The sequence below is a fragment of the Bubalus bubalis genome, chromosome 6 (assembly GCF_019923935.1).
Source record: "Bubalus bubalis isolate 160015118507 breed Murrah chromosome 6, NDDB_SH_1, whole genome shotgun sequence".
In the NCBI taxonomy this organism is placed as follows: Eukaryota; Metazoa; Chordata; class Mammalia; order Artiodactyla; family Bovidae; genus Bubalus; species Bubalus bubalis.
Genome location: NC_059162.1, coordinates 33202215 through 33332932, shown reverse-complemented (window position 1 = coordinate 33332932; position 130718 = coordinate 33202215). Strand labels below are relative to the sequence as shown.

Below are 130718 nucleotides of genomic sequence, written 5' to 3'. Positions count from 1 at the left end.
AAGAAGAAGCACCGATGAGTGAGTACTCTTATGGTTAAGTGCAATTCACTTGATGCCCCAACCAGCCTCTGGAATAGGGGGAGAAATAACAAGCTGAGAAAGTTGCTTTGGACTTCCCTCGTGGTCCCGTGGTTAAGAATCCACCTGCTAATGCAGGAGACACAGGGTTCAATCCCTAGCCCAGGAAGACCCCACATGCCACAGAGCAACTAAGCCCGTGTGCCACAACCACTGAGCCTGCGCTCTAGAGCCTGTGCTTTGCAACAAGAGAAGCCACTGCGATGAGAAGCCCGTGTACCACAACGAGGAGTACCGCCCACTCTCTGCAACTGGAGAAAAGTCCACACAGCTACAAAGACCCAGAACAACCAAAAGTGAAATCAATAAATAAATAGTTTTTAAAATAATGGAGACTCAGAAATGTTAAACAACTTGCCTGGGGACATTAGGAGTACAGAAGCCATAAAGGGCAGGGCTGGGGTTTGAACTCAAGCAACCTAGCTCCAGCCTGCTCTCAGCTATGACTTCCACAGCTGTAGCTTCTATTTCTTGGCCTGATTGGCCCCTTTGCTAAAATTCACTCTTGGTGATGGGCCCCAGTTCTTCCCCTGAAATCCTTGGCATTTGTACCCGCAAAGGGCCTCACTGCCAGGAGATACCTGACATTGCAGGTTCCCTCAGCCCCCGAGGGCCCCAGGCCTTGATGCACTGTTGTCATGAGGGCGTCTGCTCCTTTTTAGGTCCCCTCACCATTGCCTGCTTAGTTTCCCTGGAGCACCCCACTTTCTCTCCTTGGCTCACTAGGCAGGCTGAGCAAACAGCATCCGCCAAGGGGCTTGCAGCAAAACAAACGGCAGCAGCCCCAGGGGCCCCTGAAGCTTCCATTTAGCAAGCAGCCTGCAAGCCTCCGCAGGCAGTGCCCTTGGGGAGTGTTGCTGTTCATCACTTGTTTGGCTGCAGTTGGTTCAGGTGCCATGTGGACTGGACTCTGCTTGGAAAAGAGGATAGCTTTCTGGGAGCTGGGGGGCAATTTGGCGGGGGGCATTGAGGAGGAATGGGGATGGCTGCTCTTGGACCCCTTCAGCCTGCCTCAGGGCCAACATCTTTGCTCCATTCTGATGTGGAAGAATGTGTTTGCTTGTTTGCTATTTAGACTGCAGTTGCTGTCCAGGGGTTTTCTTTGAAGCACTGGTAAATTCTGAGGCTCATAAGTACATTCCTGGCTCAGTGCTGTGCTCACAACACATGGGTTCAGCTGATCCAAGGCCGATCCTTATTCCCCCCACCCCAGCCCCCACTGCTTATAGACATGCTGCTGCTAAGTCATGTCAGTCTTGTCCGACTCCGTGTGACCCCACAGACGGCAGCCCACCAGGCTCCTCTGTCCCTGGGATTCTCCAGGCAAGAATACTGGAGTGGGTTGCCACTTATAGACATGGGTCTTTCCCAAATCTGTACATTCCAGATACTACCACTCTCCCCACACCCCCACAGAAACACATTCCTATATACATTTAGGGGACTTCCCTGGTTGTCCAGTGGCTAAGACTCCATGCTACCAATGGTCAGGGAACTATTGGTTTGGCCAAAAAGTTCATTTGGATCTTGCGTACCATTTTATGGAAAAACTGGAATGAACTTTTTGGCCAATCTAGTCCATTCATGTGTCTCAACTAGGAGTTCACATGCCGCAGCTGAAGGTCCCACACACTGCAATGAGGATTGAAGATCCTATGTGGCGCAACTGAGACCCAGTGCAGCCACATAAATCAGTAAATCATTTAAAAAATAAATACATTTAGAATCTGGGTCCTTATTCCTTTCCTGAACAGGGAAACTTCATTTCAGCCTCTCAGGCTGGCCATGCCCTTAGCCATTGCCTTGTTCTCTTCCTTTTAGTGGGATGTGACCCTCTAAATTCAGTCACTGTTTTTAATCCCCATTACCACGCTTCCCATCTACCTCACCTCCAGGACAGGGCCACCTTCTGAGGAAGCAAATACCCTGTAGACTTTTCTACGCATAGTATCTAAACCACATCATATTTTTTTTCTAGTCAATTTTTTTGGTATGTAATTTACACGGAGTAAAATACACCCTTTTTAGAGTACAGTTGTATGATTTTTGGCAAACACAAACAATTGTGTAAACACCAACACAATCAAGATACAAAACAGTTCCATTGCCCCCAAATGTTCTCTCATACACCTTTGTAGTCAGCTGCGCTGCCCACCCCCAGCCTCTCACAACCACCAGTTTGGGCAGGTGTTTTTTCCCTTCTAGTTTGCCTTTTCCAGAATGTCCCATGAATGGACCCTGGAGCCTGACTTCTTTCATTCGCGTAACCTTTCTGAGATTCATCCATGTTGTTGCATGTATCTGAAACCCTTTCTTTTTTCATGCTAGGTCGTATTCCAAGGTATGGATGTGCCACAGTTTATGTGTCCATTCGCCAGTTGAAGAACATTTGGGTTGTTTCCAGGTTTAGACAATTATGAATAAAGCTGCTATAAACATTCAAGTAGAGATTTTTACATGGACATATGTTTTCATTTTTTCTGGGGTATATACCTAGGAAAGGGATTTCTGACTTGTAAGGTAAGCATATATTTAACTTTGAAGAAACTGCCAAACTGTCTTCCAAAATGGCTGTAATATTTTGCATTTCTACCAGCAGTGCGCGAAAGAGTCAGTTGCTTCACACTCTCACAAGTGTTAGGCATCTCTAGTTTTCCCAATCCACCCTCCTTCCATTCTAAAGATGTGCTTCATGATACTTTAATGATCTATTTCTGTGTTTCTTTACTTCAAGTGGCAGCCTAGATGGCAGGAGATGGGATCTCTTTATTTCGATATTGCCTACACAAAATACATCAGGGCAGGAGCTTAGGAAATCTTGAATGAATGAGTGAACACTTTCCAGGATGCCTGTAAGTTTCTAGAGGGCAGAGCTATTGATGCTCCACCACTCTCACCTGGAAACACCATGATTAGACCACCTTCCCACCAGTGATGGGGCCATATCTGGCTCACCCCTTCCTCACCTCTTCTTGAAGTCATGCCATCCACAGTCTCCTCCTGCTCCCTTTCTCTTAGGATACTCTGCCCATACATTAGCCTCATTCCTTTGATAATAAACTGAATGTAGACAGGCCCTCCCCTCTAGTCCCAGGTATGGCCAGTGAGCTCCCCAGAAGGCAAGCTACTGGGGAGATCGAGGATGATGGAATTAACAGGGAATTATAATGAAGGACAGACACTGCTGCCTGAAAAGTTCAAACCAAAGCCAAGAAGTTGGGTGAGGATATACTGATACCTCAGTGTGGACTGAGCGAGAGGCAGCCCAACAGCCTGATAACCCCAAATCCACACATTCTTGTGAGTCATCCCATAGTGTGGCTACCAGACTTCTTTAGTGAGTCAAGCTGATAGTTGACGGATCTGAGCACAAACTGTGAGCATGAGCAAATTAATTCCCAGAGAAACAAGAAGACAAGCAGAAACATTATGTGAAGAGGGTTCCAAGGCTGCAAGGTGGGGAGGGATTGCCTGCCAGAGCTGGCCTAGAGGTGAAGAATCTGAGGTCTAGGGTGGGGAAGGGACCTGCCCCTGGTCACACAGCTAACATAATAGCGATCACACTGGAACCTAGGTTTCTGGACTTTTTAGAGAGTTTTGAATCCAGAAACCTGGCTGTTGGTCAGGAAAGTCTAGTTTAGAAAACTTATCTTTAAAGAGCAAAAAGCTATAAATAGGAAGCAAATCTCATCTGAGCTCAAATCTGTTTGGACTGTCTCATTCCTACCCCAAATACCCGCACTTGGCCTGTCTTGGGCTGCTTGGGTTTAACCCTGGGAGTGTGGAGCTAGAGGGTGGTTTCTCCTTTAGAGGCAGACATTGCAGCAAAAAGAGGGCTAGCTGTTCCTGGAAATATTTAGGCTCAGTTTTGCCAGAAGGCAGACAACCATGTGGGGTTGTTTCTAGTTTAGGATATGGCAGAAGGGGGGTGGGTTATGGGGTGGGGGAGGACACTGTCCCTGCCACATGCTTCAGGAATCTTCCCTCTTGCTGACAGTTGTACAGTGACTCAGGCAGGCAGCTGGTGGTGGAGGAGGAGGCTCTGAACACACGTAAAAGGCTAAGAGTGACCTGGAGCCAAACCACACAATCACTCACAATTACCTTACATTTCTTTAAATTATTAACACCACGACCTGGACACATCCCCTCTTCTGCCACGAATTTCCCCAGAGTTGTTAACTTTGATGACCTCAAAACTGATCTAATATATAGTAACTTTTTTTTTGGAGAACTCTCCGCTGCCCGCCACCAATCCCCATTCTCCAAAATCTTTCTTGATCTGAACTAAACCCTACTGAAGGAACAGGCTCAAGCTGTCCTATTTGTTTAATGTGACACCCGCCCCCCCGCAGCCGACTGGACTAGAATCAGATCCTGTCTCAATGCTGAACTATGAGTAAAACTTTCCCCTTTTTCCCTTCTTGGTTCTTTGACTGGCATGTTAATTAAATTGACACAAGACAGATGAACAGGAGGAAAAAACCCACTACAATTTTGTGTATATAGGAGCTCATAGAAATATGAGACTCAAAGAAGTGACCAAAACAGGCAGCTTTTATACCTTTTAGACAAAGAAACAATACATTTGAGAGGAATTGCCAAGACAAAGAAGTTGGAGATTGGGGTAGTAAACTGGTGAAGAAGGAGCAAAGTTTGCTCATATAGGCTCCCTTGCTATCCAAAGGTAGAACATTCCTGTGAAATCTTTCACAAGTTGAACTGGTATAAAGCAAAGAAACCATTACCTAAGGAAACATCTTGCTAATGGATACACAAAATAAATGGAGATACAGCACAGGTGCTCACAGACACAGTTCAAAGCTGTGGGGGCTTGATGCTGAGATGTTGAGTTCTTGTGGGGAGGAGCTTGGCGGGGCCACTCCTGCCACATGGGGTGCACGCTGTCTCTAAAACAGCGCTCTGCAAAAACAATTGCTGAATGCTATTTTTGCTTTTCACATATTTTTATAAACCTCTTCAGATTTCTTTCAGTTAGCAAAAACAGGTGCAAATGTAGGTTTTTTGTATAAGTGAAGTGGCATAAAGCAAACTTTCCAAAAGTGGAAGATACCTGTACATCCTTCTCAGCTCTAAATTCCCTATCTCTGGTGATAAGGATGCCTCTGTCTCCTGGCACAGGGACGGTACCTTTCATGTGGGAGATTTATTTCTGCTTTCAGGGAGCAAAGGAAGGTCAGGGTATTGTTCTTGCATTGGCTGCTTAAGGCAATTTTGTTTTTAAGATTTTTTTTAATGTGAACCATTTTAAAAGTCTTTATTGAATTTGTTACCATATCACTTTTGTTTTATGTTTTGATTTTCTTGGCCATAAGGCATGTGGGATCTTAGTTCCCCAACCAGGGACCAGGCCTTCTCTGGTGGCTCAGACAGTAAAGAATCCGCCTGCAATTTGGGAGACTTGGGTTCTATCCCTGGGTTGGGAAGATCCCCTGGAAGAGGGCATGGAAATCCACTCCAGTATTCTTGCCTTGAGAATCCCCATGGACAGAGGAGCCTGGTGGGCTACAGTCCATGGGGTCACAGAGAGCTGGACACAACTGAGTGACTAAGCACAGCACCAAGGACCAGACCTGCAATCCTTGCATTGGAAGGTGAAGTCTTACCCACTTGACCACCAGGGAAGTCCCCTAAGATAACTTTAACTCAAAATAATCCATGTATCAAAGTGGCATATTTGGGGAAGCTTGCCCTGAACCTCATTGCTTGTCAATAACCAATCAGTCACCCTCTCAAGAATTTAAAACACAGAGCCAGAACTCAATCAGAATTCAAAGATTATTGCAAGGACTTCACCCACAAACCACAGGCTGAAGTTATCAGGAAGCAGAGAAGCTTCTTGAGAAGATGAAGAGAGGAAAATGGCACCACATGTAAATAAACAAGACATCATGGAGGCTTAAGAGAATCAAAGAGAGTGTCTACCTTGAACTCTTAAGTATTCAAATTTTCCAGATTCAGTTTGCAAGAAACTGGGCTGTACTTTATTTCCATGAGCTGCACTGTAACTTTATAATGTTTTTGTTTGTTTCAGTCCCTCAGTCATGACTGACTCATTTGTGAACCCATTGACTATAGCCCACCAAGTTCCTCTGCCTATGAGATTTTCCAGGCAAGAAAATGAGTGGGTTACCATTTCCTTCTCCAAGGGATCTTCCCGACCCAGGGAATGAACCCTGGTCTCCTGCATGGCAGGCAGATTCTTTACCACTAAAGCCACTGGGGAAGCCTCAACATTGCAACAATTTCCTTCTTTATTTTGGCTTGCATGAATGCTTTTCCATTCTTTGCATCTAGTAAACCTATCCTAAGATGCCTCCATCTTCGTGTTATCTGGTTTCACGTATTATAAAAATGAACATTCCCAAATCTCCAAGGGATGGCCCTGGAACTGGTAGTGGTGTCTAAGTCTCTACAGTTCCCATGACAATTGGCTTGGCAGAGTGAAAGCCCATTAAGAAGCCGAGCAAGGAGAGAAAGAAGGAAAGTTCCACTTCTATAACTGCATAAAAAGTTTCCTAGAGAAAATGAGCCTGGAAGCCAAAGAAGGGCATCTAGTTAATGATGGAAAGTGTCTTCCACCGACTTGGCTTGGTCCCTAGATGGGAAGTGTTCTGTGTTTCTTAAGCCGGTTCCTTCATTCATTCTGTACATTTACTCTGCACATATGTGTGCCTGATCCTGGGCTTGGTGCTGAAGAAACAGAGAAATAAAGACACAGTTTCTTCTCAATTTAGTGAGAGAGACGAACACGCTAGTGCTTTGTTGGTTAGTTCTACAACTAAGCCTTTATTAGGGTCTACCTTCTCTGAGAGTTACTTATCTCTGTGTCCGTCTTATCTATGAGGTGAAGAGTACAGAAAGAACAGGGATCCCTGGTCATCACGCAGAGTCTGGCAATGAGGAAGTGATTGGAGAATTGATTAGTTCAATTCTAGTTAAAATTGTGGGTTTGAATTGTGTTGTTGCTCCATGTCTACTGACGGTGATCCTGGCCCTGACATGTTACTCTTGGGAATATGTACTCCTGGGTCACAAAAGGAGACCTCAGAGGGGTGAGGAAGGTGGTTAAAATCACTCAAAACCATGAACTCAAAACACATGCCCTCTAGGTGTGGATGAATGGTGTTGTAGAGAAGTCCCCCTGGATGCACAGATAAAGCCATTCATCTGGGAGATAAAGGCAGTAGCAAAACCAGTTGTTTCAAAGTTTATTGGCTGCCCTAAGAGTTCTAAGGGAGTCACCAGGCTTTAGAAGCTAGTGGGTTATAGGGAGGACCCGAGATACTCCTAGGACTAAAATGTCATTAGGACCTGAATGTATACTTTATAACCTGTTTATGCAAAGAGTGAGTTGATAGAAATGGAGTAGCTTTCATGGTGTCCAGGCAAAAAAGAGCCAGTGAACATGAGTGTTTCTAACTCTGTTAGAATGTGAGGGAGCCCTGACCAGCCCCCATGGGTACCTGGACTCCTTGGTGGGAATTCTTCTAGAGCAGAGATGTAGGTACCTGGCTCCCATGGCATGTATGTTAACCATTAAAAGTATAAGCCAACCTCTTGCCCCCACATTCTGCCTTAATACCATCCAGACAACTCCTGACTCCAAGCTGTTTGGGAACAACATTTCTCAAGACAATTCTGAGTTACCATCCACCTCTTAGGAGGTTAGTTGGCATGAGTTAGTCCTTCAGTGCATCTAAATCCAACAGCATCATCTTCAGGCAGAAAGAGCAAGACATTTTGTATTCAACACAGCATGAAAACAACAGCCCTACAATCTCATGCAGAAATGGTGCATCATGTCACTGAGCCAAAAACAAACTCAAGACTGACAAACATGGAAAGGCAGGGGAAAAGCTGCAACAGTGAGTTGATAATAGGCAGTTCCCCCAAGAAGCTCTCAGTGGTGCTGAGACCTGGGTCATGTGTATTTACCAAAACAGCTCACACATTTTTAATTAGTAAGAGACTCAAGTTGAACTAAATTGCTAAGGACCTGTAAACTGTCCTTTCCTTCTAAAGCTTCTGCTTTCAGCACCACCTACCACCCCACACAGTGGCAGAATTTTAATTTAGCCATCTCCTTCAACTATTTCAATAATCACAGGGGCTAGACTCACTTGATAGGGGTGATATTACAAGTGAAGTCAAGAAAGAACACATCATTAAAAACGTTCAGGCCTAGCGAAATGCCTTTGAAATTGCTTGCTTTTTAGCTGGAAATGTGAAATAGCATAGCCGCATGATGCCTGCATTAGGAAGATAATAGAAATGTAATGCTATTCCCTGTGCCACTTTTAAAGCCGTGGGCAACTCTGTGCTCTAACAAATTAACAGAGGCATGTTCTTTTCTTTAAGAAAATAAGATTTATTGGTGAAACGGACAGCCTGCCACGTTTCCTATTCAGTCACCTCATCTGCCCCTGAAACAGCTCATCCACTACTAACCTTGGGGTTCTTCCTTTCTGATGAAACCTAGGTCCTTTTCTGTCCTTTAATACCAAGACCTATAGACTGACATTCAAGCCAGGAGCACTGCCATGGGAGCTGAGAGTGACAGTGTTTCCATCTCTAAAGCCTGGTACATTTTGTTCTAAACCAGATTCCATAAAGGTCTGGGTAGGAAGCCATATCATGAACAGTGCAGCCCTAGGACCCCCAGGAGAGGGTACGGGAGCAGGGCCCACCTCTGATTAAATCTAAGTGAAAGTCACTCGTGTCCAACTCTTTGCAACCCCATGGACTCATGGAATTCTCCATGCCAGAATACTAGAGTGGGTAGCCTTTCCTTTCTCCAGGGGATCTTCCCAACCCAGGGATCAAACCCAGGTCTCCTGCATTGCAGGCATTCTTTACCAGGTGAGCCACAAGGGAAGCCCAAATGTAGGCTCACCCTAAAAATGTGATATGGTTGTATTAGAGTTATGGGCTTCCCAGGTGGCTCAGTGGTAAATAATCTGCCTGCCAACCAGGGGAGGAGAGTTTGACCCCTGGGTGGGGAAGATCCCTTGGAGAAGGAAACGGCAACCCACTCCAGTATTGTTGCCTGGGAAATCCCATGGACAGAGGAGCCTGGCAGGCTAAAGTCCATGGAGTCTCAAAGAGTTGGACATGATATATCCTACAACAATAATGATAGGATCACACTATGTGCATATTTACAATACCCTTTCTTTGTGTGAGAAGTATAAAGAATTCTCCAGAGAGACTCATCAAAGAATAAATCAAAGTTTCCTTCGGAAGGTCACCTCTCTAGACCTTGATTTCTTTATTCGTAAACTGAGATGATTTTGAGTCTGTGGTTTTCCACCAGGGATGACTTTGCTCCCCTGGAGTCATTTGGCAGCACCTGGAGATATTTTTGATTGTAACAATGTGAAATATGTGGTGTTACTGGCTTCTAAGGATGCTGCCAAACATTGTACAACTCACAGAACAGAGCCTCACAGCAAAAAAAATTATTTGGCTAAAATGTCAATAGTGTCAAGGTTTAGAAATCCTGGAGTAAATGATCTCTAAGTTACAGTCAAGCTATAAGACTATCTACCCATCTGTATGAGTATTAAAAACATACATGAGCATGTGTAATTAAGACCTCCTGAATTTTGATGGCAAGGCCCAAGGCCTTTATCTCAGGTATCAGGAGGGCTTCCTGTTTCTGTCCTTACCTCCTGGGGCTGCCTTCCAGACTAAGCAGACCCAGGGCCACCTGCTGCCATCTTATCTGTCACTCCCAACATCAACAGAACATTCATCATCAAAGAAGGCATTTTCAGGGCTTCCCTTGTGGCACAGTGGATAGGAATCTGCCTGCCAATGCAGAGGACACAGGTTGGATCCTTGGTCCGGGAAGATTCCACATGCTGTGGAGCAAATAAGCCCGTCTGCCACAACTACTGAGCCTGTGTGCTACAACGACTGAAGTCTGGGGGCCTAAAGCCCTGTGCTCTGCAACAAGAGAAGCCACTGCAATGGGAAGCCCGTGCACCACAATTAAGAGAAGCCCCTGCTCACTGCAACTAGAAAAAGCCTGCACACAGCAAATGAAGACCTAGTGCAGCCAAAAGTAAATAAATTTTTAAAAGAAAGCGTTTTCAGTTAGAGAAGCTTGATGGGGTAGGGATAGGGTCCGTGATGGCATCACTCTGTTGATCTGCTAGGTTATCACTCATCACTGGACTGTTCTCACTGTCAAATTTCTCTCATTGTCTGGTCAACTCTGTTCCTGCCTGTCAGCCATGTCTGCCAGGGAATCAGGAGTGCAATCTTACTTCTCTGTGTCATGTCCATTTCTTTCCTCCTTTGGGACTTAGATCTGCCAGTTCTGAAGAGTTACCTTCGTCTGAGCAGGGGACTCAAGCTTCTCACTTCTCCCTGGAGACTTGAATTCACTGTCCTAAGAGAGCATTGAGATTCAAGCTGTGAGCTCTTCTACTGGGATTTAGAATACAAGAAAATGTTTGATGTGAATACCAATGGCACGTGGGACCTCTTCTCCCTCCTGCACCCATGGCAGACATCACTAATCAATCACAAAACTTTTTCCATTTGAACTGGAGCATTGCTAAATACACTAAAGCCAGTTCTGACTCATCAGAACTGGCATGGTCATTTAATCAATTTGCCATCCCAGTCTTTAAATTATTCAGGTGAAGGTGGCAGTAGCTGTTGAGAGAGGTAGGGGATGAGACCTTCAACTAGACGGTAAGTTCCATGAGGGCAAGGACAGGGTCTATTTGATTCATTAGTCTATTCTCAGTATACACAGGAGTGGCTTAATACAAGTGTGTTGAATGAATGAAGAGCCTCCCACCTTATGGTCTCCCTAAGATACACACTGCCTGCTTGGCTTCAGGGGGTGAAAGAACTCTAATCTACAGCTCATGTTCTGAACTAATGCTGGAGAAAGCAGCCTTGGGGAAGGAAGGGACAGAAGGAGGAGAGGTGATTTAGTGAGTGCTATTCTCCGGTAAGAAAAGGGACTGTGGAAATGATGGTTTCCATTATTTCTAAAAGAGGGATAATGGCTGTGAGTGAGAGCTTTGAAAGACCTGGTACTGTGTAACTTCCCTGCATTTATTATTTTTTATTATCCCTTTCCTGTGGTGATTAGAGGGTTTTAGGTATTTTAAGCTATCATTTAGTGAGTGCTATGATCTAACAGCTTTATAAACATTAACCCACTAGACAATGACAAAAGGTTGATTCTCTTTTTACCCCCATTTCTCAGAAATGGAGGCTCAGAGTGGTTAATACATGCCCAGGTGCACTGCTACTGGGGGACTCAGCTCAGATTCACATGCAGGCCAGTGTGCTTGCAAAGCCAATACCATAAATCCTCTAACAGAGAAACAGCCCGAGTGCTTGTGTTTGGTGGCTGCCCTAGGGTGGGAGGAGAGGGTGTTTTAGCTCTCTCCCAAGTTTTAAGAGCTTATTGGGGGAACTGCTTGTTATCAACTCACTTTTGCCGCTTTCCCCCAGCCATTCCGTGTTTGTCAGTCTTGAGGATCTGAAGTCCTGGGCACTCTATATATTTCTGGTCTACTGCCCCATCATTCCCATCACGCCCTGCTTACTGCCCACCACCTGCTATTCTACTGTCTATCACCCTCTGGTCCTCTGTCCCACCATCTCTTCGTTGTCTCCCCCACCATTAGGGCTGCCCAATGTAGTGAATAAAACACAGGATGGCTTTTATTTTTACAGTTAACCTTGAGATTCAAATCACAACAGATAATGTTTTAGTATAAGTATGACCCATTGACTATTTGGGATATACTTACAGTAGGAAATTATTCATTGTTTATCCAAAACTCAAATTTAATTGGCCATCTTATGTTTTATGGAGTGATTCTATCCACTAGATAGCATTGTCGCTAGCTGGCGTCCTCATCATCCCTCGTTGTACTGCCCCACCATCTCCAGGTTCACTGATCCACCGTCCCCTGTGCCATTGCCCGACTACCCCCAGTGGAACTCCTGAGTAACTGTCACCTGTACCCTGCCCAGAGCTGCCCAGTTATCTTTCCCCAGTTTAGCCTCTCCTGGAGCCCTCCTTGAAGCACTCAGCTGCAGCCCTGAGGACAGGACCCTAAGCATACTTTCCCATATCACTCAGATCCTCCCAGGGGCATGGGATTCAGAGGCGGCAGACTCGGGCTTCCTGTAGGGGTGATGAGGGGGCTTCTCGTCGGCAAAGTAATCAAGCTGATGAGCCAAGAAACATTGCCTTAAGGTTTGGAAAACATCACTTCTCCGGTTCTGGACCAAAACAATCATTTTGAGGTGTCTTGAGGATGGGGGTGGGGGATTGAGAGGACGGAGGAATTGTTTTTCCCCCAGACTTGCCAACTGCAGACAGCATAGGTTAATGAGCCGTGGAAGTAGAATTCACTGAGGAAATGATGTGCAGCCACCCCCTGAAGGCTGTAAAGCTCTGGGCTTGGAGCGAGTGGGACCTAGAAGCTCACTGCCTGTTGGGGGTGGTGGGGGTCCGCCCCCACCCCCTTCAGACATAACTAGAGGCAGGAAAGGATTTGGCCTTCATCAAGAACCCATAAATTGAGGAAGACAGGAAGCAGGGCGGGAGCAGGAATTAGAAAATCTGTGCTTTCTGTATCCTCCAACCCTTGTTGTCATATTGCCCAATACAGCCACACATGCACATGCGCACACGTGCGCTCGTGCAGCCTTGTACCCGCGCATGCTCACAGTACAGGAGCTGGGAGCTGCTTCTCATCCCTCTTCTCTTCACGGTAAGCCAGTTTCCTCCAATGTGTAGGCCTCCGTGTGTTCATTTGTCAGACTTAGGAGAAGGACTCGAATCTCTCAGCCTTTTCTGTGAAGGCCCTAGAGTTTAGTATCCCCTCCTGACTATAAACTCCCTGAGGGCAAGGACATGGCTTCAATCCCTGGGTGACTGAGCACCCAGAAATCTCAGGAGAAGCCTCAGGAGGGCCCAGCAGCACCAGCTTCTGTAGCGGCCGCTGTCTCTTGACTTGGACGCTGCCTACAGAGCCAGAGGCTTTTCTCAAATGAGAGCCAGGACCCACCCAGGACGCTCTGGCAGAGGCTGCAGGAGGAACCTGCCTCGGAAGTTGGGACCCTGAATTCACAAGCGAGTCACCCCTGGTACCCTGCACTGCAGTGCCTTGGGTCGAACCAGGATACTGAAGGTGAGAATACACATCTGGCAGGTCCCACCTGGAGTCGTTCACACACTCACAGCCACTGTAGTTGCCTTTTGATTTAGCTTAATTAAGCCATCTGCCCACATTAAACGGTAAATTATCTCCATCACTCCCCTAATCCCAGAGGGAAGAAAGAGATAAAAGAAACTGTCATCCCTGGAGTGGAGCTGAAGGACTCTGCCCTGCTGGTGTCACTTCTCCCCTTTCATGAGAGACAACCTCCAGTATTTACAAAATCTTCTTTTTTTGTCTCCAAAACTAAGTCCATCTGTTGCCTCATTGCTTCCTTTTCCTTTTCTTTTTTTTTAGAGTTAGGAGAGGAGCAGGGCTCACGCATGTCTGACCACAGATAAGCAGAAGATTAGAGCTTTTCTTTGTTTTTCCTCTGCCTTGGGTATTTGCCTGTGACACCATTCTCTTCCAATAAGCCTGTGCTCTTTTGGCCCTCCCTTAGCTCTTGGTTCTGCTGAAGGAGCCCTGTGCAGCTGCAGGTGGAGGGACTCCAGCAAAGCATCTTTGAAGTGACCTGCGAACCTCACCCAGGGTATGAGGATCGAGGGAGACCATAAAGTATTGCATCTCAATCATGTATTGGAATGGACTGTGTCCTTATGATTCTGACACCAATTCCTATATGTTGGTGGTTTTCCCATGCCTCCAAGCAATTCTCAGACGCCAACTGGGTGTCCCACAGTTTAACTCAATGCTGACACTATTTACCTGAGATGGGATCCCACATGACAAGGGCTCAGTCCCTCGAGACTGCCCCAGAGCCCCCACTTCAGATGCCAATCATAAGTCCGGGTTGTCACCTGTTCTTCTGACCACACTGCTATAGATTGGAGGTCCCAATGACCCCCTCCTTGGGTTCAGTTAATTTGCTAGACTGGTTCACAGAACTCAGAGAAGTATTTTACTTACTAGATAACTAGTTTGTTGTCAAACGATATAACTCGACCAACCAGATAGAAGAGAAATGCAGCTTGAGGTGTGCGGAAAGGCTCGGAGCTTCCGTGCCCTCTGAGGCAGCCACCCTCCAAACCCTATCCTTTAGAATTTTTATGGAAGTTTCATTATGTAAGCAGGCTTGATTAAATCACTGCCTATTGGTGATTGAACTCAATCTCCAGCCCCTCTCTTCCCCTTCCCCCAGGTGAGGGGGGCAAAGGGACTAAAGGTTCCAACCCTGTAATCACAAGCGTGGTTGACTTCCCAGCCAATCAGCTTCCTTTCCTTGAGTGTTTTCCAAAAATCACCTCTTTGACATAGCAAAAGACACCTTTATTGCTCTCGTCACAGGAAATTCCAAGAGTTTTAGCTTTGTGCCAGGAAATGGAACAAAGACCAAATGTGTGTTTCTTATTATAGATCAGAATATCACAGCTCTCCTTATGGTGACTGTCATCAGTCAGGAGCCTGAAAGGAGGTCTTCCCAAACCAAATATGCTTACCTCATTCCTTCAAAAAGCATTTATCAAGTACCTACTATGTGACAAGCACCATACTCACCCTGATAGAAACGATTTTCTTAAATGTTGAAAATAACTGTTTTACTGTGGGAAGTGAGGATAGCATATTGATAACTAATATTGGGAATTCACTGTAGGCCACACAGAGTACTGGTTGCAAGCATCTTTTTATGTAATCCAATGAGTGGATTATTCTGAGGTAAATATTTTTGTTATCCCATTTTGCAGATTAGCACACTGAGGCTCAGAGAAATTAATCAAACTCCTTAAGGTCATCTGGCTCAACTGTGGTGTATTTGGAGCCCAAATGTGAATAGGTACGATGATCCCCCTCTTAACCACAGCTTCAGAGAGCTATAGATTACAAATGCAAAATCAAGATTTGTAGAAATTACATCCCCTTGTACTGTATGTGTGATTCTCTTGCTTGGTTATTACATTTAATGTTGTATTCAAACATGATTGCAGGTTGAGGCTACAATGGTTTGGATGGGTGGGAAGAGAGAGGATCTCCCCCAGTAGGGTGAAAGTCATGAAAGAATCTGTCATGAAGACAAAGAAGATTCTCAGACCAGAACTCAGAAGACAGACCCTAGGTCTATGCAAAGGGAATTCCCCCATCTGGACACTGGGGCGGTAGGGGTAGGGGTGGGCTCCAGGAAGGTAGGTGTGAAGATGGGATCCACCATTTTGAAGTAGCTGAGAACTAGGAAATGGGGTAGTGAACCAGGAAAACTTACTATCTACCTTAATACAATTTTAGACCTTCAAAGCTAGTAGTAAGGAGGCCAGACCCCACTGCATCTGACTCCAGGGTTGTTCGAATAATTACTGCTACTTCTACTTTTGAGATTTCCCTGGTGGCTTGCCTGCTAATACAGGAGATGTGGGTTCAATCCCTGGGTCAGGAAGATCCCCTGAAGAAGGAAATGGCAAACTACTCCAGTATTCTTGCCTGGGAAATTTATGGACAGAGGAGTCTAGCAGGCTACAGCCCATGGGGTCACAAAGATTTGGACATGACTTAGTGACTGAGCACACTTCTACTTTTACCTTTGGGCTTTTACTTCCAAAGGTCCAGCTATAGAGAAGACACAAAACCCTGTCTTTGAACGCCATCCCCGAGTGGGCAGGGTATCCTAAAGTCATCTTCCATGGTCCTGTTTCACTTCATTTATTTTTCATTTGTTATTCCTTGAGATCAAATTGCCAATGTCTGTTGGATCATAGAAAAAGCAAGAGAATACCAGAAAAACATCTGCTTCATTGACTCTGCTAAAGCCTTTGATTGTGTGGACCACAACAACTGTGGAAAATTCATAAAGAGATGGGAATATCAGACTACCTTACCAGCCTCCTGAGAAACCTGTATGAGGTCAAGAAGAAACAGTTGGAACTGGACATGAAACAACAGACTCATGCAAAATTGGAAAAGGAGTACATCAAGGCTGTATATTGTCACTCTGCTTATTTAACTTATATGCAGAGTACATCATGAGAAACGCTGGGCTGGAAGAAACACAAGCTGGAATCATGATTGCTGGGGAAAATATCAATAACCTCAGATATGCAGATGATACCACCCTTATGGCCGAAAGAAAAGAGGAACTAAAGAGCTTCTTGATGAAGGTGAAAGAGGAGAGTGAAAATGCTGGCTTAAACTCAACATTCAAAAAACTAAAATCATGGCATCTGGTCCCATCACTTCATGGCAAATAGATGGGGAAACAATGGAAACAGTCACAGACTTTATTTTTTTGGTCTCCAAAATCACTGTAGATGGTGATTGCAGCCATGAAATAAAAAAAAAAACTTGCTCCTTGGAAAAAAGCTATGACAAACCTAGACAGCATATTAAAAAGCAGAGACATTATATTGCTGACAAATGTCCATATAGTCAAAGCTATGGTTTTTCCAGTAGTCATGTATGGATGTGAGAGTTGGACCATCAAGAAGGCTGAATGCTGAAGAATCGATGCTTTTGAACTGTGGTGTTGGAGAAGACTCTCGAGAGTCCCTTGGACTGAAAGGAGATCAAACCAATCCTAAAGGAAATCCTGAATATTTGTTGGAAGGACTGATGCTGAAGCTGAAACTCCAATACTTTGGCCACCTGATGCAAAGAACTGACTGATTGGAAAAGACCCTGATGCTGGGAAAGACTGAAGGCAGAAGAAGGGGATGACAGAAGATGAGATGGTTGGATGGCATCACTGACTCAATGGACATGAGTTTGAGCAAGCTTCTGGGTGTTGGTGAAGGACAGGAAGCCTGGTGTGCTGCAGTCCATGGGGTCGCAAAGAGTCAGACACAAATGAGCAGCTGAACAACAACAAAATCCAAAACTGTATTCTCTTTCTAGTCCAACCCCTATTCTCCTCAGGATTAAGGAGTATCAAAGAAAAGGAGGGATTGAAACTGAGCAGGACCCTGTGGGGCCTTCCTGGGTACAAGGCCCTCCATTTCTGTCCCCTGTTTCTTGCTTGACCTTCCCCAAGTTCCAAAGAGCAGACTCAAGTAGCTAATGATTGGAGCAATAGAGTCACAGGACTCCTAGTTCCTCCTCAACGAATATATATAATAACCTGCTGGTGGCCCTAGTGGTACGGAATCCACCTGCCAATGCAGGAGATGCAGGAGACAGGTTCAATCCGTCGGTCAGAAAGATGCCCTGGAGGAGGGCATGGCAACTCACTCCAATATTCTTGCCTGGAAATCCCATGGACAGAGGAACCTGGTAGACTGCAGTCCATAGGGTCACACAGATTCAGACATGACTGAAGCGACTTAGCATGCAAGCACACCTATCTTCTGGATTTTCTGCAGAAACTAAGACTCCCACCTGGAGGAGCATGGTGACTACATGCTGACCACCAGCACGGAGACCTCACGCTAGTTGGAACCAGAAAGTTGACGATTAAGATTCCCAAAGCATCACCCTATTACCTCACCACCAACCAATCAGAACAGTGTTTATGAGCTGATCATACACCCTATAACCCTCACACTTAAGTGTAAGTCGCTCAGTCATGTCCTACTCTTTGCGACCCCATGGACTATACAGTCCATGGAATTCTCCAGGCCAGAATACTGGAGTGGGTAGCCTTTCCCTTCTCCAGGGGATCTTCCCAACCCAGGGATCGAACCCAGGTCTCCCGCATTGCAGGTGGATTCTTTACCAGCTGAGCCACAGGGAAACCCAAGAATACTGCCGTGGGTAGCCTATCCCTTCTCCAGGGGATCTTCCCGACCCAGGATTCGGACCAGGGTCTCCTGCATTGCAGGTGGATTCTTTACCAACTGAGCTATCAGGGAAGCCTCACACCCAATATTGCCTTTAAAAACTCTTGCCTGAAACTCATCTGGGAGTTCAGGTCTTTGAGCACCAGCTGCCCATTCTCCTTGCTCAGTTCAGTTCAGTTCAGTCGCTCAGTCATGTCCAGCTATTTGCGATTCCATGAATCACAGCACGCCAGGCCTCCCCGTCCATCATCAACTCCCAGAGTTCACTCAAACTCATGTCCATTGAGTCAGTGATGTCATCCAGCCATCTCATCCTCTGTCATCCCCTTCTCCTCCTGCCCCCATCCCTCCCAGCATCAGGGTCTTTTCCAATAAGTCAACTCTTTGCATGAGGTGGCCAAAGTATTGGAGTTTCAGCTTTAGCATCACTCCTTCCAATGAACACCCAGGACTGATCTCCTTTAGAATGGACTGGTTGGATCTCCTTGCAGTCCAAAGGACTCTCAAGAGTCTTCTCCAACACCACAGTTCAAAAGCAACAATTCTTCGGTGTTTAGCTTTCTTTACAGTCCAACTCTCACATCCATACATGACCACTGGAAAAACCATAGCCTTGACTAGACGGACCTTGGTTGGCAAAAGTAATGTCTCTGCTTTTGAATATGCTATCTAGGTTGGTCATAACTTTCCTTCCAAGGAGTAAGCGTCTTTTAATTTCATGGCTGCAGTCACCATCTGCAGTAATTTTGGAGCTCCCAAAAATGAAGTCAGCCACTGTTTCCATTGTTTCCTCATCTATTTCCCATGAAGTGATGGGACCAGATGCCATGATCTTCGTTTTCTGAATGTTGAGCTTTAAGCCAACTTTTTCACTCTCCTCTTTCACGTTCATCCAGAGGCTTTTTAGTCCCTCTTCACTTTCTGCCATAAGGGTGGTGTCATCTATATCTGAGGTTATTGATATTTCTCCTGGCAATCTTGATTCCAGCTTGTGTTTCTTCCAGCCCAGAGTTTCTCATGATGTGCTCTGCATATAAGTTAAATAAGCAGGGTGACAATATACAGCCTTGACGTACTCCTTTTCCTATTTGGAACCAGTCTGTTGTTCCATGTCCAGTTCTGTTGTTTCCTGACCTGCATATAGGTTTCTCAAGAGGGAGGTCAGGTGGTCTAGTATTCCCATCTCCTTGCTCAGGGTCCAGTAATAAGCAAACGCTGCATTTTCCTTCCCCACAGCTGTAGGGTAAATAGATTGGCTTTGCTGTGTGGCCAGTGAGTGGGTTTGCATCTGACTTGGTAATAAAAAAGGAAGGAGCCACTGAGCACTCTGGCTCCTTTGCAGCCAGTGGAGTGGGTAGGAAACTCTCAAGGATGAGAGTAGGTGGTGGAACCTTTAAAAAGAAAATCCCAGGACTTCCCTGGTGGGTCCAATGGTTAAGAATCTGCCTGCCAATGCAGGGAACATGGGTTTGATCCCTGGTCTGAGAAGATTCCATGTGCCACGGGGCACCTGGGCCTGTTCAGTACAATTATTCAGCTCTCATGCCCATGCTTTGCACCAAAAGAAGCCACTGCAGTGAGAAGCCCATGCACCATAATGAAGAGTAGCCCCCACCCCCCGCTCACTGCAACTAGAGAAAGCCCATGCACATCAGTGAAGACCCAGCACAGCCCAAAATAAATAAATCTTTAAAAAAAATGTTATTTTTAAAAAAATGATGCAGTCCCATTGGTGGAGGGTCACTGGGCCTGAGGCAGTGATTGGGGGGGTGTCTGGATGAGATGTGATCCTGAGGCATAAAAGCAGGCCTGGGCTGGTCCCCAGAACTCCTTTGTCAGAAGAGAGAAATGGCCAATCTTCGGGGACGCTCCTCTGGCCAGGGTGGAGACAGCAAGAGTGGCCCGGGTGAGTGTCTTTCCCAGGTCCTCAGCTTGGGGCAGGGTAGGTGCTCAGATGCACAATGGTCCCCTGCTCTTGGGGGCCTTGAAAGGGGTCCTATAGGACCCACAGAGCTGGGTGAGAACAACATGCTTTAGCTTCAAAGGCAGGACTCTCCTGGAGAAGACTAACCACATGTTGTTATTCGTGAATAATGCTAACAACTTCACAAACCACGTAATATTTTGGACATTTCAAAGCTGCCTTAAGGCAGCCTGATGTAGTAGTGGAAAGAGACCAAAACTGAAGTCTGTAAAAAAAAAAAAAAAAAAAAAGAAAAAAACAGGGAAAACTAAAAGCCAAATGACTTTGCCCTTCTTGAGCTTCAGTTTTTGTTTTTTCACCTAAAAATGGGGAGAATAATAACCAAGGAGACCCCTGCTCACTGGTTTAGGGGGGATTAAATGGCACCTAGGTATGAAAGATGAAGGGCTTTGCTATGGAAATGAAAAGCTGTTTTCTCTGAGCATTTTTATCTCCAGTGTTAGTTCCCTAGGTCTGGGGTAACAAAATGCAATAAACAGAGTAGCTTAAAGAACAGAATTTTTTTAAATAATAGAAATGTATCTTCTCGCAGTTCTGGAGGCTAGAAGTCCCAGATCAGGGCCACCTCTGTGTTGGTTCCTTCTGAAGCTGGGAGGAGAGTCTCTTCCATGCCCCTGACTGAGCTCCTGGCAGTTTTCCGGCAGTCTTTGGTGTGGCATGGCATGAACAAGCTTCACACTGATCTCTGCCTTCAACTTCACAAGGCATCCGCCCCCCATCCCATGTGTGTGTTTGTGTCCAGATGTTTCCCTTGTGTAGAGTCACCTGTTGTCTCGGATTAGGGACACACCCTCCTCCAGAATGACCTCATCTTAACTAATTACATCTTCAAAGATCCTATTTCTAAATAAAGTCATATTCTAGCTACCAAGAGTCCTTCAATGTACGAATTTGGAGGGAGCACAATTCAACTCCTAACACATGTGACCCTCCATGGCAGTGGGCAGCCCAGGAGAATGCACAGTGGAGTCAGGTGCAGGGGATGGGGTGAGGCGGGTGAGGTTCTAACTCTTTTAGGTAGGTTCAGTGCTCAGCTGAATTGAGATTTCCACCATCTCTTTTATGAAAAACTTAAACATTTATTAAAATATATTCTGGATACAGAGGATATAAAAATGAATATAGAAATGAATATATAAAAATGAGTGAATGTAGTCCTTGACTACAAGGGAAAAGAGAAACAAACATGTAAACAAATCATTGAAAGGCAATATAATTCATGCAGTAAGAATTCTATATGACAAGAAAAAGGGGGTCCAGGACAGGATTGTCCTGTAATTTTCCTGGAAGGTGGTAACATTAGCATGGAATCTTTGAAGATGGCTAGTGTTCCAGGCAGACAGGAGGCAGAGGCATATCAGTCAGAGGACAAGTACCATAGCATGCAAGTATGCGCCCAGCTTGTTCCGGCTAGATGTGTGAGCTAGGGAGACAGAGGTCAAAGGTAAGTTGGGTCACATATTAAAGGGGTTATCCACAACCTAAGAAAGTGCACTTTTTATCCTATAGCTAAGCCATGGGAAGCTCTTTCTCTACTATTAACCTCTGACCAGACAATGATTTCACTGGTGTAGAAAATGAGGCCAGAGGGGTGGTAGGAGCTAGTATAATGGCTGGTAGATAGCAGGCGCTTGATAAATTCGTGAATGAATGAATGGCTTTTAAGGAGCAGAGTGGAATGAGAGGAGAGCAAGAGTAGGATGAATGAGAAAGCAGAAAAACACAGTCGGGATAATTTACCATAGACCAGGTATAGAGTTGTGAAAGTCTGAATGAACCTCAAAGAAGAGGAGGAATATCTAGGGCCTTAAATGGGTTGAAGGAAGGTGGGAAAGGTGAAAGATGGCCCTAGGGCTGGAGGTCAAGGGAGTTCCTGCCCACTGAGCTCCACTGTCTCTCTGAAGTCTGGCTCCTGAGGGAAAGGAGGGACGAGGCTGTGGAAGCAAGCAGTGAGGTGTGGGGGGAGCTAAGAGCTGGGCATAGCAGCCCCAAGGTCAAAGGGAGATGCTGGGTCATGAGCCAAGCATGGGGATTTGGAAGGCAGGTATAGAAGGAAAAGGGGGTCTGTAGTAGGTGTAGTAGTGTCCTCCCCAAATTCATGTCCACCCAGAACCTAAGAATGTGAACTTGTTTGGATATAGGGTCTTTGTAGATGTAATTAGGTAAGGATTGAGATGAGGTCATTCTAGATTGAAAAGTGAAAGGAAGTGTTCGTTGCTCAGTTGTGTCCTTGTCTTTGTGACCCCATGGATTGTAGCCCACCAGGATCTTCAGTCCATGGAATTCTCTAGGCAAAGAATACTGGATTAGGTAGCCATTCCCTTCTCCAGAGGATCTCATCAGCCCAGAGATCAAACCTGGGTCTCCTGCATTGCAGGCAGATTCTTTACTATCTGAGCCACCACAGAAGCCCATTCACTCTAATGGGCCTTAGATTCAATGACTGGTGTTGTAAGAGACAGAAATGGACCCACAGGGACGAAAGCCATGTGAAGATAAGGCAGAGATTGGAGTGATGCTGCCACAAGCCAAGAGATGCCAGGAACCACCAAGAGTTGGAAGAGGCAAGGATTTTCCCCTAGAGCTTTCAGAGGGAGTGCAGCACTGCCAACACTTGGATTTTGGACTTCTAGCCACTAGAACTGTGAGACAATAAATTTCCCATTGTTTTAAGACCCCATCCCCACCCCCAGCTCATGGTACTTTGTTACAGCAGCCATAGGACACTAACACAGGGCCAGATCACAAGAGGCTGGGCCAAACAGTCAACCAAGAAAAGGACACCTAGTCAGGGAAGGGGTGAGCTCAGGAGGGGCTGACAGACTTAGCGGGGTTGAGAGCTGAAGGTCTCGAGGAAGAATGAGGGGTTTGGGGAAAAGCTGAAAGGACAAGATTTGCAGCCAGAGGGTGGCATATTTGAAATTAAGGGTTCAGAGGAATGAAGCAGCTCCAGGTACTGTCAGATCAATCTCTCTCAGAGAATGTAAACTCCCTGGTAAACAAACTCACCCTAAACAGGCAAGGTGGTTTTATCCTACCTTGAACCTGCATTTTATTTTATTTTTATTAGTGTTACTTTGAATTTCAATTTTATTTATTTATGGCCGCGTTGGGTCTTAGTTGCAGCATGCAGGATGTTTTGTTGCAGGGCATGCGGGCACAAATGGTTGTGTTGCGAGAGTTGCCCTGCTGCATATGGGATCCTAGTTCCCCAGTCAGGGATCCAACCCATGTCCCCTGCATTGGAAGCTGAATTCTTAACCACTGGACCACTGGGGAAGTCCCTCAAGTCTGCATTTTTAAATCCAAGCCAAAAGAGGAGCCTACAATTTCTTCCGAAGAATTACTATCAGCTGTCTCCATTTTGTGACATTTCAGACACTGTCTGAGAGTCTGTGCTCTAGGAAGGAGGGTATGTGGACGGGGAAGGGGGCAAGGTGCCCGAATCACAACCCATGCATGGGTGTCCCCAGACTTTCAGAGGGAGGCGCACCCTGGGACTTACAGAAAGGTGTGCAGCTCCTGGGGACCGCTGGGACACTAAGTTGCAGAGAAAACAAAACGCACTAAGATGGCAGTCAGGGTAAACCTAGACTATTTGGAGGAATTCAGAAGGAAAAACCCCAAGCAGAATCTGAAGGCAATTAAGTGACATCTCTAGTGCGTGCCAGAGAAGAGCTGTGTTGCTCTGGGGCCAGGAATCACTCAATTAAATAGCAAAAGCCCAAAGGGAAACAGAGGCTCAGTGCCTCCCCTTCTCAGAAATGAAGCGCAGCTCCCTGACCTGTCCCCGCCGTGTGCCCTCTGCCCCCAGCTCTGGCACCACCAGCTGCCTGCAGTGCAGCCCTCCTCTCCCTCCTCACCCTGGGCCCCAACATGGATGGGTCCTCTCACCTCTGCTGCTCTCTGGCCCTGCTCCAGGCTGCTCCCTGTCCCCCCCTCCAGGACTTTCTAGCCAAGATGCAAGCGGCTCCCTTCTCCACCTCCTCTCGACATGACCCTAATGTGTGAACGGGAAGGAGCCTTTGTTGAGTGGGAAGTGCAGAGGCAGTGCTGGAGCAACACTGTCTTCTGTGGACAGCAGCTGGGCTGAGAGGGCTCTGATCTCGGGCCCAGCTCCTAAGCCCCTGCTCAGTCCCGCGTGGGCCCTTCTATTTGTCCCCAGAAGTGCCAGGGGCATAGCCCCACACCACCATGTCTTCACATGCTCTATCTCCAGCCCACCCTTCTTTCCCTGCCACACACTGGGCCCCCTTCCTCCTCAACCTCTCCCCAGCTCTTTCTCCAAATGCTCCATGTGAGAGGAACGAGTTGGGGCAGAAGTAATTTAGTTTTCATAGCCCAGTGCCAGGATCAGCCAAGCACTATTCCAAGGCCATGTTTTCCAGATGGGAATGTACTCAATGGAGGCATCTCTTGCTGAGGAGACAGCAGATCTCCTAGAGCATCACATTCATCTCCTCTTGGTACTCATAGCAGTGGGGAGAGAGCAGGCTTCTTCCCCTCTCCCTGGGCTTCTCCCCTTTCAGATCTGGTTTTCAGCCAGCTCTCCCATGTGAGAAGAGCCAGAGGCTGGGGACCTGGTAAGGCAAAGTGGAAGAATACGTCAAAGAGCAGTGAATTTCTAGGTCATAAGCTAGACGTCTGGATGGCATGGAGGGGTGATTCTTTTGAGTCACCATTAGTGAAATATTTATTGAGCTGTGAAGGGAAATGCTGCAGAGTAAAGCAGAGAACTAACAACTGAATTAAAAGCTAGGAATTCTTGTCCTCACACCATTGCCTCGCTGCAAGGGATGGGTAAGTCCTTTGCCCTCCAGTTAAGAGAGAACCTGTAGTTGAACCTCACATCCTGAAGAGGAGGAAGTGGAAAGTCTGCACTACCCCCCAGCTGCAGTTCCAGACAGACTGAGGCAAGGATGACATCAGGGACCTGCCCAGGGTCTGCCCTCTGTCTTGCCCAGCACTAATTGGTTTGGGAAACCTTGGACCTGTTTGACCCACAGAGAAGCCACTGGCTTTCCTTCCGAGTAGCCCTAAGAGGGGCAGCCTCAGGTGGACATTAGGAGACTGGGCCAACCCCGAGCAGGAAACAGAAAGACAGCTGAGATGATTAAGGGACCATCTGCAGGGGTGGGACAAGAGGTACTGAGGCAGCTAGAGCAACGGCAGGAAGCTGTTCCCACCACAGGCCTGAGAGGGTGTTCTCAGGACCCAGGGAGAGTGAGTGGAACAAATACCCCATACTCTTTCTGAAGGCTTCTGATCTCCTCCTGAAGCTTCCTGTTCATCCAACCCAAACTGAAAGGCAGAGGACAAGGAGCCTTGTGATAGAGGTGAGTCTCCTGAAGCACAGAGGGAGCCTTGGGTTGGGAACAAAGCGAAGTCACAAGCCAGCAGAGGGGGCATTGTGGACTGCACACTCCAGCAGAAAGAGCAAGCCCTCCAGAGCCAGTAGTGAAGATGGTTTCTTATTTGCTTGCTTGTAGCTGTGTGATCTTGGGCAAGTCACTGCATTCTCTGGGCTTGATTTTCTCCTTGGGACTAAGTATACCTTCTTATTAGAGTGGTTGTGGGGATTAAATGAGGTGCTGGTGTAAAAGCATCAGCAATTTACTGGGTGTTTATTGTTTATCAAGGTCAGTTTCCCTTCCTTTCAGAGTCCCCCCTTCCAAGCTCTGATGAAAAGAGGCACTGGGGCAGAATGGGATGGAGAAAATATATAAACTTCAGATTTGGACACTGGCTCCACAGCTCTTAGCTGTATGACCTTGGGCAAATCATGTATCCTCTCTAATTTGTTTTCTTAGTAGTTAAAAAGCAATATGCAGCTCATAAAGTTGTTGTGAGGATTAGAAATTATTTAGGGCATCTAGTAAGGTATTGGGTTCATCATGGTACATGGGCCCTTAAGTCAGATTAACTCAAATCCAAAGTTCCTACTTGTTAACTATGTGACCATGCACAAGTTTTTGGATCTGTCTGAGCCTCAGTTTCTTTATCTATAAAACCGGGATAATAGGCACCTTTCTCTTAGAGTCACAATAATGAAATGAAGTAACGGGCATACAATCTACCAGGCAAATGGTCCACCCTCAAAAGTTTGCTACTGTTATTGATTGTTATTGATATCACTCTTGCAATATTTCTTTCCCCAATCAACCATCCAAACTATCTGTCTGTTCAGATACCAGTATCTTCACTGGAGAAAAGCAAGTAGGGCTTGGGAGGAGGTTAGACATACAGCTCAGCTAGAGGTTTCAGGGCAGGAAATGGCTCGGTCTAATTGACAAATGCCTTGTCCAGCACACATATACAGACAAGAGGTTCGGTTCAGCCTGTAATTCTCCCTGACAGGTCACCCAGGCAACAGGAAGGACTGTCCTGCTATCCCATCCTCACCCCCCACCCCCACCCCAGATTGCCTGATTCCTTGATGTGACTCTGACTGGCTTTCAGCTAGATGAAAACAGAGGGAAAGGGATTGTATGGTACAATGAACCTGGAACTGTATTCCCCCAATAAAAATTTGCTGAACAGTTATCTTGTACAAGGCACCATTGGAGACTTAATGTAACTAGCCCTCATCAATTTCAACAATTTTATGAAATTAGTGTTGTTGGAATAGTAATATTAGTAATATTGGAAGTTGGAGCCCAGAGAGGTTAGGGAACTTGGCCAGCATCACACCAATGATAATTGATGAAGTCCTCCTTTGAAATCAGGTCTGATTGTTCCCAAAGCATGGCCCATGTGTTGAACATCAGTGGAGGGGGTTGAGAAGAGGATGGAAAGACAGGGGTAAGGAATAATCCTGAAACAGATGTGAGCAGTGTGGTCTGCCTACCCTGGTCATTTCCCTAGGGGGGCTGGATACAGAAGACCTCTGGGGTCCTTCCCCTCTGATACCTTGTGAACCAAACCCTCACTCCCTGGACTGTGGAGGGGAGAGAGAACCATCCTCTGTTTCCCAGGCTCCAGAAATTCACCTTCTTTCCTCTTCCCCTTCTCAGTCCCTTGGGCCCTTGATCGCTTTTCCTACCCTGAGTCTCAGAAAGCCTCATAGCTAATGATTTCCTATGCTAATTATCTTCAAGCTGTGTCCCAGAGGATGCCTGGAGAGCAAGGGTGGGCTTTCAGACAGAACTGAGGGGAAACTTTCTTTCATCACGCACCCACATGCTTTGGGCACTTAATCTGCCATTCTATCAGGCTGGTTTGTGGTCTCTGGTGCTGGCTGAAGGGTAAAGTGTTGTGGGGAGGGGTAACCAGACCCCTACAACCTCAGTCCACCCCTTCAGAGCAAGGGTGCTCTTCTTGGAATCTCTGTAGCCAGGACAAGACCAGAGAAGCAGGAGGCCCCCCATGGAGTTGCCTGGGAGGGGAAGCATATGGCCCTGTGCCCCTCAGAACTGGACCCCAAGGCTGTGTTCTAAGTTTTTTCACTGATTCCACAATCAACTATGGAGCACTTCGTCCATGTGAGGGCCAAATCTGACAGCATCCTGCCTTCAAATTGCTTCAGTCTAGTAGGAGTGATAAAACATGTATATGGCCCCAAAATGCCGAGGCATGAAAGTTATCCAGACCTGTCTGTGGCACTCATGAGAGTTACAGAGGATCAGAGGAGGGAGAGATGGCTGGTTGGCAGTGGGAGGAGGGGGCTGCTTACATAGTGCTCACCCTGGGCCAGCCAGTGTTCTCAGTGCTTTGCATACAGTCACTCTTTTAATCCGCACAACTACGCTGCCATTTTACAGAAGAGAAAACAGGCATGGAGAGGCTGATGACTTTCCCAAGGGCCCAAAACTGGTAAGTGGATTTGATCAGGTTGGGTGGTGCTCTTAACCCCTAGGTTATTCTGCCTGCTTCTGCCCTGTCCTCATGTCTCACTGCCTAATTGTCAACACGCAGTTATAGAAATGAGCACTAATGTCTTCACTGCCGCTCTTATATTCAGTGTTAAAAAAAAAATCACTGTATCTGCAGGCATGTTCCTATGTGTTATTGCTGGATTATAAGCTACAAAGAATCTCATTCAGCTACACTTATTGAGTGTCTGCCAAGAGCCAGACACTGTTGTAGCTGCTTTTGCATATTCTAGGTCAATTTACTTCTTGCAACAGCCGTGGGAAATAATGCCAATTTCCCCTATTTTCGAGAGGAGGAAAATGGAAGACAGACAGGAAAGAGACTTGCTACACCAATACTTGTGGAACTAAGCTTTGGACACCCTTCTTCTAACACCAACTTACTACTTTAAATTTTAAAGATTAACATTAATACTGTTGATCTTTACACTATGGAACCCCATTCAGCACAGCCTAGAATGAGTATCCTTTTCATCGGCTTTTGTTTGTTTGTTTTTGCATGTAAGACAGGCTTTTTTTTTTTTTTAGAACTAGCATCTTAACTCAACATTAAAGAGCATGGAACATGAGCATCTTAACTCTTAACATTAAAGAACATGAAACATTTGGCTCTGAGTTTAAGTTTTCTATTACTGTAGATATGTAAACTTGGGAGACTCTCCTCAAATCTTTGAACCTCGGTTTCCTCATCTAGTAAATGGGGATTATAATAACCGACCCCATAATGGTACTGTGAAGCTTACATTCAACAGCATACAGAAAGTGCCAAGAACTGTGCATGGCATCCAGCGAATGGTAGCTATTCTTTATGGAGAGCTGCAGAGCATGGATGCAGTAAACACATATTGGGGTAAGGGCTTTTACACAGTAACCTAACACATATCATTTCATCCCATCAGTAAACCTGTGAGATAGATGTTCCCATTTAGGAGATAGATTGCTCACAAATAGTAACTGACACAGCAAACTTTCACATGCATGACTCAGGACTGTCCATCCTAGGGCCCTTCCATCATCTATACCAATGGCCATGTTGGTCCTACCATCCAGGGAAAGGTTGGGAGATTCCTATGATGGGACAGATGCCTAGAGGTGCTTTATAAACAAAAGGACCACAAAACACCAGTGGTGATTGTATGGAGCTTCTTGCCTGTTGTGAAGACAGAGTAATCCCTCTAAGACACACTTACCAAGGTGTTCCCAGACACATCAACCCCATGAGATGTTTTAGGAAAAAAAAAGAGGGAGTCGGTTCTTGACCAAATTTATTTGGCTGTAGCCTGTCCAGCCTCATAGAAAGCCACTTGTTTTGCTTATAAGTTCTGGCTTAGAAAATTCCTAGATCTTCAGCTTCAGAGAAGACAATGGCAACCCACTCCAGTACTCTTGCCTGGAAAATCCCAGGGACAGCGGAGCCTGGTAGGCTGCCGTCCATGGGGTCGCACAAAGTCGGACACGACTGAAATGACTTAGTAGCAGCAGCAGATCTTCAGCTTGGTTAGAAATTCTCTATCTGGAATCTAGCCATTGGGTTCAGGTGTATGGTGGTTTTGAGTGAAGGTTTATTGGTTAAGCTATTGATGACAGCCTACCCACCCCACCCCCCGGAGGGGCTGCGGGAAGATAAGACCATGAAGTGAGGAGGTTCCTGCTTCACCTAATGGGAGCCGTATCTGGCATTAACTGTGTGAGCCCTGTGGTCCAGAGTGCATCTTTGTGAGGTTGGCTTTACTTGCTGACCTTCTCCTAGTCAGTGCCCTTACCAGTTGCCTTCTATCCTTTACTTGGTATAGTAGATGTTCTCTGCCATCCTGAGTACCTGTCTTGGGGTCCTAGGTCCATGGGGATCCTCATGCATGGAGATCCTAGACTCCCACATCCTTTAACTTGGAAAATTACAATGTACATAATATTTTAGTTGATCATGCATCTCTTTATCCTATAATACCTATAAATATCCTAAAACTCACCTTGGGAAACATTGTCTTCGTGAAAGAAATCCCAAGTACCATTGTCTTAATGGAAGAGATCCCAAGTTTCAAAAACCTCTTAATGAGCCTCCATTTCTGAGTAATCAATAAAAAGGCATTAAGGCTTACCATGGGCAAGGTCCCATGGGACAACGTGGAGAATGTGGGAGGCTGCAGAGCTGTACTTAGCCCCAGAGCCTGCCCTCAAGGAATCCACAGCCTGATGGAGGGAGGGAATGCACCACTGAGGCTCAAGGAGGACAAGTGTGGTGTGGTGCCAAAGGTCAGGTCAGAAGGGCCCTGGTGGTGTTCTAGGAGATGTACCCAGGGGAAGGCCAGGAGAGAAAAGGAGTTGGGTGGCAGACTGGTGGTGAAGGTCCAGGCACCAAGGGTGTTCCTTCAAAGAAGAAGAGGAAAGGCAACCCAGTTTGGAACCAAAGAAAGCAATCCCAAGTGAGGCTGAGAACTCAGCCAGGTATGCCATCAGGTGTGGAGGAGGAGACTTGGCAGGGTCCCGCTGAGCGAGTGGCAGAGTGGTGGAAGAGCAGCCACCACCAAAGCCCCGCACAGAAGGAGCATCCATGAATAAGACGTCTTGGCTGCTCCCAGGGACGGGGGAGGCGGTGGGAAGCTGGTCCCAAGAGAGCAGTCTGGGGGAGAGCTGGCTGGGCCCAGCTCGGAAAGCTCTGACTCTAGAATCATAAAGCAGTGGGTAGGAAGAAGTGGCTTACATTGGTTGTCCCTAACACTGTCCTGTGCACTTCCCTGTGGACCAGAAAACAAAACAAAACTCAATCTGAACTTCACTTCATTCTGAGAGTTAAACACTGGAGTTAGTCATCCAATAAATATTTATGGAGCACCTGCTCTGTGAAAGATAGTACACTGGCCTCCCCTGGGTCTCCATCCTTCAGAGGAGAGAAGGCTGGGGTCAAAGCCATGCATGGGTCACAACAGCTTTTAGTGCCAGTCAATGCTTAAGGGGCACTGGATGGACTGTATCAGCCACAGGGCCTGCATTCATCTTCTCATTTGTCCATTCCGAGCCAGGAGCTGCAATCTGACTTCAGGCAGGGAGAAAGTCTCTCTGGTGGTCAGAGTGGGCTTCATTCCATTCTGCCAGCTGATACGAAGGTGCATGAAGGACAAGGAAATTAAAACTATAAAACCTCATGTACGTGCTTTTGACAGAACCGAGGACCACTGCCACCTATTGGGTGTTAGGAGACAGAGAATACGTTACAGAGGTGGTGTGCGGAGCAGATGTGAATGGTGATGGAGAGGGAGGGCGTTTCTTGAGTAGAAGAGAAATGAGTGGGTTTAGTGCTAGCTCACAGCGCACTGTGAATAATCTTGGCTATATGCAGAGGTACAAGCCTTTCATAGGCCCATCACGTGTCATATGTGAGCTAGAGGGAAAAAAGGTGAGTAGCCTAGGCTTGAGAAGCCTGGGCTGGAGAAGAGGAAGAGGTTGTAACACACCCAAGTCCTGCTAAGGAGTCTGGCCCTTACTGGGGAGTCATTGAGGGTCCACTGGAAGATGCTACACAGAGCAGGATATCTTACCTTTGCCCTTTAGGAAGAGCTTGCTGGTGTCCATTCTAAGAAGGCCTGGGAGGCCTAGTGAGACCAGAGGCAGGGACTCAGGCTGGGCTCAAACCAAGACTTGAGGATGGCTTCAGTTCAGGCCTATGGAGACTGGGGCATCCTTCAAGGGTGGAAGAAAAATTTGGTTTTGATGAAAAAGTGATCTTGTGTTTGGGGGCCAAAAATAGACCAGGCCCACCTGGACTCCAGTCTCTGGGACCCTAGCCACACAGTACTCCATCTCTTTCCTATAAACTCTCTCTCACTACTTTCAAACACTATTTTGGGGAGCAGCCAATCTTGGATCCTGTAAAGAGGAGGAAAAGCAGCCCTTCCAGAGGGGAGGAGAATAAAGGAAAAGAGAGGAGAAAAAGCTGCTGAGAGAGGAGGAGGAGGAATCGGTGGAGGTCTGCCCCTCCAGATTTGCTCCTGGGCCAAGAGCAGGGTGTGGCTCAGTATAAATTGTAGAACAGACTCTGGGACTGGAGCTCTGGAGCGTTGTCCAGAGCACTTTGCCAGTGCTCAGGCAGCCCTGAGCCTGGGGGTCCCTCGGGGACAGAGACAGACAGTCACGTCTGTTGACTGTGTTTGGAGTGATGGGAGGATGGCAGACAGTGACAATAGCCTTGGAAGCAGAGCTAGTTCAGCTGGACTGGGAACCAGGGGAGGGATGTGCTAGAAAAGAATGAAGTACTGATGATTCAAAATGAAGTTAGGGGGATGGTTGGGGGAGTGAGTAGGGGTGGCGGGTGGATAGCTGGCTTCAAAGCATTTACCGTGTAGACAGTCTGGGCATGGACCAGATGAGTGGCAGATGCAATTACATTTCCCATCCATGAACTGTGAGCTGCCCCGCGGAGCGCCTTGCAGATGCATCTACTGGGACTCAATGGGTCAGACCCTTCTGTTGACAAACAAGCTAGGATCAAAGCCCAGTGCCTTGAAATCGAGGGTGGAGAATGCAGGTTTCAAGCCCCTTCTGCTCAGGCACGAGGACCATGTAAATTTGGCAGTGCTTTCCAGCTGCTCAGCACTTAGTCTGATCTCTCTTCCCAGACCCACAGGGATGAAAGCAAATGAGAATTTCAGAAGCCCCCAGTCCGCCCAGACCTGAGGGTGGAACTAGACCCACCATCTACCCAGAGCTCTTCATAGCCAAAGCTGGGACGGATCCAGGGCTTGGGAGCAGTGACAGGCAGGGCTTGAGGAGCCTCAGCCACAGTTTCCCACGCCCTCCTTGCCCTGGGCTGCAACTCTGCTCCTGCAGCCCAACTGGTAGCTGCTAGCTGCATGTGGCTATTTCCACTTAAATTAATTAAAATTGAATACTGCAATTCAAAATTTAGTTCCTCGGTCAGGCTAGCCACATTTCAGGTGACCAATAACCACATGGTTACCATGTTGGACAGCCAGCTAGAGAACACTTTCACCATGGCAGAAAGTTCCATTGGATAAGCTGGTGACATCTAAAAGTAACGACATCAGCATAAGAATGAATGCCACATCTCTTATACCCTGCACAGAAGAGGGTTCCCTGGCTCATGTGGTCCCCTTTCTCCAGTAGAGCACTTCCTCCTCACTCTGGGCCCCTCCTCCTCAGACTCTGGGCACCCTCCTTTCCCATTCTCGCCAACGGTTCCTGAGCAGTGATACCTCTCTTGCCTGCTGACCTCCAGGTGGCCCCCCGCCCCTCCTTGGCCCTGGCCCCGAGGCTCTTCTTCCATGAAAGTGGGGCACAGGAGAATTGTGTGTAACAAGAATTGTAACAAGTATGGTTTCCCTGGTGGCTCAGCTGTAAAGAACCCACCTGCCAACACAGAGACCCAGGTTTGAGCCCTAGGTCGGGAAGATCCTCTGGAGGAGGAAATGGCAACCCACTCCAATATTCTTGCCTGGAGAATCCCATGAACAGAGGAGCCTGGTGGGCTACAGTCCAAGAGGTCTCAAAAAAGTCAAACACGACTGAGCAACTAAACAACAACAAATCGCAATGCAGGGTGTATGTCCTGGGCGTCTGCCTTTGTTCTTACCCTGGTGACCTGGGCTGGACCTAAGGCTCCCTGTACTCACCTCATCTGAGCCCAGACCTTGTCCTCTCCTCAGAGTATTCCCCAGGCCCCTGGAGCAACTCTCCCCTAGGCCAAGAGCTTCCACAGTTCTCCTAGTGCTCCAAGTCAGACCTTACTTGACTCCCCCTTCCAGATATCTTCCCCACACAGCCCCCTGCTCCTAAGGCTAAGGAAGGGGCAGGTATGAAGGCTAAACCAAGGTGGGATGTTGTCCTAAGCCTTTCAGTTCTCATCAATTGGTTTATTTCTCAGGTGGCTCTTTCCCATCCTCTATCAAATGTCCTGGGTGACTGGCGGCACATGGCCTAGATTGTTGATGGATCACCAAATCCATTTCACCTCCTTCCTAGACACACAGCTACGCTTCACTTTCCAGCTTCCCTGGCAGTTTAGCTCATCCTTGGGAATGAGTTCTGGACAATGGTGTGTGAGGCAGTGCGCATCCAACCCTGACCACAGAGATGTCCCAGGTCAGTCTCTGTCTGTGTTCTCTCCTTACCAGCAGACGCTGGGACACAGGACAACCTTGTGCTGAACATGGCAAAGCCAGGGCCACCTGGACCCTTGAGTAACTGTGTAGAACAGAACTCCTCCCCCACAACCTGGGCCTGTGTTAGAGTGAGAGGGACGTTCACACATGCACACATTTGTCCACGGGGGTGCTTCACATCTGACTAGAGGTGTTCCTCTGGGCTCCCAGCTCCCTGTGCTATTTCCGGTTAACAGGCAGGGCATGTCTGCCTCGAGGCTCTGTGGATGAAGGAATTTTTCAGTCCCCAGCCATTTCCCTGCCCATGTCACCTTTCAAGTGCGCCTATAAATTGCTTTGGACAATCTCTCTCCGGTCCTCAGGCTAGAAAGACCATTTCTGCTCCTGCAGGTTGGTTAATGACTTGGCTCCTGCCAATTGGCAAGCTTCTTCCTCTCTCACTGTTGAAAAATGAGCTGAGTGATGGGCAGGGGAAGGAGCAAGGACCTCAGTTGAGAGCAGCCCCCTGTCTCTAAAGTATGGAAAGAGGTCCCTAAATTCTTCTCTCCCCGCAATCCTTGCAGGTAGAAGCCTCTGGGTCAGCAATCTTTGATTTAAATTGCAGATCAGATTTGAAGCTCACAAGGACCCTGTTTGATTTGACAAAGATGCCCAATGCACTGCCAACAGAAGGCCTTCCTCCTACCATCTGGCAACTTTCAGCTGCCCCACCCCAGGGCTGACAGCTGGTGACAGTCTCCATAGACCGTGTCGTGGGTCTGGGGTTTCCCCACTTCCACTGCTCTCTGCTTCCTCCTAGATGGGGTCTTCATTGAGGCATATGTTCCAACTAAAGACAGCTCAGCCCAAACAGCATTCAAAGGAGTTTCTTTAACTAAAAGGGCTTTAGTCAAGTGTTTATCAAGACATAAATGAACAGCTGCCTCCCGCCTTGAGCCTGATGCCTGGATTATTCATTCCTTTTGGCTTTCAGATCCTCCTTTTGGATCCAATGGAAGCTGCTCCTTCCACAGCCACCTTAGACTGTAATGTCCTCCCAGCGGCATGCCCCCCACCCTGGTCTCCCCAGTATTTTCCTTGTTTAGGCTGGGTAGGCGTGTCTCTCTCTTCTCCAGTCCCTTTCTTTCCTGTCCTCTGGACAGAGTCTCTGGAACACTACTTCAGGCTTCTCTCACTTCTAGCTAATTCCTTTCCCCTTCTTGTCCCAGCATCCTTAAACTCATTTTGTTGGCTCCTCTCCATTTTACTGAACTTTCCTTAAAATATCTCCTTCCTGTTTATCTATCTCTATTCCACCATGCTCTAAAAAGTAAGCAGATTTTGTCTTTAGCAGCATCCCTGTTTCTGCGTGGCACCCAGGGCTACCTCTTTCTTTCCTTGTCACAGCATCCACCTTGTCCAGTCTCCAGCCCTCAGGAGTTATTGGACACATGATTTACTCACTGTGCAACACGTGCCAGGCACTGTGTTAATGCATCACCAGCATTTTTTCACTTCATCCTCACAACGCCTCATGATAGTAGCTACTATTATCCCATTTTAGAGGTGAGAACACTGAGGGAGGCCCAGGGAGATTGAGTCACTCACCTAGGGTCACACACTTTCAGTGGGAATAGGGATTCCGATTAAACTCTGTCATGCTGTCTACTCAACTCCTCCTAACACACATCTCAAGTCAACAAACATTTAGCAAAAGCTAGGTTTGGAGAGGGTGCTTGGAGAGGAAACAAAGAGAAATATAACAAGATTTTGTCCATGCCCTACAAGGGGTCCACTTAATGCCAGCCAGAAACAGATGTGTAAATACATGTAATGCTTGGAACCTGAAATGGATAAACATAACTGCAGTGTCCTGAGAACACAGGAGAAGGAGTAACTATTGTCATGACCCATATGAAGCCCTTTCAAGAAGGTCTTGTTTATCTAAACAAAAATCTAAAGATAGATGAGAGTATATTTCAGGGAAGGATCCTTCAGTCACAGCAGGAAAGTGGGAATTGTTGCAGAGCATCTTAGATGTTTAACTCTTGGGTTCTGGGTCAGATTCTTGATTTTGACCTTGGGTAAGTAACCTAATGTCTTGGAGCCTCTGTTTCTTTATTTGCAAAGTGAGGAGATACTCCCTGGTTCATAGGAGTGTTGGAAGGCTTAATTGTTCAAGTGAAGGATTGAACACAGTATCTGGAATGTTTTAAGTGTTCAATGATTATAATTTCCACAATCTTTCTTCTTGCCTAAAGTCCCCCAATTCTGTCTCTTGATGAATATTATTTATTGAATATCTTCTTAGAGTCAGGTGGCTTCACAAGGTTAACCCATTTGGTTCTCAGAACTAGGCTATACATTTTGTCTGGCATGGTTGGTTGTCATTGTCTTAACAGATGAGGGAGCCCAGGCTCAGAAGGTCTGAAATTTGCTCAAGGTCATTAGAGAGACCTTCACCAGGACTCCAATGGGCTCTGCCAGGCTCTGCAAAGACCTTGCTTTTTCCTTTGCATGAGTCACCAAGAAGTCCTGAAATGGAGTTGCTGAGTGGAAGTGGAGGCATCAAGATCCTGGAGGGACCTTGGATGACATTGGGTCCCAAGCTGAAGTATCTGTGGAAAGTGAAGGCCGCTAGGCGTTCTCCTGGTAGCCCCACAAATACTGAGCTGTCTTGCTGCTTACAGTGGGGACAGGCAAGCAGAGCAGCTGATTTTCCTTGGAAATATCTATGATTCTGGCAAAAACTGCCCTGCAGGTATTATCTATCCTTGCTATAAGGCAATGGGAAGGCAGTGGGAGTCAACATCTTATTGGAATGAATACAGAATTCAAAGATAGTCGGACACGCATTCAAATCCCAGCTCCAGGGACTCTCTTGGTGGCCCAGTGGCTAAGACTCTGCACTCCCAATGGAGGGGGCCTGGTTTCGACCCCTAGTCAGGGATCGAGAGCCCACATGCTACAACTAAGAGCTCTCATGCTTCAGTTAAAGATCCCACATGCCATAACTAAGACCCGGCACAACCAAATGAAAAAATTAAAAGAAAAATCCCAGCTCCAAGTCTCAAGCTGGGTAGCCTGGGTAAAGTACTTCCCACTGGCTCTTGGTTTCTTGTCTGAAGACAAGGATGATCATAATCACCCAGCCTCCGGTGACTCCAGAGAGTGGTCACTAGAGCCAGTCAATGCATGGGGCTCAATTCAGAGTCAGGTAGACTTGGCATTTGTAGTTGTTGAAATGAACAAGGGGGTATTTGGATGATTCACTGCCCAAAGGAGGAAAACCAACCTAACAGAGGAAATCCGCCTAACAGAGGAGAGCAGCCTGCTCTGGGCCACTACTGGGGAGTTCTTCAGCTCCCCATCCCCTTCCCCCTCATCACTTGTTTGTGGTCTACACCACATACAATTTTCATGCATCATAAAATCCTCCAAGCTGGCCCCACGTGAGCCCTTTGATGACATCCTCACAGCTGTCACCCAGCACCACACACAGAGAACACATTAAGTCCCTGCTCATTGACTGAGTCTATGTTGGGGTACCTGCTTTAGTCCCTGCTTTCTGGCCTTTACAGAGCGTCCACCTACTAATACTTGTCTTCTCACATGGAATCCACTGCTTACCCAGGCCTTTTCAAACAGGGAATGTCTCCTGGGCCCCTGGCCATTGTTTCTTTTCAGGCCTTCATCACTTCCCAGGTGGCTCAGGTTGTGGATTTCAAAGCAAGGCCACAGAATGTGAGCTTTAGACTGTTTTTTTCATGGCTTCTGCCAGCCCTGCTCTTTCTCATCCATCCCTGAAAAGCTCTGGCTGGAACCAGATGCCAATAGGCCAAAGTCCCTGTTGCCTGGCCCTTCACAGCATCCAAACCAGGAAACCAGGGACTTCCCTGGGCCTGAGGGACCTCCTCTGGGCAGGGGACCAGAGCCCAGCAAAGCGCTGCTTCTTTAGCTGCTGTGGCTGCGTGAGGCCTGGGCTGCATCCCAGAAAATGAGGGCCCAACTCTGCTGATGGGAATCTCAGGGGTGCAGGGCTACACGGACCTTAAGAGGTCACCACGCTCAACCCTTCTGTTGTCCAGAGCAGGACAGTAAGTGCTGAAGAGGTACAGCAACCAGAATAGAGTCACTCTGCAATCTAGGGACAAAAGTATGCTGGGCCACAGCCCTGTTCCCCAGCCCTGGATTATTTCCTCCCCAGAGTTCCCAGTAACTAGACTAGAAGATTCCAAAGTCTGGCTCCCACCTCTTTCTTTCAGGGTCCTGCTCTGTGGCTTTTTCAGGGGAAAAGAAAGCTATTTAGTTTGTTCTTGTTTCCAATTTCATATTAAGAGACTGGAAAGAATAGTATCTATAAGGAAAACACTATTATGGTGCCCATTTGATAGATGAGGAAACGGACTCTCCGAGATAGGAAGTGTCTTGCCCCAGGTCTCCCAGCTAGTGCTGGGATTCCAACTCAGGCAACTGCTTTATCACATCACATCCCTAAACCTCAGATGCACTGGCTGCTCTTTGGAGCCCCAGAAGCCAGGGTAGGGCTAGGAGAAGTCAGCCCATCTCACACCTGAGGTTGGGTAATATAAGCATGGCCAGAGGTGAAGCTGGATGTGGACAAAGTGAAATCCCCAAGGAGGGGGGATACTCCTAGGTTTGGGCAGCTCACTGTAGGGATCCAATCACTTTCTTCAACAGTCATGGATGAAGATTCTAGAAGCAACTGAAAAGGACAGGAAATTTCCTTTCTCTGGTCCCACTGTTCTCTGAGGCTCAGTTTTTATGTTTTTGTTGTTTTTAATCAGTAAAACTGGGGGCTCAGATTAGTTCTCCAAGATTCCTCCCTTATTAACAGCCAACAAGGAAAACATGACAAGGAGCACTGTGCTAAATCCTCATGCAGAAGCATCAGTGACCACCATCCCTCTCCTGGAGATGAGGGCCTTGCATGGTCCCGGCTTCAAGGGCTTAAATGAGTGGAGAAAACACACAGTCTGGAAGAATACATAAGCAGGTCCTTGACTTCCCATGCAGGTTAGATGGGCCCTTCTAACCTTTACAGGGTCCATGGGAGGAACTGGAGTTTCAGGAGTGGCTTTTTCCCCATTCCATCCTCCAGATCCCCTCTCATTCCAGGTCTGTTCCACCTTCCTGATTTCTCAGCCCTCAAAGACTTCAAGGAACCACTCTTTGAAGGTGGAGAGACCTGCTTTCCCCAGATCCTATTGCCAAGAGATGGAGAAGGGTGTGGGGAGACGCCCCCTCCCGCACCTTCCATGGCAGCGTCCCTGCGGGACCGGTTCACAGTGCCCAGACTAACAGCACAGTGGGCCTCCCCTCCTCACTGCCATGTGCAGAAGACCTCTCTTCCACTGTTGTGCTGGGAGGATGTGCCCACCAGGTTGGGAGGAGCTGAGAAGGGCAATGCTCTGACTCCCCTCATCCCTCCACTTCATCTGTATAACCACACCATGAGTTTACAGAAAAGGAGGCCAAGAGGGAAAATGACTCACCCAAGATCTTATAAGATACAGGCAGCAAAACCAGGACACAAAAGCAAATCAGACTCCAGACTTGCCACCTCTCCACTGAGCGACCAGGTTTAGCATCCGCTGACTCGTGGCCAGCCACAGAGCCCTTCCCCCTCCCCGGAAGGAGGTTTCCACCGGCCCTGAGAGCCTCAGCCCTTACTGAAATCACAGTTCTCTCTGAAACAAAGCACCGCACTAGGCCCTGCCGTGGCCAGCCTTCTTCTCTAATACACGGCCTGGGATGTGTCCGGCTGGAGGACACCTTTTGATGGAACGAGTTCCCTTCAGCTTTCCGCAAGCCCCAGCTATTATCCCGGGTTATCAATCTCATCCCTCCTTCTGTCAGTCCAGAAGATCTGGGGACTTCGATGGCACTGCCAGGTAGCATCTGGAATCTCACAGCCCTTGCTGGGAGGCCCAAGGTGCCACCCCTCCCTTCCCCACCCCCACCCCCACCCGCCCGGAATGCTTGCGGCTTGAAAGGACCGAGTGACCCAGTTTATTCAGCAGCGAAGCTTTGCTAGCGAGCTGCGCAGTTCGGCATCTGTGCGTCTCTCCTGCCCCCTGCCGGTCGCCGGGCAGGAGGTTAGCAAGCGCAGGCGATCCCACTTGGGGCCGTGGTGAGGATTGAGTCTCAGGCCTGCAAATGTTTGCTGAATTGACTGAGTGAGTGGATTGTTTACAGTTCCAGGCTCTGGGGTCTAAACTGACCAAAGAGACGGGGACTGCCCTTGGCAAAACAGTGAACTCACGGAGCTGAGACTGGGCTCCTTGGCGGTCCTTTTCTTCCTTTCTGCCTGCCCCTCCTGTCACCTCCCTCACCTCCAGGCTGCATTCCTAGGAAGAACTAGAATGCCCCAGGCTCAGGCCCACTGGATTCGCTCCTCCTACCTCATTACAATTTCCTCTACCCCTCGGAGGCTCCCTGTTCCCTATTTGAATGCCTGCACTGCAAGCACACTCACTACGAGAGTAGCCGTCCCCACATTCTGAGAGGAATAATCAAAAGAATTGTTTTCCTTTCTTCTAGACACTAAATCTGAGTCTTGTTACTTCCACTCAGAGACCCAGTTGTTATTGTTGCCTCTTGGGTGAGCCAGTCCCAAGTCTGACCTGTCCAGCCTATGACAACCATCCGGCTTCTTGAAGACTTCAGTCACATCCCTGAGACTCTTCCTCTCTCCTCCCAAACACACTGGGTCTTCACTTCCTGAGACTTCTTTAAAAAGGGGAGTCTTTTTTTATTTTTTTTTTTATTTTTAAACTTTACATAACTGTATTAGTTTTGCCAAATATCAAAATGAATCCACCACAGGTATACATGTGTTCCCCATCCTGAACCCTCCTCCCTCCTCCCTCCCCATTCCATCCCACTGGGTCGTCCCAGTGCACCAGCCCCAAGCATCCAGTATCGTGCATCGAACCTGGACTGGCGACTCGTTTCATACATGATATTACACATGTTTCAATGCCATTCTCCCAAATCTTCCCACCCTCTCCCTCTCTCACAGAGTCCATAAGACTGTTCTATACATCAGTGTCTCTTTTGCTGTCTCGTACACAGGGTTATTGTTACCATCTTTCTAAATTCCATATATATGCGTTAGTATACTGTATTGGTGTTTTTCTTTCTGGCTTTCTTCACTCTGTATAATAGGCTCCAGTTTCATCCACCTCATTAGAACTGATTCAAATGTATTCTTTTTAATGGCTGAGTAATACTCCATTGTGTATATGTACCACAGCTTTCTTATCCATTCGTCTGCTGATGGACATCTAGGTTGCTTCCATGTCCTGGCTATTATAAACAGTGCTGCGATGAACATTGGGGTACACGTGTCTCTTTCCCTTCTGGTTTCCTCAGTGTGTATGCCCAGCAGTGGGATTGCTGGATCATAAGGCAGGTCTATTTCCAGTTTTTTAAGGAATCTCCACTAAAAAGGGGAGTCTTGAAAATAAAAAAGCCTGGGACACTGACAATGACTCTCCAGCGGTGGAAGTCGAGTCTTTTAGTCTAAAGACCTCGTGAAAGGTACCTACCTGCTGATCCTAGGAGAAGCCCTAAATAACAAAGTGGGATGATTCTTTAGTCACTACTTCACTGTGTTTTAGGGTCAGAATTCACAAAGCTCTTTTACAAGCATGCTATGTCAGTTGAGTGAAATTATTTTCATACCCATTTTGGGGATGAGAAAAGTGAGGACTCAGAGAGGAAAAATGTTGTACTCATGATCATACAGTAAACAGAACATAGCTGGCACTCACACTTGATCTTCTGATTCCAAGTCTAACATTCTTTCTATAAAAGCATTTGTTGTAGCTTCTGCCTCCTGAGAATGTACAAAGATCAAAAAAGGCAGAAAAAAAGGATCGAGTACTTACCGTTTGTCATATACTGTTCTAAGTGCTTGTGTGTGTGCATGCTCAGTCACGTCCAACTCTCTGCCTCCCCATGGACTGTAGCCCGCCAGGAGCCTCTGACCATGGAATTCTCTAGGCAAGAATACTAGAGTGGGCTGCCAGTTCCTACTCCAGGGGATCTTCCCAATCCAGGGATCACACTTGAGTCGCTTGAGTCTCCTGTGTTGGCAGGCGGATTCTTTACCACTGCACCACCTGGGAAGCCCTATTCTAAGTGTTTAATATGTGTTAATGTTCAAAACAACTATATAAGATATGTATTATTGTTATTCCCATTTTACTTACCAGGGTTAGTAAATTAAAAACCAAGCATTCTAATCCACACAGTCCAGCTGTAGCTCTGGCTCTTTCAACCACCTCCCTCACAGCTCCACACTTGCCTGGGTTTGTGCTCACATCTTTGTTTCTCTCCATGCCTCTTAGCTGGTGAATGACACTGAGGAGAAAGTTTGAGGAGCATTCTCCAGGGGCAGGGTGGGGAGACCTTCCTCCAGAGGCAGGGTAGTAGTTGGGAATCCAGAGGCTCATTCAGACCCCAGCTCTGCACTCTCCAGCTGAGTGTCCTTGGGCAAGGCAGTCAACCTCTCCTCCCCTCGGTTTCATCATCTGTAAAATGGCAGTAACTCCAAGCACCTACCCCACTGGGTTTCTGTGGGTTATAAGTTAACTTTTTTGTGAGGTGCTTAGAGCAGTGCATTTTTATTATGAAATTGGAAACTGGCTATTTGAGCTGACTGGGGCAAAGCCTGGAGGATGGGTTAAAGCAGGGGACAAACTGTAGGGGCATAGGGAGAAGGGTGAGGGAGAGGGGGGAGGAATGATGGAGGGTTTGAATAACTTTTGGTGGGAGCTGACCTTTTCAGGAAATCACGAGTTCTTTGAATTAAGAGGATCTTTCTTCAGCATCTAACCCAACTAGGCAGTATAGCAGGCAGGAGTCTCAGCCAAAAACCTCAGAAGACCAGGAGTTCCCCATTTCCTGAGACCACAGGACATCGGCAATAAAATGAACGACACTCACGGAGGCTGGGATTGGGAGAGGTTCCCTTTGCCCTCTTAGAGGATCTTGACAGCAGGGATATTGAGTCCAGATGCCTTTACACCTGGCCTCAATTTGGTTTCATATCCTGGGAATTCTTAGAAATGACTCAAATCTGCTGCAGAATTGTATGAGTTCTAGGCTGATAGCTATGTTGATAATAAGAGCCAACATTTATGGATTCCTATGTACCAGGCACAATTCCAAACACTTGCTTGCGAACTCTTTTAATCTGTACATCATTGCTCTGACACTGGTTTAGCTCCACCTCACCTAGGAGGAAATGGACACACTGAGAAGGTTAAAATATTGGGCCATCATCAAGCAATGAGTAGTGATCAGAGAATGAGAACCAGACCTTCTGACTTGAGAACCAGTATTCTCAACACATGGGAAAGCCACTCATTTCAAAAATTATTGAAATTGTATATTGAAAAATTCTTTATTCTGTCTGAAAATGGAAGTGGGTCTTGAAAGATTTTAATTTTTTAAATTTTATTTTATTTTTAAACTTTACATAATTGTATTAGTTTTGCCAAACATCAAAATGAATCAGAAGCTGGTTCCTCTTACAGTTTGTGGCAGCATTTTCTCAGAACCAAATGGTGCCATGGATAACATCCCTTACTCCTCCAGCAGTATCTGGGTGCCTGTTTCACGCCAGGCATTGCACCAGACCCTGGGGATGTTACATGGAGCAACACAGACTCAGCCACTGCCTCGTGGTGTTTACAGTCTGGTGAGGCAGAGACACTGGACACGTAGTTGTGCCAGCATATAATCCTATACCATGATGGGTGTTCTGAAGGAAAAGTTCAGGATGCCCTGAGAGTACATGATGGGCATGGGCACTGCCCTAGACTGGTGGGGAAAGGGCACACGGCAGGGAAAATTTTGCATCTACGTGTGTAAATGTAAACGTGTATCACATGGAAAAACATCTTTTTCTAAGATTATTTCTCAGTGAGCATAAATAATGGACACAGACTCAAATTTCACTCAGAGAAAAGAGGTTCAATATTTACTTCCAACCTCTTTTAAGAGGCTCAGAGTTCTAGACTCAAGAAGGCTTCTGAAACTGCATAGCCTCTGAATGGGTAAAGAGGGTGAGAAATGATTCTTGGGTGTCCAGTGAGCTGGCGTGGGAGTACCTTCATGGTCCCAGGACCTTATAGTGTCCTGGTTTTCCTTTAGAAAATGACAGTTCATACACACTGACAATGTGCCTCAGCTTTTAGTAATGGAGTCATCTTGTTAGGAGCCCTAGCTTTGGTGTCAGACTGACATGGGTAAGTTACTTCTTTCCTGTAGGCCTTAGTTTCCACTCTATAAAGTGGATCAATAATAGCATCTACTCACAGGGTTAATACGAGAAGTAAATGAGTTAACACCTAAGAAACACCTTAGAATCATGCTGGACACATGGCAACGGTTCAACCAGTGTGAACTAGTATTTGCCTAAGACTTCAACTAGCAAGGTTAGGATATTGGGATGAGCCTGTTTTTATCTCAAGACATGACATAATCGAATTTCTTTTCTTTTTTTGGCCACATTGTACGGCAGGTGGGATCTTAGTTCTCTGACCAGGGATCAAACCCAGGCCCCTTCTTTGGGAGAATGGAGTCTTAACCACTGGACTTCCAGGGAAGTCCCTTGAATTTCTTTAAATAAATACTTTCCTCAAGTTGTCTCCATATAGTCTTTTCTCTTTTCTTCCTTTCATATTTACCTTTTTATGTGCATTATCTAATTTTACAGACTTTCAGAGAGAAAGGTGACAAGAAAGAAACTTGCTTGGAGTGTCTTATGTGAAAAGAGAAGGAGATATGGAAATTCTCTCCAGCATTCCCTGGTTATTTATAAAATCTACCCAGAGGGAGAAACAGAACTCTAAATATAAAAACCATGTGAAAAACTTCCATTTAGGGAGCTCCAAAGTGCTTTATTTTTAATTTATTGTTATGATTGTGGAGGCTATTGTTAGATTTCAGACACTGTGGGGTGATGGGAAATTCCCAAGTGAATTTTGCCTACGGCCTTTCTGGGTCCACGGGAGGAGGGGTTGCTGTGAGGGGCCTTCAGAGCCCGAGCCCACACAAAGCTGCTTGAGTGGGGCTTCCGGTGGTGCATTTGCCAGGGGTGGAGGAGTGGAGTGGGGAGGAGAATGTCCTTCCCACTGCCCAAAGTAGTAATGAATCTACAAACAGAAAGATGCTCTTCTGGGGGATTCCTGTCCAGGTGTGCCCTGGGTGTAAGAACGCTATATCTGGGTTCCTGATCCTCTGAGGGCAGGAAAATAGCTCATGTTCCCACAGGATCTCAGAGAACACAGACATTTATCTCCCTCCCTTGACAGTGGCTGGAATGCTGCCTCTTCAGGCAAAAATAATTGCTCACTGTAATTACACTTGGCATTTGGGCAACACTTGATGGCCACTCATTAGTTAAATGTACACAGCACCCCATGAGACCAAAGGATCTCTGGCTCTGCTTTGTGGGTGGGAAGAAAGGGATGGGGAGTAACTTCCGACTGTGTCTCAACTTGGAATGAGCTTCTGCCCAGCGCCTGCTCCCACACCAGACTCAGCCCAGTAACTCTGCACAACCAGTAAGGGTTAGTTTTCGTATTCCCCAGAAGGACCGGGAGGTGGTGGTTTCCTACACCATTCATTCTGCTATGGTATTGGCTATTGGAAACAGTACCCTCTGAGCAATCTCAGCAGTAACCAGGGGCTCTGGTTAATCTATCTGCAAGCGTTTCTTGAGCTCCAGCTGTATGTATGTGGAATACTTATCTCTGTGCTGAATTTAAGCTGTGCTGATGTCGTGGGGAAAAGGCACACCTCCTTTCCTCTCTCGAAGAGTGCATACCCTAACCTGGGGGCATCTGTGCATGCTCGATTGCTTCAGTCATGTTCGAAGGTTTGTGACCCTGTGGACTGTAGCTGGCCAGGCTCCTCTGTCCATGGGATTTTTCAGGAAAAGAATACTGGAGTTGGTTGCCATGCCCTCCTCCAGGGGATCTTTCCGACCCAGGAATCTAACCTGCGTCTCTTGACTGCTGAGCCACCAGGGAAGCCCAACTCAGGTGGAATGAGGCAAAATAACCTACAGGAAATAATCAGCATGAAAGCCAAAGTGGAGAGAGTGATATGGAATGGAGCTTGCTGAAGATTAGATGAAAAAGGGACTTCAAGTTGAGCCTGGGAGCACCAAGGAGAAGGTGAGCTGTGGTGAGCTGTGTGATTGAAAGGACAGGGCACCGGGGAATGTGGAGAGTGTGGGGGACTCTGCTGCCCCAGCCCCTGGGAAGGGACACCGGGAGCTGTCAGCCACTTCAGGCTTTCTTCACCTGCAGAGAGCTGCCTTACCCAAGGTCACGATCCTTTCCACAGTGGCCATGACTGAACAATGCAGAAATATAAAAGAAAAATAAAAAAATGAGCTGCCATCTCAGCTCATTGTGGGACAACTCTGAAGGCCACAAATTAGTGGAACTTTCTAACTCCACCACTCCCCGTGGGGTCAGCTGGAGCTGTGGTTGGGTCTGACTGCAAGTCCACTTTTTCTTCCTCCCTTTCCCTTTCCTTCCATGGGTGTCAGTCTCAAAGTCACTATTTAAGAAACACCCTGCATGCTAAACTCTTTTCTGGGAACCTACTATCAGAGTTTGGTAAATGGACCATTGGTAAACTTTCCATTAGGAGCCCACTCCAGAATGTTAATCAGGAAAATGGGAAGTGCGCTTTGGGGAAGACTAGCTAGGCTACAGCATGTAAAATGGTGACAGCAAGGGACAGGGTTGGAGGCGTGATCAGCTAGGGGACCAAAGGGTGAGGAGGAGCTGGCCTAACTAAAGGCAATGAGGAGAGTCCAAGAATCAGTAATGAAGAAGAAGAAAGTTCAGGATTTGGTAGCAGATTATTTTTCAGAGAAAGAAAAGTCGGGACCTCCCTGGTGGTCCAGTGGTTAAGAACTGCCTGCCAATGCAAGGAACACAGGTTCGATCCCTGGTCCAGGAAGATCCCATATGCTGTGGGACAACTAAGCACCACAACTACTGAAGCCCATGCACACTAGAGCCTGTGCTTTGCAACAAGAGAAGCCACCACAGTGAGAAGCCCATGCACCGTGGGCTTAGAGAGTAGCTTCTAGAGAGCATCCCCTGCTCACCACAGCTAGACAAAGTCCACATGCAGCAATGAAGACCCAGCACAGCCATATGTAAATAAATAATTGATTTCTTTTAAAAAGAGAGACAAAAGTCAGAGATAAAAGGGTTAGTCTATTTTTTTTTTTAAGTTTTAAGTATTACCGAAATAATAAGATTATGGGATGAAGGATTGTTGTCATAAATTCTATTTTAGACTTGAGTTTGAGTTGACAACAACACTTCCCAATAAGATATCTTGTGGGCAATTGTGTATCTAAAACAGGAGAGTAGATAAGAGGTCAGGATTGGAAATCTTGATTTGAGAGCTATATAAGTCGATATCTTTCAAAGATGTCAGAACAATATCTCCCATTGCACAGGCTGTTCTACTTTGTGACCGGGCTACTGGCCCCATTGAGAAATGGAGTCTAATTCCCTTGTCCTTGAACCTGGGCAGGCTAGTGGAAGCTTTGATTCATAGAGTAGAGTGGAAGTTCTGCTGGTCAGAAAAGGCCATGCAGCTTCTGCCTGGTTGTCTTGAAATGAAGCCAGATGCCTTGTGAAAAGTCTGACTACCCGAGACTACTCTGCCAAGGAGGTCGTGTGTAGCAGATGACGGCCAATGTCAACCGCCAACCAAGTGAATGACTCATCTTGGACATCCAGCCCAGATGAGATGACTAAAGCCCCAGCCAGCATCTGACTGCAACATGGGACATCTCAAGCTTGAACTGTCCAGTGGAGCCCTTCTCAAATTCCTGATCCAAGACTCTTTTTAGCTGCTAAGTGAAGTGAAAGTCACTCAGGCGTGTTGGACACTTTGCAACCCCATGGACCATACAGTCCATGGAATTCTCCAGGCCAGAATACTGGAGTGGGTAGAGCTGTTCCCTTCTCCAGGGGATCCTCCCAACCCAGGGATCAAATCCAGGTCTCCCAAATTGCAGGTGGATTCATTACCAGCTGAGCCACAAGGGAAGCCCAAGCTATGGGTTAATTTGTTACATAGCAATGAAACAGGGGTCATTAGCATAGGGGAGAGCAGGACCTCATCACTGTGTCCTGTGTAATAAGCTCCCTGTCTGTTACATGACACTGCATCCTGCCTCATCTTCCCTACCCCACAAGCATTCACCGTCCATGGAACTGCCAGGGTTCCTTCTTAAGTGGTTCCCAGATAATCTGATCAAATTGCCTCTCCTTGAAAACCTTCCACTGTTTCCAATGGCCTGCAAAGGTCCTCAAAATTCAGCATGCACTTAAAGTGGTAGGATGATCAACTGTAATGACCATGGGGGTGACAGACATTTGGTCAAATGTATTCTGGATGTGTCTGTGAGGGTGTTTCTGGATGAGATTAACATTTGAATTGGCAGACTGAATAAAGTCAATCGACTTTATTGGCCCCTCAATTGGGGGTCAGCCTCATCCAATCCAAGATCTAAACAGAATAAAAAGGCTGTGTAAAAAGCAACTCCTGCTGCCTGATTGAACTGGGACTATGGGCTTCCCTGGTGGCTCAGATGGTAAAGAATCCACCTGTAATGAGGGAGAACTGGGTTCGATCCCTGGGTTGGGAAGATCCCCTGGAGAAGGGCATGGCAACCCACTCCAGTATTCTTGCCTGGAGAATTCCATGGGCAGAGGAGCCTGGCAAGCTACAGTCCATGGGGTCGCAAGAGTCAGACAAAATTGAGCAACTTTCACTAAGGAGATGGTCTTTTCCTGCCTTTGGACTCAAAACTGAAAAATTCTCTTCTTGGGTCTTGAAAGCCTGTTGGCTTTTGGACTAGAACTTACACCATTGGCTCTCCCGGTTCTCAGACATTTGGATTCGAACTGAAATTTATACTGTCACCTCTTCTGGGTCCCCAGCTTGCCACCTGCAGGTCGTAGGACATAGCTGTATCTATCTGTATTTATATCTATCTTTACATCCTCCTGGATCTGTTTCTCTGGAGCTGCTGCTGTTGCTGCTAAGTCGCTTCAGTCGTGTCTGACTCTGTGCGACCCCATAGACGGTAGCCCACCAGGCTCCCCCGTCCCTGGGATTCTCTAGGCAAGAACACTGGAGTGTGTTGCCATTTCCTTCTCCAATGCATGAAAGTGAAAAGTGAAAGTGAAGTCACTCAGTCGTGTCCGACTCTTAGCGACCCCCATGGACTGCAGCCTACCAGGCTCCTCCGCCCATGGGATTTTCCAGGCAAGAGTACTGGAGTGGGTTGCCATTGCCTTCTCCAGTTTCTCTGGAGAACCCTAATACAGGTGGAACCTGGAAATTTGCTTTATAAAAGGAGATCTCCCAGGTGATTTTGATTCTGACACCATTTGACAAACCCTCACTTACAGGATACAGTCCTTTCAGCCCAATATTCTGCTCCCACTTTTGTTAAATATCTCACCACTACCCTTAAGAAGACAATGGCTTTGCTGCAGAACCTCTGTATTCTCTATTTATATACCAGCTTTTATAGTTTGAGCTTTCTGTCATTTGTATTGTGAAAACAATAATTGTATTCTTATTCTTGATATAAAATATATTAAAAATCTGTAAATTAATAATTTATGTAATGTGTTTTTAAATATGCATGTGCATAAAATTTACAAATTAAATAGCAACAGTAGGAAAAAACATTTCTTTCAGATCAACATCCCCATCACCACCCCTGCCACGCTTCCAGAAAAGCTGGTCCTCTGTCCCAGGCTGGGCTCCCTGAAGATGCCCTAATCATGCTAGTCTCTCTGCCTGGAAGGTTTTTTGTTCTTTTAACGTGTATTTATTGACGATTCAGGCTGTGCCAGGCACTGTGCTATGCAATGTATCCCTCCCTCCCAGAGAAAAGCAATTGATTCTTTCTCTGAGGGCCACAGCCCCTGAGTCTGTATTTGTATCATAGCCTCCTGCCATGATGTGCTAGTTGTCTACTTTCCTAGGCTGTGAAGCTTCTCAGATCCAGGATTATATCTTGTTCATCTTTGTATCTCAATCACTGGCACAGTGCCTGATATCCAGTAGGAACTCAATGAATGTTGATGAATGAGTTCATAAATGAATGATGATAGTCCAGTGTCTGGTACATCACAGGTGATCAATAAATATTGGTTGAAATGCTATTGAATTGAAAGTGCAGGTCACAAAACAAGTGCAGGAAGAATTTCAAGAAGGGTTTCTTGAAAACAGTCAAAAAGATACCAAATGATCAAGGAGGATGAACACTGAGGGGAAAAATAAAACATAGGGGACTTCAATCTAGTCAGGGAAGGCTGCCCTGAGGAGGTAACCTGGAAATGATCCCTGAAGTATGAATAGTTCACATGGTGATGAGGGTAGAGAAGAGCATACGCCCTGGGAAGGCAGGGAGTTCAGTGAGTGTGTGGGACAGAAAGAAGGCCAGGGGGAAATGCAGAGCAAGAAGAGGCAAGAATGGTAGAAAGGCCAAACCATATAGGGCCTTGTAGGGCATATTAAGAATTCTTATCTTTATCTGCGGAGCAATGGAAACTCTCAGATTTGTGTTTTGGAAAGATCGTTCAGGGTTACACAGTAAGGAAATTTAGGGTCAGAACCGTTATGAAACATTGCTTGGACTTAGAATTCTACCCTGTGCATTCTTTATGGTCTGGAATTCTACATAACTCCCCTGACTACCCCAGCCCACACTGAGTTCTCTTATCACTAAACTTCTATACTTGACTTAATTAAAATTTTTTTTTCATTTTAATAATTCAGTGACAAATTTTAAATGTACCTGATTTTTGTTCTTATCCAAGAAAATTCTTGGTAGGGTTCATGTCATACAATTTCTCTCTGTACTTTCCTATGCTGGGTACATAGAACATAGTTTGAAAAAGATTGATTAGTTAAAGGCACTCATAATTTTTAAAATGTCACAGAAATACTGTCCATGGTCATGGACAAACCTATGCAAACATTTGTAGAAGTCTTCTTTTGTTTCCAGTAGGTTATTTATGGCTGTGTCGAGGGGCTGGGTTTCCCCAAAGCTGGTTTCTTCTTGCTAATAGTGGGCTCACAGAGATGGCTCATGAGATCTCAGAACTTTATTGCATTTCTGTGAGAAAATTTATGTACTAAACACCCCAGGAAATATAGAATCTACAACTTTTTGTCCAACTGAAACACAGTTGGTGACAGAAGCACTCACACTCTATCAACTTTATAACCTCACCAGTGTTTATAGGTGGATGGAATTTGACATGAAAGGTATAGGAAGACACACAGGATACACCATCCAGAGCTCTTTAAACTGGAATCTCCACCTGACATAGGAGCAGCAAGAGGATTTTGCCTAATACTCAACAAGGAGCAGCAAATAAAGCTTTTATTGCCTCTGACTTTAGAAGTTTCGTCCAATAACTGAGAATCTGTGAATTCCCACCTCCATTGCAAGACAGCTAATTTTTACCTCTAAACTGCCTACAATCAAATGAAATACTTTCTTCCTGTTGTTATAAACAACTGAGGTTAAAGTACCATTCTTCAAGTAGGCAGATACTAACACAGTTACTATATATTCTATGTTAGTGACTAAAAGAATTGTTCATATCATTTGTTATAATTTTTTTGTTATAAAATGTTCCCTGTCAGAGTATTGTATCTGTTCAAAACACAGAAAGGGAGGATAGATATGGGGGGCAATCTGCAGTGTCACCCCTAATACATAAGAATGACTTCAAATCAAATGCTTTCACAGACTTGGGAAAAAAACCAAACCTACACATATTCTTCTTCTTAAATATTTGTAAAATAAATTGGATCTCTAAGCCTCAGTTTCCTTTACCTGATAAAGAAGCTGGGGGGAGGGGGGCGGGCGGTGTACTTCCCTGGTGGCCCAGTGGTTGAAAAGCCACCTGCCAGTGCAGGGGACATGGGCTTAATCCCTGGTCCAGGAAGATCCCACATGCTGTGGGGCAACTAAACTTGTGGGCCACAGCTACTGAGCCTATGCCCTAGAGCCTGTGATTCACAGCAAGAGAAGCCATTGCAATAAGTCCACTTGCTACCAAAAGTTGTTTAAAAAAGGCATTAAAAGGGAGGATTATAAGCCTGCCTATCTCCTTAGGTTGTTGTGAGAGTGAAGCAAGCCAATGGGAGAAAAGTTTGAGCAGAATACCTGGTATGTAGTATGTGCTCAATAAAGTCTGGCTTTGATTTTTATTATCTATTTGTAAATTATGCAATCTGATTTGTTTGTTCAGGCTTCACCCTGCTGGAGAGCCATTTCATTTCCAACAACCTGGTTCATACGGGATTCAGTGGAAAGTGTCCCACAGGGGGGACTTACTTAGTAGATTTAAGTTCCATCCCACACCTTGCAGATTTACATGCCAAGTTCAGTAAATCAGAGAACATAGAATTACAAGGTTTTTATGAAAGGCAGAGTTTTTCCAGAGAAGCCAGGACTCCAGAATTGGCCTATGGTTCCTTTCCCTTGGACTCTTTCTTTAAAATGAAATAAACAAAAACTACCACCACCACCAGCAACTGCAATTAGCCTCTTGAACCTTAGTCTCCCAATCTGCAATTAAGATAATCACATTTGCCCTAACTCATATAATTACTATGAGGATCAAATTGGATAATATAAGTGAAATCATGAAATGACAGTTTTCATTGAAGCTTGCTAAGTACCTTGAGCTTTCCATGCATTGTGTCATGTAATTCACCCAGTACATAGTTGTGGAAGAGACTGTTGGTGGCCCCAATGCCTGTTCTCCCTCTTTCTCCTTAGAAATAAGACCCCTGATTCTTATCTGGCCTAAAGTATATAGAGTATACTTCCCAGTCTTCTTTTCTAAGTGTGGCCAGAGGTTTATGTTTTGGCAAATGAGATAGAAGCAGAATTTTAGTGAGTTACTTCCAGGTGGTCTTAAGAGGAGGACATGCAGTTGTTCCTCCCATCATCTGCCCTGCTGGGTGCCTGCAATGCTTATTTGATGGCTGGAATTTGAAAAGCCATATTATTAATATAATACATCCTGTGGTAGCATAAGGATTGCAGGACATCAAAATAGAAGAAAATAATCCATTCCTTGAAAGTTATCTGATAACATGGAAGAATCATAGTAACATTATGAATGAAAAATGCAAGCCTCAGGAAGATTACAGATACAAATTAGTATAAAGTTACAAAGCAAGGGAAACTAAAATAATATACTTTTAAGGTGATATATGTGCATGTGCATGAGTGCATGCACATGCACATATATTAAGGAATTTTTAAAAATCCACTTTTATATATATTTTCCCCAAACTTCATGATAGGGACTTTAAAATTCCTTAAAATTTTTTTTTAAGTTCTCAAAACAAGGGATAGCTAAATACCAGATTCAGGATAGTAGCTATCTATGAGGGTAGGCAATGGATAAGGGAGGAACATTTATATAAGGAGTATGTCTATATAAGGAGTATATAAGGAGTAGACGTATGTCTACATAAGTAGTCTACATAAGTAGACTACTTATGTCTATATAAGGAGTAGACATAAAATACTGGTAACTCTATTTCTTGGATTGAGTGATAGGTTCATGGGTATGTACTATGTTTTGATAAGTAAATTAAAAGTTTAAAGACCCATGAATGGACCATTAATGATTATGTCTCAGGAACTGAGGATTATGATAAATCCAATTCTATATACTAAAGTTCAAAGAGAAAATATACTAGTTAACAGCAATGCATGCTTACTGTGTGCCACGCACTCTTCTAAGCTCTTTATACAATCAGATGAGCCATGGTTGGTTGAATCCAAGGACACAGAACCCGTGGATACTGAGGGTCAAACTGTATGTTTTAACCCATTTAATCCTCCTGGTAAAGAGGTTTTATAATTATCCTCATCTTATAGATGAGAAAATAAAGGCCCAGAGAAATTAATAGTAATTCTTTTGAGACCTACAGCAGAGCTGGCATTTAATCCAGGCTGGCTGGTTCCAAAGTTCATGCTCTTAGCCACTGCCCTATAAAATGTCTAAATAAATGAAAGAGATAATTATATTAGGGCTTAGTCATGTAGAAAAAATTATAGCAGAGTCTTTCTGTAACAGTGTTAAAGGGTGAACCACATGCATAGCTTACGTATGCTAAAACCCACTGAATTGTATGCTTTAAATGGGTGAATTTTATGGTATGTAAATTATATCTTAATAAAGCTGTTTTTAAAAAACCATACAAACCACAAACAAGTGACTTTATAGTGCAAACTGTGTCCTAAATGATTATTTGCTATTTTAGGGATTTCATATATGTCTATGCGTAAAACACACACTTTTTCTGCAGAGCAAACAAAACAAATCTTACTGTCAGGCCACTCATTTCACAAAAGAAAATGAAACAAAAAAATTTAATTCACAACTGTGAGTGGGAAATTTTTTAAAAAATTTCCAGCTTCAGGCCTCTTTGCATCTGCCAGGAAATCAAAGGGCTCTCAGCTCCCAAGGTAAATTTCATATTGCAGTCATAATTGTCTGTGTGTATTGAGGATACACAAACAATAAAACCTAGGAAGGAAGAGGGTGGAAAGAACACATTTGACAGGAAACATACTGATATCTTTTAATTGCCCAGCTTTCTTCCTTGAATGTAACTTTCATTTTTGCTTTTCCTTTTTAATCCAAAACTGATTCTAAAGGAGATGGAGAAAGCACTTTATTTAGACAGCTAGGGGCTTTGAGTTGTACAGCTGCAAGGGGTCAACACTGAAGCCACAACCGGCAATGGCAGCTTTTCCTCAACACTATTTTTTGGTTTTTGACAAGGCACTAAAAGGAGAGATCATCCTGCTGCTATGATGCTCAGGCCATCTGTTGGTAGCTTAACTCTGTTTTCATGACCGCTGAAAGATCCTCCTCACCCAGGTCAGTTATCCTCACAAATCTGGCCATAGACCACAAGGAGAGCAGATGAAAGCCTGGACTGGACCTCAACAACTCCATCACCAACAGTAGAAAAAGTGTTCAAAGTCTTGCCCCTCTAAACCGTGGGTCACTTTTATCCTCTCTCAGCCCTCTGAAAAGCACATGTGTGAACACAGGCTGGTATAACTTCAATAAGCCACTTCATACTTTAAAGAACACAAAGGAAATGAAACCAAAATAAATCACTTAACTACAGCTTGGATCAACATGTCATGTCATTCATTATTCAGTTCTGTCATACACACACACACACAGGTGGTATTTTGGCTCTGTTACTGATAATGGAATCCAGGCCTTTTCATACCTATCCATTAAACTTACCAGTCCTCTTGATATCAGACAGGCTATCACCTCCCCTCTGGTGCCCCCCACCCCCACCCCAGATGAGCCTTCCTACCATAGCCACTTGTAGGCAATATCTTCCATCAAGTTCCTTGGTGTTTCAAATAGCAAGCCACTAAGCCTCGCAGAGCCTCAGGCACGGCAGTATCATTCTCTATATTCTCTCCCTCAATTCTCGTGCTCCTTCAGTCCCTACGAGATTTGGGATACTATACTTATTTGGTCATTATTTTTACTTTTTTAAAAAAAATCAGTGAGTCACCTAAGCAGGTTAATTTAGGCCCAAAACAGTCACCCTGGAGACCGATTTATTTAGGTTAGCTATTGCTGTTGTTGTTCAGTCGGTTGCTCAGTCGTGTCCCACATGTGAACCCATGGACTGCAGCACACCAGTCTTCCCTGTCCTTCACCAACTCCCGGAGTTTGCTCAAACTCATGTCCATTGAGTCGATGATGCCCTTCAACTATCTCATCCTGTGGTCCCCTTCCCCTCCTGCCTTTAATATTTTCTAGGTTAGCTGTAACAGATAATGCTTAATCAGGTAATGGCTTAACTTCAATTTTGTGTTGAGTTCTATGAAAATCCCCTATGTAAAGTCATTTTTCTTTTGAATAATGTTTTTTTTTTTTTTTAATTGGCCTAAATTAAAAAAAAAAAAATTCTATCTTTAAGGATCATTTCCCACTAAAGGAACCAGAATTACTTGGAGAAATGGTTTATTTCATTTCCGGAGCCAATAAGCTTGGAACAAAATAATCAAGAGGGGGAAGAATAAGAGGACAATGTAGATGAAACAAGACTGACATGATCTGAAAATGGCTGAAATGTTGGGTACAAGAGAGTTCTTTAAAGCATTGTACTTTTGTACATTTTTTAGTTTTTCCATAAAAAATTTTTTAAGGAAAGCTAAAAATAATTGCTATTTTGAAAAACACAAATAGCAATATCATGCACATGGTAAAACAAGTATTAATAACGCATAAAGCTATATAATGAAAATTTGAGTCGTTCTCCCACCCAGACCCTCAGCTCCCCTCTCCTCAGCATCTCAGTAACCTAAGTAGTCTCAACTGTTTCTATGAATATATATATGTATATATATACAAAATGTACAAACACATAAACAGGCATATTATTTTTTAAGACTACAAATGGTAGCATATTATACACACCATACTATGCCTTATGAAGTTATTTTAACAGTTTTAATACAATGACTATGTCCACACATTACAGTATCATAGAAATGCTTTTGCATATTTGGTTTCTTTTAAGCTTTTATAGTCTACTCCAGATAAAAGGCTCACATCTTCACCTTCTCCAAATTTCTTAAAAGAGCCAGGGCTAAACAGTTTTCTGGAGAAGGCAATGGCAACCCACTCCAGTACTCTTGCCTGGAGAATCCCATGGACGGAGGAGCCTGTAGGCTACAGACCATAGGGTCGCTAAGAGTCGGACACGACTGAGCGACTTCACGTTCACTTTTCACTTTCATGCATTGGAGAAGGAAATGGCAACCCACTCCAGTATTCTTGTCTGGAGAATCCCAGGGACAGAGAAGCCTGTTGGGCTGCCATCTATGGGGTCGCACATAGTCGGACACGACTGACGCGACTTAGCAGCAGCAGCAAACAGTTTTGAGTTTCTAAAAGTTTCAAAGTTTAGGTTTCAGTTTGGGGGACCTAGTTACCTCAAAAGTTGTCATGTTTAAAAACATCTCACATTGTCTCCTACAGATAGAATCTTGAGAGATGTAGTTGAAAAGAGTATCAATACAAGAATCCCCTTTCCTCTGCCCAGAGGACATGAGGAGGAATGCATAAAAGCTTAGCCCTGGGATGAACTAAGCACTAGCTCCTTTCATCGGATAGAAACTGTACCTGTTTTCAACTCGGTATCACCAGCACCCCACACAAGTGCTTTATTGTCTGACACAATGAAGGTCTATGGAAAGAAAGTTGGGTTTTAAAGCGGCGAATAATTGTACGAGTCAAAAGAGATGGACTTAGATGGCAAGGTGGCTGTTCTACCCGGTTCTAGCATAAACTAACTGAAGGTGGGGGTACGTACAAGAAGCCACAGGAAAAAAACGCGACACATCTGCAGGGAGCAAAGTACATTCATTTCACTCGATTATTTACCAGAGAAGGTTATTAACATATAAAAATCAAACGCAGCTATATTATCGGACGACAAAACCCCAAATCTACGTGAATTTGCAACATAAATCATGAAGCTTATACTCGTCCGCCGTGGCCCGAGAGTCCCCACCTCGACTACAGGAGTCGAAACTGGAAGCTTCAGTCTCTCTGTCCTTACCCCAGGACACTCTGGCGAGAATGAAACGCACCGAGCAGTGCCGGCTTCCAGCCTGGGCTAAGCACCGGCTCCAGCACTGCGGGACCCCAAGGGCCTGCGGTCGGCTTACGACCCGCCCGGCCCGGGCGTTAGTGTGACCCCGCGCTTCGTAAACTGTGAACCCGGCCCCGCCTGCTCCGCGGGCCCCAGAGCGCTTTCTTGCGTACGGTGGGTGGGGCTTTTAAAGGCCTTTCACGCAAAGGCCAACGGGGCTAAGATGGTGTCCGCTGGGCGCCCCTGGACGGTTTCCTGAGGGATTCGTGGGCCCAACAGTGGGAGGGAAGAGACAGAAGCCCAGCTCCTTGTCCCACACAGGTAGGAGGTAGGGCGCCCAGAAGTTCTGAGGTCCGAGGGCCAAACCCCAACCAAGTACTCCGGGGGAGCGAACAAATGTTGGAAAGAAAAACGCCGAACGCGGGGAGGCGGAACTGTTTCATGGTCACCATTTCGCGACATCTAAGTGACGTCGCACAGCAAGCACGTATTCTACTCTTTCACCTTCAGGCAGCCTCCTCATTGTAAGAGCCTACGCCTTTAAGCGAGTGATGGACAGTTATTTCGGCCTATCAACTTCATCGTCAACATCCAATCAGATTTAAACTTCTTTCAGCCGCCGGAGGAGTTGGAAGAAAGGCGTCGAAAGAGGGAGCTTTCTCTCTCTCGCGAGATCGCTGTGAGCCGCCCTCTCAGAAAAAAAAAAAAATGCTAGAACATATGGCCTGACTTCCCAAATAGTAGGTTAAAGGACGGGGTCATAAACCAATGAAAGTTATGAGGAGGCGGGATCAATGCTTTCGCCCCGCAAGAAGTACCGTTAGAGGGCAGACTTTTTGTCCAATCAACGCCTCAAGACTTTGGGTCAGGTGACCGTCGAGTACGCGGGGCGGAGCTACAGTCTGGCGCGAGGAACCGTTAAGATGGACAACGAATATAACCAATGAGGTACCCTGACTAGGGCGTTGGGAACCCAATATCAGTGGTTGGGCGGGCGCCTTCCCGGAGCGCGGGGAGCTGTAAAGACAGACAAATAGTTTTCCCAATGAGACTGTAGAAGAGCGGAACTAATTGACCAATGAAGACTGCGGGGCGGGACCCTCTGCCGCGGCAGAGTCCAAGATGGCGGCGTGCGGTTCCGCTGTGTGAAACGAGCGCGGGGCGGCGGGTTAGTCAGTTCCGCGGAGAAGATCTCCGACGCCCCGCTACCATGAAGGGAAAAGAGCGCTCTCCGGTCAAGCCGAAACGCTCCCGTGGTGGTGAGGATTCGACTTCCCGCGGGGAGCGGAGCAAGAAGTTAGGGGGCTCTGGTGGCAGCAATGGGAGCAGCAGCGGAAAGACCGACGGCGGCGGCGGGTCGCGGCGCAGCCTTCATCTGGACAAGTCTAGCAGCCGAGGTGGTAGCCGCGAGTACGACACCGGAGGGGGCAGCTCCAGTAGCCGCTTGCATAGTTACAGCTCCCCAAGCACCAAAAATTCCTCGGGCGGGGGCGAGTCGCGCAGCAGCTCCCGGGGTGGAGGCGGGGAGTCACGTTCCTCTGGGGCCGCCTCTTCAGCTCCTGGCGGCGGAGATGGCGGGGAATACAAGACACTGAAGATAAGCGAGTTGGGGTCCCAGCTGAGTGACGAAGCAGTGGAGGACGGATTGTTTCACGAGTTTAAACGCTTCGGTGATGTAAGTGTCAAAATCAGTCATCTCTCGGGTTCTGGCAGCGGGGATGAGCGAGTAGCCTTTGTGAACTTCCGGCGGCCAGAGGACGCGCGGGCGGCCAAGCATGCCAGAGGCCGCCTAGTGCTCTATGACCGGCCTCTGAAGATAGAAGCCGTGTATGTGAGCCGGCGCCGCAGCCGCTCCCCTTTAGACAAAGATTCCTATCCTCCTTCAGCCAGTGTGGTCGGGTCCTCTGTAAGTGGTCACCGGCACCCCCCTGGAGGAGGTGGTGGAGGCCAGAGATCACTTTCCCCTGGTGGTGCAGCCTTGGGATACAGAGACTACCGCTTGCAGCAGTTGGCCCTTGGCCGCCTGCCCCCTCCACCTCCGCCACCACTGCCCCGAGACCTGGAGAGAGAGCGAGACTACTCGTTCTATGAGAGAGTGCGCCCAGCCTACAGTCTTGAGCCAAGGGTGGGAACTGGAGCAGGTGCTGCTCCTTTCAGAGAAGTAGATGAGATCTCACCCGAGGATGATCAGCGAGCTAACCGGACGCTTTTCTTGGGCAACCTAGACATCACTGTGACAGAGAGTGATCTGAGAAGGGCTTTTGACCGTTTCGGAGTCATCACAGAGGTAGACATCAAGAGGCCTTCTCGGGGCCAGACCAGTACCTATGGCTTTCTCAAATTTGAAAACCTAGATATGTCTCACCGGGCCAAACTAGCGATGTCTGGCAAAATTATCATTCGGAATCCTATCAAAATTGGTTATGGCAAAGCTACACCCACCACCCGCCTTTGGGTAGGTGGCCTGGGTCCTTGGGTGCCTCTTGCTGCCCTGGCACGGGAGTTTGACCGATTTGGCACCATACGCACCATTGACTACCGCAAAGGTGATAGTTGGGCATATATCCAGTATGAAAGCCTGGATGCAGCTCATGCTGCTTGGACCCATATGAGGGGCTTCCCACTTGGTGGCCCAGATCGTCGCCTTAGAGTAGACTTTGCAGACACAGAACATCGTTACCAGCAGCAATATCTGCAGCCTCTGCCGTTAACTCATTATGAACTGGTGACAGATGCTTTTGGACACCGGGCACCCGACCCTTTGAGGGGTGCTCGGGATAGGACACCACCCATACTGTACAGAGATCGTGATAGGGACCTTTATCCTGACTCTGATTGGGTTCCGCCCCCACCCCCAGTCCGTGAACGCAGCACTCGGACTGCAGCTACTGCTGTGCCTGCTTATGAGCCACTGGATAGCCTGGATCGCAGGCGGGATGGCTGGTCGTTGGACCGGGACAGAGGTGATCGAGATCTGCCCAGCAGCAGAGACCAACCTAGGAAGCGAAGGCTGCCTGAGGAGAGTGGGGGTCGGCATCTGGATAGGTCCCCAGAGAGTGACCGTCCACGAAAACGTCATTGCGCGCCTTCTCCTGACCGCAGTCCAGAATTGGTCAGTAGCCGGGATCGCTACAACAGCGACAACGATCGATCTTCCCGTCTTCTCTTGGAAAGGCCCTCTCCAATCAGAGACCGACGAGGTAGTTTGGAGAAAAGCCAGGGTGACAAGCGAGACCGTAAAAACTCAGCATCAGCTGAACGGGATAAGAAGCACCGGACAACTGCTTCCACGGAGGGTAAAAGCCCTCTGAAAAAAGAAGATCGGCCTGATGGGAGTGCATCCAGCACCAGCACTGCTTCATCAAAGCTGAAGTCCCCTTCCCAGAAACAGGATGGGGGGACCGCCCCTGCAGCAGCAGCATCTCCCAAACTCTGTTTGGCCTGGCAGGGCATGCTTCTGTTGAAGAACAGCAACTTTCCTTCCAACATGCATCTGTTGCAGGGTGACCTCCAGGTGGCTAGTAGTCTTCTTGTGGAGGGCTCAACTGGGGGCAAAGTGGCCCAGCTCAAGATCACTCAGCGTCTTCGTTTGGACCAGCCCAAGTTGGATGAAGTAACGCGACGCATCAAAGTGGCAGGGCCCAATGGTTATGCTATTCTTCTGGCTGTGCCTGGAAGTTCTGATAGCAGGTCCTCTTCTTCCTCAGCCACATCAGACACTGCCACCTCTACTCAGAGGCCACTTAGGAACCTTGTGTCCTACTTAAAGCAAAAGCAGGCCGCTGGGGTGATCAGCCTCCCTGTGGGGGGCAACAAAGACAAGGAAAACACCGGAGTCCTTCATGCCTTTCCACCCTGTGAGTTCTCCCAGCAGTTCCTGGATTCCCCTGCCAAGGCACTGGCCAAATCTGAAGAAGATTACCTGGTCATGATCATTGTCCGTGGTGCGTCTTAAAGTCCATGTGTAACTTGTATTTAGTACTTTGACATGGTTCCTGTTTTGTGATGTGTAATGGGATACAGCTTCAGATGAAATTTTCTTTTTAATTAGTTGTTTAGTTTTAGGTATTTTCTTTTTTATATTTTTATAAACCTCTTTAAAATAGAAGTCAGGAGAAAAGTTTAGCTATTATTTTAAGTGAAAGGACTCCCCTAAAGGTAGCAGGCAAGTGGATTTACTTTAATTAGGAGTTTCCACTCTTATGTGTAACTGTTTTTCTCTTTTTCTGCGGATTTTTTTTCTTTTTTAATCTTGAACTTAAAAAAAAATCCTCAAAGTTACAAAACCAGAAATTTGAAAAGTTAGAATTTGAAAAACAAAGAGCCCACTAGCTGTGAAAAGATAATGGCTTTGATTGGTATGTAGGTAAATAATTCCTGTACCAGAAATGTTATTTGTGTGGCTGAAATTTGAGCAGGGATCTCAGGAGTATAAGCTGGTAAAGCATACATAAAATGTTGCAATTACTTTAATCAGGTATTTGAGTATTTTTCTTAAAATATGTGGTGTGTTCCCAAGAGCTTGCTTTAACATATATGCTTTTACCATTAGTTTTTGAGTTCTGTATCCCATATATGCACTTTTGGTTTGTAGCTGTAGCTGTTCGGTAAAAATAGAGGAGTGTGTTACAAACCACGTTGTCTTTTGCTTACACTAGTATGCAGGAAGTGAGTAGGTGCTTTTAAAATCAGAATTCTTTGGTCAGTTATTGGTGTGTGGTGGTGTTTTCACTGACTTTCAGAGGGGTATAGCAGGTACAGTTCTAATTGTTGCAAATTTCAAAACTTGTGTTTTTCATCAGAGGTGAGTTTTTATTTTTGTATTCACCCAAATTTCTGACTTCAGTAATAGAAAGAAGAGTTGTCTGCAGGCTCAAAAGTCATCCTTTTATTTCAGTGGGCATTAATCACCCATATCTGGATTGCAGAATTTTTTTTAAGTCATTTTGAAATACTTTTGACATACTCTCAAAATATTGCTTGGATTTTTATTTTCATATTTAAACAGCGATGACTTCACATTATTGAAAGTATTTTGAGTATCTTTGAAATTTTTGTTTATATTTTCACTGGTGTCCAGCCACAGAGAATTGAAATAATCAGTTTAGGAAAACTGTTTTTTAGTGGTTTATTTTCTCAGACACCTGGAATTAGTATAAAATAATTTAGCCCACCTCCACAGTTTTTTCCCAAACTGAAGATTATCAATTTCTGGTTCTTAACAAGAGCTTTTGCTGCTTAACAACAATTCATGGTTTCCTTGTCTTTTTTATTTTCCTCCTCCACCCCCAATCCCTAGTTTCTCAGGTCATTTGTAAGTGTATTTCCCCCTGTGGTTTAAATGTTGAGGACTTTAGCTAAAGCCCTTGATATTTAATTATGATTAGAAACTTGAGGACCTTTAGATCATGGTCATGTTTCTATGCTATGTAAGTGACTTACTGAAAGCCTGGCAGAGCTCAACTGTTTTCTTTCTGTTACCAAAGCTGATAGTTTTGAAATAGCACCAATAATAACCCAGGGAAACGTCATGTAATTTTTAATTGTCCATTATGACAGGTGTCTAATGCATGTTAGCATGAAAGCCTCATCACTGCTGTGTCATCCTTTTTAGTTTTCACTATGCATTTATAAGTTTTCTTTGTAAGTTTGGAGACTTTTGTGTTTTTTGTTTTTAAACTGGAAAAACTAGCCATTTTGAGAGAAGGAAGATAATAGGGTATGAGCACAGAGGTCCTTGGTGTGCCTGTAGGGAAAATACCTGGAAGTCCTACAATGAACACTTTTGGTCCTTTTGCTTTTAAAAAACTGCTTGACACGCTAATATGGAATAGACACCTGTTCAGAAACTTATGTCAGTGTGCAGTCTATGCATAAATAAATGGGGTCAAAGTACAATTTGTGGCTAGATACATTTTTTTCCAGTTTAAATAGTCTCACTAACCATTAACTTTTGAATACCTTTTGATAAGATGGCTGGACAAATGATTTTACTCTTTTAGAGAGTAAAGTCCTTGATATCTAATTTTACTCTAATCCAAAGTGTGTGTGGCTTTTTTTTTTTTTTAAGTTGATATGCCAGCTTATCAAAGAGTAGAGTACTATGGGTTTGCTCCATGTTTGTTTGATTCTTTATCTGACATCGTGGCTTTTGTTAGATCTGGGCAATTTGCACTTCAGTGCTTTTGAAACAATGGCTTGATACCATTTCTAAATGTATGTATTATAACAAAATTATGTTTAGTTTGGTGCTTACCTACAGAGTGCCATCATTCAGATGAATCTCTTATTTGTATTGTTCATTCTGTTGTTCAGGTTTATAACATTGGTAAATTATCTACCTAAACTTAAGAGTAGAATGAAAGCATTTGTCTAAAACAATCTGGTTCTAATTCTCACTAGCCAGAATTTGTAATCTCAACATTGGATGTTCTTTGTGACAGCCAGTTGTTTCTTTTGCTTTTATTTTTTTTAAAATGTATTTGTTTGATTGATTTTTCTGGAACTCAAGTTCAAATGAATGGAATTTCTTAAGTATATCATTAAATGACTCATTAAGTATTACTGGTGAAAAAAAAGAAGCATTAAGCTAATTTAGATTTTTAATCACAATTTCAAAGTTTATGAAAAATTAATCATTCAGCTCCTAGTCAATTTATTTTTAGTGTTATTTTGTTGGTTGTTACTGAGATTCCTATAAAGAGTTTTCCACGAAAAAATTTAAATTCCTGGTATGAGATGTCTGTTTTGACTCTCACTCAAGAGTAAGCAGAGTTTTCCCTTTAAGGATTACATCTTAAAACGTCCGTCCTTTGGCTGATATAAGCTTTTGTCACGGTTTGAAGGTAATATGTTCCTGGCCCTTAGCTCAGTTAGACCACTTGAGGTACAACAGTAAAAGTAAGGGGTGTGTTGCTTTCAGAGTCTAACACTTGTTTAGTTTATTTAAAAACTATTTCATGAGCATATTTTCACTGACAGTTTTTGTTGTTGTTTTGTCTTTTTAATTTCTTTTAATAGTTTCTTCAGACAGTGAAATTGCTCATTATGCAGGTACAGCTTAAACTGCAGTTTGGGTCCATATAGGAACCATTCACCAAAAACTCTGTGGTGACAGAACTAGGAAATCCTCTTGAGAAGAGGGCCTTAATGACCATTTTGTGAAAAAGTTTTTGGAGAGAATTTCTGGACTTTTTTTTCTGTCTCTGCCACAATATTTGGTTTGGAGATAGGAGTTAGGTATGAGAACAGGAAGAGAAATGGAGCTGACCCTGTTAACATTCTGGTTATAGTGATATGCCTAAAGGGAGAAAATGATTTCAGGTGACCACAGTGAACTGTCTAGCTTAATGAAGAGTTTTATATGTATGATTTAAACAGTTGGAAATTTAAAGTCCCACAGTGTTCTTTGGCTGTTTAGCAATTGTTTGTATGAGTGTTTTAAAGAAAATAACAGCTGCTGTCTTTGGTAACACAAATGAAGGTGGATTTTTAAAAGGTTTTGTATCTTGACCCCTTTCTACAATGATGGAGTAGGTCTGTATTGCTCCATATAAATTACAGAATGAAAATAGAGGGGGTATAAGTTTGACTAAACTCCACCTTTTTATAGTTTCTTTTTTTTTTTTTAACTTATATAGAATATATTGATTATAAATTGATTATAAACTTGATTTTTTCTGCATTTTTTTGACATGTTTTACTCAGTTACATGAGTACAAAGGATATTTTCAGTCCTATAATCCTTAATTGCAGTCTTTAAAAAAAAAATTCACCCTATTGTTCTACTTGTTGTCTGTTCACAGTAAGTTCATTTCAAGGTTTGTGCCAGTGGGTATTATTGGTGCTTTTTGAAGTCAAGGTGGATTGTCCAGGAAGGTCTTGTTAATGTTATGTTTATCTATAATGGCATAGGGGAAATATATATATTTTTAATATTGTAAACATTTGTACTGAATAACCTTTTTTTCCCCCCCTGCAAGCAAAACTGGTGAACAACGGATGAAGACATGGAATTCAAAGCTCTAATGGACCTTTTTGAAGAGAAGTTGTGGCTTATGTGAAGTTTACATGGGCCTCTTGATGGAAGAAAGCTAATCTGTTTAGTATTTGTGCATTTTACTAAAATGGCAGCTTAAAGTTGTGTATCTGCTATTGTGATGCCAATGCCGGTGTTTTAAGTGGAAAAAAAATGACCTTGCTTTGTGCTGTGTACACAAGATTTCTGGAAAAGAAAAACCCTTTTTATGGCTCACACAGCTTAAAAGTAGCTGTCACTCAAACGTGCGCTCACAGTTGAGCTGCTTTTGTTTTATTCTAAATAAATTGTTTCTTTTGAGGAAAATGTTTTTCTGCCTGGAAGTGAATTGACGGCAAACCTTTGACCCCTTTGTTTGCAGCTGAGGAGGTACTTGCTGCTGCTCAGATCTTGTATGTCTTGAGCAAGAAGCAGGGAGACCATCATTTTGACTATCACAGTGTGTCAATTCTGAAGGATCACTAGTGTTACTGTGACCCCCTTTGTTTGCAGTGAAGGGGATCATTTGCTTCTCAGTCCTCAACTTGATGAGGAAATGGTGCTGTTTGCTGGCACGCAAGAAGCCGGGGCAAGCACCGTAATCCTCACCACAGTGCACAAGTCGGGGGCTTTGCTGGTTTGAAGAGCCGGAGTTGCTGAATTTTAAGTTTTGATTTATTTTGTCCACCCATCACGTTTGGCCTTAGTTTCATTTTTAATTTGAAGAAAAGTTTGAAATTGCTTTATCTTGCACTTAACATTTGCACCAAATTGCCAAAAGAAGGAGAAATGCTCCGCTTGCTTTTTAAATGTTAATGATGATGTTAATAAAGCCTTTCCTGACACACTTGAGGAGCTCCTCCATCTTCAGGGGCTTCTTACCAGAGTTATGCAGTGATGGGTTTAGTTCTGAATGGATGAAGAGTTCCTGAGAGCTAGCATTTGTAATTAGAACCATTACTTGGTATCTGTGCCTTATTTGACCTGTGGTTCCACATGCCTTGGATGTGCATGCACCGTGACGGTTTCATAGGTTCGAACGCACACTCAGGCCCAGTCACTTCGGTTGGTAGTACAGATTGTGAGGAAAAAATGGAGGCATCCTTAAGGAGGAAAAAGTGTTTGCCTTTAGTTCCTGCATTATCCTGTACAGGGGCTCCTGATGTTTGGAAGCTGTTTCCAGTACAGGAGAACAACTCCCCTGTTGGCCGCAGGAGACTTCGGTGCACAGTGACAACGCTGGAGTTCAAGAGGAAGCCAGCAGTGCTGCACCATTGGCTTCAGACACCACTGTTGTTTGCCAGTTTTAAACTTAATAGTTGCAGACGAAGACCACCTTGAAATGCAGGCTTGTTGGGCTTGTTTTGAATTTTAACCTCGGATGGAAGAGCCCTAGTGCTGTCTGTCTCCATGCGGGATGATGATTACTTAGGCAACAGGTGATTATCAACAAAGGATGCCACGCTTATACTCTGCAAGGTGGTGTTCCAGTGGCAAACAGCTGTATAAACTCTTATAAACAGGTAAGAGGGTTTTTAGAGGTCAAAAGCATTATAATTAACAGGGTGAGGGCTTTTAATGTTTGGGGATATGTTTCTCTGATTTAGGCACTCTGCTGCTGTTACTAGCTTCCTCCCCTCACCAAAGTGTTATATTAACAAAGTTGCAGACCAGAACTTTTGTTCTTGGTGTTTTGATGTTTTTAAGTTTTAAAGTTTATCTTAACATTTGAAAAAATTCTTTTAAATGTGGGAGCCACAGTGTTAAAATTCTGGTGATGAATTTGGACCTGTAAAAATTTGACGTTTTCTCTTAACTGTAGCCTTCACTGTTATTGGTGATTCAGTGGTGCTGGAAGAACTCAACTGGTGTAAAAATGTTGCTTATTACAAACACCGATCTCTAAACCTCCAGGTTAAGAATATTTTACTATATGTAGCAAGAAAGTGTATTACTGGACTGTGAGTGATAGATAATTTAGCCAAAAGGTAAATTTTTTTCTTTTTCCTCAGGGAGATTTAATTGTAACATTAGGTAGCTGCAATAAACTTAGGGAAGTGAATGGGCAGTGTTGAGTAAAATCTCTTAACCATTTTCATTGTCCATTTAGTGCTGCTAGCCTTCTGAGCTCTTCCAGCCCCTTCCTCTGTTATTAATCAAATGTGAGGCTTTGGCAGCTGAACAGAAGTACAGCTTTTTAAATGCGTAATACAATTTAGGTTTTCTTTGCTGTATTTTAAATGGGATCAAAAATTTTGAAGAGGATTTTTCTTTTTCATTAGATTTTTGTTTTTCATCTCTTTCCAAATGGGGAAAGTGAAGTACAGCAGTTTTCAGGTTTCTCAGTATGTTGTTTTCAAGAATTTGTAAAACATCTGCTTATGAATTGACTGCCATTTAAAGCTTTGCTAAATGATCTGTCATGTACATTTCTTTAAGCTGTTTATTCCTGTTGGAAATGTTAATTTCCGGTGTATTTTCTGTCTTTGACTAGTCCATACTGAAAGCTCATTAAGTAGTTTTCTAATTAGTTAAAAAAAATGAAAATCCCTGGCAATTTGAGGAAAATTTTATTATACTCTCAACATATTTCTACATTTTTGGCATCTCTTAAGATCTCAGACTTTATCTCAAGAAGAAAAAATATTGCAGACAGGGCATTTGTTTGGCATTTGTTTATTGTATATGTCATACAAAATGAAAGGTATACTGTTTTTTGAAACCACTCAATGAAATCATTTTATTTCTACTTACACCATGAAGAAAAAAATATTAATTGGGTTGAGTGTTAGATCTAGAGTCCTGGTTTTATAAATTGGAAACTGCCCTTTTGAATTATATGTGTGGTTTCCCAGTGTCTTTTGTAGGATCTTGATTTAGGGTTCTGCTGTAAAGGAAATAGTTCCAAGAACATCTCTGAGTTCATTTTGAAAGATCTAGTTGTATTAAAATTGAAAATGGGGATTACCCTGACTAGTAAAACAGCCACTTCAGTAGCTTAAGTCACGTTATTGTTTACAAGTTGTTTATCTGAGGCAATAAATTTAATACTTAATGGTTTGTACAGCATTTATTTTTCTTTTTGCAGTAGGATATATGATTATGGCTTATCTGACCATCATGTCTATCTCCCATTTCACTTTGCTGTTTTTAAGCTTTCCTGGTTAAAAGAGCCTTTTACTTAAAAACTTCAATTATAAGCTAGTTACAAGTTTTGAACAGAGTTGATTAATTTTATAAATTTAAGAAGAGTAAACAAAATTTCTTCAAACCTCAGACAAGCTTGTTGCTGAGAAGCAACCAAGATTTTAATCTTGAGGTAAAATTATTTAACATGCTTCTGTTCCCAAATACTATGTTATTAAGCATTCAGGTAGGATTCCTGTATAAATTAAATTCTGGCTGTACATTAAGTAAGATTGAGCATAGAGAAGAATGTATCAAATAGTCTATACTCCTGTCAGCAACTTGGACTCTGATTGGAGAAACTAGATAGAAACAGGGAAATAGTTAAATACTGGGGCAAGTTCATTGTTCAAGACAACTGTGGGAAAAATGTCACAGGCCAATATTTGATTAATTGACTTCTTACTGGCGATATGGGTATATGATTATGTGAACTTTAAGCTGAGCTGATTATGAAAGGGTTTAAAAAATAATTTGTTAGAACCTAGAATGGTGGAGGGAGGTTGGAATTGAGATGTCAGTCCATCAAGCATGATTAATAATAATAGAGCAGCTTGTTGATACATGGGAAAGATGCAGGCTAAGTCTAGAAAACTAGTAATATGGTTGGGTCAGCAACAATAGGGAGTCCTGAAAGGCTAATTTTAGGCAGGTGGGGAGTGAGGATGGATAGTTAGTTGAGGGATATGGATGTAAAGCAACAGTACTAATAGCAGTCATTTTTATTAGATACTTGAGGCCAAGCATTCTGCCAAGTCCTCAACAAATGTTGTCTCATCTACTTTTCAGCATAGACCATACTCTTGACAGTAAGTGATACAGCCAGGGTACTAGCCAGGCTTTTGTTCTTGCTAGGGCTTTTGGTCACTGTCATAACTCACTGTTTTCAGGAGGCTGGGATGGGATTAAAGCTGCAAACCTGAGAAAATGTCTGGGTGGTAGATTTTAAACTATAGTATGTCAGCATTTGAAGTTCTTGGGAAACATACAGGCCCTTGGCTCCAACCCCAGAAATTGTGGGATTTGTTAGGACCAGCATGCGTGGCCCAGGAGTTTTTGTTCTTTTACAAGCTCTCCAGGTAATTCTGATGTAGTAGTCTGTGTTCAGTGGTCGTGGGTTGAGCAGCATTGGTTAGAGAGTAAGAGTGTTGAAGTGTAAACTTGGGGTAGTGTCATATTAAGGCATGGGAAGAGAAAATGATGCCAGAAAAGAGTCTCAGGTTGGAGAACCAGAATGGTATTCCGATTGTGAAGCTGAGAGGAGCTTCCAGAAGATAAATTCAGACCTATTGAAAGGACAAGCAGAATGAAGCGGCAGATGCCATGGAATTTAGCACTTAACATTGTCAAAGTAGTAGTTTTATAGTCATGTAATTATTTCCCCCAGAAATTCAGTCTAACTTAGTGTTTAATTTTACCTTATAACTGTCTGTGAAGAAGGGCTGCTGTTTAGTTTATGAAATGCTAAAGGGATACCAGAAAAATTTTATGGCTTAGCTAAGGGGTATATTGTCAGAAATTGATTGAGATATCCTTGAGTTTTCAGTTAATCTAAAAAATAATGTAATTGTAGTCTGTCTTAAAATTGAAAGTGATTTGGGATTGAGTGTGTATGTACACATGTAAGTAATTTCTGTGAATGAACCATTTATTACTTCTGTCTACTAACTTCTAACTAGGTTACTAATAGGCTTGAGTGGGGTACAGTGGAGTAATAGGTAAAATTGAGTGTATCTTTGGCTTGTAAATTGTTGAAAGATTTCCCATTTTGAATTATTGTTACTGGGTTTATCTTCGATTGGTGTAGCTAATTATTTAATACTTCAAATATTCAGGTACTTCTTATGTATCAAGCAGTATTCTAGGTCTTGGGATTATATTGGTGAGGAAAACAGACAAGTTCCTTATATCCCATGGAGCTTATAATCAAAGAAAGTGAAGTGAAAGTCGCTCAGTCCTGTTAGACTCTTTGTGACCCCATGGACTGTACAGTTCGTGGAATTCTCCAGGCCAGAATACTGGAGTGGGTAGCCTTTCCCTTCTCCAAGGGATCTTCCCAACCCAGGGATCCAACCTAGGTCTCCCGCATTACAGGCAGATTCTTTACCAGCTGAGCCACAAGGGAAGCCCAAGAATATAGGAGTGGGTACCCTATTCCTTCTCCAGCTGATCTTCCTGACCCAGGAATCCAACCGGGGTCTCCTGCGTTGCAGGCGGATTCTTTACCAACTGAGCTATCAGGGAAGGGAGGTCATAAACTAAGTTGGAGCCTTGTTGCCAAGGACCAAGGGTTTAGATTGTGTTCTAAAGCTGAATGCAGAGGTTTTAAGCAAGGGGGTCAAGTGATTTGATCAAGATTTGGCTACGTATCTCAGGAAAGGAACAAATGTCTTTCAGATTTCTTTGTTATTCCCAAGATCTAGAACAGTGCCTGGTATATAGTAGATACCAAAATATTTGAAGAATTAGTTAATTAGCTATACAAATTGAAGACAAAGGCAGTATAAGTAGTTCAAAATGGGAAATCTTTCAACCCGTAACACATCAAAGATAATATTTCCTTCAAAGATAGATTAGCATTTCAAATTCTCTGCAAGACTGTGAATATGTTCTTGCTTAGAGATAAGCATTGTTCTTTTATTTAAATATTATAATAGAGATTTTATTTCTTCTTCATTCTCACAATTGTTGGCCATCCTGAGGTCTTCCTCATATAACCTCATTTTCTCAGCATGTCAGTTTTCTCTGCTTTCAGCAAGTTGTCACAACAGTTTACACTGTAGTCACATATAGTTTCTGCTGTAACTCCAAACAAGAGGCTAAATGAAAAACTTCCATACATAACCTTTTATTGCATTAATGTTCAGAGTAGAACTATTATTACAGGTAAAATGAACACTTTGAGGCACATATACATTTTATTTCATGTTTTTAAGGAATTTTGGGGAAATTGTTTCATAAAATTTTTATTTTAGCATATAGAAACTGACTCTCAGTTTTGCCTTGCTCCCAAGATAAGTGTATAGTTTATGTATATTCTCTTATAGAGAAACACTTCAATAAACTGCATTCTTTAGAATTCTTTTGTACCAGAGGTCTCAAACCTGGCTATGCATTAAAATCATGTGAGGAATTTTAATACCAGTAGCCGGGAGACTCATCTAGGTCCAGTGGGGTTCTGCCAAGATGCTAGTGTTAAGTGCTCACCTGATTCTAGTGTGTAGCGAAGGTTGAGAATCACTGCTTGAGAGTCAAATCGTAAACATACTGACCAACACATGCACAATCAGCCTCTTAAAAATTGTTCAGACATCAAAACCAAAAACTTTCAGAGTGAATTTGGATTCACTGCAGTGTGTATATTGTTTAGCCTTGTAGAGTTTCTGCTGTTGAAAGTGCAGTCCTCAGACCACCAGTAATAGCATCACAAAGAAGCTTGTTAAGAAATGTAGAACTGGAAGCCCTCACACAAACCTATTGAATGAACTCAGATAACCCAAGTTATTCCTCTACTGGAAAGTTTGATAAGTACTTACTAATATGTAGATATATAAATGTTTAGGGTAGTAAAATTTGGTGATTAGCATCTTTTTTTTTTTTTTAAATTTTTAGTTTTAATTTTATTTTTAAACTTTACAATATTGTATTAGTCCCTCATGCATAGGATTCTCATTTTTGTGCATTAGTCAAGGACATTTACTTTAAGGATTAAAAAAATACATATTTTCATTAAGAAAAGTTGGTACAAGAGTTCATAGGTAGTGAACTCTAGTGACCAGAAAATTACCAGAGGTCTCTGCCACCAAGACAGGGGAGGACTATCTGTTGTCTGTCCTAGTTGGTTTACTTGCTGAGTCACTTCAGTTGTGTCTGACTCTGTGTGACCCTTTGGACTGCTGCCTGCCAGGCTCCTCTGTCCCTGGGATTCTCCAGGCAAGAATACTGGAGTGGATTGCCCTGCCCTCCTCCAGGGGATCTTCCTGACCCAGGGATCGAACCCATGTCTCTTGCATTGGCAGGTGGGGTTCTTTACCAGTAGTACCACTTGGGAAGCCCATCCTACTTAGTTGGGTCTTGCTTATTTTGTTACATTTAAATATATTTTTTCTCTCCCTCCTATTCTGTTCTAGTCCACTCTTTTCATTGTAAGAGCATTTTCTTTTTTTATAGATACAGGTGAGGATATTTGAGACTGTACTGATAGGTGCCCCATAATTTAGAAAATTTGGTAGAGATGGATTCAGAGCTTTCTATGGAGAGCATAGATATGGACAGGATTGAGGAGTGGTTCCTGATTGCTTTTGTTGTTTAATCATAGTACAAAAGTAACTTCATTAAGAAACTGATTTTCCTCACATAGCAATAAGAATCTAATTATGTTACACAGTGACAAGTAGTAAAGATTCATATATATCGAAGAGAATGGACTAATGTGAATAAAAATACTGTGAATTGCATGGTATCAATTTATTAAAGAAATGCTCTTTTTTAATGCCTAAGTTTTTTAAGGTAAAAGATTCTAAAGTACATTAACCAAGCAGCCATGTTGATACCAAATGAGAAATTGCAGCCAGATTATTCTCATGTCTCACGGTTTTTCAATTGGCATGTATGTTTTAGAGGGATTTTTCATCAAGCACAGCAATGTCAGCATCTTTAGAAAACTTCTTTAGGGTTCATTTATGATTTATAGATGCCTCCTGAGACATGAGAAGTGTTTTTTTATTTTTCAGTGGAAATTTACCTGTATCATTTATTTCTCCCAACAAATTTTACTTACGAAGTTTACCCTCTGCAGTGTTAAAAATCTTACTGAAAATTCCACAAAAAGGATGAAATTAATCTGAACTTTAAGGTTTGGTGGTTGAAAATACTTTATGTCTGTGATACACAAGTGTTCTTTAATACATTGGCTTAAAGGTATTGTGAACCTTCAAAGACACCTTTTCTTCTATTTGCTGCTTTTTAAGTGTAGAAGTGTCTGAAGCCCTAATTTAAAAAAAAAATTTAACACATGGTGTTAGATCTACCCTCCTCTATTTTCTTTTAATAGCCAAGTTTAAAGGAGGGAGCATTTCTAAGTATAGTAATTGGTTAAATGTCTTTTTTTCCTCCTGGGTTTCTTTTTAGGAACTACTGACAATCAAAAACCTATAGCCGACTTTGGGATATGGCTTTATTATTCAGCAACTAAAAGATGAGTTCTAATTGGCAGACTTCTGGCATTGGCACTTGTCCTTCTGTTTCTATAGAAACTGGGTTGGAAGTCAGAGCTGCACAAAGGGAAAGGGTAAGTTTCTTTTAAACTCCATATTTATAAACCCATATCTTATTAACTGTGGCATGGTATCAGTTTTCACATAAGGATATATACATTCGTGAACTAGAACTCAAATATGAACTACTGATTTTTACTTGAGTGGAAACTGACATCAAGTCATTAAATGTAATAGGAGGGTTTAAATATGGATTTAATATTCTCATGACTCTGACTTCACATATCTTGAAGCAATGAACTCAATATGATAATTCTCACTTTTCAGCTGTATCTAATTTTGGGGTGATAAAGTTGGTTTTTATCCTCTTAGATCACTCTGTTGTACTTTTCTGGTAAGTGAAAATTGGGGTATAATGCATACAGAGGACATTTTAAAAGTCTGCATGAATTACAAGTCTCTGGGACAAAGTCTGATTCTTTCCATTATAAAGCAGGTGCTGTACTACTGACCAGTTTTTTTAGCCTCTCTCTTCTCTTAGCCAAACAGGATGAGATCGTCTGTTGGGCACATACCTATGTTCTCATCCAGGCAGACACCCATTAATCGTAGAACCTAAGACACCTGCCACTTGGTGAGTCATCTTATTACTCTGGCTTCAGAGGACTGTGCTGCATAGCTGGGCATTTAGGCTTGAAATGGCTTAATCAAGTGTGGTAAAGTCCTCTGTTCTAGAGGTTGGTATATGTAAATAATTTATACTGAACTCTGACTAGCTTTGAGATAATGAAGGAAGGTTATGTTAGCTCTACCTCTTTAAAACTTATCTGTCATTTCCGTGGTCCTGAAATACTACTCTTAAAGGATGGATTTCTCTTTTCCTTGCTAAAATAATGTTGATGTGTTGGCAGCAACCAAAGAAAGGGACATCTTGGCTTTATTTTGGCTCAGTTTGTCAGTTTTGTAAAAATAGTGTAAAAGTGAAAATTGGAATTTTTTTGGGTGTGTGTGTTTGTTTAAGTCATGTCTGATTCTTGCGACCCCATGGACTATAGCCTGCCGGGCTTCTCTGTCCGTGGGATTCTCTAAGCAAGAATGCCATTCACTACTCCAGGAGATCTTCCCAACCTAGGGATTGAACCCAGGTCTCCTGCATTGCAGGCAGACGCTTTACCATCTGAGCCACCAGGAAAGTTAATTCAGTTTTTGAAATTTCACTTCACAAGTCTTTGATCAGTTAATGCCTGAAAGTGGATTTTCATTAAAAAGTGTATGCCTCTATTTCTTAAGTATTGCCGTGTATCCTATTTGTTTATCTTTGCTTACTAGCCCTTGAATGGTATAAAAGAAATTGAATTTGTGATTCTTGGTAAATGTGGCTAGAAGTATCCAGACATCCACATGTGTTATTACTCCTTGGTAAGAGTGGCCAACTTGTCCTAGTTTTAAAACAGAGTCCTAGGTCCCAGGAACTCCCTGATTTCCAGGAAAGTCAGACAGTTGGCTCTGTCTGGAGCCCTGTCTTATCCTCTGCATCTCTGAAACAGCCTCACTAGGTTGTTACTGATCATTGTTGTGGATGAAAGTAGAGTTTTATGATGTGTTAGTCAGAATGTACAAGAGAGTAAGTTCTTTTTAGGAAATGATTATTTTTATTTGTCTCAGTGATCCTAGGTAATGCCAGCTTCCCTCTCATAGAAATAAAACATGAATTTTAAACTGATTTATTTAAAAGATGATTTCAAGGCCTTTTTTTTGTTTTTCATTTGTTTGTATATATGAAGACTATGGGTAATAAATGTGAGACATTTAGGTAGATGCTTGTGGTGCATGAGTAGCCAAATGAGGCAAATATATGGACATAAAGCCTCATACAAGCTTTTTCTGTCTTAATGACTCAAGGTTTTTAAAAAGTATTGGGCTTTGGTTTTAAATTTGGGTCCTCAGGTTTGGATTCTCTTTCTTTTAAAAATTACATCTAAATTCAAACGTTAATACACTGTGCTTTTTTTTTTTTTTTTTTACTCTCATGGAAAAAGCTAATTTTACAACTAGGCAAGTTTATGTACTAAAGGAGCTGATTTTTTGCAGATAAACAGATAGCATCACATATGTTAATGTCCCTAGATTATTTGAAAAATATCACAGATTATTTCAGTCCATTTAAATATAATTGTTGCTTTTATTAAATTTTAAACTCATCATCAAAGAAGAAAAGCCAGGGACTATGATCTAATCAGCATTGTTAATTAGTATTCACAATTGGCTCCCTTAGGATTAGCTTTGTAACTTTAGACAAATAACTTGGTCTTAATTTGCTTTTGTTCCTTAGGTATAAGATAGGAATATTAATAATTATCCATCTTCCTCACAGGATTGACATGATGCTGATGAAGTAATAGGTGGGAAAGAATGTTTAAAACTTAAAAGTACTATAAGGTAGAGTTTTAGTACCAGAAACAGTATTTCATGAACAGCATATATAGAAAATTCCTTTTACATTAATGGTATGGCATTTCTTAGAGTTAGAACCGCTGGAAATGGTTATCTTAATAATTTTAAATAACTCAGTAAGTGTGAAGAAAGTATTGAACATTTGTGTTGAAAAGTTCCAACTGAACTTTTACGTTCAGATTATCACGGCTCTACTAAATATATATGTATTTATAGGTAATTCTTATACTTTATAAACATTTCAACTAACATTTTGTATTAAGGAATTATAAGTGGCCCATTCTTAAGCATTACCTTCTTTGGTCAGGGTTGGTGAATATTGGAAGACTTTAAAATGTTCATTATTTTTTAATAACTACATTCTTACTGTATTATAACAGATGTTTTGTGACTTTGTTTTGATTCTTAGATATTTTGCATCCTCTTTTTCATTTCAACCTAGATAGTAAAATGATGCCAATTTGAGTTAGAACAAATTTATTATAAGATAACTGCTTGCAATTAAATTAACTCCATAATCTTGTATACTGCCAAGAAGCCAGGATTGTCTAAAGGGGAAAGTGTAGGATTTTCTGTTAGTTTGTGTTTGAGTTAGGACTCTTCTACATACTGGATGTTTAATATCTTTGACATTAGTTTTATTTATTTGTAAAATGGTCATCATAGTATTTTCTTCTAAGGGTTCTGAAGATTAAATATAAAATATGTCTGCCTCAGTGACTGGTATGTATTAGATGTTGATATAAGGTTATTCACCAGCCTACTTCTGCAAACACATGTGAAGTCTACTGTTTGTTTCCTCTTTGTCCCATGGGATATCTTTTTTTTTTTTTGGCTGTACCCCATAGCATGTGGGATCTTAGTTCCCAGATCAGAGATCAAATCTGTGCCTACTGCATTGGAAGGCAGAGTTGTAACCATTGGACCACTAGGGACCCTACCCCCACCCCTCCTCCCACTTGGGATATCTTGAGAAAGGTGTACTCTTTTGCTTTTCTTGAAACCCTATATGTGTCTGAGATAATATTTCTAGATTATGGTTACTTAAAAATGTGTTGACATCGTATAATACTGTGTTCAAGGGCAGAAGTAAATAGGAACATTTTAAGTTAATTGTCAGTACAATGAGTACATTAGTTATGAAGTCTTTAGCTTCCTGTGGTCTGGGGATTCACCCTTTCTTGATCCACACCACCCAGGGGCCTATTACCACTGAGTAGCATGAAGAACTACTCAGTTGTGTGAGTCATGAAGCCTGGGTAAATTAGAATTCAACTTGGAGTTTATTAGTTGGTTCTACTTTTACTGTTTTGTTATGTTTTTTGTTTTTGGCTGCACAGTGTGCAGGATCTCAGTTCTCCATCCTGGGATTAAACCCAGGCCATGGTGATGAAAGCCCAGAATCCTAACCACTAGTCCACCAGGGAACTCCGTTTAGTTGGCTCTACTTACAATGTATAGTTTGCTTTCATTGGAGAAAAGAATCTAGTTGTCCTAGGTAGTCAGTCTTTTGAGAACTATTATTGCTCAGTAGGGAAGCTGGGACAGATTAGAGTGGTTCCTAGTAAGTCACTGATTTTTTAAATCTTGTGTTTTGATGTAGAAAGAAGAAAGGAAACTAGTGGCTACTCTTATCTGAAGAGTTTTTTGCTTGGTACAAGTATATTTTCATTTAATCCTCATAGTGAAGTAGGTTGGTGGTATCCTCATATTACAGAGGAGGAAATTGGGACTCAAGAGCGGTTGAGTAACTTTCATGAAGTTACATAGTAACAAGTAGCAGAGCTTGGATTTAATATTATTGCTGTTTGTGTGAGGGGGTACTGTTGCTGACTATTCATGTTGTCGTACATCTAAAATGTAAAAAGAATATTAGACATTAACATCTATGTGTAAAACCTATACATTTTAAACATGACCAACTACATTTTTAAAGATAACCTAGACTTGAACTCAGATAAATTTGGTTTCAAAATTGGTGCTGGGCCTGTTGATCTTGCAGACTGATGCCAAAGATTGACATATCAGCTCATATAGTGCTCTGTTAAGAGTCAGATGAGATTCCAGAGGAGAGAATGACTTCATGCTGCGAGAGGTTTTCCAGAAGCCTTTGGTGAGTCAGATTGTGAAGGATAAGCGAGACTGTCTGGTGGACAATGGCAAGCCATTGGGATTTAACTGGTGGCACAAAGGTACATGTAGAGAGTGAGAGAATGCCACATTTTGGAGCTAAAACCAGGCTTTCATTTTGGGATTTTTCTCTGTAGGGAATTAATAGATATTTTAAAGCAGAGAGGAATGGAAAGATGGAATAATAATAGTAGTAACAGAAGCCGAAGGAGATTCTAGAGAGACTGGTATTGCAGAGAACACTAGGATGGTTTTTAAGAAAACATCTTAGTTTGTCTCCCTTTAAGAGCCACCTATTCAGCTTTCATATAAAACTTGTTCTAAAGTTATGTCTACATAGTGAGCTTGACCATTTCAGATAATTAAATATAGTGAAAAAATAACATTGGATGGATAGAAATAGTATTCAGAAACGATCTTGAAATAAAGGTTTCTTGTTTGGGTTTTTAGCAGTTCTTATTTATGTTTTATTGCACAGCAAAACATGTTTATTATAGAAAATTTAAGAAACAAAATAATGAAAAGAAAACAAAGATTATCTCTAGTTAAGAAGCAAACTGTTCAGTTGCTATTACTCTTTTCTTAACACCAGTTAGACATTCTTCAGAGTGCTAAAGCAAAAAGGAAGCTTAAAAAACTATGTGATTCACCTTCTCATTTTATAAATGAGGGTACTTCTCTTCCATGCTTTTTCTTCCAGTGACTTTTAGTTTAGATTTTCTTTTAAACTTTCACTTGACTGCAGTCTTCTCTCTTTGTTGTCAGACTGTTTTTCCATCTTTCAGCCAATGGTATGAAGAAAAGGGAAACCGAAGAGAGGAGATAGCATGCGCCCGAGAAGTAGTAGGAGCCGGTGTATGTCTGGGTATAATCGTATAACCAGCCTATAAGGAAGGAAAGATTTCTATTAATGATGTAAATCGTGCCATTAGTAATTCTCAGCCATGAACCATTGAAGGAAGGAGCCTCCTGTAATTAGTCTGTATTATGACCCATTAGAAAGTTAGTCAGGCTGCTTACCTGTCTTATTTTCTGTTGAAGCTGAGTCAATTCCATCTGAGTTAGTGGTTTAAACCTTGGCTAAAAAGTAATTTTGGACCCAGAGCCCATCTCCAGTGTTATAATGGAAGTTGGAGAAAATTGGGAACACATACCATTTCATTTTACAATTATTCTTACAAAGAAAAAAAAAACAACTATTTTCCAAGGAAAAGGAAAAAAGTGAAAACTGATTATTATCTTTTTTCCTTCACTGAACAAACATTTGAGTTCTTACTATGTTCCCAGCGATGTGCTAGGTGTTAATACCATCATGAGCCAAACTAGACATGGCCCCTGCACTCATAGTTTAGCGGGGCTTTAGGTATTACACCTGTAATAAGGGCTATGCAGGGATGGTTCAGGTGAGAACAAGTGAAAAGGAACTGACTTGGCCAAATACACAGTATTTCTCCCTGCAATCAAAGTGTTCTTTTAAAACAAGAATTGAAAGGTTCTCAGAATCATTTGGTTGATGGCACATACTCGAATCACCCTGGTAGCTCAGATGATAAAGAATCCACCTGCAGTGCAGGAGACCCAGGTTTGATCCTTGGGTTAGGAAGATCTGGAGAAGGGCATGGCAACTCACTCCAGTATTCTTGCCAGGAGAATTCCATGGACAGAGAGGTCTGGCAGGCTACAGTCCATTGGATCACAGAGTCAGAAATGACTGAGCAAAAAAGACTTTCACATACTAGAACTTCTTAAGTGAAATGCCTTTTTTTTTTTTTAAGTGAGTTTGGTGGCAAGGAATATTAGTACAAGGCACCAACATTTATACATTACTGCAAAAGTCATTCCTATGAAAAAGGCAAAAGTATCAAAATTATTGAAAGGGCTTCCTAGATGGTGCTAGTGGTAAAGTACCTGCCTGCCAATGCTAGAGACACAAGAGATGCAGGTTCAATCCCTGAGGATCAGGAAGATCCCCTGGAGAAGAAAATGACAACACATTCCAGTATTCTTGCCTGGAGAATCCCATGGACAGAGGATCTTGGTGGGCTACAGTCCATAGGGTCGCAAAGAGTCGGACATGACTGAAGTGACTTAGCACATTGTTAGGAAAATAATTTTGACCTGAGATTCCCTAAAAAGGGCTCAGGACCTCTAGGGGTTCACAATCTTTTCTAGATTATTGTATGCATATTATGTTTGTAGATGCAAACTTAACAATAATATGAGTTTTATAAGTATTTATATTTAAAATCCTTAAGACAAGGCTATTCTGATCATTTATTAAAAAAATTTTGGTACCGTATACAAGCGCAGTTCTGGGTACTAAGATTATATCTGTGGATAAAAATGGATGAAAATACCTGGCTGCATGGAGCTGACGTCATGTCTTTTGATTTTCACTTATATCTTGGAACATGATTTCTCACTGGATAGGTCTGATTAAAATAAAATTTTTATCTGATTGTGTATATGTCTTTATCTCCTATCTTGTCCTCTATTCTCTTAGTTGGCTCTGTAAATACTTTTAATTTTTGTTTCTTTGCTTTATTAGCTTTTTGTTTCCTTTTCTTAATGTAATGAATAAATGGAATGTTTTATTTAAATTCAGCTAACTTTAAGTTGCTTTTACTTACTAACTCCTTGCTTGATCAGTGACCTCAATTAAATGTTTCTTGGAGATAAGCATAATAGTGAAACCTACTCACACGTTTTTGTATTATGTTGATTGACTTTTAGATATCTAAGAAACAGGTGACCATTCTATTAACTTTTCTAGAAATGCCTATAAAGGAGAAGCTGGATATCAGCAGCACCCCCTTTTATCCTTTGTCACTCCTCCCTTAGTCCTTTAGTAGAGCAATTGCTCTACTAGAGTGTATGTACATAACAGGGGTATTAGAAGTTATACTCTGGGAAAACACTAGAAGTTCTTGGACAAGGAGGTAGCTAGTGCTGCTGAAGGGTCAGGAGGATAAAGCTAAAAACAGTGAAAATGAGTTGTTTTATAAATCCTAGAGGGACTTAAACAGTTTGAGAGAAAACTGCTTATAAAGCCATTCATTTCACACACATTTAAAGTCAGAATCTTGCTTCTGAAACATTAAAGATTAAGATATATTTAGTATATTTTCTTAGCAGGGCAGGGAATTATTTAGCATCCTATAGAACTGCTTCCATGCAAAAGTTGTATTTCCATTCAAAGATTTTTTTTTTTTAATTATTATTACTATTTTTTTGCTGTATTATGTGGCTTACAGGATTTGCTGTATTATGTGGCTTACAGGATCTTAGTTCCCCAACCAAGGATTGAACCCAGGTCCTTGGCAGTGAGAACATCAAGTCCTAACCACTGGACTGCCTGGGAATTCCCAGTGCGGTTTAATGAAACAGATTGTTTTGAATCTATTTCTCCTGTTCATGCTTGAGAATTGAGAGATTTGCATATTTTAAAATTCTTTCTCTAGATCTAATTGCCATTCACTAGGATATTAATGTGCAGTTGAGTAGTTAGTTTTATGATGCTGTTTATAATAGCAAATAGGTGAAAAGTGAGATAGACGACTAAATTGTATTAATTAGTTGTCCTGTGAAAGTATTAGCTTCATAATCAACCTAAATGTGGGGCTTCCCTGGTGACTCGGGGGTAAAAAATCTGCCTCCCAACACAGGAGATGCGGGTTTGATCCCCTGGAGAAGGAAATGGCAACCCACTTCAGTATTCTTGCTTGGGTGATTCCATGGACAGGAGGGCCTGGTGGGCTATCATCCATGGGTTTGCAGAGTCAGATGCGAGTTAGCGACTAAACAACAACTAGCTAAGTTAAATTTATAGTTTCATTGTTCTAACCAACATGTATCTTTTGTTGGAATAATTAGCTTTTCCCCACCACTGAAAGTAAAAAAAGACTGTATAGGGAATTCCCTGGTAGTTCAGTGGTTGGATTCTCTGCTTCCCCTATAAAGTGCAAGGGAAATAAGATCTTGCATGCTGCCAGGCACAGCTAAAAACAAACCAAAAGATAGTATATTTGGTTTGATTTTATTAGATCTTTGTACTTTTTTAATAATAGCATGAAATAGCTGTATACAAATGTACTTTCAACCCTAATGAGTTTCAGGGTTACTGTTGGTAGTTTGGAAACCACTGTGCTCTAATCATTTTTAAAAGGAAATACACATGTAAATTGACATTTAAGACTGGGTTCCTCTGTGGTCATAGCAAAAGCATTGTGAATGGCAGAGAATATCAGCTACAGTCTAGCAAAGCATGCATGGATCTGAGCCTCCACTCCACACTAGGGAATACTCGATGTAGTCAACATTCTGAGGAGTACACTGGCTACTGGTGCAGATTTCCTAAGCTGAAGTGCCCTCTAAGCATTTCCTTAATGTCTCCAGACTACCTGCGCCAGATACACTTAAGATGCATGTTAATTGTGCAAATTCATTGGCTCCTAAGCATCTTCCTCCTAGGTGGCACCCAATTGATTCTTATGTACAATGACGTTGCCCCAAATTACTTCCTTTTATCTATAACTGTGTAACCTTTGTTCTGGACAGAAATGTCAAATAATGTTTCCTGTGATAATTTAAAACAACTGGGGAGATAGAACTCAGCTTCCTTAAACAGTTTTGAAAACCAGTTTTCTTATAGGCAAAAAGGATTAGAGTCTTTGAAGTTTGGTGTTTAATATAGTATTCTAAATTCATTTTTTAAAATGTCATCATTTTAAAACTACTCTGTATCACCATACACGTTTAAAAATGACTATGACATCTTGCCTAAAAAGTATTCATGTCTGTGATAGCTCAGAAGGTGATTTTTTTAGCTGGGTTTATAAATCCTGTACAGTAGGATTACTACTGTAAGTTTATTATTGGTCATTTTGTTAAGATTTAAAATACTCCTAAAAGGCCCTTAATTCCAAAGTTTCTTGATAGTAGTTCAGACTAGTTGAGAATTCTGTAAGTGATTTGCTGTTGTTGAACTAGAGCTCCTACCTAGCTATTGGGCTGTAGCATAGTGCCAGACTTCTGAGGTACAGAGATAATGATCTTTTCACATTCCTGGGGTCCTGGCTATTAGCAGCCTTGTCATTTTACTTTGGGTGTGCTGTACAAATATTTCCTGTATATGCCATGAGGATAGACAGTTGTGCGAAACATGGTTTAGCAGATATAAACCTCAGTGTCTTTTAAGATAGGAACTCCCTAAAGACCCTGTGATAGAAGTTTGCTGGAAGATTTACTGGTAGTGCTTTAATTATTGGTTCTGTGTTGTAAATTTTATTAAGAGGATTTTGGTCTGTGTTGGGATGTTGAAACTTGATTTCTTGGCCTTGCAAGGGAAGGACTACCTCCTCTTTTTTTAAACCACAGTAGAGAGCTGTTTGGAATTTGTTTTTGATGTTTTTGTAGGGATTCATTAATCTTAGGGATACTTAATCAAAGTAAAATTCTGTGAGGTTTGTTGTTTATGGGGAAAATAACCACTGGATAAATAAATGATTTAAATCATAAATAAATCATAAATAAATGATTTGTTTTCTTTTGCCTCTTCAGAGTATAATATATTCTTCAGGATTTAAGGGACAAGGAGCTTTGTTCTGCCTTCTTACTTGTCCCCCATACCCCTAATATGCAAAAGGTTGTTTGTGTGTTTGTTTTCCAAATAAAATTTTAGGCCATAGAGAAATTCTCAACTGATAAGGCTAAGATGACTGGTAAAACTGTAGAGGCATGGTTGATAAAAGTTTGAGTGAGGACTGGGTGGAATATTTGTTTAACATTGTATCTGAAATAAGGATGGAATAGAGGTAGGAAATGATCTCTCATTTCATGAAGAGATGCACTTTTTTGCATTAATAGGAGAGAGACAAGCTTAGATGGATGTTTTCCCATTTTAGTCATTGTCTTCTCTTGTAAAACACAGATAAAATATTAATGCAAAATTAACCAGTTTTGCTCCATGGTATTTCTGATGAATTTTGAGGTTGAAAAATGATAGCAAGAGAGAGAGAGAGACATTCTAGACTAAGTCCTAGTGTTAAGTCCTAGCTGTGATTTATGAAACAAACAAAAGTAAATTAACAAACCAAACAAACATGTAGATGCAGAGATCAGAGTAGTGGTTATCATAGGGGAAGGTGTAAGAGGGGAGGGCTAAATGGATAAGAGAGAGCTCAACTGTATGGATGGAAAATAAATTGTTGGTGGTGAAAACAAAAAATAGTTTTCTATGACATTTTAAGTGAGTTTTCAGACATTTATTATTGATTCAAATATATATTAAAATATATTTTAGCTTAATATATGCATTTATCATTTGGGAAATGGAGGGATATGTGGAAGAAGGGAACTATACTCAGTTTGTCTTATAGGCAGCTAATATGGGCCATTGGTGTTTTTATTTTTAAATGAAACTGAACAGTCCATAGCATTTTAAGCTCACATGTCAAATGCGTAGGGTACAAGATTAGTAATTTCACATAAGTAATGTATATCTGTCTTGTATTGATATATTGGAGAATATGATTATATACTTGCTTTTTGCCAAAGCACTGTTTTTCTACTTATATCACTAACAGGGGTCTATTAGAAATGTATATTATGTTTTAAAAATATTAATATTTTTTATTTTTTCACAACCTTTCAAGCTTCCGTCTTGGTGTTAGTGTATAGTTCTGGATGCCATCTACCAGCAAAAAAATAGAATTTGGGTTTGGATGAAACAGTGACGTTTGACCTACACTTGGGTCAGCTGACCCATTCTGAAGCAGGTCATGTTGTTAACTAAAATTGAATTTGTTGCTGAGTAGTGACAAGAATAGGGAGGGCTGTGAGGTGGAGAGGGCAGAGTGGTCCCTTGTGGGGAGTGTGTTTGTGTGTGTGTGAGGGGATTAATTTTTGAACTAATTTATTTCAATCCCTGTCAGTTTTAGCCAAGATCTGATAAAGAATTTTGTTGCTACTGTAGTTCTTAACAATTACCTGTTACAAAAACTGTATATATAATTTTCTTACTTCTTTAAACATTCTTTTTTCTTAAAACATTTTTTTAAAGAAAATAGGTTCCTTGGGTATCCTATGCTTTCCTCCCCCGCCTTTCCTTGAGTTATTAAAATATGCTGTATAGGACTAACTTGTTTTTCTTTTTCATTTCCATACAGGAAGGAGAAAATTATTGTTCATGTACCATTTTTAACTAGTCTTTTGACTGAGGATTATTGTGAAACATTTTACTCTTTGCTCGATTGCTCATTTGTAATACCTGTAATTTTTATAGGAATTTCAACTTTTCTAATTTGATAGTAACAAATCTAGGTAAGTATAAAATGAGGATCTCATACATTTCAGAAGATCTGAGTTTGGTTTAGAAAAATATTTTGTAACCAGTAAGCCTTTCAATTTAGTTTAAAGCTAAAGACAATAATGTAACTATCCATACCAGTTGAGAGATAAGTGGATCTGCAGATCACTATTTCTGATGTTCTTAAGTAGTTGTTGCTGGAAGTTAGGGACAAATATAACAGCCTTTGTAAAATCCTCTTTGTCATTTCACAGAACAGTGACTTACAGGAGCAAGGACTATCCTGAAATCTCCCTTCAACAGGATGCGTAGCGCAACATTGTAGTCAATGAGAGATCATTATACAGAGAAGGAAACTTAACGGAATTATATATCAATTATCATAATCTTGTTTAAGAAACTCTAAGAAACTCCCATACTAAGAATCTATACTTAAGCTTTTAGCAACAGCCTTATCACTTCCTTTAACTTTTTTTGTAGAACTTATAAAATTTATGATTGCCTACATAGTATTCTGAGAGTTAGCAGGTAAAAATTCTACCATGAGCTCTATCTTTATCCTTACATATGGTGCTAGGATATTGTGGATATTGGGTAACAAAAGGCTTGTAACTTTTCTTTTGACTCACAATAAGAAATGTATTTATATCATATATATATATTTTCTATTACATAGGTGTAAATAAATTTCACAATAAAGTGATGCACTCTGTTTTCTGATCTGCTCTGTGGTCCTTTTTTATTTAAAAAAAAATTTTTTTTTAAAGACCAACAAATTAGTTTTGAAACCCACACGTACATCTATAGCTTTTTCCTTTTAAGTAATACTCCTCACAAAGCTTGTGTTGTCTTCCTATACATTGAACTGTTTAAACATTTTAAGTGTATACAAAAACGTGTATCTCTAAACATGTAGTTTTATTACTTGCTTTTCTCATTTGAATAATATATTCTGTGCCCTGGTATTTGTTACCTCCGATGTTTTTGGCTTAACAGGCTTAGAAAATTCCAAAGTGTCTTTGGCACAGTGAGTGAAGAAAGGTTAAGATTGAAAAAATTCATCAGCAAACTGTATTTGAACTCTGTTTTCCTCTATTTCACCAACCTGGATACAAGACATAGAGTAACTCTGCTTGGAGCCTCTAGTGTTTGGTCTTTTTTTACCACTCCCTGTTATATGATAATTCTGGGCTATAAAATTCTCGCCTGTTTTCCAGTTATGAAGTATTGGCCAAGTTAGACCTCATGGAAAGAGGTGTGTTCATAAATTCAAATCAGGACTTAGTTGTATATTTGTGTACATTTTTTCTTTAGATAGATATACTGAAATTGAACCTCAGTGGTACTTTTTTTTTTACCTTCAGTAATAATTTCTTAAGATTTTATATTTTTTCTTTTGATATTTGCCTTTCTCAGTCTCAAGTTTATAGAGGTGCAAATCTTATTATAAAACTTAGTTTAAAAAAATGTGGGGCAAGATCAGACCCTTTTTCTGTCTTACTTCAGGACTGAGGGAAGCAAAAGTAATTTTTAGATTGGATTCCTTATTGTGGATGATTAGAAATGCTGTAGTAATTTGTAATTCTGCATACTATAATTTTTACTAATGTCTTACATAGTATATTCTATATACTGTAATTCTTATAGGCTCTCAGTAGTTGAGAACCTATAGTATAAGATACTAAGGCTTAAGTCTGTTTCCTAAAAATATTTGTGTGTGAGTGGTTAGTCTTTTAATAGTCTTATGTTCCAGTAGGTAAAAAGTGAAATGTAAAACAATGCTTTGGTCTTAAAGTTTATTTAAAAACAGAACTTCCAAAGTTTTACTATACTTATACTTAATGAGTCTTTAGTGGCCCCACATGTCCTCTGCACAGATTCTGGCATTTAGTCTTACGGCACATCTGAAGAGCAAAGGGATCAGGCCTGCGATTTTCAAGCTCTGTAATGACTGCTGTTTGGATAAAAGGTGCTAGTAGTTTTTATTTTTTTGTTTTTAAGCATCATATATCTTTGGGCATCTGATAAAACTCTAGATTGTCTCTCCAGAGAAGTAGATAGATGCACAGCCCCTGCTACAAGACTCAAATCTGCTTAGTGCACATCTGGTGAATTAACCCTCAGATTCTCCTGGTTTTGTACTGGAGTTGTGTGAGTTGGTACAGGAACAGCAGAGACGATCATCAGTTTCTTGTAACTATCTAATATTGTCATTCCATGTTACCATTCATCATGGATCAACATTTTGGTTCATTGTGATTGAAGTTTACTAAGGCTAAGCTGTTACCTGCTAAAGGTGGTCCAGAAAGGACAGCCATCCCAGCAAAGGAACTTGCAAGTCCCAAAAAGCTGTGAACTGTAGAATTCCCAGACAGATCAACCTGTAGGGATTAGAATCCAGTGTTAACCATATTGAGGGTGGTATTCTACAGAGACTTTTAACTACAGAGGGATAAAATACTGTGTATGTTGTCTCAAGCTATGAACAGTTGGCTTCTGAGGTGGTTTGGATGGCTTTCTACCCTGATATGAACCATTGGTTTTTATTTCTTTTTAAAAATCTTTTAGTTAGTTGGTTCGGGGATATTTTTCCACCTGAGTCTCACTGCTCTTTTCTGTTAGGAAATGATAAACAGTTGGAGCTGATAGTAGTATTCTTCAGTCCACCTATGGTTGAGTACCAACTGGTTTATAAGAAATCAGATATCACAGGAAGTTGATTTAAGTGTTAGAAACTTTTAATTTTTGCTTAAGCCTCGTAATACTCTTCACCACTTATGCTAATATTGATACCAGGCCTGAAGATTCCTGGGGATTATGTTCCAACGCACTGGGGACCTAGTTCTAAGGACCCATGGGGTTCCAAGACAAACTCAGTATTTATACAACTCCATTCCATTCAGCTCTAGGATTTTATGTCGGTTTGGGATAAAGATGGAGAGGAGTTAAAAGCACAATATCCCTGTTAAAGTATACAGAACTTCTCTCAACAAGAGAGAGGTCATCACTTGTCAGGAAGCCCCTCTTTCTTTTAAGGAACTCTTCCCAGATGTATCCTAGAACCAAAGAAATTTCTGGAGCTGAAGTAAAGAATAGAAGCCTAACCTGGGAGACTGATAAAGTAGAATCCTTCTGTTCCCTATTTTGCTTTTCTTTCTTTCCTGTTCCACATGGCTAGTCCTTGGCACCCCACTCCAGTACTCTTGCCTGGAAAATCCCATGGACAGAGGAGCCTGGTAGGCTGCAGTCCATGGGGTCGCTAAGAGTCGGACACGACTGAGCGACTTCACTTTCACTTTTCACTTTCATGCATTGGAGAAGGAAATGGCAACCCACTCCAGTGTTCTTGCCTGGAGAATCCCAGGGATGGGGGAGCCTGGTGGGCTGCTGTCTATGGGGTCGCACAGAGTCGGACACAACTGAAGTGACTTAGCAGCAGCAGTCCTCTCATCATCCCTCCTTACAAGATAAGATGAATAGCTGGATAGGATGTAGCTACAAGGTTTCTGAGGCCTTGGGTATGTTGTTTTTGTTATTATAAAAGTAATACAAAGTATGTTTTCTCTTTGGGGGAGATGATTCTTCATACTTTTACTAAATGGTGTAAGAACATTAACGAGTGTGTCTACTCACCAGTACAGGAAGTATCAATGCCAGGTAACCACCGGAAAAGACAGCAAAGGAGATGGTATAGGTCATAAGTAATGGAAATGTGGTGGCTAAAGGAGCAAGCAGGTTAGTGATGCCACAGAGGATGAGGTAAGACTTGTGGTAAAGATACTTCTTGATCCAGTTTTGATCAGCAACCCATCCAGAGATAATCTGACTGACTGTTTCAATGATACCTGGAACAGTATTGAAAAGGTCTTATGAAATCCCAATTGCATTTTTCTAGCCCTTTTTAAAAATGTAAATGGATAAAGCATCTTTTCCTATGTCATAAGACTTCATTCACCCTGTGGCTAGGACATATGAGGAAAAAAATGGTTTGATTTGTATCAGTTCAGTTCTGTTGCTCAGCTCAGTCATGTCTGACTCTTTTCGACCCCATGGACTGCAGCAGGCCAGGCCTCCCTGTCCATCACCAACTCCTAGAGTTTACTCAAACTCATGTCCATTGAGTCGGTGATGCCATCCAACCATCTCCTCCTCTGTTGTCCCCTTCTCCTCCTGCCTTAAGTCTTTCCCAGCATCAGGGTCTTTTCCATGAGTCAGTTCTTTGCATCAGGTGGCCAAAGTACTGGCGTTTCAGCCTCAGTCCTTCCAGTGAATATTCAGGGCTGATTTCCTTTGTATCAGTAGATTCTATCATTTTTGTATCTATTCTAAACATTTAATGAAATACTGTAAAAACCCCTCCAGATTTGGATGGAGGAGTCATCAAGTGTTTATTCTGATTGTGTTTGGAAACCTTATACCACCAAACTGGGAATACCAGGTTATAGAAGACCCTGGGCTCAGTAGGCCTCCCTTGAAGAGGTCCTACAGGTGAGGAAGTGAGATTTCTTGAGGATTAGTAGACCCACAGGTTAGTGTCTTAGGAAAGTCAAATGGTGGATGACTGGAGTATAAATAATAAAGTCTTACACTGGAAAAAACAAGAGATGTTGAGACACTTTCTTAAAATTGCGTATGAGGTTTTGGTAGTTAAGTCCTCCAAAGGTTACTATGGTTAACTTGAAAATATGTAGGAAGTCTGGAAATGGGAAATCATGTTTTGAATGGTGACGCTGTGGTGTAATTTGAATAAAATTTAAGATTAACATTTTTTAGTGAGTTTCATGGTAATAGAACCTTCTTATCCTTTATCCTATTATATGTAATGTACCAGTTAAATACTGAAAGAGATTTTCACCAAGAGAAGCTTGAACTGCAGTTGTTTTTTACTTTAAATTCTTCCTGTGGTTCAAATGCGAATTGCTCCACCAAAAGGTATTTAGAATGCATACTACCATCTCCATATCTGTTTTTACAGTTTTTTTCCTAGAATGCATATTGAAACTATTATATTCTGGCCTTGTTGTAAAACCCTGTGTGTGTGTGTGTGTAAGTTTCTTCAGTCTTGTCCAGCTCTTTGTGACCCTGTGCACCATACCCTGCCACACTCAGCTGTCCATGGGTTTCTCCAGGCAAGAATATTGGACTGGGTTGCCATGCCTTCCTCCAGGGTATCTTCCCAACCCAAGGATCAAACCTGAGTCTTCTATGTCTCCTGCATTTGCAGACAGGTTCTTTACTACCATTAGCACCACCTGGGAAGCCCTGTAAGGCCCTGCTGCTGCTGCTGCTAAGTCGCTTCAGTCATGTCCGACTCTGTGCAACCCCAGAGATGGTAGCCCACCAGGCTCCCCCGTCTCTGGGATTCTCAAGGCAAGAACACTGGAGTGGGTTGCCATTTCCTTCTCCAGTGCATGAAAGTGAAAAGTGAAAGTGAAGTCGCTCAGTCGTGTCCGACTCTTCGAGACCCCATGGACTGCAGCCCACCAGGCTCCTTCATCCATAGGATTTTCCAGGCAAGAGTACTGGAGTGGGGTGCCATCGCCTTCTCCGCTGTAAGGCCCTAATCTGCTCTAAATTGATACTACCAGACATTTCAGTAGAAAACATCAGTTTAGCTATGTATCTTTCTTGGGCACACAAGTTTTATGACCGAAGCAGTTGGAAATGGGGTGCTGTCAGTTTTGCAAGGACTTAGTAAAAGTCTTTTCCAGAAATTGGCAAAAGAGAAGTTAATGTTGTGCTACTGAGAATTTCCAGGTAGCGCAAAGCAATTCTGTTTCCTTCATTTTCACTTTTTTAGATTCCCTGTTTTGTCAGCTGACAGAATCCATATTTTCTGGATCAAGCATTCTGTTTCCATTTATTTTTATAAATACTCAACTAAAATGATTGGTTTTATTTTTCATTCTAGTTCAATTTAAATGTTAGCCAATCCATTAATGACTAGCCTAAGTACACACATTTATCTTATCCCTTTACTATGAGTTAAAGGGGGAAATTTGTTAGCTACAAATATTACTAAAACATTATTGAATGCTAACGATAGTTCAGGTACTATTTTAAACTCTACATGCATTACCTGTTTAATTCTAATAACCTTACGAGAGTAGATACTATTATTCATATATTGCAGATAAGGAAATCAAGAGACAGAGGTGGCAAGTGACTTGACCAAGGTCATAATGGTCATACCCTGCAAAAACGTGAACCTGGAAAATCTAGCTCTAGAATCAGTTCTTTCAACCACTGCACAGTGCTGTCTACATCAGATTTTTTTTTGCTTCCTAAAATGACTGTTTCCACTACGATCCAGTAAGGTTCAATATCTAGCAAATACTTAGCTACTGATCTATGAAAATAAGACTTGGTTTGGGGTCCACTGTCTTGTAGGGAGAGCCTGTGTACAAGATTCAGTGACAGATCTGTGAAAGAGAAGGCTTGCTGCTCCCATCAGCTTCAAAAAACTTGCTTTCCTGGCCCTCCCAAAATTCCTTTTTAAAAATATTATTTTTCTTCAACTTTTTAATAAAATGTAACCAATTTTTGTAGAATATATTTTTCCTTTTGAGGGTGAAGTAGAAGTAGGCTTTCTTACCAGCTACAGAAACAAGGTAGGAGGCATCCATGATGTTTATCCCCAATGTTTTGGCTCTGGCTACCAGGTGAAAGGTAGGGATGAAATATGCCAGCTGACTGAGAACAAAAGACCACGTAAATATGTAGAAAAAAGGATTCTTAAAGAGAGAAAAGTCAAAGAGTTTTTGTTTACAGCTCCGTGAAGTAGTTTTTTTCCAATAAGTTTCTTCATTAGTTTTTCGGAAAAGTCCATTTCTGTTATGTTCATTGTTGAACTCTTTGCTTTGATTTTGTGAGACAGTTAAACTTATACCTGGTCGTCGTTCCTTCTGCATAATACTGTCCCTGATGGCCAACTCTTGTATCTCATTGCAACATGATGTTTCTGTTCCACATGCTGCCTCTGGACCAGTTGGAGACAAACTACTTTCACCTTTAACATCAGAATCGCTCTTGCTTTTGATATGAATGGGTCGCAAGAGCATACTAGAAGGAACCAGATGCAATATGATAGCTCCAAGTATTATAAGGGCACCTAAACAGGAGAGAAAAATTGAGAAGTTAAACTAAAATTACCTCTTTGATTTCACAACACTCTGTATCCTTAGACTCAGAAGAGGCCCCACCACTAAATATTCAGTCATAGTACAATAATTTCTGAAAGCACTGCTTTGTCTTTGAATTTAACTGAAAGTATTTAAATCCATTGACTTAACTGTTAGCTGTATACACTGCTGTATCCTTGTGAAAACAGGGAGACCTTTGGAGATAACCAGAAAGCCATACCAAAGGTGGCATGGGAGGAGTTATTTGTACTAAAGGAAAAAAATGTTTTGGTGTGTTGGGGTGGAGAGGGGAGTCATATTTCAAATGATAGAAAATTACAATGTGTTTTAAATCCTGATTTGAGGCTTTAGATTTAGGTACAGAAAATACAGAATTGGGCAATGGGAATTATTTGGAAACTGCTTTAGAAGAGGAGATAGCTGTTTCATCTCATGATGTTTTAAATTCCTTGAAAGAAGACAGATGCCATTGTTGCCTTTGAAACTGAGTAGTTGGTTGACTTCAGCATGTCCTAACCAAAGCTGTGACTCGTGTGTATTGCTTCTAGAGATAGAATTGGCTGTAGGTTCTACCATCTGGCTATCTTGTCTTAGGGATTTGTCAACTGGTCCTGTTCACCATATTAGTGATTTTTTAAATCAGGAATGGAAAAGGGAAAGTTCAACAAAACTGCTCTGTAGGTAGGAATAGTCATATATATAGTCATGTATATTTACATATACATAGTTTTTTTTGCCAATAACTTGAGGTTATTTTAAACCAATTGTTTCATCTCAGGTATGAGAAAAAGTATAGAGTGAATGATTTTTATTCATGAAAATTTATAGTTGACAGTATATAAATATTATTAAGGAACATAATCCTCTTTTTGCCCAATTCCATCCTTTTTAGTGAATCTGATGGAGGAGTCTTTTATTTTTTTTAATGCAGATGTTTTTCTTAAAAAATGTGAAAAGAGAAGGCTTTGAGGAAGGGATTCTTGCTTCCCAGGAGTACTACTATCCCTGCAAAGGTGTGCTCCCTCAGCCATACAAATTGCCTTCCATCCCCTCAGACTTGAACTCTGAGTTGCCTGTGTAGGCTGGCAAGGCCTTGAAGGGATTCAGAGTCTCTTTTGCTATCTGTTCTCCAGGGAAGAATCATGCTCACCTCCTCTCTAGTCATCAAAGGGAGAGGGCTCAACATTAAATCTTGCAGAATTGATTCTGCAGGTTCAGGACTCACCTGTCCAGTCATACAGATCTATTAGGACTTTCGTAAAGGGTGCTAACAGAAATGTCAGTCCCATCCCTGAACGGGCAATAGCTGTAGAAAGAGCTAATCGTTTTTTGAAGTATTTGGTAGTGACCACAGCAGCAACTTGGTACAAGAAAGCAGAGCCCAAACCTAAAAGAAAAACATAATGTTAATAGCTAGGAGTCACTTTCACATTAAGTGGCTTGGTACTGGATGAGATATTCTCCCGCACCTGAGATAATATAAGTAGGCCTTTGAACTCACAGTAAAAGGAAAGTTTCCTGGTTCCTTTTTTTTTTAAGTCTTACTTTCACAGTGGACTCACCAGGTAAAACTCCCATAGTCACACAAAGAAAGGGAATGCTTGTAGCCCAGCTGCTGATCAGATATCCACCAGCAACAAGGAAAGCCCCAAGACTGGAGGCAGTTTTCTCTCCAGTTATGTCACAAATAACAGCAACTAGGGGACCTTGGAAAAAGAAACAAATATGAGTTAAATATGCCCCGGCATCCCTTCTCTTCTGGTGTACAGTTTAAATGGGCAACTGAAGAAAAATAAAAGGACTTGACTTCTGTGTATCCTTCAAAAGGGTGTCTGTATTGGGTTTCTTAATATTCCTAGTTCCACACTATTTTGCTTTTTTAGAAGAAGAGTTTTTGTTGTTTTTTGTTTGTTTTGAAGAAAAGATGATGTAAATAAGGTTTGGAATGGAAGCTTACTGAAAAGGTATTATAAAACCTCTGCAAGAAAAGGTTGTGTCTAGTGACCTATAACTAGAACAAAGCTCAGTTATTTATCTACACTGTGATGAGTGTGCTTAGATGATCAGGTCAGAGCGTTATGGTCTGACTTCCCAGTTGAGAGACTGACTCACTGAACCTATGATGTTAAATAGATTCTTCAACATCATTTGTTTGAACCCTAATTTTTCCAGTTTTGCCAAGTCAAGTGGAGGTAAAGTCCTTACTTTTCTCAGCTTTACATATTGATAAATGAACCTGAGTTTTAGTAATGCTTCTGTCTTGAATGACTGACAGATGAGTCTTCTTGAAATTGCCCTTTGTGTTCCTTCTCCTTGGACAACAAGCTTATTGTCGACTTTATACCTGCAAAAAAACGAAGTGATGACATGATGGATCCAATCCAACCAGTTTGCTCTGAGGTGCCTTCAAACTCTTCTTGAAAAACCACAAAGAAAATTGCAAAAGTCTTGGTCATCCCCATCACAAATACATTTACCTAAATCAAAGCAGAACAGAGTCCAAGTCAGGTGGTGAGTAAGCCATTACAGGGGAGGTTAGAACTGCTGGCAGCTGTGATTCTCTGGCTCACCTGTATTTTGCCAGTTTGTTTGTCAGTTACTTTTTGTACCATGTTATATTTTATGGGGCGGTTGTCCCATTAGAGTGTCTAATCACTTTACATGAAAGCATCTCATTTAATCCTCATTACGGAGCATGGAATAGGTATGTCAATATTGTATTAGAAATTCAGGGAACTTCCTTCCATGCTCCCAGTGCAGGGGGGTCCAGATTTGATTCCTGGTCAGAAAACGAGATTTCACATGCCACAATTAAGAGTTAGCATGCTGCAACTAAAGATCCTCTGTGCTGCAATGAAGATCCTATGTGTCACAAGAAAGATCCAGCACAGCCTGATAGATAGGAAGAAATACAGGAAGTTAAGGTTTAGAGAGCTTAAAGGTCATATATTGACCAACCACTGTACCATTCTGTTAACAACAGCATCTGTTAAAAATAGCTAATTCTAGTTACCTCTGTGAGAGAGATGCGTTGGTCCAAAAGAATTGTTCTGGGAGACTTTAGGTTAGCTAGACTAACCTAAGAGTTTGCTTTAACTCTGCTTTTGAGCTGAATATGCCTGGACAGCAAGGGTAATGAGGATGTATGGTCACCTTATGTTTGGGTCATGTGCCCCACTCTTTGGTCCCACCTTACCCTCCTTGCCCGCACCATCCTTCTCCTCTCCACTAGGGGGAACACCCTCTTTGAGGTCAGGTTTTCTTTCAGTGCAGTACTCACATTTGTTTCTTGGAATTTTGATTAGAAGGGGGGCAGTGAGGAGCAAGGTTCTGAGGGGAACTGGAAGGGAGGCTTAGCCAGTCTCTGTAGTCAAAAAGCCCAGAAACCACTCCTACTCACTCTGTCTCCAGGGGCTCCTAGTGGCCCCTTTTTTTTTCTTTGTTCAGTGGCCTTGTTTGAAGGCTACTTTCTCTGCTTTGAAGTTGGCCATGGTGGAGAGATTCCCTGGTGGCTCAGACGGTAAAGCGTCTGCCTACAATGTGGGAGACCCGGGTTCAATCCCTGGGTCAGGAAGATCTCCTGGAGTAGGAAATGGCAACCCACTCCAGTATTCTTGCCTGGAAAATCACATGGATGGAGGAACCTGGTAGGCTACAGTCCATGGGGTCGCAAAGAGTCAGACACAACTGAGCGACTTCACTTTCTATGCTTTGTGGAAGGACCACAGGTCCTGGGTTCCATATCACTGATTCTTTCTCTCGGGTTCTGCACTCATCTCAATTTATAGTGAGATAGACATAGACAGTCATTCACTATGATTGTCCATGGGATTTTCCAGGCAAGAATACTGGAGTAGGTTGCTATTTCTTTCTCCAGGGGATCTTCAGACCCAGGAATCAAAACCTGGTGTCCTGCATTGCAGGCAGATTCATGCATTGCAGGCAGATTCCTGCATTGAAGGCGGATCCTTTACTGACTGAGCTATGAGGGAACTCATGGTGTAGTTGTGAATACTGTGTTCTGCCTGCAGTCAGCCTGCCTCTGCTGGAATCTTGGCTCTGCTTTGTACTAGGGGTGTGACCTTGGGTGAACTACAAAAGTTACACTTCCTCTTTTGTAAAGTGGAGATAAAGGACTAGTTCATTGTTCCACCTAGTTCATAGGACTGTGAAGACAAAATTCTGGTAAATAATAACCTATTAACTATGTTTTTTATCATTTTGTGTAACCATTCTGCTTTCCCAAGAGCTCAAGACTCATATTACTGTCTGCGATATCTTTCTAACTCAGGTTAACTTACCCAGAACTAAATTCATCTTACTCTTACCCCGTGCCTGTGTTTCCTTTTCATTTCTCTTGATTGGTACCATCTACTGACTCATCCAAATCAGAGACCTGCCTCCATTTAGAAACTTCCTTTCCTCAGCTTCTACCTGCTAAATAAAGTAATCAAGATGTTCTGCTCCATCCTCACCAATAGACTCTTCAGATAAGTATTATTTCTTGCCTGGAGTGAGGGACTAGGAATCAGTGGTGGCTCAAAGGCTTCAAAAGATGGGATAGGGAGGAGGAAGTCCTTTAATGTATTCTTCCCATTCTGACTTGATAGAAACTATAAGACTTTACTTATAAAAAAAACAAAAACAAACAAAAAAAGACTTTACTTATTTAGAGTGAACAATGCTATGGGCACCAGGGCTATATATTAAAAAATGAAAAGTCATTTTATTTTATCAAGCACTTTGTAATCATAATGTTCCTCAAAGGTGCCTTTATCAGGAAATGAGGTTAGAGAATATACACGAATTTTAAATGACACAGACTTGTTTCTTCTGGTTCAGAATACAGAGTGGTGATTGCGTCCTCTAATGAGCAAGGAGCAATACAATGGGTCCTCATTCTATAAAATTACCCTTCCTCCTCTTCTGTGGTCATGGACTCCGTGCTGGCATCTGCAGGATGCTGGCTTCTAGGTTCTTAGCCACCTGAATTTGGCGAACTACTGGTCCCCAAAAAAGAACCTTTTGTCTCTGGTCTTTCCTTGATGTCTGGGCATAGCAGCAGTAAGTAGATGTGACTTGTCTCTACTAACTGGGACTGTACCTTCCACTGTGTATATCAAGAAGACCAAGGACACAGCCTTTGTATCTACTCTGCCTCCCTCCCTTAACTTGTAACCTTCCAACTTTGTTCCTATTTGACTTAGATACTAAAAATCTATCTAGATTTTTAGTCTGGATCCCAAGGTCTAGATATTCCGTTAGTTAACTGAAGTCTGTAGTCTACTATTTCATCTCATGTTTTGGACTAAGGTTGATGTGTTTCAGTCCTGTTCCAGAGTCCACATCAGACATTATAAATGGTCTTCCCCCAAAATAAAAGCCCTTAAAAATTCTGCAGCCCTCTCATTTCCTTTTTATCTTTAAGAGCATGCCTTCCTCCCACCACCTTCCTCCCATAGTAAGAACTCCCTCACCAGACCATTCTAAGAATTGTCTTGGGAAAGGAGGCTGGATCACAGTGGCTCCTTTTTAACGCACAACATCAGGCTTTGTCAGAGATTATTGTTTAATAACAATAGAGTTTTGCCCAGAGAATGCACTGGTCATAGCAAACACCCTCTGCCAGCAACACAAGAGAAGACTCTACACATGGACATCACCAGATGGTCAATACTGAAATCATTTTGATATATTCTTGGCAGCCAATGATGGAGAAGCTCTATACAGTCAGCAAAAACAAGACCGAGAGCTGACTGTGGTTCAGATCATGAACTCCTTACTGTCAAATTTGGACTTAAATTGAAGAAAGTAGGGAAAATCACTAGACCATTCAGGTGTGACCTAAATCAAATCCCTTAAGATTATACAGTGGAAGTGAGAAATAGACTCAAGGGATTAGATCTGATAGAGTGCCTGAAGAACTATGGACAGAGGTTTGTGACATTGTACAAGAGAGAGATTGAGACCATCCCCAAGAAGAAGAAACAAAAAGGCAAAATGGCTGTCTGAGGAGGCCTTAAAAATAGCTGAGAAGAGAAGCTAAAGGCAAAGGAGAAAAGGAAAGATATACCTATTTGAATGCAGAGTTCCAAAGACTAGCAAGGAGAGATAAGCAAGCCTTCCTCAGTGATCAGTGCAAAGAAATAGAGGAAAACAATAGAATGGGAAAGACCAGAGATCGCTTCAAGAAAATTAGAGATACCAAGGGAACATTTCATGCAAAGAAATGTTTCATGGGCACAATTAAGGGTAGAAATGGTGTGGATCAAACATAAATAGAAGAAATTAAGACGAGGCGGCAAGAATACACAGAAGAACTATATAAAAAGGATCTTCATGACCCAGATAAACACAATGGTGTGATCATTCACCTAGAGCCAGACATCCTGGAATGCAAAGTCAAGTGGACTTTAGGAAGCATCACTACGAACAAAGCTATTGGAGGTGATGGAATTCCTCCAAGTGAGCTATTTCAAATCCAAAAGATGATGCTGTGAAAGTGTTGTACTTAATATGCCAGCAAATCTGGAAAACTCAGCAATGGCCACAGGACTGGAAAAGGTCAGTTTTCATTCCAATCCCAAGGAAAGGCAATGCCAAAGAATGTTCAAACTACCACACAATTGCACTCATCTCACAGGCTAGCAAAGTAATATTCAAAATTCTCCAAGTCAAGCTTCAACAGTACGTGAACCATGAACTTTCAGATGTTCAAGCTGGATTTAGAAAAGAACTAGAGTTCAAATTGCCAACATCTGCTGGATCATCTAAAAAGCAAGAGTTCCAGAAAACCATCTACTCCTACTTTATTGACTATGCCAAAGCCTTTGTGTGGATTACAACAATCTGGAAAATTCTTCACGAGATGGGAATACCAGACCACCTGACCTGCCTCCTGAGAAATCTGTATGCAGTTCAAGAACCAACAGTTAGAAATGGACGTGGAACAACAGACTGGTTACAAATTGGGAAAGGAGTGTGTCAAGGCTGTATATTGTCACCATGCTTATTTAGCTTATATGCAGAGTGCATCATGAGATACGCTGGGCTGGATGAAGCACAGGCTGGAATCAAGATTGCCAGGAGAAATACCATTAACCTCAGATATGCAGATGACACCACCCATTTATGGCAGAAAGTGAAGAAAAACTGAAGAGCCTCTTGATGAAAGTAAAAGCAAAAAAGCTGGCTTAAAACTCAACATTCAGAAAACAAAGATCTGGTCCCATCACTTCATGGCAAACAGATGGGGAAACAATGGAAACAGAGACTTTATTTGGGGGGACTCAAAAATAACTGCAGATGGTGACTGAAGCCATGAAATTAAAAGACATTTGCTCCTTGGAAGAAAAACTATGACCAACCTAGACAGCATATTAAAAGCAGAGACATTGCTTTGCCAACAAAGGTCCAACTAGTCAAAGCTGTGCTTTTTCCAGTAGTCATGTATGGATGTGAGAGTTGGATTATAAAGAAAGCTGAGCACCAAAGAATTGATAGGCTTTTGAACTATGGTGTTGGAAAAGACTCTTTAGAGTCCTTTGGACTGCAAGGAGATGGAACCAGTCAATCCTAAAGGAAATCAGTCCTGAATATTCATTGGAAGGACTGATGTTGAAGCTGAAGCTCCAGTACTTTGGCCACCTGATGCGAAGAACTGACTCATTTGAAAAGACCCTGATGCTGGGAAAGATTGAGGGTGGGAGGAGGAGATGACAGAGGATGAGATGATTGATGGCATCACCGACTTGATGGACATGAGTTTGAGTAAGCTCTGGGAGTTGGTGATGGACAGGAAAATCTCGCGTGGTGAAGTCTATGGGGTCGCAAAGAGTTGGACACAACTGAACTGAACAAAACTATGTTATTCTACTCCAGGTTCCTCTCTAGTATCACCCTAGCTCTTGACCTTCACAAACTTCTTTCATCAAAGAGTAGTCTGTTAGGTTATCTCTGCTTCCTCTCATCTCACTCCAATGCATGCCTCTTATCAACGTTATTAGAGACTTCATTGTTGCTAAACCAATAGCTCATATCATTTCTATCATATCTGATCTCTGCACCATCTGCTTCTGCACATTTCTGCCTTAGCTTTTGTGATGCTAACCGCTAACTGCTTCTCAGTTTCCTCTGAGCCACCCTCCACCCATCCCCTAGGCATCACTTTCCTCAAGGTTCTTTCCCAGCTGCGTGGGCGCAGCAGGGCCAGGAGCTACTCCACGTTCAAGGTCAGGAGGGGCGTCCATGAGGAGATAGCCCTCCTCCAAGGTGAGGAGATAGCCCTCCTCCAAGGTAAGGAGCAGTGGCTGCGCTTTGCTGGAGCAGCCGTGAAAAGATACCCTACGTCCAAGGTAAGAGAAACCCAAGTAAGACCGTAGGTGTTGTGAGAGGGCATCAGAGAGCAGACATACTGAAACCATAGTCACAGAAAACTAGTCAATCTAATCACACGGACCACAGCCTTAACTCAATGAAACTAAGCCATGCTGTGTGGGGCCACCCAAGATGGGCGGGTCATGGTGGAGAGGTCTGACAGAATGTGGTCCACTGGAGAAGGGAATGGCAAACCACTTCAGTATTCTTGCCTTGAGAACCCCATGAACAGTATGAAACTGCAAAATGATAGGATACTCCCCTAGGATACTGACTCCCCAGGTCAGTAAGTGCCCAATAGCTACTGGAGATCAGTGGAGAAATAACTCCAGAAAGAATGAAGGGATGGAGCCAAAGCAAAAATAATACCCAGTTGTGGATGTGACTGGTGATATAAGCAAGGTCCGATGCTGTAAAGAGCAATATTGCATAGGAACCTGGAATGTTAGGTCCACGAATCCAGGCAAATTGGAAGTGGTCAAACAGGAGACGGCAAGAGTGAATGTCGACATTCTAGGAATCAGCAAACTAAAATGGACTGGAATGGGTGAATTTAACTCAGATGACCATTATATCTACTACTGTGGGCAGGAATCCCTTAGAAGAAATGGAGTAGCCATCATAGTCAACAAAAGAGTCTGAAATGCAGTACTTGGATGCAGTCTCAAAAATGACAGAATGATCTCTGTTCATTTCCAAGGCAAACCATTCAATATCACAGTAATCCAAGTCTATGCCCCAACCAGTAACGCTGAAGAAGCTGAAGTTGAACGGTTCTATGAAGACCTACAAGACCTTTTAGAACTAATACCCCCCAAAAAATGTCCTTTTCATTATAGGGGACTGGAATGCAAAAGTAGGAAGTCAAGAAACACCTGGAGTAACAGGCAAATTTGGCCTTGGAATATGGAATGAAGCAGGGCAAAGGCTAATAGAGTTTTGCCAAGAGAACGTACTGGTCATAGCAAACACCCTCTTCCAACAACACAAGAGAAGACTCTACACATGGACATCACCAGATGGTCAACACCGAAATCAGATTGATTATATTCTCTGCAGCCAAAGATGGAGAAGCTCTATACAGTCAGCAAATACAAGACTGGGAGATGACTGTGGCTCAGATCATGAACTCCTTATTGCCAAATTCAGACTGAAATTGAAGAAAGTGGAGAAAGCCACTAGACCATTCAGGTATGACCTAGATCAAATCCCTTATGATTATACAGTGGAAGTGAGAAATAGATTGAAGGGACTAGATCTGATAGAATGCCTGATTAACTATGGACGGAGGTTCGTGACATTGTACAGGAGACAGGGATCAAGACCATCCCCATGGAAAAGAAATGCGAAAAAGCAAAATGGCTGTCTGGGAGGCCTTACAAATAGCTGTGAAAAGAAGAGAAGCGAAAAGCAATGGAGAAAAGGAAAGATATAAGCATCTGAATACAGAGTTCCAAAGAATAGCAAGGAGAGATAAGAAAGCCTTCCTCAGCAATCAAGGCAAGAAAATAGAGGAAAACAACAGAATGGGAAGGACTAGAGATCTCTTCAAGAAAATAAGAGACACCAAGGGAACATTTCATACAAAGATGGGCTCGATAAGGGACAGAAATGGTATGAGAAGATATTAAGAAGAGGTGGTAAGAATACGCAGAACAACTGTACAGAAAATATCTTCATGACCCAGATAATCATGATGGTGTGATCACTCATCTAGAGCCAGACATCCTGGAATGTGAAGTCAAGTGGGCTTTAGAAAGCATCACTACGAACAAAGGTAGTGGAGGTGATGGAATTCCAGTGGAGCTATTTCAAATCCTGAAAGATGATGCTGTTGAAGTGCTGCACTCTATGTCAGCAAATTTGGAAAACTCAGCAGTGGCCACAGGACTGGAAAAGGTCAGTTTTCATTCCAATCCCAAAGAAAGGCAATGCCAAAGAATGCTCAAACTACCACACAATTGCACTCATCTCACACGCTAGTAAAGTAATGCTCAAAATTCTCCAAGCCAGGCTTCAGCAATACGTGAACCGTGAACTTCCAGATGTTCAAGCTGGTTTTAGAAAAGGCAGAGGAACCAGAGATCAAATTGCCAACATCCGCTGGATCATGGAAAAAGCAAGAGAGTTCCAGAAAAACATCTATTTCTGCTTTTATTGACTATGCCAAAGCTTTTGACTGTGTGGGTCACAATAAACTGTGGAAAATTCTGAAAGAGATGGGAATACCAGACCACCTGACCTGCCTCTTGAGAAACCTATGTGCAGATCAGGAAGCAACAGTTAGAACTGGACATGGAACAACAGACTGGTTCCAAATAGGAAAAGAAGTACGTCAAGGCTGTATATTGTCACCCTGCTCATTTAACTTCTATGCAGAGTACATCATGAGAAACGCTGGGCTGGAAGAAGCACAAGCTGGAATCAAGATTGCCAGGAGACATATCAATAACCTCAGATATGCAGATGACACCACTCTTACGGCAGAAAGTGAAAAACTAAAAAGCTTCTTGATGAAAGAGAGTGAAAAAGTTGGCTTAAAGCTCAACATTCAGAAAACTAAGATCATGTCATCTGGTCTCATCACTTCATGGCAAATAGATGGGGAAACAGTGGAAATAGTGTCAGACTTTTATTTTGGGGGGCTCCAAAACCACTGCAGATTGTGATTGCAGCCTTGAAATTAAAAGATGCTTACTCCTTGGAAGGAAAGTTATGACCAACCTAGATAGCATATTCAAAAGCAGAGACATTACTTTTGCCAACAAAGGGCTGTCTAGTCAAGGCTATGATTTTTCCAGTGGTCATGTATGGATGTGAGAGTTGGAGTGTGAAGAAAGCTGAGTGCTGAAGAATTGATGCTTTTGAACTGTGGTGTTGGAGAAGACTGTTGAGAGTCCCTTGGACTGCAAGGAGATCCAGCCAGTCCATTCTAAAGGAGATCAGTCCTGTGTGTTCTTTGGAAGGGCTGATGCTAAAGCTCAAACCTAAATACTTTGGCCACCTGATGCGAAGAGCTGGCTCATTGGAAAAGACTCTGATGCTGAGAGGGATTGGGGGCAGAAGGAAAAGGGGACGACAGAGGATGAGATGGCTGGATGGCATCACCAACTCGATGGACGTGAGTTTGAGTGAACTCCGGGAGTTGGTGATGGACAGAGAGGCCTGGCGTGCTGCAGTTCATGGGGTCGCAACGAGTTGGACACGACTGAGCGACTGAACTGAACTGAACTCCCTGGTGACTTGAATACACTGACTTATGGTTCAAACCCCTGTGTGTGCTGCTAACTCACAATTCTCAGTATGCAGATCCTGGGCTCCAGGTACATGTAGACTATACTGAACACATACATGACTGGTTATGTCACAAGTCCCCCAGACTCAGTGCCCAAAGATAAGCCCTTCAAGCCTTCTTTAGGTTTTGTCCCCTTCTCATGTCATCCAACTCAGTGAAGGGCATATATTATCCTCCATGTTGTCCAAGCCAGCATCCTAGGACTCCATGATTCCCTGTCTCCCTGACATTCAATTACTCTACAGTCTTAACAATATCTCTTCAGTATTGCTCAGATCTGTATTTCTTCTCCATCCCCTTTGCTACTGTCATATTGTTTTCTCACCTGGATTACTGTAGCATCCTTCCAGTGGACCTCCCTGCTTCCAGGCCTATCCATCAGCAGCCCACTACCTGAGCTACTGTCCTGAAATACAAATCTGATTCCATTACTCCCCTGCTTTTTTTTTTTTAAGTCCTCCAAAGTCCCTGCCCATCTCTCCAACTTCATATTTATCACCTTGTTTATTAATAAATGTATCCATCAGTCCATCCATCCTCCCATCTGCCAGCAGGTATTTATTGAGTGTGTTCTGTGTTTTGGTTGCTGACTAGGGGACTTGGCTTATAGTGGTGAGCAAACAGACCCAGCAAATGGCCCTGTGCTCGTAGAACGTTCAGTCCAGAGAGACAGGCTGAATACAGAAAACAGTCATGCAGATGATGCAGTTATAAAGTATGGTAAGTTAGAATGAGACCTTTAAAAAAAAAAAAAAAGTAAGGAGCTCCTGAAGGATATGTTGTTACCTGGGTTTTTCACTCACCTTTTCAGGAGCTCATCTATTCTAGAAAAGCAGACTTATACAGACATGAAAGCATCATCATCCAAGTACCCACATTACTACTGTGGCTGATTGGCCTGAGTCAATTATTAACATTTTAAGGACCCAAAATGTTTTATGTGTGTGCTTAAGAGTAGCACCACACCCCCAAAAGTGTGCATGCTCAGTCACTTCAGTCATGTCCAACTCTTTGTGACCCTATGGACTGTAGCCCGCCACGCTCTGTCTCTGGGATTCTTCAGGCAAGAACACTGGAATGGATTGTCATGCCCTCCTCCAGGGGATCTTCCCAACCCAGCGATCAAACCCACGTCTCCTGTGTCTCCTGCATTGCAGGCAGATTCTTTATCCACTGAGCCACCTGAGAAGCCCATAAAAAGTGAGAGATTGTTTACTAATCTCATTATTAGACAACTGTTCTTAGCAGCCACTAAATTAGATAACTTCCTATCCTCAGAGCATAATGCAGGAAAAAGTGGGAGAACTCAAGATCCTCGCCAATAATGCCGGTTCTGCAAAGCCTGTGATGTGAGGAGGTGGCCCAGCCACAGGAAGGCTCTCAGACTTAGTGTGTCCTTGTTGTCCTTTTTAGTAACACTTCTGGGAGGAAGGAAAAGAGAGTCCATGTTCTTTAGTAATGAAGCTAATGTTTAACAAATAGTCCTCAGGTTGTGAGTTTTGTATTATGTAAATCCTGGCTGAGGGCCTCTGCCTCTCTCCTTTCCCATTCTCTGTCATGATGGAGGAGGTGTGGTCCTTCTATACTATGGGCTGCAGGTTAGAAGTCACCAGGACCTGCACTTCCCTCCTTGGAAGCTTCTTACTGTAGGACTGGGCTGAGGAGGAGGATCAGGAGGGAAGGATATCTCTGTTGAGGACATCTTAAAGTTGACTTACTTGGGAACACTTAAGAGGAATCGTGGAAGTGGTGCCACACTCAGGGTTTAAGGTATAGCAGTGATGGGATTCATCAATCCCATCAGGATGACCATGCCGATTTAGATCACCACAGTCTCACGTAACAACCCCCAGAGCTTCTGGGAGGATGAGGGCAAGAAGTTAATTAAAAAATGGAGTCGGATTTGCTTATGAATGAAGGGAAAAAAATCAGGCTCCAGTTTCAGGATTCACAACCCTGTCTTCCTTTCCAGACATGTCAGAAATATACATTGGGCCTAACTCTGGCGTAAGTTATGGTTGGTGGGGATGGGTTGGGAAGTGGACACCAGGCAGAACAGAAGAAAGGTCCCAGCCTCCTAGGAGAGAAGGAAGTTGCTTGCAGCAGTTACTTGGTTGCTTGACTGAGTTGGGGAATCCCCTTCCCTGCGCTATTTCTCGGATGGCTAAATGTGATTGTCCCCAAATCCTAACTGCCATGCAGCCAGGGCAGAGCTGCTAATGGTGGCTGGAGCATTCTGTAGGTTTAAGGAATGCTGAGGAGAAGTAGGAGACAGGATGGCAGTGTTTCTGGTTTCACTCAAGGAGAACATTTCCAACTTGAAGGTTCATTGGCAGTTCCTGGCTTTACTTGGATCCCCTTTCTATTCAAATATCAAGGGTTTCATGCATGGTCTTCTTGTTAGGCTGCTCTGAGCCTTTCCCCAGAAAACTTTCTTTCAGGCAGTGGGGAAGAAGAAAGTAAATTACCAGGAAGAAATGAAATATGACCATCCATCCCCAACCTCCATCCAGGGTTTTCTTGTAAGGTTGAACCTTCCTCTTCAGCATGATGATTCGTTTGTTTTAAATGAAGAAGATCCCTGTGACAAATCCAAGACAGACGTTGGCTTAGTTGACAAACTGATCTGAACTTTAAACTTTATTTATTTCTGTGGTATAAAACTACTTGTGCCGGGCTTCCCTGGTGGCTCAGTGGTGAAGAATCTGCCTGCCAGTGCTGGAGACATGGGTTTGATTCCTGGCTCGGGAGGATCCCGCATGCCATGGAGCAACAAAGTCCGTGCACCACAACTACTGAGCTGGTGCTCTAGAGCTGGAACCTGCAACCACTGAAGCCTGTCCACCCTAGAGCCCATGCTCCACAACAAGAGAAGCCACTGCAAAGAGAAGCTTATGTGCTGCAACTAGAGCGTAACGCCCCCCTTGGAGCAATTAGAGAAAGCCCGTATGCAGCAATGAAGACCCAGCACACCAAAAATAAAGAAAAAAATTTTAAAACCACTTGTAATTTTTTTCAGCCCACCTCTTTAAGAATAGATGATTTCTTGTCAGCAAGTTGGCACTTGCCTGTAAAACTAGAAATTGGCATTTTCCATGAGCCTTTGCCAGCGACTGAACAGCAACAAGGGCATTTGCCATCTGCCTCTGGAGCTTGAACCCTGTGCTACTGCAGCTGTTAGCCTTCAACACCCCCTGAAGGAATTCAAGGTGGAATGAGGCCTCTGTTCTCCAGGGAATCTGGTGGAGCAGGTCTTTAGATAGATATTTTTAGGAACTGATTTCATGATCCCAATCCTTAACATCTCTTCAGATCTAGAAAATCACTAAATCCCATCTTGGTGACTTCAGCCTCTTGTGACTAGCAGAAAACTTTTTATAAAGTAATCACTTGATTGCATTGAACTCCCGTCTTCACCAAAATCATATATTGACCTTCACTGACTGCCTCTTTGGAGCAGTCTCTCAGAGCTAGCTGGGGTGCTGTCTCCCAGGCTGCTGTCCTCATTTTGCCCCAGATAAAACTTGCAACTCTCAAGTTGTACATCTTTTTAGTCGACATGTCTCATGTCTAAAGTTGTTTATAGGCTCTCTGATCTCAACCTCAAAAAGACAGCAAGGCTTTGTACCATTTGGGGAATATTTGTGGAGGTCTGCTGCCTGACTTCCCCTGGAATTCTACAATGCTGACAGTTCTCCTGGAGTATGTCCTTACTTAACATAAGTCTGCCCAACTAGACTCCCCTTAATCCTTGTTTATTCCATAATCACGATCCAGTCAGAACCATGGGAGAAAATAGAAAAAGGTAACAAAAGGCTGTGATATGAGGGACATCAAACGCCACCACAGAAATCTCTCTTACACCAGTGTGAATGGCCTCTAAAAGATGACCAGTTCACTTCAGGCAGGAATTGCAAAGCAGTTGACTGCAAAGCCTGACCTCATTGATTGCTGGGTGGTCACTCCTCGCACTGTCCTCCCCCCATGTCTGAAGTCAAATCCTAGGGCAAATTGTGTACCACCCTCTGGTCCTCTGGGTAATAAGCTCTTAAAATTAGAGAAATTTTAAAAGGAATGGGGAACTTCAGGTTTGGATATTCCCTTTTACAGCAGTTGCTGAAATGAAAATATTCTTAGGGACTGAATAGACATGATAACAAAGGGCAATGACTTCCCTGAGTGGATTCCAGGCCTGGAAAAAGTTGGAAAGGACTTTGGGAACTGAGTTGGGGAAATTTGAATGAGGACTGTACAGTAGACCAGGTTAGATCTCTTGGTGGTGATTGTGGTCTTGTGGTTCTATTGGAGAATGTGCCTGTTCTTAGGAGATGTGTGCTGAAACGCTCAGGAGTGAAATGTCTTCTACCTTCACACAAGTGGTTCAATAAAATAAATACATAAAAAGAGAAATAGCAAAAGGAAAATGTAAATATTCTGAGAGAGGGGATAGCAGTCTTTATTTGCCACTGGCAGACAGGCAGGCAGTCTGTTTCTTCCTCGAAAGGAGAATCTGCCGGCAGGGTGTGGGGCACGACAGTCTGTCTGGTGAGCAGGCTGTGCAGGGAGAGATGCTGGTCATTCAAAACATTGTAAAGAACAAACCCCAACACACAACCCCATTTTCATCCTACCTTTGATGTGGCGTTCAGCAAGGGAATCCTCCACAGACTTGAAGCAATCTGGGAAGAAAAGTTATACGGTTTTCCAGAATGTTGTGCTTTTCCTAAAGCATTTCATTCTGCTGCCCTGTGAAAACAAGCAAGCATTGTAAGAGCTCAGGGCTAGAGCCAACTTAGGCACTCCTGCTGATGGACTTTACTTCCTGAGGGGAGGAGGGGAGACTGGGATTTGACATTATACTAGGCCCTTCCCTCCCCCACCCTGACCCAGAAGATAGACTTGTACACCATGATCTCAAAAACAAGCACCAGAGTAAACCAAGTAGAAAATCCTTTGGATAACTATTGTTAAACTAGGAGGCCACCACACTGAGGTGGTTCTAATGCCAAACCAGCCTATGAAAACAAACCAGAAATTGAAACAGGGCTACAAAATAGAAACCTAAAGATGACCAGTCACAATCAGCCAGGAATTAAGCTGCTGCTACTGCTGCTAAGTCACTTCAGTCATGTCCGACTCTGTGTGACCCCATAGACGTCAGCCCACCAGGCTCTCCTGCCCCTGGGATTCTCCAGGCAAGAACACTGGAGTGGGTTGCCATTTCCTTCTCCAATGCATGAAAGTGAAAAAGTAAAAGTGAAGTCGCTCAGTCGTGTCCGACTCTTAGCGACCCCATGGACTGCAGCCTACCAGGCTCCTCCGTCCATGGGATTTTCCAGGCAAGAGTACTGGAGTGGGGTGCCATTGCCTTCTCCGGAATTAAGCTATGACCCATCAATAACTTCCTTACTTTGCTTCTGCCTTCTCTCTGTAAAAACCTCTCCCTGAGCTCCAGTCAGTGCGCTCCTAACATCTAGTTTGTTACTGCCCAGTTTGAACCAATTTTTGTTCACATAAATAGTTCTGGTATCAGAAGAGGGAGCAAAGGAAGGAGACCCTGAGGAGCCCAAGGTCGATATCAGTGAGCCCACTAGGCTCACTGCTTTCTCATTGCCTCGGGAGGTGGGGGTTGGCCCTTCGTCCATCCAAGCTCTGCAGCTTTTGCATTATGAACCATCAGACCTTATTTGAGCATTTCTTTTCCCAGATGGCATTCAGAAACTGGCTGGAGTTGCCCTGGGTCCAGGGTCGGGTTGGACTGAAATTGGGCTGGTCCTATGTGAGGCCTCAGGTGAATAAAATTTTGTTTTAAGGGTGAACAAATAGGCTAAACTTACCAAAGATAATCTTGTATTACAGTGGCCACAGTGGAAAGCTTTTAACCTAGATAAGTTTATCCACTTATGAGGTGCTCTAAAGAAAAAGGGGTCTCAGCCAAGCACTTTAAGAGTAGAAGGAAAATTATTTTTTCTCCCCTACAATTTTGTTGCTGGAAGCGTACCCCTTCCAGGGCCCAGAGTAGACTCTTGTCTAACACTTAGAAATTAATTGTCTAAGGAGACACACATGCTGACAAAGCAAGAGACTTTATTGGGAAGGGGCACTTGGGCAGAGAGCTGCAGGATAAGGAAACCCAGGAGAGTTGCTTTGCCACATGGCTTACAGTCTCAGGTTTTATGGTGATGGGGTTGGTTCCTGGGTTGTCTCTGGCTAACACCTCTGACTCAAGATCCTTCCTGGTGGCACTCGAATTGTTCAGCCAAGCTGGATTCCAGCCAGAAGGATTCTGGGAGGTTGGTAGGACATATGGACTGGGGTCTCCTTTCACCTTTTGACCTTTCTCAAATATTTCTGGTTGTTGGTAGCTTGTTCTGCATTCCTTACCCGGATTTCCTATTTAAGCTAACTCATGCAAGTGATTACTATGGTGCCAGGACAGGGCAGGCGGTTTCAGTCAGTGGTTCCCCAAGTTTCTAGTGGCCAGGATGAGACCTGCTGGGACACCCCACTTGCTTGAGAGCCTGCTGATGAGATCCTGGGAAAACTGGCAGAAGCCCCAAAAGGGTGAGAATTCTTACGAAAGTCAGTTCTGGACTGCCACCTATGGTGCAGTTTTACAGAGTTCCTTCCATTCTAGATTCAGAGTGGCAGGAGAAAAAAAATTAGATCTTTGAATGGTGGCTTGTGAATTTTCATTTGCATCTGCATTGATGATCGGATTCTTCCCCTCCCCAGTGTGAGAAACACACTCACCAACCCAAACTCAAAGACTTGGAGACAGATGAGTGGGAAGCAAAGCTTTAATGATGGTCTTGCAAGATTGGGTGTCTGGTGGGTAGGCACATCCAGAGTCGTTACAATGAGCAATTTATCCCTAGCACATAAGTCCCTCCCCCAGTTCCTCATTAGCTAAGTACTATGGAGTAAACAATCTTCCCAGACATCACCTAGCTTTATCTCCTTCCATTTTATGGGCTGGCCCCTCCTTGACATCTTGTTTCCTCCTTTCTTGAGCACCTATTCCTTCTCACATGTATGGATGTGAGAGCAGAACAATAAGGAAAGCCGAGTGCCAAAGAATTGACACTTTTGAACTGTGGTATTGGAGAAGACTCTTCAGAGTTCCTTGGACTGCAAGGAGAACAAACCAGTCAATCCTAAAGGAAATCAGTCCTGAACATTTATTGGAAGGACTGATGCTCTTGTCTATTATATCAGCAAGCTGTCACTCAAAGCTAGCTATTCTTGAAAATGGTCCATTTTTAAGTTTTTATTTCTTATACCCACAGACTGCTATTTCTTTCTCATTTGTCTTTTGTGTTAAGACCTTGGCTTGGATTTCTGCCCATCGGAGCATGCAGGTTGGCAGTTCTGTATCTGTGCAGGCAGCTCAGCTGTCATGTTGGGGGCCCCCAAAATATGGCTGGATGGAAATGTGGGTGGCACCCTGTTTATAGCTAGTATCCACTGTCACCCACTCTCAGGGGTATTGTCTAAGTCTTTCTTTGGCCATCTTAGGGAGTGGCTCTGGATATTGTGGATGGGGGAGTAATATCTTTTTCATCTTCTTTGGCAATGCCTCTTGCATCCATGATTAAGCCATGGTTTTGGTTTTGATTCATTTGATATGGATACCTTTGGTTTAAAAGTAAAATAAAGTTTTGTTTGGTATTTCCTGTTTGCCCCACCTAAAATGTGTTAGTAAGATATTTCAAAGGATTTTTTAGTGAGCTCTGTGGTTAGAAGTTGGCCACTTTGGAAGCTGATATCCAGAGTCTGATAGGAACATGTTTTAGGCCTTCTTCCCTAAGCTGTAGGGAAACTGTGTACCCAGAGAAAAAGAAAAACATTATGAAGCCACTCTGGAAGGATTTACTAAACCATTCAAAAGAGGCACAGCCCTAAATCTGGAACAGAGGAATCTTTTAATTTCTATTTTAGTTGGGAATCTCCCTGACATGAAGAAGCAAATTGAAGATAATATGGTTGGATGGGTGGGTCCTTTGGGCCTCTTCATATCATTCAGCTTGCAACCCAGTTCTTTGAGGAGTTAAGAATGACTACAAATCATTCTTACAAATCAAGTCTTGACAAATCAAGTCTTACAAATCAAGTCTTGACAAGAACAGAAATGTAACTCTAGAAATAATGAAAAGCCCACCTATCCTTTTTACCAATCTTGAAAGCTCCCCATTCAGTTCAAAAGGCTTGCAGATGTTATAAAACATCTGGATTTGGGGAATCAGGGTCCTTCTTGGTGGAACTTAATATCTTTTTTCTGTGCCTTAGAGCTTGGAGATGTAAGTATTCTAGATCTCAAGAGACATTTGTTTGAAATGTAGATCTCAGGAAGGTGATTTTTATTAGAAGGACAAAAACAAGTGTGTGTAGGGCAATTTGGAAACTAGGGAAAAGTTATACTAAGTTAAATTTTGGATATTTGTTGACTAGATCATTTCCAAATAAGATAAAATACTGAAACCTTAATTATTGAACACAGTTTTACCTACTTTTGATTTTTTATCTACTTTGGCTTCTTATCACAGAGGAACTAAAGATTACCGGTGTCTCCTGCATTGGTAGGTGGATTCTTTACCACTGATCCCCAGACCCTTATTTCAAAGATATTTGGGTTTATTGGTAAACATGTTTTATGCCATGTTGAGAATTTTACTATGAGGAAAAATATATTTCTTGAAATTATGAAATGTATTTATAAATGTGCCAGTCCACAGAATGCTAGTGTAACGGTCAGTCTACAATTGCTTACTTCTTTTTAATTTCTACTAGAAAGTAAGGATTCTAAGGGTTATAAATGCTAATTATTATATGTAATTAAAAACCACTTAGAAATACAAGGGTGAAAGGAAACAACTGTGTGTATAAAGTAAGAAGGAAGGTAAAATGTGTCTGGAGGGTAAGGAAAGGTATGGAAGGACTTTATTAAAAAGTCTTTTTGTCATTTACAGAGACTTAGTGACTGATGCTTTCATAGAAGTCCCTCTTTGTCTTGAGAGATTCATGGAAAGATCTAGAATACAGGTTTCTGATAAGTTTAAGATCATAAAAGTGAACTGGGTAAGAATTTTCAAAGCTAAGGAAAAAAACAGGATTCAAGATCAATAAGAATTAATAACACATGATTAAATGAACTGATGATAATTTTTTAACAACTTTTTCTTTGAAACACTGCTAATTCCTTAATGTTTTGTTTTCCAGATTTAACAAAACCTTGTTCTCTCTTAAACTACTTATGACTTCAGGCAATTTGGTAAAGTGTACCTTGGTAAACAAAAGTGAAACATTCACTTTTTTTCCCTACCTGATCCCTCCAGAATTTGGAAATTTGTTACATAGTCTTATTTTCATGGCGATACTGTGATTTACATAAGCCCAATAAGAATATGCGGAGAAGGCAATGGCACCCCACTCCAGTACTCTTGCCTGGAAAATCCCATGGACAGAGGAGCCTGGTAGGCTGCAGTCCATGGGGTCACTAAGAGTCGGACACGACTGAGCGACTTCACTTTCGCTTTTCGCTTTCATGAATTGGAGAAGGAAATGGCATCCCACTCCAGTACTCTTGCCTGGAGAATCCCAGAGATGGGGGAGCCTGGTGAGCTGCTGTCTATGGGGTCACACAGAGTCGTACACGACTGAAGCGACTTAGCAGCAATAAGAATATGTTCTTATAACAGGATACAGTTGAAAGCATTGTATATTACCAAGGCTTTGATTAGAATGTCATATTTAAGAATATACATAAAATCAGATATGACCAGGCAGTTTTAAGGAACTAAGGTTGACTTTATGGATGCAATAAAGCTCCTAAAGAAAAACTGACCTGGCATCTTGTTTACAGGTTTCCTAGAAACTTTACCAGGTAAGTAAGAATGGTCACTTCCTGGCAGGCCCAGGAACCTCAGGGTATCTTGGGAACCTCAAGAAGAGAGGATTTCACCCAAATCTATAGGTATTCCAGATACAGTCTGAAATGACAAACTCTTGATTTGGCTTCTTAATCTGGAGAGCCTTTAAAAGTTCAATGTAAGGTTCCCTATTAAAAGTTCTAGCAAAAAAAAAAAAGTTCTAGAATAAAAGATTTTTAATAGAAACTGTATGGTCAATTACTGTTCTTACTGCATCTCTGTAAATAATCAGGCCAAGTTTAATGAGACTAGACTTATTTTGCAAACAAGTTAGTCTTACTATGATGGGGGTGATTACAAAAAAATTAAATTTCAATGGAAAAGTATAATAGACTCTTGTGGGTATCACATTCTAGTCCTGTTTATTGTTTTTGAGCTTTTGTTAAATACCTATAAACTAAGCTGAATCCTGAATTGTTCTAGTTTTCTCAAATATCTAGTTATTCTCCAAACTAAGATTTCCAATTTTGTCCCACCCTTCTGATTTGAAATCACTAAGAACAAAGATTGCCCTTGAACCTCCTTAGAAGGGACCACACCAAGTCAGCAGTAAAACTTCAGAGCCTTAAACCTTGGGTCCATATCTCCCAATTAAAAAGGGCTCCTCCAGACTCCAAGAACTGTGTGCTAACTGGAGACCTAAAATTCAAATTGGCTTACGGAAGTTCCTCCCCAGAAGCAGATAGCATCTTGAGGTGGACAGCTCTCCCAAGATCATGGATCAAGATCTTCATCGCCTATTTGAAACCATTATTCATTTTGCCTTTTTACTACTTTCTTTCTCTCTGTTAATACATGGGAAGACAATGCTCCTCTGGCAACTATCACTGAATCTTGCTAAAGCCATACCTACACAACAAAAGTTCCTAGGCTTTTGGTAAGATGATTTGAGACAGTAGAATTGCTTTAAATTACATGTTGGCTAAACCAGGAAGAGTCTGTGCCATGGCAAACACCTCCTGCTATACCTGGATCAACACCTCTGATACTGTAGCGAATACAAGAAGTTGAGAAGTCACTTGGCTAAAGCAGAAGGAAGCCACTAGAAACAAGGTGGCTCTAGTGCTGTGTGGCCTACATAAACAAACCCAAACCTAAGCTTGTAAATGCTTAAAGATTCTTAAACTAAAACCTAGAGACAAGCAATCACACACAGCTGAAACTCCAATACTTTGGCCACCTGATGCAAAGAACTGACTCATTAGAAAAGACCCTGATGCTGGGAAAGATTGAAGGCAGGAGGAGAAGGGAACAACAGAGGATGAGATGGTTGGATGGCATCACCGATTCGATGGACATGAGTTTGAACAAACTCTGGGAATTGATAATGGACAGGGAAGCCTGGTATGCTGCAGTCCATGGGGTCACAAACAGTTGGACATGACTAAGTGACTGAACTGAACTAGGCTTTAAGCTGTAGCCAATCAATAATTGCCTTGCTTTGCTTCTGCATTTTCTCTATAAAAGCCTCTCCCTAAACTCCTGATGATAGACTGCTCCTAACCTCTTCAGGTTTGTCAGTGCCTGCTTCAAATATTTTTTTTTTGCTCAAAAAAACTCTTTATCATTTTAAATATGCCTCGATTTACCATTTAACTCTATGCTCAAGGCAGGGGGTGGGGCCCCAGAGTTGGGAAATAGTTTGTTCTTTTTTTTACAAAGATAATTATCAGAGTTATTTGGCAAGAACTTAAGAACAACACATAGAGTATAACAGTTTGTTATTGTTCAGTCGCTCAGTTGTGCCTGACTCTTTGTGACCCCATGGACTGCAGCACGCCAGTCTTCCCTGTCCATCACCATCTCCTGGAGTTTGCTCAAACTCATGTCCATTGTGTTGGTGATGCAATCCAACCATCTCATCCTCTGTTGTCCCCTTCTCCCCCTACCTTCAACCTTTCCCAGCATCAGGATATTTTCCAATGAGTCGGTTCGGTTCTTCACATCAGGTGGCCAAAGTATTGGAGCCTCAGCTTCAGCATCAGTCCTTCTAATGAATATTCAGGGTTGATTTCCTGTAATTGACTGATTTGATGTTGCAGTCCAAGGGACTCTCAAGAGTATGACCGTGCTTCCTGAGAATTGTTAATGACAAGAAAAATGCTACTTAAGTGACAAAGCAAAACAAGATATAGCAAGCATACATTTGTTCCCAAGCATGTAAGCTGTTGTTTTTTGAAAGACAAGTAATACAGTAAAATAATATAAACTATCACTTGCTGGTGGGATGAATGACTACCTTTCTTGTGTGTTCGCATTGTCTAAAGAATACCTAAAAAAAATTCCTAAAGAATGTCTAAAGAAAATACTGCCTCTACAAATAATACATTTAAACCTGGAAATTAAGTCAACATGGTATTTTTGAAGAAAATCAAGCAGGAGAATGAACAAGGCCCATGAATTCTTTAAGAGAAACAGATTTTGAAGACTGCCAGGATGCAGGGAATGAGAAGTCTAGGATAATTCCAAGGTCCCGAGCTGGGACAGATAACAAAACAAAGAAACAGGTTTGGGGAGAGTTGAGTTCTGTAGGAGTTTGAGAAACCTGTAAAGTCCAGGAGAGGTGTATGCTCAGTTGCTCAGTTGTGTCTGACTCTTTGTAACTCTGTAGACTGTAGCCCACTAGGTCCTCTCTCCATGGAATTTCCCAGGCAAGAATACAGGAGTGCACTGACATTTCTTTCTCCAGAGAGATATAGTTTCTGGGCTACAAATGGCAATCTGCAGCCCATTTGTGTGTGCTTCTGTGTATGACTGAAGATTCTGGTTAGTACTTTGAAGTTCAAAGCCCTGTTTTAATTACTTTTCTATACTTGATTACTTTAACTTCAAACACCTCCTATGAAAGGTATATACTTGTAATTTTAATGCAACTTGTTTTTTTCCCATTTCATTTTGGAAATGGTGAAGGCTGAGTCTCCTAGAAAATAACTGGGATGATTCAGTTTTCTTATCCCATTTCCTTCCTCTGCTCCACCTTCCACATTAAAAAGAAAAAAAAAAAAAAAGTAAATAGGAAATTGCCTTTCATCTCCCCAGCACCAACATTCCAGGTTTTAAACCAGAGTGTGTTTTAGGCCAATGTGTGTTTTTCTTATCTGGAAAATCTGCACATATTTATGCATGTTCCTTTTTAAAAAGTAAGGGGCTTCTCAGGCTTTTAAAACCAACTCTATAATACTTTTTGACTAAAGTGCTACCAGAAGCAGAGCTTTTGTGGTTTGAGAAGATGCCCTCTAAGTGGGCAGTTATGTGTGGTTGGTAATACTGATCATACTCTAAAAATAACTTTTTAGTAAACATCTGTAAGATTTTTTGGGGGGTAAGGGTAGGAACTTGTTACTCTTTAAAGCAGGGCTGATTCTGATAATAGGATGACAAGAAGCTAGCTTTGAATTGATAGACAGGTCTGATACTGAGGGCGGGGTCCGATTTAAAATGCAGCAGAACAGTGAGTCATTCACTGAGGCTAGGAAAGCTGCAAATATGCTGTAAGAGATGAACCCCTTGAAACATATCTTTCATACAGAAAAGTCTGAAATACAGTGGGAAATGCAAACTTGGGTAGAATCTCCACCTTACCGTTATTTACGTCTGCAGACTCCGGGCAAGTTACCCTTTCTGAATCTGTTTCCAGCCCTGTAAAATGTGGCTAATATTATTTGAAAGTTTGTTGTGAGGACTCTGTATATATAGTAACTGCACTTAAATGACCTGCTATTGGTATACTTAGTTCATTTAAAATGGTTCTTATTAATCATGTGGGGCTTAATATCAAGAGCAGAATTCTTAAGCCACCATTGGAATATTGGTTAAATTCTGACATCTGTACCCAATCGATTTCATAAAGCTTTTAGGATCTTGAACTAAGCATAAATAATTCCCTCAACCTCTGACTTTCTAATTCTTGGCCTTAAAGTTACTCAGCAAGAATACAGCATAATTTTCCTGTCACCACTGTCAATCCACTGACAAACATAGCCCATGAATACTTTTTGGCACTTAGGGACTTAAGAGTGTTAATACAGAACTACCAAGATTTTATTTTTAGCTGAATTTTTCTGTCCTCACTCTTTGTGCAGAAGAGTTAAGATATGGGGAGAGTTCCCACCATTTCTTAAGTTATAAGAGTAGGCCACTGGGCTTACTTTAGCACTTTTTATTTGTAGGTGCTTGGTATTTTTGAATATTATTCTAGAGATTTCTTTTTATACTGTCAGATATTAAACTGCTAGAGCGCAACAGAAGCTGCATTCAAATTCAACAAAATGAAGACTTTTTAATCTGCTTGTGCACCATTCTGTTGTTGAGAATGATAAAGGCTGAAAAGAAGATAGCATGTATTTCGAACGGTAGATTTTCTTCTGGCCAATCATACCTATTTCTGCAGTGATTGGGCTGTTAAAAACAAGGCTCTGTTTAGGTCTTCTGCCCATTTCAACATGTACATTCTATTAGGTGTAAGATGGATAGCTGGTGAGTAGTTGCTGTATAGCACAAGGAGCCCCGTCTGGCTCTCTGTGATGACCTGGAGGGATGGGGTGAGGGAAGGGGAGGGAGGCTTTGGAGGGAAGGAATTTATGTATAATTATGATTGATTTGCCTTGTTGTATGGGAGAAACCAAGACAAGTAAGATCAGGAGTTGGAATCTTAGGTACAAATGGTGACTGCTGATCTCTTAATTATACAAATGCAAAATGGGACAAATGAGTACCTACCATATGGGTTTTTTCTTTTACAACTATTTATGAAAACTTTATTCTTCCATGAAATATTAGAAAAGTGTATCAAGTTTACAAAAAAATTTTCTACCACCATCTTTATTAGGACTATATTGAAAAATCAGGAAAACTATATTACTATTAGAAAAACTATATTCAGGAAAAATTCCTTGCAGATTTGATATTTTGTTACATTGTATAATTATTTAGTGCTGCTCATTTTTTAATCCTTGAGTAAAAACTTTTTCCCTATACAGGTTTTTTTCATCCTTTATTAAATTCCTAAATTCATTATTATTATTATTGCAAATGTTTTATTTTCTATTTTGAGATATAGAAAAATCCTTTTCACTTTTATAAGTTGATCTTGCTCTTGTAATTGTGCTAAATTATTTATTAGTTCATGTGGTATTTTTATCCATGTTTTTAAATGAAAACTTTTATTGTGGTAAAATACATAAAACATAAAATTTACTATTGTAATCATTTTTTTAATCGTAACCATCCTTAAGTGTACAGTTCAGTGGGATTAAATAATTTATATTGTTGCTGCCATCACCCCATCTATCTCTAGAACTCTTTTCATCTTGTAAAACAAAAATTTTGTACCTATTAAACAGTAACTCCCCATTTTTCCCCTCTCTCACCCTAGCAACCACCATTCTACTTCCTGTCTCTATGAATTCTTCTGCTCTTGGTAGCACCCCATATAGATGGAATCATACAGTATTTGTCTTTTTGTGACTGGCTTATTTCACTTATCATAATGTCCTCCAGAGTCCTCCATGCTATAGCATGTGTCAAAATTTCCTTCCTTTTTAAAGGCTGAATAATATTCCATGGTATGTATATACCATGTTTTGCTTATCCATTCACCCATCGGTAAGACATTTGAGTTGCTTCCACCTTTTTGCTAGGAAAACCCATATACGGTTGTTAATGAGAATTAAATGTGTTCCTGGCATATAGTAAATACTTATGATATCTGCTATTATGTTTTATTATGGGGTAACAGTAAGCTTGACTTGGTTTACATATCCATAGATGCTTCTGTGAGAATCTATGTATTTCAGGAGCTTCTGAAAGAGAACAATTTGTAGTAGTTACCCTTTTTAAGAAAAATTACAATTTGATAATTGAAAAAATGAACATTTGTTAAGAGTTTAAAGAATTCAGAAAAGATCCAAGCTTTCCTCCAACCAGGTTTATTAAACTTAACAAAATTCTATATACAAGGTGACCTAAACCTGCTGCTTCAAAACATGATCCTTTCCTAACTAAATCCACAAAGTGTCAAAAAGCAACCTACTCTAAAATTAACAGAAAAGTGCCCAATGCATATTACATGAATGGTTTAATAGTTCTATGAGATAATTAACATAAGGTACGACTGAGTCCCTGTGACAGGCTGCAGAAGAACTGATATGCAGGAGAACTGATACGAGATGTCAAGAGGCCATTTTGTGCACTGCCACTGTGATGCCATCGTGTTTCTGGATCATAATGTTCCTGAAAGGCAACGTGGAAGATATCAGTACAGTGCTACAAGTGGGTGGCAATGTAAGATTAAAGAGGCTGTTTGATTTAGGATACAATTAAAAAAGTAATACTTATTTTTCTATATATGAAAGCAATATCTAAACACAAACATTTGGGAAATACAGCAAAGTATAAAATATAAATGTGAAATTAATCTTATAATCCTATCCCTCAAAGACAACCACTATTAATATTTTCCTTTTTTTCATCTGCATGTATACTATATATACATTTTCTCTCATTTTATTGATATAAAACTGTGATCATAATGTGCATACTTTTGTATTCTGCTTTTTTCACTATTATTCGGAGGACTCTCACTTGGAATGTCTTTAGTACTTCTATTATTACAGACATTGTTTCTGTTGTTGAGTCTTCCTCTGTGTTATTTATTGCTTTCTTTTACTGATAGTTCATGACAACTCTTACTCTTCATTTAAATGTCATTGTGGTCTGAAAGCACATTAGCTTCAGAGACCAACCCATCTGGTCCTATCGTCCAAAGGGTGGAACCTCCCTCCAAGTACTTGGAATGAGGAATCACTGATGAACACAGGGCAAGCCCTGGTCACGTTTCTGAGGCATTTTCCTGAATAAATAGGAAAGGAAAGGATCTGTTGCCATCTACTCACCCATTATCTGATTCTAAACACACCACAGGAATATCAGTGGGGTCCGAGGTTAGCTTAGCTGCTTGCTGGGCTAGAACAGATATCACCCCGGCATGCTCATCTGACAGGGTTCCGCGGCCTGGAAGACAGAGATGATATCATGTTGCCTGACTGTCCAAACATGAGTACAGAGGTACCATAGAACTGAATTGAATTATTCACAAAAAGAGGGTTCTCATGGTCTCTTAGGTTATGTGGTGACAAAATCATTCTGCCCTGATATTCAGCTGGTTACGTTAGCGAGAAAGCCAACAACAGCTTTTAACTCAGTAAGGTCTTAACTACTCAGTTTTCCAGATCATTCCCATCACCATCTCTAAACACCTTCTCAAGCATATGAGTAAGCTATAATTCAAGTCAATCTGATAGCAAACTGAAACCAAGAAGAAATTCAGAGGTGAGACTGACAAAAAGCAGCTGGTAAGGGCCAGAGACTTGTTGAAACTAATTCCTCATGGGAAATCTGATTTCCTTTTACTGAGCTCAACCTCAAAGGATATAAAGATTTTTACTCAGGAGTTCAGCTGTAAGATCACCTTGACAGTACATATAAATATTCTGTGAGCAGTTATTTCCACTAGAATAAGCTGATTGTTTTCAAAGAGCAACAGAATTGACTTTTTACTAATGTTTGTTTTAGCCTGTAAATAATAACTAAATCTTAGTTGCCAGGTCCAAAAAGTAATTACTAAGTTTACAATATCTTTCTGTATATAAAGGCAACACAAGCCCCTCTGCTTGAAACTAAGTCAGGTCATAGATATGCCACTATGGCAGGGATGATGGATTTATTGTTATTATGTAAAACATTAATCGGACATACAGTGCAGTCTTTTGGGCCTTGAAGGTTTCTTGAAGGAATACATTTAGTTTTAGATTTCTGCACTTGAATTTCAGCCTTTCCATTTGTGAGCGTGGCAAGCACCTCAAAAAAATCTGCCCTTTTTCCTCCAACCAACCGGTTTGTGTGCAAAATCTAACTGGGTGACACAGACTACTACTTTCAATTACTCTCCCAGCAACAATTCTGAGCTTTAAAAAGCCCTATAGTACAGAGGAGTAAAGAACAAGATGTCCTGGGTTTACTTGTTCTGACATGACTTAGCTGAAGCCTTCCATTGTTTACTTTTCTGGATTTATTTTCTCATGTGTAACTGTTACCATTTACTGAGCATTATGTCTGAACTCTGTGTTGAGTGTATTATATATATAATCTTATAGTACTGTGATTAAAAGACTTTGGAGCCAGTTCAAATCCTAGCTGAACCATTTACTAACTGTGTGACCTTAGGCAAGTTTACTCAACCTCTGTGCCTCAGTTTCTTTACCTCATAGGGTTGTCATGAGGATTAAATGACTTAGTATATGTAAAGCACTTAGAATAGTACCTGGTACACAGTAAGAGCTCATGGATGCAATTCCATAATATTTATTATTAAAAAAACAACTCAGTAAAGAAACTGAGCCTCTGAGATGTTCTTTTTGGTCCCAGTTCACACTACTAGTAAATAGAAGAGCAAGGGGTTGAACCTACGTGTGTCCAACCCTGCATCCCACATTTTTATTGCCTACTCACTTACCGTTAAGTGAAGTTGAACTGAAAAATAACACCATCACACATTTAGCAGGGTTACTGTGAAAATTAGAGATAATGTATACAGAGCTTAGCAGCCCCAACATCTATTCAATAAATAGTAACTACTGTCATCATCTGAAGTCCTTTCTAGACCCAATTTAAAATGATTCAAATACTACTTCAGTAGAAGCAACTGTGCAGTGCCAGAACTGCAAGGAACATTTCTACTTTTATAAATGTCAATTGAGAAGTTTCAGTTTTCTAATCTTGTTATTTGGAGATGATATCTACTCTCATAAAAGTCCCCAGAAAGTGTCCGGATAACAGGAAATAAAAACTAGAGAACAATAGCATACTAGGCTCTCAGTCCGGAGAAGGCAATGGCACCCCACTCCAGTACTCTTGCCTGGAAAATCCCATGGACAGAGGAGCCTGGTAGGCTGCAGTCCATGGAGTTGCTAAGAGTCGGACACAACTGAGCGACTTCCCTTTCACTTTTCACTTTCACGCATTGGAGAAGGAAATGGCAACCCACTCCAGTGTTATTGCCTGGAGAATCCCAGGGACGAGGGAGCCTGGTGGGCTTCCGTCTATGGGGTTGCACAGAGTCGGACACGACTGTAGTGACTTAGCAGCAGGCTCTCAGTCAACATCAAGTGCTATGCAGTCCACCAAAAGGGATGATGTGATATACTTACAACCTAGATTGAGTCCTTGTGAATCTGTGCACAGGACTCCAACAATGGATGGATTCTTCATTCTAATTCCAGAAACACAGGAAAAAGGAAGAAAATGATGTGGGAAAATGACATTACTTATAACACAAAGAGGCTTTCTATGTACCAGACATTAAATTCGTGTTACTCAATCTTTTTTCACTTATCATCCACTCCTACCCCAAGAAAACTTCAATTACAACTATTTTGAATGAAGTTAAACCAATTTCTCTCTCATAAGAGAAAAGACTGGCACGGTACTGTTGAGCTCTGGAGTGCCAGGAACGCTGCAATAGCTGGGATTTTGTTGCCTTTGTTAAAAATGCATACTTTAGCATACCTACTCACTTGAAAGAACTGCTGAGAAACTCTTAGGTAACAATGGGTTGCCTCATACAGAGGAAGTGGGAAGCTCATTGGTACTGATGGGAAGGAGGTGTTCCCCTGTACGCTGTCTTATATTTTTCCAATTTTGGATTTTATGTAGATATTACTCATTCGAAAAATTTCAAGGATGCCTTTCATTTCCTTAGGCGACAAGTAACTGGTTACACCCGGAAGGAAATATGCATGTGTGTTTACGTTTATAAAGGCAGGGCTCGGCACAGGTGGTACATCTTTCCCTCAAAAGAACCAGGTTCCTGAAACTGTCGAAGAACAACCCTGTCCAGACAATGTCAGCACAGCAGAGGGGTTGGGGCTCGGACCGCGGAGACCGGCTCGGGAGGGAGTGTGCGGAGCCCCGGCGCGATTTAATTCCGGGTCACCTCGCACCCCCACCGGAGGCTCTGGGACAGAGCGTCTCCTAGACGCCCAGCCGGCGCTAGCAGCTCGCACTCTGTCCCGTTCAACTTCTCCAGCCGCGACCCCAGGAAGGGCCGACAAGGATACTACTCACGTGTCCTCCAAGTGCTGCTCTAAGGTAGCCTCCATCTCGTCGCGGGTCGCCTCCTTCTTCGCCACTGGTGTCAGGTGCTTCTCGGGCGGTCACATGACGTGAGCGGGCCGCGAGCAAGGACGGCGCCTCCAAAGGGACAAATTTCGCGGCGCGTTATGTTCAGGATGACATCATTACGCGCCCGCCGCCGCGTATTGGCAGGGGTTCTGTTTCCCGCGCGGCGACGGGCGACGGGCGACTGGATGGCGTGGAATGTTCCCTGCGGAGGGAGATCTGCAGTCCCACCGACTCCGAGAAGTCGGGCCAGATCTAATTGAAGTTTTACAATAAATAACCTGCCCTGTTCTGCGGGATCTCATCCAGGCGGTGGGGCAGGGACAGACAAGAGCGACACAGGACGCCAGTGAAGGATCCCCAGGCTTGTAGGGGAAAAGACTGAACACAGACTAGAGGACGAGATGGAACAAGGCTAATGGAGGTTTGGGGAAACTGTCGGGATTTTAAGGAAAATGTTGGTTCTTCCCCTTTGGCAAGGGAAAGAACCTGGCCCTTGTGATAAAGACTAGGTAGGACTACTTTCAGAGAAGGCAATGGCACCCCACTCCAGTACTCTTGCCTGGAAAATCCCATGGATGGAGAAGCCTGATGGGCTACAGTCCATGGGGTCACTAAGAGTCGGACACGACTGAGCGACTTCCCTTTCACTTTTCACTTTCATGCATTGGAGAGGGAAATGGCAACCCACTCCAGTGTTCTTGGCTGGAGAATCCCAGGGATGGGGAAGCCTGGTGGGCTGCCGTCTATGGGGTCGCACAGAGTCGGACACGACTGAAGCGACTTAGCAGCAGCAGGACTACTTTAGAATAACCTTTTAAGAAAGTTAATTAGCCCACCCATAGTCTCTGTCCAAAGATGAATATTAATCCCTTGGAGAATATTCTTCAACCAATTATCTTTGCAAGTAAATGCTTTTATGTTGTTGTATCTTTTTAAAGCAAAATTGACACACATACTGGGTATACAATTCTGCTGCTGATCTTTTTCACATATTTAGCATAAATGTCTTTCCCTGTCAGTAAGTGGCTTCCCAGGTAGCTCAGGGGTAAAGAATCTGTCTGCTAGTGTAGGACACGTGAGTTTGATCCCTGGCTTGGGAAGATCCTCTGTGAAGGAGTCTTTTGGGCCTAGAAAAGAAAACAACAGTCTCAAAGGCCCTTGCTGAATCATCTAACTTCAGAGAAAACAAAACAGAACTTTAGGTCCCGCCCTGATGCTCCAGGCCGGTTGCATCTATCTGGGACTTATCACCCCCTGTCTAGAAACCTTCCACCCCCTACACCTGCGCAGAAGACTTATCACCTCCTGTCCGGAAACCTTCCACCCCCTACACCTGCCCAGAAGACTTATCACCCCCTGCCCAACTACAAATGCCATCTCAACTAAAGAATACCCAAAACATCCCGCCTGATTAACGTTTCCCTTATGGCTTCCACAAACCTCCCTATAAATATGGAGCCTCCCTGATCCCTCTCAGCGCTCAGCCTGGTCGTTAGGCCAACTGTCGCTCCCTCCTTACCTGAATAAAGGTAACCTACTTCTGTTGAGGTTGTCTTTCCTCTTTCTGCCTCGGACTGAACTATACGTTACATTTTTGGTGCCGAAACCGGGAAGGGGCGAGGCACTCGTCTCACCCTCTTTCACTCTCCCTTCCTCTCATTGCTTTCCATTTTCCCAGAGTCTGGGAGGGTGAACGTCCGCCGAGCTCACTTTTCTCCTGGGGCTCAGGTTCCCCTCGGGGACGCCTAGTGCCTTCGTGAGTGGTGCAAGCCTTGGGCTAAGGCTTTATTGATGATTTGCGTACCCCCAGGCCTCGGCTGTACCCCCTCTCCCTCTCTCTCTCTCTCTGATGACCTCCGGAATAGGGAACTCTTGCCATTAGACTGCTCTACATGCAACACTCCACTCAAGCCGGCCCTAGATTAAGGTAAGATCCAGATGGTGTTCTAGAGGCGCCCTAGAACTCAGGCTTCTCCGGGTCCCAGAGAACCCGGCCCAGGGCCGCTCTGAGGGCGACGGTGGGGGATGCTCCACCTCAACACAGAGCGCTCCTCTCAAAACTCCTATTGCGACTACGGGTGAGGACTCGAGCTCTCAATAGGAGCCTCCGCTTGCCTTTCAATTATGGGGTCTGACCAATCTGTCCCAAAAGATTCCCCTCTGACCTGTGTTCCCAAAAATCTCAAACCACTCTCACTCACTGAACTCAAAGATAACCGTTTAAAACAACTCTGTACACAGATTTGGCCTCAATACCAATTAGACAATCAAGACCGCTGGCCTGAAGTCGGCACATTTGACTTTAACATTCTTCAAAATCTCACTGACTTCCTTAAACAGAACGGCAAGTGGTCGGAGGTCCCATATGCCCAAGCCTTTTGAACCCTTCGGAGCAGGCCCTCCTATACAAGGCCTGCTCCACCCGCGAGGTCCTTCTATGCACCTTGCCTCCCAAGCAAAAGGGCTCTCTTCCTCAACTAACTGCAGACTGCGACCTTCCGCACCCCCGGGGTTTGACCCCGTGGACGAGCCCCGTTCCTACCTGCCACCCCCCGCCAACCCTCTCCTTCCCCTTCATCCAACTCTCCTACTGGCCGGGAAACCTCTCCTGAATCCGCCTCGACCCTGCTACCCCATCTCCCCGACTCCGCCCCCCCCCCCCCTCCACCTCACCACCACGGTCATGTACCCAACACGTTTCCCCTGAGAGAGGTGGCAGGACCAGAAGTTCCACCCGAGTCCATGTGCCATTTTCATTGTCAGATATGAGCCAGATAGAAGAAAAGTTAGGATCATTTTCTGAAAATCCTACCAGATACAGAAAAAAAATTCCTGAGACTCTCCCAGGCCTATAACCTCACACGGAGTGACATATATTATATCCTAAATGCCACTCTCACCCCTGACAAAAAAGACTGTATCTGGCAAGTGGCAAAAGCCCATGCTGATCATTTACACGACCAAGACTGGGATAGCCCAGTTGCTGATGAGGTGGTGCCTCAGTTAGATCCCCACTGGACTTACCAGCCCAGTGACCCAGGTATCAAGAGACTCAATCATATGATTACTTGCATTCTCAAAGGAATGCAAAAAAATACTCATATCCATGTCAATTATGATAAAGTCAGGGAAATCACCCAAGAGGCAGACAAAAATCCGGCCTTATTCTTAGCACGCCTCACAGACACAGTCCAGAAGTATACCAACCTAGGTATCACCACCCCTGCTGGGTTACTCTACCTTCACGTTAATTCATCAGCCAGTCCGCCTCTGACATTAGACGCAAGCTTGGACAACTAGAAAAGGGCCCTGAGACTCCCAAAGAGACCTTCTAGAAGTAGCCTTCAAGGTGTTCAATAATAAAGAGGAGGCTAAGAGAAAAAAAGAACACGAGAGAAAAGCTAAATATGCCTTTTTGGCGGCAGCAATTAAAAAAAGAGATCAGCCTGGCCCAAGTCATCCCAGAATGGGGCTTAAGACCCCCTCCCCCCCCCGGCCCCACCACCGGACACTGCTTCCAATGCAACCGGTCAGGACACTGGGCAAAGGCATGCCCAAACCCGCGGTCCCCCACAAAAGCATGCCCAACCTGTGGCCAATGGGGACACTGGAAGATGGACTGTCCCCAGGGGCGCCCTGATGCCCCTGGAGTGGTCCCCACCTCCCAGACCTGGAGAGTGGAATGCCCACAGGGACGCCCTGGTGCCTCTGGGGAAACCCCCACTTCTCCCCAGAACCCCAGCCCAACACTACAAGAGTTGTTCCAATGATGGGGCCTGGGTTCCAACCCCCAGCCCATGTCCCGAACACGAGCTTGGAACTTAGGGTAGATGGGGTTAGTGGCCAGAAAAAAGACCTCTTTTATAGTAGACACTGGAGCCACTTTCTCTTTTAACTTCCTACTCTGGCCCAACTTAAGACTCAGAACTCACAATCAAGGGGGTCTCTGGAGTTCCCCTAAGGCCAAAAATCAGCCCTCCATTACTCTGTCAGTTTGGAAAATTGACCCTTATACACTCATTCCTCATAATGCCTCAATGCCTGGTGGCACTCCTAGGGAGACATTTGTTATCCAAATTGGGGGTCTTTATTACCATACCCCACCTCGATACAGTCTCTATATTCTGCATGCAGATGGCAGCTGGACGGTCCCTATCCCTCACCCCTGACTTTCCCTTGGATCTACCCTTGGACTCCCAAGTCTGGGACACTGATCACCCCTCCATAGCCAAACAGCAACCCCCAGTCCACATTACCCTAAAAGACCCCTCGACTATAATCACCCAACAACAGTACTCTTTCTCACCCCAGATGCCCACAAGGGACTTAAGCCTATCAGAGACCGTCTTCTTCAAGCGTCTATCCTAATTCCTACCCATTCACCACACAACACCCCTATTCTGGCAGTAAGGAAGGGACCAAACTCTTGGAGACTGGTCCAGGATCTGCGAAAAGTTGATGAGGCCATCACATCGACATTCCCAGTAGTCCCTAACCCTTACACCCTTCTGTCTACCATACCCCCGACTGCAACCCACTTCACCGTATTAGATCTCAAAGATGCCTTTTTCACCATCCCCCTCCACCCCCTCTCCCAACTCCTTTTCGACTTCACCTAGCAAGACCCCAAGACTCACGTTTCCCAACAACTAACATGGACAGTTCTCCCCCAGGGGTTCAGAGACAGTCCCCATTTTTTTGGACAGGCTTTACAAAAGGACCTACAGACACTCGACTTAGCCCCGAGTCATCTCCTCCAATACATAGATGACCTCCTCCTTTGTCGCCCAACCAGAAAACTCTGCCTCCAACATACTGCCAAACTCCTTGGGGCCCTGGGATCCTGGGGTTATTGGGTATCCCAATCTAAGGCCCAAATAGCCTAGACAAACGTCATCTACCTGGGGCTCTCCATATCCCATCAACAAAGAACTATCCCCCCAGATAGAATCCAGACCTTGATTAACTGTCCACTTCCAAAAACAAAAAGGGAACTCCTGTCTATGCTCGATCTCCTAAACTTTTTCTGTATCTGGATTCCTAACTTCCCCCTCATTGCAAAGCCACTCTATGAGGCAACTAAAGGATGTCTGGATGAGCCCTTCTTTAATCCCTCCTCGCTGGCCAATCCTCTTCGCCAGCTCACCCAGAGCCTCCTCCGAGTGCCAACTCTCCACCTGCCAGATCACACCAGACCATTCTTTCTCTTTGCCCATTCCAACCAAGGACAGGCCCTAGGACTTCTGTGTCAGCGGGCTGGAGACACCTGGGGTCCCATAGCCTATCTGTCAAAACAGCTTGACATGGTGACCAAGGGGTGGCCTCCCTGCATACAGGCCATGGCTGCTATCGCAGCCCTTGTACCCGAAGCAAATAAACTCTCTAGGCATGCCCCTTTAACAGTCTGTTCTCCACACACCTTCCGAGACTTACTATCACTTTGGACTTTCCTCTCTCTTCCCCCTTCCAGGGTACAGGTCCTACATGGCTTTCTCCTCGACCTTCAGCTCTCATTCTCCCCCTGCTCTCCCCTTAACCCCGCCAGCGTATTACCCACATCCTCTACAACAGACCCTCTCCTACATAGCTGCAGCCTAACAGTAGATCTTACCTAAAACCCCTTCCAACATTTAACAGATCAGCCCATCCTAGACCCAGACACCCCACACTGGTTCATTGATGGCAGCTTTCAAAAATCCCCACCCTTCGCAGCAGGATATACCATCATCCAGGGGGACCTTTGCCACAATTACGAG

At 43.0% G+C, this 130718-nt stretch overlaps 3 protein-coding genes and 1 long non-coding RNA gene across 5 annotated transcripts; 1 reads left to right on the top strand and 3 right to left on the bottom strand.

Moving 5' to 3' along the window:
• Positions 1–19085: 19085 nt before the first annotated feature.
• Positions 19086–58200, bottom strand: LOC123334028. Of its 2 annotated transcripts, none has more exons than XR_006551761.2 (4): positions 57700–58200; positions 31396–31537; positions 23883–30952; positions 19086–21411 (listed from the first exon to the last, which is right to left on the bottom strand). It is a non-coding gene; the product is annotated as an uncharacterized LOC123334028 (long non-coding RNA). The 2 variants fall into 2 exon arrangements; XR_006551762.2 differs by having other exon boundaries at positions 23883–23988.
• A 206-nt stretch (positions 58201–58406) lies between these two features.
• Positions 58407–66076, top strand: RBM15 (RNA binding motif protein 15). Its single transcript, XM_006064961.4, has 2 exons — positions 58407–61676; positions 65715–66076. Exons 1-2 carry the CDS (start codon positions 58811–58813, stop codon positions 65735–65737), a joined length of 2889 nt encoding a protein of 962 aa, XP_006065023.1. The 5' UTR covers positions 58407–58810; the 3' UTR covers positions 65738–66076.
• A 13382-nt stretch (positions 66077–79458) lies between these two features.
• On the bottom strand, positions 79459–109623 carry SLC16A4 (solute carrier family 16 member 4). The gene is made up of 9 exons (XM_006064956.4): positions 109486–109623; positions 107323–107435; positions 95528–95660; positions 94746–94889; positions 94409–94570; positions 92637–93152; positions 89675–89886; positions 88329–88422; positions 79459–79619 (listed from the first exon to the last, which is right to left on the bottom strand). Exons 2-9 carry the CDS (start codon positions 107401–107403, stop codon positions 79459–79461), a joined length of 1503 nt encoding a protein of 500 aa, XP_006065018.2. The 5' UTR covers positions 107404–107435; positions 109486–109623.
• Positions 109624–120694: 11071 nt separating this feature from the next.
• LAMTOR5 (late endosomal/lysosomal adaptor, MAPK and MTOR activator 5) lies at positions 120695–125043 on the bottom strand. Its single transcript, XM_006064955.4, has 4 exons — positions 124906–125043; positions 123990–124051; positions 121677–121794; positions 120695–121014 (listed from the first exon to the last, which is right to left on the bottom strand). Exons 1-4 carry the CDS (start codon positions 124938–124940, stop codon positions 120954–120956), a joined length of 276 nt encoding a protein of 91 aa, XP_006065017.1. The 5' UTR covers positions 124941–125043; the 3' UTR covers positions 120695–120953.
• Between the last annotated feature and the right edge of the window lie 5675 nt (positions 125044–130718).

What these genes read in the sequence shown, in the direction of transcription:
- RBM15 (XM_006064961.4), top strand. Translation starts at nt 58,811, where the DNA reads ATGAAGACTGCGGGGCGGGACCCTCTGCCGCGGCAGAGTCCAAGATGG. An exon ending in GGTCATGATCATTGTCCGTG is followed by an intron (nt 61,677 to 65,714) that starts GTGCGTCTTAAA and finishes CCCCCCTGCAAG; the next exon opens with CAAAACTGGTGAACAACGGA.
- SLC16A4 (XM_006064956.4), bottom strand. Translation starts at nt 107,403, where the DNA reads ATGCTGAAGAGGAAGGTTCAACCTTACAAGAAAACCCTGGATGGAGGT. An exon ending in TCATATTTCATTTCTTCCTG is followed by an intron (nt 95,661 to 107,322) that starts GTAATTTACTTT and finishes GCTTTGATTTAG; the next exon opens with GTAAATGTATTTGTGATGGG. An exon ending in GACTATGGGAGTTTTACCTG is followed by an intron (nt 94,571 to 94,745) that starts GTGAGTCCACTG and finishes TTTTTCTTTTAG; the next exon opens with GTTTGGGCTCTGCTTTCTTG.
- LAMTOR5 (XM_006064955.4), bottom strand. Translation starts at nt 124,940, where the DNA reads ATGGAGGCTACCTTAGAGCAGCACTTGGAGGACAC. An exon ending in GAGCAGCACTTGGAGGACAC is followed by an intron (nt 124,052 to 124,905) that starts GTGAGTAGTATC and finishes TTCTGGAATTAG; the next exon opens with AATGAAGAATCCATCCATTG. An exon ending in ACAAGGACTCAATCTAGGTT is followed by an intron (nt 121,795 to 123,989) that starts GTAAGTATATCA and finishes TCTGTCTTCCAG; the next exon opens with GCCGCGGAACCCTGTCAGAT.